Below are 144,179 nucleotides of genomic sequence, written 5' to 3'. Positions count from 1 at the left end.
GACATTACCAAGCGATTAAGGCTAAGGATCAATATTTTGATTGAAGGAAGAAATATCTAGCAAGCCTTCCCCTATGAGCATCTACTGGAGCTCTTCTTTAACTACAACTATATTAGGCATCAACACCACCAATGCACACATATAATGGTATTATAAAAATGATGACCACCAATGAGGAGGGGTTCAATGCAAGGAGGCCTATCTAGCTAGGACCATTAATCACGACAACCTGGGTGCCTATCGAGGAGACCCAACTAAAGAAGATGATCACTAAAATGGGGCTGATTAATCATCCTGATCGAAATATCTAACATGTTCAACTCATCACCAACCAATAAAATAATCTGAAAACTTTTTTCTTTGCACATAAAATATTAACAAATCCTTTAAATCCAAGAAAAGCAATCCTATCTATAAAGGAAGAATCGAAAAAGATTCAACAATATATATGTAAACACAGCATCCACCCTTTAGCAGACAAGCTATTGGTTTTCTAAGCAACCATGAAGGAGAAGAAAGACACTCTAACCCACTCAATTACTCTCCTTACTATGGAGCACGAAGCATGGACTTTCCATTCCTCTTTCCCTTAATCCTCACACCTACAACTCTTCGCCCACCTTGGTGCCACTCCACTTGGTGAGGTATTTGGAGTATTCACCACCCTTGAGGATGGCGTCATTAGAGGAGTTTCAATGGGTCATGATTACATGCGCCTTCCATTTGTTAGCTCCCACATGCATTGAGACAGGTAGCCCTTCGTGCTTTCTCCTAACCTCCTTCTTCTCTATGGCAGCCTCTCCGGCAGCTTATTCTTCAACTCCACCTTCAAACTCAATCAGCTTCACCTTCTTGGACTCTCGACTCTGCTGCTCAACTTCTTGCACTGTCTCATTGTCAAGAAGGCTGGTGGTGGCCTTCTACTCATTGAAGAGGAAAGGGATGAGATGGCCATGGATGTAGTCAGCGAGGATAAGGAGGCAGTTCTGCCTGCAATCCAGGTCAGTCTTGATAAGCTTTTTGGATATGATGAAACATAGTTTGATGCCCTTTTCCTCCACCAACCCCATCACCCAATGAGAAATAATGCATGGGCGATGGATGTTATCAACCTCCTTACTTTTGGACTTCAACATCTTTGATGAAGAAGAGCAACGTAAGAAATGAAGGGAGAGAAGAACTCTTGAAATTTTGTAAGAGATTAAAATTGATTTTAGCTAGTTAAATTTTAGATTTAATTTATTATTAATTCTATTATGATGTATTGATATTATGTGTGGAATGTCTTACATATTTGTGAAGAGAGTTCTCCATGAATATGTGGCAGTTACCGTGACTCCTGACTCACAAATTTTAGATCAGAAGCATGATAATAAATCTTTTATAGCATGGAAGATCGAGTGGATGTCGATCCCATTTTTCTCAATTAAAAGTCTAAATAGATCTTTTTGCCTCTCTCTTCTCCTTCTATCTTTCTCTCTTAATATTGTTCACAAATGAGGCACCACAATCGTTTGCCACCTTCACCATCATGTCATTGAAGATCTAAGCCAACGAGATCTCTTCCTCTTATGTTGTGGCCATTATTGTTGCTTTCTTGGGTTGTAAATCTATTTTCCATATATTTCGATAATTGAATCATAGGTCTAGTGATAGCCCTTAGATTGAGATCTCAGTTTGCTATCTAACTGAAGTGGATGATTCACTTCTGTAGTAGAGCACTGAGTGAAAAACTTACGTTTGGTCTAGAATCATCCATAAATTGGAGCACCATTATAGAGTTGCCTAAGAAGTTCTAGTGAAAGTTTGGTGGCTGAGCACCACCACAACAAAGCATAACCCATATCTTGAAGAAGTTCTAAAAGAAGATGCTATCGACAAAAGCATGATTGACGACGCACCTGATAAAGATAGCAACATCATCAAAATTAGATCCTCTGCAGTACTCAAAAAGTATCGTAGGGTGCTGTGCATGTTAGACGACGTCCATCATAAGATGGACGATTGTACGCACTTTGTCCAAACTGTTCAAATATCCTTGGAATTTATAAATCTCTTTCTTTATAGAATTTTAATGCATGTGCATGAGCACACTGACCATCCATCTCATGATGGATGATGTCCAACCATGCACAGCATCTTGCGGTACTTTTTAGTACCACAGATGATCCATTCCCAATATTGCCAAGCTTGGTGACCTGGAAGGTTGTGAGAGGCCATAAGTAGCCCTGATAGCTAACGACATTGTTGAAGGAGAACAACAATTTAACAGGTGGTGGGACATCAAATAAGGTAGAAAAGAGGAGGGAGGATGAGGGATGAGCAATGGCATGGGAGAAGTTAGCACTAGCATCATTATAGGAGACAATGATATGACTATTAAGGTGGAGTGGCAGCTGATGAGGATGGAGAAGAGGATTGAGAGTGCAGGAGAGAGAATTTGAGGAGAGAAAGAGGAAGTGAATAGACAGGATCCAGGGGAAGAAGAGTTGTTATGAAGGATTGAGGTGATGTCATTAGAAGCTTTAAGTGATTGATTTTATTAGAACCATTAGATCAAAAATAATATATATGGATCCAATCGGTGGTAGGATGTTATCCTATAGTATAAATTCTATACTACAAAAGATTCGCACCCTGATCTTTAGGTTAGATATGGACTAAACATTATTGTGTCAAGTCTGAAAAAGATATAAAGAGCCCAATAAGATATGAAGGAAATAGAAGAAGGTGAGAAAGAAAAGAGTTTAGGGAGATCAAAGAAAAGTTTGGTAAATTAGGGAAGCCAAAGGTAGAGACCGATAGCCAGAGGAAATGCCTACAAGCTACTCATGGGTGTGGATAGTTGAAGGAAGAGGCAGCGGTTTTGTTGAAGTTATTGGATCAAGAGCCTAGCATCAAGTAGATATAACCAAGCTCTTAAAGCAAAGGATCAATATTCTGATGGAAGGAAGAAATATACCCCCCTATAAGTATCTACTGAGCTCTTCTTTAACTATGACTATATTAGGCATCAACATGACCAATGCACACATCTAATGGTATTAGAAGAGATGATGATCACCAATGAAGAGGGGTTCAATGTAAGGAGGCCCATCCAGCTAATGGACCATGGATCATGACAACCTGGGTGCCTATCAAGAAGACCCAACAAAAAAAGATGATGGCTCAATAGAGGTTGATGTTGAAAATGTGTCCAAAGTTAATCGTCAGCCTGTTGACGTTTGCTATTCGATATAATTATATATGAATTAATTAATAAAATATTTATTTGATAATTTTCATCATAAGCTTGTACATCTTCTATATCGAACGTCTTATTATGATGAAAGTCCTTAGGATTATTTTAAATCGATAAATAGGATTTATCATTTAGTCCTTAAATGAGTTTACGACCAAATGATATGCTATTACAGAATGATAGACATATCAAGTGTAGGTCGTTGTGTGCCATATATCATTGGTCATCCTCTTAACCAAAGAGCATGGAGACGCTGATATGGCATATGGGTGAAATATAGAAGTACATTCACTGAACGTGACCAACTCCGAGACTCTGCTATCAAGAGTCACTCCGAAAGGATATGGTATAAGTGTCCCTTCGATCTGAGATCACCATGATGACTTGCAAGCAATTCACTGTATTTTGGTTCAGACTACCTGAATTTTTAATTCAGGATCGAAAGATTTTTGAGCATAGTCAAGTATTTGTAAAGTCGGTGCGTAAGTCAAGATAAAATTGATCACTCCAAGAGATTGAAGAGAATACTTTATGTTTCAATTTAGTAAGATCTTGGCAGGCAATCCTTGTGAGGAGTCACAAGATTTATTAGATTAAATATATAATGGATGTACTATTAAGAGTTGATAGTTTAAACTCTAAGTCATCCTAGCATCAAAGGTCAAAGAGATGAATTATATGGTAAGTATATCCAAATAGGTTCTTGAGTGTTGCTTTGCATACATTCGATCTATTCGAATGTCAGGCACCATTGCTAGATGGTTACTCCGATTGGTACAGAATCAATTTCTGTACTATCGGCTTAAGTTGAACCTATGAGATCACATACATTAGAAGTTTTCTCCGATCATATGGCTATGCTGAAGAGTCCCACTGGATGGAGACTTTGCTGAAGAGTCTCACTGGATGGAGACTCTAGAGAAGAGTCTCACTAGACTTGAATTATATCATTAATGAAAGATTAATTAGTGATTAGATTACTAATTAGCTTAATTGGATTGAGCATTAAAGTTTGGATCAAGTTTGATTGAATTGGATTCAATCAGGTCAAGTCTGATTAGGTTATAAGATGACCTAATCAGTAAGGAAGAAATGATCATGATTTGATCAGATCTATGATTTAATTAATTATTAATTTTATCAAATTTAATTAAAATTATAGAATTTTAATTATATTAGATTCATCATATTTTATTTGGATCTAATTGGATTGAATTTGAAAGAAATTCAATTGGTTAAATCTTAGAGTCCCAAATAAGTGGGACTCTCTCCCTTGCGCCACCCAAATTATCTCACACCTTTTCTCACCACACAAAATTAATTTATATATAAAAAATTAAAAAATTATCCTTCTTTTGTCATTCGTTAAGGATAGAAATTGGTTGGTTTTGATTTGAATTCAAAATGATTTGGATTTCAACTTAAAACCTTATCCATATCCTTCCACATGTTGGCTGTTTTTGAAGGGGCTCATTGTGTGCGAGAAAAGAAAATCTTCCTAATAGTTTTTCATATCTAATTTTCTTTGGTAAGTCTCTCTTTAAGTCAGATAAGGGTGAGAAAAAGTTAGAGTCAAATTGAAATTCAAAATAGTTTGAATTGCAACAAACACCAGACCTTATCTTGTCTTATCTGGTTTGTACGATAACCATAAAAAAGCCATAATTTTATGCACCAAACTAAGAGAGCTTTTCATTGTGAGATATTAGAGAGAAAGAGAGTCAAAAATACTTCTTTGGGGCATGAGGTTTGGATGGGTTTCCTTCTTCCTTGGTGTGAACAAAAGAGGAGACCGATCTCCTCTCAGGTGAGCGACCTAGAACTGTTCTAAAATTTTGGGTGAGAGAAAAACCAAAGAGAAGAAAGTCTTTATCATATTTTTCTCCACCATCCAGCATCCCCTCTGATCCATCTTCGACATCAAAAAGGTCAAAATGATCAAAAAAAGAGAATCAATCAGATCTGTCATCAGAAGCCGACTACACAAGCTAGCACTCTCGCAGAGGGCTGATCAATCGAAGACTTCGTGTGGACCTTTATAGAGGCCGGACGCTTGTGCAGCTGCGAGCGATTAGAGAGGACTTTCAGATCTATATTTTTAATTGTGAAGATCGACTATCCACACTCGGTATTGGGTTTGGAACCCTAGAAGTGGTAGATTAGATCTATCATAATTGCTGTTCTTGTTCAAAAGCTTATAATATTAGATTCAAATTTTTATGCATATAAATTTATGTTATAAATTTATTTATAAAAGTTTTAAGATTAAATTTATATATATATTTATAAATTAAATAGTTTAATCTAATATTCTTTCATTGAAAATTTTGAAATGCATGCATGAAACCCCTGCACCATCCAACAGTGGTATTAGAGCCATGTTGCTTATAACATGAATTTATTCTTGCATATAATCTGATTTTAATTATTTAGATTAGATCTAAATAATTAATTTAGCATCTAAGTAATGTAGTAATCTGATTGGATAGTTCCTCATAGTCATCCAGTCATAGGAGAAATCAGGATATCACAACTCTATTTGTCCATTTGATGGGATCTCTTATGATGTGTAGGAGTACTGCGCGGTCATTTTCATGATGATGAACAATGAAAAAAATTTTAAAATTTTATTTTAAATGTGAAATAATATATATTAGATCTAAAATTAATATTTTGATCATTAGATGATTGATTGTGAAAATATTTTATAAAATTGAAAATTATTTTCAAATACCGAATCCAAACTCATGTCAGCCCAAAACTTAATTGAGAATTAAGCGATCTAGATTTGAGAATCAAAGATCTAAGGCATTAATTTCATAATTCATGGGTTAATGGGTTAGCTTGAGTCAAGTCCATTTAACTGGGTTAGACCTAGGATTAGAAATTATTGATAATGGACCATGTTAGTAATTGATCAAATCTAATTAAAAGTTAATTCTGATTGGATTAATTTTTTCTCTTGATCAATTTCAATAGTTGTAGTTGGTCAAGTCCATATCTTTGATTAGATCAATACGGACTTTAATCGTGGCTCCATGGTTGAACCCAAGTCTATAAGTTGATCAAATTGAAAATGACTAATCAGTTGGTGTCTAAGGTAAGTATGGCAGTTTTGATCGATGGTCATTAATTAGGAGCTATTCGCATAGATTGAATCTATGTCGAGTTAATGGCAATCTCTCCCATCGATCTCACTTACCTGACCAACATGGTGAATTATGTTTTGATTAGATTACTTAATAATTGAGGTTGACCCATACTAACTAGAAAATTAGTATGACTAATTTAAGTATTCCTAATTCAACTTGTCTTGAGTCCTCTTTATGACTTAGTGAAGTCAATGGGAGGATTCATGACTGATTGGCTGGACCAGCTTATGCCTGATCTTCTTTAATCTGACTTGGTAAAGTCAGTGAGAGGATTAAGATTAACTGGTCAAGTTTCTTCTCATCTCTCAATTCAACCAATTAAATCTTCTAAAATTATTAGGTCTCTAAAATGAAATAGTTATGGTGATAACTAGATCATAGCCTCCCATTAAGTTGAATGATAATGAGTCCAACAGTTTAGATGATCATTGGAGGTGCCACACATCTGGTGCTCATCTGACTGTCGAAATTATCATTCATAATATATGGATTTAATTGTATCTTTCTGATGATGGTCAGGTTGGTCAAGCCACACTCAGACCGATTACTCATTTGTCAGATATACTAAATTCTGGTATGTTAATGGTTAGACCTAACCAGAACTTTCAGTGGAGGCGCCACATACTTGTTGAAGAGGTGTCTAGGATAAAATTGAATGCTAGAAATTATTTGATGAAATAATTGGTTAGGAACCTACCCATATGTGCACAAGGGTTGGTCAAGCCACACTAGGGCCCATATGGATTCTAGTACCCACTAAAAAATTAGCGTAATTCTTCGAATTGAAGGTAGAGGCTATCAATTCAAATAAAATAGTGGAAGAACTTTTAGATTAAAAATCATGTCTTTAAGCTTAATCAATTGATATACTAATTAGGTTTTAATTTTTTCTTTTGCAGTTATGGCCACCACCTTGTCGCTCCAATCACTATTAGATAGTGATAAATTGATGGGATCAAATTTTGATTGCTGATATCAAAAGCTCAAAATAGTCCTAGAGCACGAACAGATCGTGTATGTATTGACAGATCTGGCATCCGAAGAGCCAGCTCCAAATGTATGTAACACGGTCAGAGATACTTATCAGAAGTGGCTCAACGATCGAACTACGGTTTGTTGCATTATGCTGGCGGCAATAAATGATGAGTTCAACTGTCATTTCGAGAATGCTTAGCCATATGACATGTTACAAATGTTGAATGAGTCTTTTGACACACCCGACGATGTTGAGAGGTACAAGACTAGTTGTACCATCTTCAATACTCGAATGAAGGAAGAAGCATCAGTCACCGATCATGTACTGTACATGATTGAAACGATTGAGCATTTAAGCAAGCTTGGCTTTTCCCTGCATGAGCAGTTGGAGAAAGATGTCATTCTGAACTCTCTGCCTAAGTCCTACTTCTTTTTTCTTACTCATTTTCGAATGATAAAGTCTGCAATCAATTACCATAGTTTACTGGAATTGCTGCAGAACTTTGAGAAGAATCACCAGCTCCAAAAAGAGTCAGTGAATGTAGTGGGAGGGTCTTCTTCTGGATGTCGACCCTTTAAGAAAAGAAAGAAGAATAAGAAGAACAAGAAAAGGGTGCAAAATACTGGGGCACCCAAATCCTGTCAGACCAAAAACTCCAAATCCAATCAGAGTCAGGCAGAATGCTTCTATTGTAAGAAGAAGGGGCACTAGAAGAGGAATTGTCCTCAGTACATTGCCTCTTTGGATCCAAACAGGCCGAGAAAGAAGTAAGTTATTGCTGTACAAGGTAATTATATAATAACACTTTGTAATTTCTTAATTTATGATTCCACTACCTGGGTATTAGATACTGAAAGATCTTTTAATATTTGCAATTCATTGTAGGATCCGCAGGTCAATAGAAGATTTGAAGAAGACGAAAAATTTTTCAATATTGGAGATGGAAGATCAGTTCCAATTCTAGCGTTAGGAATTATTAAGCTTGTATTCAAGTCGAATATAATTATCCCTAGTGAATGTCACTTTTGTCCTTCCTTTTTATTGAACATTATTTCTATAGGCCTCTTGGCCATGAATGGTTATAAAATTTTAATAAAAAAATAATTTTAATATCATTATGAATGGTGTTAATGTAATTGAACAATGATATTTACATATTGTCACAACCTATTAGTGTAATGTACACGTCCAGCAAATGTCCTAGAATTAGTGATGTCTCCGATATCTATCTTTAGTACTGTAGGTTAGGTCATGTTAATAAGAACAGAATAAATAGGTTGACACAAGAAGAAATCCTCGAAGTCAGTGATTGTGAATTACTTTCAACCTGTGAGTCCTGTCTTCTTGAGAAAATGACCAAGTCACCTTTTACTGAAAAAGGTAAGCGAGCTAGTAAAGTTCTAAATCTCATACATACTGATGTATGTGGACCGATGAACACCAGTACCAAAGGTGGATATTATTATTTCTTACTTTTACAGATGACCTATCGAGGTGTGGGCACATCTACTTAATGACGCATAAGTCAGAATCATTTTAAATGTTCAAACAATTTTGTAATGAAGTAGAAAAATAAACTGAAAAGAATATTAAAACTCTTCAGTCTGATCGAGGAAGAGAATACCTCTTCAATGAGTTTTTGACATACTTAAAAGAGAATGAGATTCTCTCACAATGGACCCCTCCTGAAACACCATAGTATAATGGTGTATCGAAAAAGAGAAATCGAACCCTGTTAGACATGGATCGATCCATGATGGGCTTTGCAAGTTTGTCAATCTCTTTTTGGGGATATGCACTCGAGTCAGCTTGTTATATTTTAAATAAAGTTTCGAGTAAGTCTGTAAGTAAAATACCACATGAGATATGGACAGAGCGTAAGCCAACACTCTCTCACCTTAAGGTTTGGGAATGTCCGGCTTATGTCAAACATCTGAAAACTGACAAGCTTGGACCTAGGTCTGAGAAGTGTCTATTTGTAGGGTATCCAAAAGAGACCAAGGGATATTACTTCTACCTTGCTAACAAACAAAAGATGTTCATCAGCAATAGGACAGTCTTTCTAGAAAAGAAGTTCTTTGGAGAAGGAACTAATGCCTCAAAGATTGAACTTGATGAAGTTTGATCGATAGAAGAACTGACACCAACTAGTAAACCCATTGAGTTGGACTTGATTACATCAAATCTGGAATCTGTTGTAGAAATATTTTTAAGGAGATCTGATAGAAAACTGCGTCAACCGGATAGATACTATGATTTCTTGATTCGGAACAGTGATCCAGTTGAACTCGATGAGAACAATGAGGATTCGATCACCTATATGGATGTGATGCAGAGGTCTGACTCTAATAAGTGGCTAAAAGTCATGAAATTCAAAATAGAGTCCATGAAAGTCAACAATGTATAGACATTGGTTGATCCACCTGAAAGGATAAAATCCATAGGGTGTAAGTGGATCTTCAAAAGAAAGAGAGGTGCAGATGAAAAAGTGAAGACTTATAAAGTCCATCTGGTTGCCAAGGGTTACCATCAACATTATGGTATTCACTATGATGAGACATTTTCTCCTATGGCAATGCTCAAGTTCATTCGGATCATACTTGCAATAGCAGTATATCTGGACTATGAAATCTGGCAAATAAATGTGAAAACAGTCTTCCTAAATGGAGAGCTGGAAGAAAAGGTGTATATGATACAACTTGAAGATTTCATATCCATAGATAAGTCAAAGATGTGCAAGCTTCAAAGTCCATTTATGGACTTAAGCAGGCATCTCGAAGTTGAAACATGTATTTTGATAAAGTGATCAGAACGTATGGTTTCATTAAAAATGAAGAGAAACCCTGCATATACAAGTGGGTTAATAACTCGACAATAGTATTTTTTGTTTTGTATGTGAATGATATTCTCTTAATCAGGAATGACATCCCTGTATTACAAAGAATAAAAGTTTGGTTGTCATCTTAGTTCTCCATGAAGAATGTAGAATTTCATATGCTTAGGCAGTGGGATCTATTATGTATGCCACGATATGTACGCGATCGGACGTGGCATACTCACTAGGGATGGTGAGTAGATACTAGTCCAATCCAGATGAGAACCACTGGAAGGTCGTAAAGATCATTCTTAAGTATTTAAAAAATACTAAGGATCAATGGCTTATCTATGGAGAATCCAACTTAAAACTTATGGGGTTTACAGACTCTAGTTTTCCATCGGATCATGACGACAGCAAGAGCGTGTCGGGATATATTTATATTTTGAACGATAGAGTAATCTGCTGGAAGAGTTCTAAGCAGTATACTGTGGTCGACTCTACTTGCGAGGTGAAATATATCGTGGCATCCGATGTTGCGAAGGAAGCTGTATAGTTATGAAAATTTATCAACGAGCTCGGAGTGGCACCCTTCCTTGATGGCCCCGTCTTGTTGTACTGTGACAGCACTGGCGCTATTGCTCAAGTAAAAGAATCGAAGTCACATCAGTGGACCAAGCACATTCTGCGTCGCTATCACCTGTCTGAAAAATCATGGATCGAGGTGACATCGACCTTCAGAAGATCAATGAAAAAAAGAACCTGGCCGACCCATTAACTAAAGCCCTTACAATAAAGGAGTTCAAAGATCATAAAATGAAGATGGATATATGATACTGTACCAATTAGCTTTAGTACAAGTGAGAGTTATTGAAAAATATGTTCCAAAGTCAATCGTCAGCCTGTTAATGGTTGTGCTATTTGATGTAATTGTATATGAATTAATTAATAAAATATTTATTTGATAATTTTTATTATAAGCTTGTACATCTTCTATATCGAACGTCTGTGTTATGATGAAAGTCCTTAGGACTATTTTAAATTGATAAAAGAGGATTTATTGTTTAGTCCTTAAATGAGTTTGCGACCAAATGATATGCTATTACTAGGACGATAGACATATCAAGTATAGGTCATTGTGTACCATATATCGTAAGTCGTCCTCTTAACCAAAGAGTGTGGAGATGCTGGTATGGCATACAGGTGAAATATAAGAATATATTTCACTGAACGTGACCAACTTCGGAGCACTCTGCTGTCAAGAGTCACTCCGAAGAGATATGGATATAAGTGTTCCTCTGACCTGAGATCACCACGGTGACTTGCAAACAACTCACTGTGCATTGGTGCCGGACTATCTGAATTTTTAATTCAAGATCGAAAGATTTTTGGACATAGTCAAATACTTGTGAAGTCGATGTGTGGGTCAAGATGGATTGACAACTTCAAGAGATTGGAGAGAATACTTTGTGTTTCAATTTAGTAAAACCTTGGTCAGGGCAATCCTTGTGAGGAGTCACAAGATTTATTAGGTTGAGACATATAATGGATGTACTATTAAGAGTTGACAGTTTAACTTCTAAGTCATCCTAGCATCAAGGGTCAAAGGGATGAATTATATAGTAACTATATCCAAATAGATTCTTGAGTGTTGCTTTGCATATATTCGACCTATCAGGATGTCGGGCATCATTGCTAGATGGTTACTCCAATTAGTACAGAAAGTAGTTTCTGTGCCATCGACTTAGGTTCGAACCTATAGGGTCACACATATTACAAGTTCTTCTCCGATCACATGGCTATGCTGAAAAGTCCCACTAGATGGGGACTCTACTGAAGAGTCCCACTGGATGGAGACTCTAGAGAAGAGTCTCACTAGACTTAAACTCTATCATTAATGGAGGATTAGTTAGTAATTAGATCACTAATTAGCTCAATTTGATTGAGCATTAAAGTGTGGATCAAGTTTGATTAAATTGGATTCAATCAGGTCAAGTCTGATTAGGTTATGAGATGACCTAATTGGTAAGGAAGAAATGATCCTGATTTGATCAAATCTATGACTCAATTAATTTATTAATTTGATCAAATTTAATTGAAGTTGTAGGAGCCTAATTAGATTAGGTTCATCATATTTTATTTGGGTCTAATTGGATTGGATTTGAAAGAAATCCAATTGGTTAAACCCTAGAGTCCCAAATGAGTGGGACTATCTCCCTTGCGCCACCCAAATTATCTCACACCTTTTCTCAATGCATAAAATTAGTTTATGCATGAGAAAACTAAAAAGTTATCCTTCTTTTGTCATCCATTAAGTATAGAAATTGGTTAGTTTTGATTTGAATTCAAAATGGTTTAAATTTCAACTTAAAACCTTATCCATATCCTTCCACACGTTGGCTATTTTTGAAGGGGCTCATTGTGTATGAGAAAAGAAAGTCTTCTTGATAGTTTTTCATATTCAATTTTTTCTGATAAGTTTCTCTTTGAGTCAGATAAGGGTGAGAAAAAGTTGGAGTTAAATTGAAATTCAAAATGATTTGAATTGTGATAAACACCAGCCCTTATCATATCTTATCTAGTTTGTATGACAACCATAAAAAGGCCAAATTATATGCCAAACTAAGAGAGCTTTTCACTGTGAGATACCAGAGAGAAAGAGGGTTGAAAATACTTCTTTGGGGCATGAGGTTTGGGTGGATTTCCTTCTTTCTTGGTGTGAACAAAAGAGGAGACCAATCTCCTCTCGGGTGAGCAATTTAGAACTATTCTAGAATTTTGGGTGAGAGAAAAACTAAAGAGAAGAGAGTCTTCATCAGATTTTTCTTCACCATCCAGCATCCCCTCTGATCCATCTTCAACATCAAAAAGGTCTGAGGCGATCGAAGGAAGAGATCAAATCAGATCTGTCATTAGAAGCCGACTGTGCGAGCTAGCACTCCCACGGAGGGCTGATCGATCTGAGGACTTTGTGTGGACTATCCGTAGAGGTCAGACGCTTGTGTGGCTATAATCGATCAGAGAGAACTTTCAAATCTATGTTCTCAATTGTAGAGATCTACTATCCACGCTCAGATATTAGGTTTGGAACCCTAGAAGTGGTAGATTAGATTATCACTAATTGCTGTACTTGTTCAAACACTTGTAATATTAGATTCAGATTTTTATGCATATAAATTCATATTATAAATTCATTTGTAGGAGTTTTAAGATCAGATCTTATATATGTATTTGTAGATTAAATAGTTTAATCTAATATTCTTCTGTTAAAATTTTTGAAATGCATGCATGAAACCCCTGCACGATCCTACAGCTGATTAATCATCCTGATCAAAATATCCAACACCGTTCAACTCATCACCAACCAATGAATGGATACATGTGGATAGATCTCAATGGTACAAGAGGTGGATAGGACACCTAAATGGGATTGAGAATTGTAGGGTCAACAATGTCAGGGGCTACGCCATGCCTATAGAGGTAGTGGAAGCAATATTACAAAAGGATGGCTACCCGAATGATGCAAAAAAAAAGAAGAGGAAGTGGTCTCCTCTAAAGGGCAATACTAATCGGGGAAGGAATAGCGTGGGCCATTCATTGGCACTTAAATCTTTGATCATGAAAGACCTTAATGATCATATTTATTTGGATATGAATTTGAAACCAGCTAAAATCAACATCTAATTATTCATTGTTTGTAGTCAAATGAGCCGGTGGACTATAAAATAGCAAGGAAGTAATTGAATAGGCTAGGGCAAGAGCTAGCCAATTGATTAGCAAACTAGGCCTATCTTTTATCTATTACTGGATTCAAAAGAAGCTTGGTGGTTAGGTAAACATAAGTCGATAGTGGGAGATGGCTCTTGTAGTCTTAAGGAAGAATAAGAAAGCTTTTACACTGATCATAAAATGGCCATGGAGGCAATGAGAGGGTCCATCTCCATAGTGATGGGATCAATATTAGAAGAGTCATATATTTCTTTTTTGAAGAGATTATCAGCTTCAACCTCCTCATTTAACAATGCACTTGTTCCAGAAATACAGATGGATCCATCCTCAAAGGGGGCATGGCCTAATTTCCTTATTTCTTATTTAATAAAAATTATGGGATATATTTGTAGGGGGCATCAAAACCTTTCTTTAATGCTATAAAGAGGATAAAGAGGACTTACTATCTACATTTCTATTATTTTTTGAAAATAAGTTTTTTGAAGAGATGATCGACATGTTCATCAATGATTACTTGTGCCAGAACTTGTACAAAACTTATACAAGCATATGTTTAATCCTACATCAAATATGTACTAGAGAGATCTTGGATACTTAATTAAATAGAGTTATATTATCGGTAAATCTCATAAAAAGAGTTTCGAATTTATTCATATAGTAAGATTGATTTACCTAGGATCTGGTTAGATTGACCTATTGATTTATGAAGCAGCAGAAGAAAAGATCCGAAAGCATGTTGGACACTATTCTAAAGCAAATTCTCAATCCTCATGATGGTGTCATCAAGATTTCTGTCAAAAGATACGACTGAAATAACTTCTCTTGGAGAACTATCATGGAGAGGACTGACAATCTTTATTTTTTATTAATTAAGCAAATGAGAAAGAAAGAGTGATGAAAATACTAGAGGAGAAAGAGAGTTTATCGAAGATGAGACTCTTTGAGAAAGAGAGAAAGTGATACCATTGATTTCAAATGCCCCAGAGGTCAAAACTCATGACTTTTTATAGACCAGGAGAAGAAGCCAATAAACAGTTACTTAGCCAGTTGACCATGAAGGAAAGCAACTGGCCAAACGAAACATATTTGACCAGAAAATTGATCATTTGACTATTTGATCTCGAAAGGAAGCAACCATTTAAAATATGATAAAAATAAAATAAATTGATAAAAAAAATTATCACACCATCATGCACATGCATCGTGCCAAATTCGCATATGCGAGCCGGACCATTCCACATATGTGTGGTGTAAAACTCACTTCCATCCAATATCCAATGAAGGTGGATAAGAAAAGAAGTCATATAAACATAAAAATATATTTGTTCCTTTCCTGTGTAAGACTAAAATCATAATAAAGGCTTTATAGAATTTTGGAGGGAAGAAAAATTCTAAGTTTTTCCTCCAAAAGCTCTAACAAGTTAAGAATCCCAAATAGGTTTTTCAAGCGAGATCCAAAATCATTGAACTTCTATATAACCAACCAAGCCTAAGTAGATTACTATCTAGCTCAGCTCATTTTATTTGTATATCTATATATAAATGGTTTGATCAAATTGATTATTTCAATTTACCTATGACCATACAAACTATTTATAGTTGAAGCAAAACTTTTGATGTATGAAATATCCAGTTCAACTCTAATAGTAAGATTTCTAGGAATAAGTTCGTTATTGCCGATCCAACCTTTTGTTTTCAAATGCTATAGACAAAAACATAATGCAAGTTGGATAGAAAGGAATTTTATAATTAGATACAATATTTAAAATCAAATACTAAGGATTTATTTTATCTAAAATATTATAACTATATCAGGATAAATTATAGAATAGACATTTGGGAATAGATTATTGATGAATAGCAAAGACAAATTTTTTAAACTTAATTGGAATTATTATAAATATATTCACATATAATAATAAAAAAATAAAAAAATATTTTTATCTTAAGGTACCAACTAATCAAGCTGGTAAAATGTCCAGTAGTTGTTACAAATGACCTGGAATTAAATCTTATCTTCATTAGGATCTAGAGGATTAGGGTTATTTGTAAGATAATTTTTTTAGTTTATGCAGCTCATTATTTATAGATGCTTTATATCAAAAAAGTTTTTTTGTCCACTAGACAAATAATTTATATATACATATGCCTAAGAACCAAACATCCACGCATAGTATATCCAAATGTTCTTGTAGAAAAGATAGGTAGGTAATGGTTATGTAATAGATGGTAGCCCTCCGAATATCTTTAACCTCCCAAACTTTGTGTAATTGGGATTTCAACTTAGAACACTGGAACATCGATCGGAAAACTTTGATGGTTTGATAAGATTCAATGTGCATATGTGTGAGGAGGGGGGAGAGAGATGTCTCTATAAGCATGAAGCCAAAAGATGGCAAAATATATAATTAATTATGGACATCATTTCGGACATCCTTCATATTAAGCTCTCTGAAAGCCAGCAAATCTTCAAAGGAAGAGGTTGAAGAGATCAAATCAAATCTCCAACATTATCTTTAATAAATTGTGGAATGTTAGTCATTTGTTCATTATCAAAGATAAATCCTAGGTTTTGCGAACAATTAAGCCATATTTGATGGAAACTGGTAGGTTCAGAAAACTTATCGCCCAATAATTAGATCAGAACCTTCTATAATCTGGAACCTTTTTAGTTTTTCTAGCATGTTGTTAAGTCAATTTTGCTTGTGGAATTTTGATATATGCTGATATCTTTGCCTTATTAAGTTGCCGGATCAGTTAAACAATGTTGGCATGCCTTATGTTGGAAAAGTTAGAACTTAGAAATGAGAAGTGCACTGCAGCAAATTTTATATTCCATAAATTTTAACATCAAACCTACCATGTATTTTGATTAAAATTAAAACAATCATCACATTGTACCAAAAAAAAAAAAAAGACAATCATCAAAAAATAATCATGCTTTGCCGATTGCTACATATCCACAAATTTTTGACATAATGAATAGTGGCTTGTTTTCCCTTGGAAAGGCCTTGTGTCCACATCCAAGCCTTGGGAGATAGGTTAGTCCATGTAAAAATATAACCCACGCCACCTATATCCAAGCCCTAGGACATTGAGTGACTTCAATCCGACCTGCGGACCACAATCTTGCAACACACGCAGCTTCTTACTTAAATCTCTGCAATTTTTTAAGCTTCTCGGGTTTATCAAGGAGCCTCTGATCAGTATCATCCTACTCATATTAGCTCTAGATAAAAATAAATGAGGGATTTCATGGGACATAATTGGGTATTGATTCCTCTCCTTCGATGAACATCTATGGATTTTGATCCAATTATGCTTTAATACAATAGTAACTCATGTTGGATGCATGAGATCCCAATGTCCATTATATAGTATGTATAAATACAGTAAGCTACACTTGAGCCCTTTTAGCTAAGAAGAATGCTTTATCACAACATTCCATTCTCATGTATAAGAAATTATACCCTACAATATGTGTACCACGTGGTGGTGCATCATGTTAATCATCTCATCTTATTTCTATAGATCCTATTCATCATATGTTCATAACTTCCTATGGCTCATAAGAATGAGATGAGATGATTGCCGTGGTGCACCACTATACACTGCAGGTGATATATGATATAATTTCTTCCTATGTACACGGGATGGCGCAAGGTGCCTGTTTGTCCCTCGTGTGATCCCAATGTATTGCATTTATCTCTAACTGTCGTTAACAACTAATGCCCGAAGCAGCACTTTAGCCAAATAATAGTAATGATGATGATAATAATGGGATGATGATGATGACGTTGATAAAATATAAGAAGCAAAAGAATCCAAAAGAATGAGGACTGAGAAATTTGGGCCAGACAACGGTGTCGTGGGCTTTGCCCATACATACATCTTGTTGCCCTTGCCTCAAATGTTTCCACCACGAGCCAGGTACGCATTCATGGAACACTTTAGGTGGGCAGGCCCTGTAGCCAACATTTAAGATTAACATAAAAACAACTCAAAAGCATGTGATTGCTAAAAATGAGTTAATCTTCGTGCTTTATTTTTTTCTCTTTTATTCGTGGAAAAGAGGAGAACATATCGAATCAATGCTTCATAATTAGATCTGTAGAATATGTATGCCAATATGCTAGCAAAGTTTCATATCTTATGCTGCATCCTATGATTGTTAGACATGTTGTTGGATTTAGAACCCTGGTTATCAAGCTTATAATTTCCAGTGATAACTTGGGCCACGCTCTGTCAGCTGAAGGTTTGACTGAAGTTGGTCAAGAACTAATGATTGCTTTATATAGCATTTGTTCACCCTGACAATGCATGAAATCATAATTAACATGCTCCTAAGCTTTGACTGGAACCTTGCAACCACACTTGCCAAACTTTGTCATGTATTTCCTACATATGAACTGATATTTTGGGTTTTAAGCAGCCTCCTTGCAACCAAAATGTCTGCTATGTAACCAAATATGAGATATAGAATGTACTAATCTAATATTAAAGACTCAATAATCCCCAAATGTTTTCTCCTTTTTTTTTGCAAAAATTTTTTTTAAAACATTTGAAAGTAGAATCAAGCGTGACATTCAATCATAACCATTTAATAAGTGACTCTCTAGAAGAACATATTGTCATCTGTATTGACCTATATTACTGGTACGAATTGTGGTATTAGACATTTAATTGCCTTTGCATTGTTACGCAAAGACAGCATTAATTGAAATATAATTGAAATAAGAAGTTTTACATTGAAGTAGATAATTCTTTATGAAAGAAATAATATTAAATATCTTTAAATGGTTATATTAATATTAATAGGAAAAGCACTACTTTTATTATTTCAACATAGGTATATCATGAAAATTGTTTAATACTCTTATATAATAGCTTATCAGTAAGATTCACTAAGGCTTGCTCCGTGAGATGCTCAATCCAAATTATAAGTCTAGCTAGGAGCTAGGTTAGTGTAGTTGGACACACATAATTAGACATACAAGTTAACTCAACTTACGGTGCTCTTAACAAATGAGGATTAGAGTTGAACCATCAATTTTCAATTTTGAGATCTTCCTCTACTGCAACAACTCCAATCTCCACCATCCTCCTTGACCTACTGCATGGTTTCGAAATCTTTGTCTCTACTACAACCCTACCATCTTTTGTCGAGCTTTCATTGGCGGTGGTGATGGCAACACTTCCCTCCTCACATCCATCAGGGATCTCCAAAGGAGTCAACGAGGACTCCACCTTCTCCCTCTATGCCTCTCCTGTCTGATCCTCTCCTCTTTATTCACCTATTATCTAGCACCCTACTGGTGAGATTCATGCAATGCAAGTTATCGACAGCTTAAGCTATAGCTGCATGTCACCTACAAAGCTCCAAACAGCCTGTTAGCATGGAACCAAATATTTTAAAACATGCAGGCAGGTCAAACCACCAAATCCGTAACCTGCTAATTGGGTCTCTTGCAAACCCACGTTTTAAGGAAACCCGTGGTCATGAGGTGGACGGACCCACCCATGGTCTACTCAGTACTCGCCCATATCTCGTGTTTTTGGCCGAAAAGTTTTGGATTTTAAAAATAGCAAGCAAGTTTTGATTTGAACCCCCATAATTGTAGACAACCACGCCACCAGCTAACCACTATGATGACTATGATCAAAATTGCTGTGTTTATATATCCTCTATCTTTTTATCAATTCTTATTACCAGAGAAAATAGTAAAAAAAAAAAAAAAAACCAATTTGTATGAGCATGTATCAGCTTTAATATTTTAGTAGCTAAAATTTCTATTTTTTGATATAAAAATAAATTTATCACCAATTCTGTTACATTCCTTTGAAACTTAGCTTTATAATCAAATATGTTAACATATTTATGCTACACATTGCATAATACAATTTATAGATAATTTTTCATTAAGATTATATGGTAAAGTAAAATAAGTAGATAATAGGAAATAAACCATTAAAATTATGTAGTTATGATATTCATGCTATAATAAGCACGTCAAATAAAAAATATGAAGTAAGCTTTATTTTTTGTTATATATTCACATTAACGTTAATTCTATGATCTGTTTTTACACTTATTAATTTTTATTTTTATTTTATTAGATATCTACATATTTTATTGGTGATATCAAGTGTCACTGGGCTGACTTGTGCAAGTGGAACTACAATTACCATTGACCAGTCATATGGGACTCAGCCACCAAAATGAGTTTGGTTGTAATCAATGGATTTAGAATATTAGCATTAATTCTTGACAGCAAGGACTATCAATCTATAGAATAGTGCTTATCAAGGTTCTACTTTCTGACGGGATGAGAGGCATCTTAGCTGTCACATCTCATTATTGCAGGAAAACGAAAACAAAATGGGGCCAAGCTCCCAAAACTCGTCTATATAAAATAAAATAAAATAAAATAAAATAAAATAAAATAAAAAAATAATAAAAAAAAGGAAGAAAGAAAATAAAAAAAATAAAAAAAAAGAAATGATAAGAAAAATAAAGAAGAAGAAAAAAAAAGAAATTTAAGAAAAAGAGGGAGAAAGTAAAAACAAAAAAAAAAGAAAGGGAAGAAAATGAAAAAAATAAAAGTAAAGATATGAAGAGTATCTATGGGATTTTGGATCGGAACTATCATCCGGATAAAATAGGATAGTGGGATGTCTTATTCTAAAGAAAAATCAAGATATTTTTATCCTACGAGATTTAAAATCTTAGTATAAATTATTTGTTTTGATTGATGTTATAGACCAAAATCGGCATATGTGGCGAGAGACTTTGTTGGGTCTCGCTCAAAAGATCACCATGATCTTTCATGCAAACTTGACCCCCTAATTTTGTTTTTGGATACATGATCAAATGCTACCATGCAACTTATGATCGTTTGCATAAGGGGACTTAGGGCAATTATTACCATCCATTACATTGGAATATGCAATTTAGACAAAGGATGCATCTTTCATGCAAAAGAATAATTCATTTTTCATCGTGCAGGTCCACCATTAAACTATGCAATACACTTTAAGATTTATATAAATAGATGAATGAAAGAGTTTGAAGTGCTTTAAAATCTATTCAAGATGTGATCTAATGACTAACATCATGAAAGAAGGTGAATCATTCTTTTGCGCAAAAGATACAATCCCAACCTTTCTTGAAAAAGTCTTTTTCTCTGGGGGAGAGAAATCTGCTATGAATCCTCTATTATTTCAAAAAAGATTTTTTTCAAAATCAATCAAGAAAGAACAAGGATTGTACCTTTTGGGATTCATCTTCATTTGCCAGAATCTACCATTGGATCATCCACTAGTCATTTTGAAATATGTGAATATGGATGAATAATGAAGTTTGGAGTGTTTTGACATCTGTATATAATGGTATATTCATGGATCACCTACTAGTTACTTTAAAATCTATGCATATGGATGAATGATGGAGTTTGGAGTGCTTTGAGATCTCTATATAATGGTATATTCATGCGAAGGATGGTGAATCATACTTTCACATAAAAGATACAACCCACTAACCATTAAGAAAAGTCCTTACCCTTTCTGTTGATGAATTGGATGACCCTGAGAGATTCCTTTCAATTCTGAAGGATAAAATCTCTTACTTTCCCTTACCTAAATCAACCTACTCATATATTATATTTATCATCATATGTTATCCTACTCGGAGAGTTTGCATTTTAGTTTTTTGGAAACATTTTACTCCCTAAATCAAATTCTGATTGGCACTCTTGTTCCACCACATATTTGTTCAGTTCACCATCATATATCCTGCCAGGATTTGCCATCATCTTCCAAGCTTTACGTTTCCCCAGCAATGATCCTTTTGAGGACACAAAATGATTCTTGGGCATTGATGTCTCGGATCCTCACAAGTCAAACAAAGGATTCAGCTTGTTCGAGGAAAGCTCGTGATGCGTAGAACCATGTCACTACAAGTCAATGAGGTTTTTTTTTTTTTTTTTTTGTCTTTATTTTTGAATCTGCCTTGGGTGGGGAGGGGCAGCACAAGCTTCAAGTCCTGCTGCATTCCTCTCAAACGATCCATCCATGTGACTCTTGGCCTTCCCCTCCCTTAAATTATTAATTCCTCATCCACAGTCCCAGTTGTGGATTGTGAGAGCTTGTCTCTAAGCCATGTTTCACAAATTATGCAAGCCAGAGGGTCCCACTTACCTTGTTTATGTTCTTCTTTCCTTGTCATCTAGAATATTTATTTCACATGAAAACAAACAGTACAAGCCCTTTGCTAGCTGGTTTACACCAAGGATTGATTAAATTATCCTGCTATAATGACTCCCCTCTTTGGAATTAATTGTTGTTCACCCTTACCAACGTGAGGCTGGCATGGGAGATGGCAGCCGATGATTCCCTCTTCCCTGCAAGAGTTTCAGTATGTTGGTAGCAGGTCAGAGTATAATGTTAGATCCGAATCCAAAGCACTTCTAGTGAGATGTGTACGTTAAAGCGTCCAATTTTTTAATGAACAAATAGCACCGAGGTGTATGTGTTGAAGGCATGGGGAAGCTCTACAAAGATGTGGCAATTTGGGAAGCATTTATACATACAAGAAGCTGAACGTTTTAGAATTTTTGAACGATCATAATTTTTTTAAAAAATATTTTTAAATTAATTAATATATTTTTAAAATTTAAATATTAAAATTTTAATTATATTTTATATTCTTTGAAAATCTGTCTTTAAGTTATAGGTCACAAAAAATTATCTGATTTCAAAAAAAAAATTATTTTAATCAAATATTGTATGATCAAATTATAATTTTTAAAAATTTAACTCATTGTGAGTACGATAAATCCCATCCCTGCATTCTATCTAATTTCATCTCTAATAATCAAAATAATTTATATTGAATCTATTCATTCCTCATCAATTTAAATTTTTTATGAGTAATTTGAGATTACTTAATTAAGATTTTATTCCGTCTGTTTGTTGGCATTTGGGGTCTTAAAAAGGTCCACTCATTGAAAGCACAGCCCTAGGAAGATCTCTTGAGAACTTTTTCTGGAGTTCTAAATTGATAGACAGAAGACCGCCATGTGACATATTCCCTGACAGACTATTCAGCTATTGCAGAAGTGCACGGATGTGAGAGATTGCACCAATGACAGATTGATGGACATATATATGTATGGTTTTGTGCATGACAATGTTATGATATTGCTTATAGAGAAGATGAAAAAGAAGAATGCTCTCATGTTTGTCTCACGGCGTTGCGTCCCTGGCATCTTGGAATCCCCGTGAGTAATGGAGATGTAGAAGATGTGGAAAAAAAGCTAGATCTTGGGATTGCAACTGCTACAGTAAAGAGTTTATGACGGAAACAATGGATATGGGGCATCCTAAACATGGACATGATAATGGTACTTACATGGTTTGTCCTTGTACTAACATAGTATAATTGTTGCACTAATTATCATAGCATAAAATGTGAGATATAGGGATGTATTTTATGAATTGACTCAACTCATATTGTAAGCTACTGATATATGATCCAATAATAGATGAATTTTAGTCATGATGCTTCCCATAATGTATTGCACTCATCTTGAATTGAGATGGTTCTAATATGTGACGTGTCCTCTGAATTATATAATAACAACTATTATTTATTTTTTAAATTTCAACAAACACATGTCAATAATCAAAGGAATATATATATATATATATTGTTGGCAGCATTTGCATGGGGATAGCATCATCTAACCCATGCTATTAGGTAGCATGTAATAAGACAAATTATTAATTGCAACTCTAGTTTTCAGAAGCTTTTCTTGGAGAAATACCACCAAGGTTTGAACCATAGACCACTACCAAGTGATGGGAAATCAATTAGTTGAGCTAAGGTTGGTTGGAATTGTGGTTACATAAGTTGCAATCAAAATAAGAATCCAGCTTGATAAATTTTTAAAATTCATCTATATGGTTCACCAAATTGAATAACAAGAAAGAAAAAATGATCACAATAACAATTGAAATCCTCTCTCACTCTCTCATTTTAACAATCATAATTCATTCACTAAATTCTAAGATCATTTACTAAACTCTAAGATTGTATTTAGTTGTAAGTGGAAGGTGCGTTAAATGTATAAATGGTTTCTTTATTCTACTCATTCCAATTTAACTCAACAAGGTATAAGGTTGCTTTTGAATGTAGGTTGAAGTTTTTTTTTTTGGAGGGGGGGTGGGCAGGATGGTGGGGAGAAAATAAAGAATGATGATGAAGGAGAGGAACAGGTGCATGAGGCTGCTAATGTAGCATGATATCAGACCAAGAGGTAGCCAAGGAAGTGGTATACGCAAGGGCAATTGAGAGCAAGATTGGGGAGAAAAATAGAGATATGAAGGAAAAGAATGAAAGCATGATTTTAAATAAATGAAAATAAAAATTTTTCACTTAATTTTTTTGAAAATAATGAAATTTAAAAAAGAAAGAAAATAGTACCAATAGGTTTTGAGTATTTCAAAATTAAAGTTAATACCTTTTTCCTTTTTCACATAACTCATAATTAACTACTCCTCCCTTAAGCATAAATTAACTTATTCCAAAGTAAAAAGAAGTTTCGAAGTAAGTTAATTCATTTATTTAGGATTAACTTATTCTACAACCAAAGGCTACATAATTACTATCATGTAGCTAAAAAAAAAAAAAGTTTCCGAACCATATGTAACATTTGCTGTTAGTTTAAGTCAAAAAAATGTTTGGTAACTACTAAAACTTAAAGTAAATATTATCTTTTTCTTACGATTTCATAAAAATAAATATTATGTTATCATTATGAAATTATTAACAAATATTTTGATTTTTATAAAAAATAAAATATAGCATTACGAAATAATTGATCAAAACAAATTTATTTTTAAGTTGAATTCTCAACATATTTGCCCCTAACATTTGCCTCATTTTAAGGTTTGGGGCAAAATATTTTATAAATATTTTAGATTTTTTTAAGAAAAAAATAATCCATTGTGAATGACTGAAGTCAGTAATGCTGGAGAAGCTGAGTTGGAGATTTGGATGAGTTATCAATTTTATGATATATTGTTGATATAATCAAGTCTATCTTTATATTATATATATATATATATATATATATATAAAAGATATCTATTTTAAATTACTGTCATCTTATCATCATCAAATTTAACTTAAAATATTCAATAAATCAAAAAAAAAATTAAATATTCTCTTAAAAAAATAGATAGATTAATCATTTGACTAGTACCAAAATTCAACCTAATCCTATCCAACAACTGCATAAAAATTGGAATAATTATGATAAGATAATCAATACTGATTAAATTAAGCTATATCTTTATCACATAACATATTATTATTATTATTATTATTATTTTTTTTTAACCAACGGCGATGGGAGCACACACCGCGTAAAGTGAGACGCCACCACGTGCTGTTCCCGGTCCCCGGCTCCCCTCCGGCAAGTGGCCCCACAACCTCTCCCTGCTTTCCCCGGGATTCAAAATTTAATACGACGCCAGCGCACGTGCTACCGCCCGCAGCGGGATCCCCACCACCTTCTTCCCCGGCGAAGCGAAAACATCAAACTAGAGAGCACCGACGATTCCCACACCTCCACTACCTGGAAGAAATCGGATCGATTAAGAAACCACCATACGAGCAATCGGCGCCTCATAACTTTCTTCAGCTAAATAAAAGGTTTGGAGGCTCCACCAGCTCCATCAAGTGCGGCCCTTGTATTCCTTTTCTTTAATCAGACGGTAATCATTATCCACACACCTCTGCTCTTACACCGCAAGAACACCTATTGCATTCTTTGCCTGTAATAGTTTCCTATACTTGACACCTGGCACCTAACCTTAGAATAACGAGGACATCATCCAAATTAGTGGCCCCAATGAATGTAACATCAGCCACCGAAGAATTCATAAGATTACTACTTTTTACTTCTTTTTTTTTTTTTTGTTAGGAGAGCTGCTTTATAGGTCTTAGATTAAATACATCCATCTACGTCGGCCACCAAAATATTTCAAAGATATCTAGAAATAAAAAGTGAGCTTTCCACTGTAGATTAACTCTATGAACAGCTATATGAGTAGTGATACAGTTGGCAGCACTATTAATCTTCATTCAACCATGCTTGGCAAGAAATAAAGTGAAACTCAAGATGAGCCATCAGATATTCATCAATCAGAAGAGTGTCTTTTATTTGTTCCATCCAACTATTGATCCATGATACTACTATTTTGGAATCTTCTTCTAAAATTACATTATCCACACTAAATATGGTTACAACATAAATCAATCTTTGGTACATAGCTTCTTATTTAGCAAATGATACTATAATGTTATAGAGCATAAGACCTTGTGATAGCCAACAAAAATGATCTAGAATCTAAAATAATAAATATTATTTTATCAGACCAACGAAGTTAATTTTGAGAAAGCTGGTGGTGAGCTTTCAAATAAAATACATCATTTGAGGAGGTGCAGAAATTACAAATATAGAATTTCAAGTTCCCCTCTCTATTAAAAGACCCCTCCAAAATCTTGACAAGATTGAAATTGGAGGCATGGGGTAAAGTTTTCTAACAATTATTATTGGAGGACTTTCCTCAGTGTTCTCAAACATTCCATTTTTCCAACCAAATGTGAAAAGCGCGTGGACGCTTTCCACTTTACCGTTAAACCTCTGCCTGCACCCTATCGGAAGCTGGTCATCTCAATACCATTTCCGCTAACTCGCGGTATCCTTAAACGGCATCCTTCGCGACCATATTAGAAATTGCAGGCCCCAAAAGCTTTACCAAACCTACTCCCCTCGCTATCAGAAGTCCATCACCGTTGGTACATTCCTTGGGCCTCGTGGTAGCATGATAGAGAACTAATGATTCTGGGACCCAGTTTCAGACTCATTAATGAACCCCCGTGAGAAATGACGTCACCCATCCTCGCATACTCCCCTCCCCTGGGCCAGCAGCTTCAGGTCTCTGTAACATTTTGCTCATATCGCCCTCAGTCTATGGTACCGAATTAATGATGCCAAAGGAGATAAAACCCCAGTAATAGCTCACCAGTAGCCGGAAAGGGTCTCACCAGTCCCTCTCAAGCGGGTAGGGGTTGTATCTTTCGAGCGAAAGAACGATTCACCTTCCTTCGAGCAAATCCACCGATGAATCTCGCCATCGTCGCCTCGAGAGTCGTGCCGCCTGACGAACCACGAGCTCCGCTTGCTTTGAGAGCTGTGTGGGGCGCGATCCAACGGATGGTGCCGCGAAGGAGATGAATCGTTCTTTCGCGGGAAAGATACAACCAGAACCGCTCTAAAGCTCTCGCTCTCAGTGAAAAAGAAAGCAAAGCAAAGCAAACCAAAGCGAGAAGCTCTCATAAAAGATAGAGAGGGGAGGGGACTGGGGATTTGTATCCTATTTGTGGCATCGCTGCTGCTTCTCCGTACTTTTTCTTCCAGGGGATCGCTTCCTTCTCACGGAAACAGAGAACGGGGTGGGGGGGGGGGGGCAAGAGGAGAGAAAGAGAGGGGGTTGGGGGGGGGGCGGGGGGAGAGATTATAATGGGAGGGGTGACGTCGTCGATGGCGGCGAAGCTGGCGTTCTTCCCGCCGAGTCCGCCGACGTACGAGGTGGTACGGGACGAGGAGACGGGGCTGGTGACGCTGAGCCGGTTCCCGCACAGGGAGAATGTGGAGGTGCTGCGGTTGCCGACGCGGCGGGGGACGGAGATCGTCGCTGTGTACGTGCGCAACCCCATGGCCGCTTCCACTCTGCTCTACTCCCACGGCAACGCCGCCGATCTCGGCCAGATGTATGAGCTCTTCATCGAGCTCAGCATCCACCTCCGCGTCAACCTCTTGGGGTATTCCCCCTTCCCTTTCTGCTAAATTCAGTTGTCATAGGTTTTAAGATGTGTTATTTTGTGTTAATCTTGCCCTGTTTTAGCTGGGAGAAGTGGCTTTTTATATATATTTATATTTTTAATCTCGGAGTAGATTTTTCTTGTTTTGCTTGGTTTGTTGCAAATTGGAGTGGTGGTAGTTTGGTTATCTAAAAGTTTGGATTTTTAGTGGGATTTTAGCAGTATAAGTTTATGTTTGGTAGTTTTGTGCTTCGTGTATTCCACCATCCTTATCTGTAGTCTGTTTTAGTATGAAAAATGCTGGGTTAGTCAGTACGGTAGGAAAAATATGATGAATACCAGAATTATTGTTGTGGATCTATGACTGAAGTGGGATTTCCGAGAATATTCTTTGATGGATCTGGGGAATAACCAGAAATTTATTTGGAAGGTGATGATGTTATATGGGGTAACACAGGCACAGATTATTAATGCGTTTCCCCTCTACAAAATTGCAACTTGGTAAATGATTTTTAGGATCGATTGCTTCTGGATTTCTTTATAAATTATATATCTTGGTTGTGGATTTTGGTGGACTTCTTTGGAATTCTTTGTGAATTTCTGTTAACACACCGTATTTGTTTCTGAAGATTGATTTGTGAGGACGACTTAGGAATTCTATATTTAGTTTTCTTTCTTCATTGACAGTAAGCAGCAACATTGTCTTTAAGCTCGTGAACTTTCTGTTCTTTAGCTTGTGTCAGCAGAAAGAGAGTAGATTATTGGTGGTGGTCAGATTGGGGCTGCAGCAATGGTGGTGGTTGTGGTGGGAGCCAAAGCAAATGGCAAAATAAAGGTGGCAAAATGGTGGTGGAGGCAGTGTTGGAGATGATAAAAGAGGAGAGAAATGGGTAGAGGAAGTAATGGAAAGGAGAGTGGTGGAGGCGGTGATGCAGTGAAGAGGAGCAGCTAGTGTTTGATTTATTAAGAAAGAAAGTATGGAATGCTGCGATCCCATCTGATTGAAGATTTGTCCTTTTGGAGGTGTCCAATAAGATTGGAATGATACAGTGAGGATAGGCACGGCTGACAAGGATAACACGCACAAATTGAGAAATGGTCCAACTCTTTTGATACCAGAAAAAGCTCCTAAATTTGGATAGAGCAGCTCTATAATCTTAAGAACCGAAGGGGCAAATTTAACAAAGATGGGGGTTATTGCAAAATTAATTCCATTAATTTTGACTTCTACTGCTTCTCTATATTTAGATAGCTAATGCCCAAAACCAACCTATGCACTGAGAACCCTAGGCCATCGATCCAGAGACCTTAATGCACACATACACACCTGTCCATACTCTATGCATGAAGTTGTACTTATATAAACTCATGTATGCAGGTACTAAAATTCATAAAAGCATTGGATATAGTTCATTCAGGATTTCCTACAATTTGCTGTAGAGACCACTGCTTCTCAATGGACAGACCGCATATCTGCACTTCTGGCAGATGGAAGTTGTGACTGGCTTAGCTGCATGAAACTATTAAAATTGACTGCTCTCTATAAATAACTAGAAACTAGAAAGTGAGGGTTTCTCGATTGGAACCTTCTTTTCTTTGTCTTATTCTCCACTATCCTTCCCTTTTTGGCCACTTCCTTGTAGCTGCTGCTTTGCCAACTGTTGCTTCTGCTGCTGCTTTGCAAGCTGCTGCGACTATTCCTTTACCTTGCTGTAGGAAGAGGATCTCCTGTTGACCTCCTATCTTTCTCTTCCATGAAAGTGCTTTCTTGCTGAGTGAATGCCTCTAGTTCTTGCCATCACTGCTGCATTTTTGAACTGCCATCCTGTCCACCATTTCCGTTGTTGCCTTGCTGTTCTCTCACATCTCTCGCTCTCATTCACAAACATCATTTTTGCTCTACCTATTAGCACAGGCAATTGCTACCCCCCTCCAACTTTAACATTGCGTATTAGAATTTAGAAGTAAAGCCACTGTACTTTTCTATGCTCCATTACATATAAGGCAGGCTGCATCTTGGATTTAATCAAGGGGGCTTTGGCATAGACCAAATGAATTACACTAGCAGTGCACTTTGACTGCCTGATAGTGGCATTCTTGCTTTCTTCTTAACCTGTGATGATTGTGAAGTAGCAAATTTTGATATGAATGTTGGTTCATAAAGATGCAAACAGCCGATTTTGGGGTTCATGATGTTGCTGCAAATTTAACTGGAATATCAAGTTGTTGTTTGTCATAAGTGCTCAAAATGATCCTTTTTCAGTAGATGAAATGTATAGCAGCAATAGATTGAGCATTTGATAAATGGTCATTGCATGTGGTTCATTTAAAATGTGCTTTCTTTGGTTACTTAGATCTGAAAATGTGATAGTTACCTATATACCTACCCAAAAATCTAAAATTTAGCTATATTTCTCTCCAAATAATTGATAACTTTTATACATGGCTACTTTGTCAGATGACATTCGGAAAAAAAGTAACATCTGTCATATTGTTGGAGATGTAGAAGAAAAAAATCCAGTTTGTTTTATTTTTGCAATAGTGGTTTGCTGCTATTGATTGGTAGATTGATTTTTGCTGAAATGTTCTGTTTTGGATATGACAATTATGCCTTCTGCTGAAATGAATGCACACACTTAGCTTATAGGTGCTGTAATAATCGATGCATAGATATTGGTAGTTAATGCACACATATTACCTTTCCATGCACATGCAAAGACTTTCTTGTAGTAGTCATGAACTCATGATTATAGATAATGCAGTAATTGATGTCCTAACATTGGTAACAAATACACGCATAATGTCTTTCCACACACATGCAAAGACATTCTTTTAGTAAGTCATGAGAGCAGGATATAATAGTGAGTAAAGTCCATAGTGGACTGTTTTTGCAACACAGACAAAAGGAACCTGTTCATGCAAAAACTAAAATAAAAGGTATTTTCCATGTGAAATTTTCCCATATTTGTTACTCTTTTATCTTCTCAACAGTTTCTGCATAGATACTGTTCAAAAATGCATAATTACATATTTTCTTCTCAGAAAACTTAAAGCACATATATGTCATTGACCCATAATTATAGTGCACCTTAAAATTTTTGAAAGTCATGTATGATAAAATTTTCAAAAGTCATTTATGATTAAAGGAACAATTCTTAGCATGTTAAATATTAACTGCCAAACTAATGTTAGAATAAAGAAGTTATAAGGTGAGTATACGAGCACATTTCAAACTTTTGGAAGTGCATATATGCCTTCCTACTTATTGAAGGATAAATACAAGAATAAGGGATTTTTGGGGCATATGTGCAAAGTCCCCTTGCTAAACAACCAACTATGATTTTTCCAGAAAATAAAATTTTGCATGCTGAGGGTTCTTTTATTTGATGTTTCAGATGGATGACTAAAATTTTAGCCATCTTTGACTCTAATTTGTCAAACTTGAAAGCATCAACTGACTGGGCCACAATTGAATCAAGTGGTCTTCTACCCCAATTCACTGTTCTTTAAGCTATTGCCTTAGGCAGAGTTAGCATTAAGAGTGAGCGATTGACTCATCTAAATATCTATGTATTGAGAAGAATCACATAACCTACAAAGGTTACAAACAATATGCAATTGCCAGAGGTATCTATTTAATTTTTTTCAATGCTTAACTTTTTGCGGTAATGCTTTGCAATTTGACAAAGCTGTCCCATTCATGCAGGTACGATTATTCTGGATATGGACGATCATCTGGAAAGGTTTGTCTTGGTTTTCTTATACATGTGCTTCATGAAAATTTGTCTTCCACCATCAGGTGATTAGTATGAAATTGCATGGATAGACTAGAAGCTAATTTCTTTTCATGTATTCTTGGTAGCCAAGCGAACAGAACACTTATGCTGACATAGAAGCTGCTTATAAGTGCCTTATAGAGAACTATGGTGCAAAGGAGGAAGAGATTATCCTTTATGGCCAATCTGTTGGAAGTGGGCCTACTGTTGATTTGGCAACCCGCTTACCACGTTTACGAGCTGTTGTTTTGCATAGCCCTATACTTTCAGGTTTAAGAGTGATGTATCCTGTAAAACGTACATACTGGTTCGACATCTATAAGGTTAATACTTGTTTAGATATCTGGTTAATATGTTAGTTTCGTCTTGCTGTATCATGGTCTGTGTTATTTATGCATCTAAATAACCGTTTGAATTTCATCTGTTTCCAGAATATTGACAAAATCCCATTGGTCAATTGCCCTGTGCTAATAATTCATGTAAGTATATCTCCTTGTTACATTTTTTATTTCTCTTCAAAGGATTTAAATGCATATGCTCACCAAATGAGTTATTTGCATTTTTTATATTCTTTTTATTGCTAAATATATGTTGACACAAAATTAATCTTGCACTGGATCACAATAAAAGGGCTCCTTAGAAATAATAATCAAGGAATATTCTCTGATGTTTATTAATCTTATCTCTATATGTTGGCAGCTCACTCTGTTCTGAAAAGGTTCTCAAAGTGCCAAGTCTATTCCATTTGGCTACCTACTGGTAACATAGGAAGATGCTAGGTTGCTTGATCTGTTTAAAATAGGATAAATAGGGATCGAAATGAAGTCAAGTTCCTCTAAAGCAATTTGTCATCTTGATCATAACCAACAAAAGTTTATGCCATTTATTTAAGCTTCGCATTGGGCCATGTCTTTTTCCTTCATCTTAGCATGCATTTGGCTGTATCGTTCACCACAGACACTCTTTACTTTTTTATCAATATTCCTGTTCAATTCATCCTTTTCACTTTAAACTTGTAAAAACAATACTGAACTTTCAATGCTGTTCATACCTGACCTAGAGTGAACATGCTGCACCAATAAGATTCCAATATTTTACCACAAATATGGTTATATTGATGTCCCTTTTACTCTAGTTGGACCACATATCATTCTTGAACTTTTCAATCTTTGCGAAGGTCATGCTGTGTTTGTGCCTTTGTGGACCCTGGAGGTATTGTTGCTAGCCCTTCTTGGCATGCACAGCTTCAGATTCCTTCTTTAATATTTTTCAAGTTATAGAGCAACTTGAGTTCAACGGGAGGGGTAGATGAATAAGTTTATGTATTACTTTATTATATATATCATGTGTAAATCCTTTATATATCTTCTACCTTTGTTACTGGTATGGGCCAAAAAACCTTGTATCTTGTGCATATACATTATTGTTGGGTGGATTCATATACATGTGATGTGATGCTTCTTCCAAATTTATCATTATCATCACTGAAGCCTTTTCCTTAGTTGAAAGGATTGGTTGTGGGTAGTAATGATCCAATTATACTCAAGTTTGATTTCATTCTAAGTTTCTAACTCCATTCTTTGCTGTCAAAATCATATAATTGCATTTTAAGTATGGTTTTCCATCTAACCAAGGTATGTTTGTTCATTTGTTTTTTAACCTTGAAGGTGTTGTTGCTGAGAAGTGTTGAAAATATTGAATCTGCATGTACAATATTCTTGGTGTCTAATCCCTAATATATAGATGAGTAACATGTTTATGATATGTGAGAAATAGGTCTCATAGGCCTTACAATGAAAAATACATGAGAAAATATACAGCTATACATGGTAGGTAGATGCGGGAATACATGGAAGAAAATATATGGTATCACCCTCTGCCCCCCTCAAACATCAAGAGTTTGGATAAAGTTGATGTCATTAAAGAATATGGTGTTGGGTAAAGAAATCTGCAAACCGTAGTCCTTCTTGATGGAAAAAAAATGGCATGGTGAGTGTTTCATTGGGGTTAAGGTTTTAAAGATTTGGCAAAAAAGCATCTGTATGTGCTGAAACAGATTAGTATCGGCTGAGAGCAATCTGATTGGAATGTTTGGTTTTGATCAGTTTCTGCCAGTATCAGCAAGTTTTGACAGTTCTGATAGAAACCAAACAGGAACTGTCATTTCTTCTTTCCATATGGTTAGGATGCTATTACAAAGCTTCCTTAATCGTTCAATATCTTTCTATTTTGATTATGAGTAGATGTCAAAATAACTAAATTATTGAATACATTAGCATTTGACAACCTCTAATCTATGTCTTTCTGATGTAATACGTTAGTAGATCTGCTAGCTAATGTCTAATGACTAGATAACAGTTGTTGCTGGACTGAATTTTTGGTATCGATTTCTAAAACAACTATATGGTTGATATATTTGATTAAATAGCTGGCATGGCTTTTGTGATCAAGTGCTTGTAATACCTTATTTAAGAATCATCATAATTTTGTATCATAATGGAGATTGTTAGTTAATGAAACTATGACTGCAACTTGTGCTGGTTGGGTCAGGTTAAGGGCTAGACTTAACACAAGCTAACCTCTGTATCTCCCAACTCTAACCCAACACAACCTTGCATCAGGTTAGGTTTCCTCTAGCACAAAACCAAAGCTATCTCAAGCTAAATTCAGGTTGGGTTGGGCCATTGTCAGGTCAAATTGGTTTGGGCCATGTTAATCAGGTTGGGTTGAGTTTAATAGGAATTTTAAGATAGGGAACAAGTTTTGGATGTTTTGGTTGGATTAGTATTTATTGAGTTGAGACAACAACCATTCATAATTTTTGATGGTCGACTAAGTCAATTTTATAGTTTATTATGACTAAGTATACAGTTATATAAGACATAAATAATTTATACGAAACATAACTACAATTTTTTATTTAGTGGGTTAGGTTTTTGAGCCCAAACCCAACCTAAATTTATAGAATCTCAACCCAACCCTATACAGTGAGTGGGTTGGGAGGGTCAGCTTTGGATGGAGCCCAACCCATGTTGCACCCATAGAGGGAACTACTACTTTATATAGAAGTAAAGCAGGAGCTGCATAACTTTGATTTCATGACCTATTAACTATGCTTCAATTGACATTGTTCTGTCAAGACCATGCTTAAAAATTAATGACATTCCAAATTCTTATTGAAGAATCCTCTTGTTATTCTCTTTATTTTCTTGTCTTCCAAATATTTGAAAATAGAGAAAAGTCCTACATATGTTCTATCTTTGCTTCATTTATAAGTTGTTGGTTTCGGCATGTGTATTGAGTGTGAAACCATTTTTGAATAGATAGAAAGTGCATGGAAGGATGGCTCTTGATGATTCAAACTAAACAAACTACAATTTTAGATAACTCAAGGTATAATAAAATTATCCAAATTGCTTATCTTGATATCGGTTATTTTACTCTTAGTTTCTCATTTCTTTTGGATTTTACTTTGATGTTTTGTGACTGAAACTCCAAAACTCCAAGAAATTGCTAAAAATTCCTAAGTCAAAAAGTTTACTCAAGTTGCTGAAGTTGAAACTGAAAACAAGTTAAAAAACCTTCCACCAAGGTAGTGATGTTGCAGAACATGACAGCAGATGGAAAACTAGATGTTATGCTATCTTGATAGCACTCTGGATGTCAGAGGAGTAGATATGACACATCATCTATGTTACTATGAATATGTTGAAGGTAAACAATTTATGATGCAGTAGCAGACATTACTGGATTCTCTACTTCAGAACTAGACTTATGAGTGGTGGCTGTTGGGTCTAAAGGGTCACTAGTTTTGGTGGGACTCATGCGGATGTTAGATTGCTGGTTCTGGCTCAATGTGTTGTGATTGTCATTAATCTCATCAAGAGGAATGAAGACATGTAGTAAAAGTCATTTTTAATGATCATAAATTCATAATGATAGAATCCTCTTCTTGCAGCAATGGCTCACCAGTCACCACCTTGCTGGATAGGAAGTAAAAGACTTATTTGCCTATGCTCCTCCATTGTAGCAACTTGATGCAATGGGCCTGCATGAAGGCATAAAACCCCAGGATGGAGCATTTGCCTTGATGAGCCAAAGATAGCTTTTGGAATTTGATATACTATTGTGAAAGGCATGCTTTGCTGATATAGATTAGTTGTCACATTGACATGGAAATCAATTTCCATCGATGAGGAAATGCTCAAGCAAGTAGAAAGAGACAATCAGTTCGCTTCATCTCATCAATGGTGTCAAATGGTAGATTGTTGCCACCAATATGGGTTGTGTGGAAACAAACCTCTCTTGATAATTAGATCCACTTGACATAGGCTGTGTAAAAGATGCATGGATGAAGTGACCACCACGTATTATCATAGAAGTGTGGCCATAGTGCAGTTATGTGCAGGTTGCAGAAGTGGGTTTGGATTGCCTGCCAGTAGAAGACAAGTTTGGGTCTAACCACATGGTGGACCTGATAAGCCTTTTACATTAGAAGAGTGGATGGGATTCTTTATATATATATATATATATATATATATATATTAAGTGGTACAAAGAAAAAATAAATAAATACATAAAAGAGAGTTTAAAGGGCAGGTGAGGGATGCATACATAGATCACAGAAAAATCTGAGAGATTCCTTAGAAGAAGGCTGCAAACTCCAAGAAGTTTAGAAGTGCTCGTGGAAGATGCTAAACATTGAGGTAGTTGTGAGCATAGGAAAAATTGAGGGACCGAAGGGAGCTTGAGACATGGCAGAGGAAGCATGAGAAGAGGAGAATGCAATCCTTCATTTTGGAAATGCCTTGATCAAATTTTGATGTTAGAATCAAAAGGCCAAACTCCTTGACAAAAGCAGGTTCAAATTGCATTAGTAAGAATCACTTTCTACCTTTGATATCTCAAAAATTAATATATGTATTTTATGTAAGTTTGTCATCAACCATACTACATCGAAGCTTGCCACTTTTTTCTGCAACTAGGTTAGAGAGTGGATCCTTTATGACTCTTCTTTCATTAAGGTTCCATCATCTTCGCTCTTAATCATCATGTTGAAATAGCAAAAGAAAAGATGAAAGTATTATAAGTATACCCTTGTACAAATATTATAATTTCTTTCTAGCTAAAAAATCCTATGATAACCAGCACAAAAAGTACTTAGTTATTAGGTGGAGGTTGACGGATAGATTTTGAGAGAGAAAATGGAATATTGTGGAATTCAGAGTGCATCTTTCCATCTTAATCTTCGATTTTGGTAAAAAGAGTAAGTTTCTAGGGCACAGGGTGGATAAAAGTTTTGTAAACTGGACAGCAGGTGTAAAGTGCACTCGGAAATAATATTAGGAAGGGGACCTAGGTAAGCGGCTTCCATGTGGTCAAGGAATATTGTTTGGAATCTAGAAGTGGAGCCAAGGATTGGAACAGGCAGCTTTGCCGTTTCATGGGTCTACTCAATTGGCAAGCATTTAACTGCTGAATGACTTGTCAGCATACTTGGGTTGGGTTGGGTAGGATGAAAAATATAATTTATTATATTAGGTCAAGTGTGCATTTGACGATCATTATGCACATAGTTTTGCACTCATAATCAAACTCTAGCACCTTAATCCACATTGACACTGGCTCAAGTGCAAGTGTTAAGCAAAGAATATTTTGTCTGAAACACCTGGTCGGGTGGTTAAAGTATGCATCAATTTCACTGAAGATTATTTGCGAGTACTGTAAAAAATAGTAGTTTATAGTGATATCATCATTCTCAATTAATTATTCTCCTTCTTTCTATACCTTCGTCTTTCTATACACAGGCGAAGCACGCACACACGCACATGCACATGCATGCAAACACACTAAAAGAGAAAGGGGAAAACTCATCCATATTCACAATGATGTGCAGGGAACATCAGATGATGTTGTAGACTGCTCTCATGGTAAGCAGCTTTGGGAACTGTGTAAGGAGAAATATGAGCCGCTGTGGCTTGAAGGGGGAAAGCACTGTGATTTAGAAGTTTTTCCTGAGTACATCAGGCACCTCAAGAAGTTTATAGCTACAGTTGAAAAATCACCTTCCCAAAGAAACACTTGGAGAAAAAGCACAGATCGGTTTGAACCTTCGAGGAGGAGCACTGACTGTTTTGAGCCACCGCGGAAGAGCACTGATCGGAGAGATAAGCCAAGGCCTAGTGCAGAAAAGCTGAGAAATAATGATTACAAATATAGCAATATGGACAAGTTGGACAAACTAAAAATCTCCTTTGACCATATGGAGAAGTCCAGGAGGAGTGTAGATTGTCTTGAGAAGTCTAGAAAGAACACTGATCAACTGGACAGAGGACGGAAGAGTGTCGACAGGTTGGACAGAATATGGGCTGGGTAAAACCTTTTAATCTCTTTGTAAAATTTATACAGGGGCTTGTTTGTGTTGGGAAATTTATTTGTGAAGTTATTTATGTTCTCCAATCATGTAGTTTGTTTGTGGGAGTTACAAAACAACAATTGGAAATGGAAAGAGAGAGGAAGGAGGAAAAAAAAAATATTGGTTGATGACAAATTGTAGTTCGTGGGTTATAGTTTAATGGAATCTTTCCTAGAAACCATCATCGACTCTGGTTAGGTTTATGTTCTTATGCATTTATTCATTTCCAATTATATTGTCTGTTTGCTTTCACAACAGTTTATAAAGAATGAAGAAAGTTAATGGCAATATGATTTCCTTACTCTTTGAGGTTGCATTACTTGTTTTGATAGAATGTCTAATTGATTCACCTTATTTTTTCATCTACTAGCCTTTGCCATTGTTATCATCATTTACGCTATTCCTGTTAGAACTTCCATTATATTATGGTAGGCCGTGGGCACTGTGGCTGAAGTTTTGATACTTTATTTTTAACCAGTTGTCTGTTTCGTTGTTATTATTTTTAACTTCTGTTTTATCCTAATATTGTTGGACCCATTTTAGACCTAGCCAGCTTATGGGTTGTACCAGATGGTGTAATTTTATTGCCTAGACCTAACCCATTTTCTCAAGCGGGTCATCTTTGCGACTTACACCGGACTGTTGGGTCCAAAAATTGTGCCGGGTCTAGTTAATTGGGTCAAAACTAAGTTGGATCATGGTTGGTTCGACCTCATTGCAACCCTTGTTAGGAGTTATTATGACTTGCTATTTTTTACATCTTTTATGGGTATGTAGTAGCCCCACATATAATCTTGGTTTTATTGTTTGTTTTCTACACCATATATCCATCTTTTGTTAGGTAAGTAATACAATTGGGAGTAACTGTTCGTTCTTGTCATCAAAGTTATTTATGTTGAAATTGTGTTAATTAACTAGGAGATCTAAAAGCTTAGGCTATTAGGGGATAGGTTGACAGCATATATCAGCTTTTAGCACCCTCTAGCCCTCAGGTGCAGCCTCCACTTGTGCACCATAGCATAACAGGTTAATAATTACTCAGTAACTGGAAATGAGCCAAGACAAGAAAGGACTTATAAAGACGAACAAGTGAATGAAAGAAAAATTGACTTGGATGATTTTGATATATTTGGTGAAAAATTGAAACAACTTTGTGACCCCAGAAGCTGAAGAAGATTTGCTTGGGAAAATTTCAGTTTGAAAGTTGAGTAAAACCTCTATTTGAGATGCATTAGGATGCTGTTTCTTTCGGCAAAAAAAGCCTCCAGATATCCAAGTTTGAGTTTCAACAATGATTTTTTTTAAAAAATTATTACATATATTTTTTTGTCATAATCATTTAAGTTGATGTTTTTTTATTACAATAATCATGTGATTAAGTATTTTATTTTATGATGATGCGGGGGATCTATTTTCTCTTGATTATTTAGAAATTAATGAATCGTAGATAAAAAGAAAGAAGCATAGAATAAAGTCAAACATTCAATAAATATGCTTGCACATTGTAACAAGGTCAAACATTGACTCTTTTGTGTAACGTATATATTGTAACTTTTTTTATGCATCATTGACTCTTTTATTTAGGATGTTATACTTGTGACATGAATATTGAGAAATATGGATGAACATTTATGTTGCTATTATGATTGTAGATATATATGTTAATTTTCATTTATAGGATACATGCATGAGAGCATAGAATACTAAAATAATTAACTACAATAAATAATAAAATTCAGACCTCTTTTTGAGTCCATCACAATATCAACAGAAGCAATATTTTACAGCAGGTAGCTTCTCCTTTATAATCTCTCTTATGATCTAATCTAGAACTCTCTGATAGGAAGAGATTTTCATTCTTTTTCTGGTAGACTAAGAGAGGGATCTAGCACCCTTTATATAGTAATTCATGAGCCTCCCCATTAATAGCTTCATAAATTCTATGGCCTATATCAAGAGTCATACTTTATTCACTGACTATTGGAATTCTGTCTCTTAGAATTCCACCTTTTGGAGTTCCTAGAGTTACAAACCATTTAATCTTAATCAGATTTTATTTAAAATATCCAATTAATGTAAGCCCATATCGAAAAAATGCTAATATTCTCCCACTTGGGCGATATTAATTGATTAAAATTTTAAAATCAAAATATCTGGTTAAGACAACTTTAAATCTTGTGCGTGTGATTTTGAAAACAAATGATCATGTAACATCTCAAAGTCAACATTCCATCCAATAAGGCCCTCAATGTAGGATCATGGTGGTAACTGCATCATTCATGCGATATAAGACCTTCCATCGTCACTCACATCAATAAATCTTATTGACATGAATCAAGTGTGACATTCTAGCAAGCAACAACACTAAATCCAAATGTGTTGTATCTGCTTGTCAATCTACAATTTCTCTCCTTAAACAGCACAAGCATACCTGAGAAATCCTTTATATCTATATGTCTATAAAGCAAACTTTATGTATCTCGAGATAACCTTTATGTGTCATAAGACATATAGAAATCAAGGCTATAATTATTAATGCCCCAAGCCTTTGCTTAAGATTGACACCCATCTTAAGACCTTTTAAATAATAATAAAGATATTTTTATGATTGAAAATATAATTTTTATTATAAAATAATCAAATATAAATACATCAATAAGGATGTGTTTACACTTTATGTAGAGCTCCCACTAATCAAGTACATCAAAAGGCTCTACTAATCCCATATTAGTAACATGGCCCTTAAACACATTAGGGTGAAGTCCCTTGGTTAGAGGATTTGCTAGCATAAACTCAGTCCCAAAATGCTCTATGGTCACTTCACCTTTCTTTACTTGCTCTTTAACAGTCAGGTATTTGACTTCCAAATGCTTAGCCCTAGAGATACTCTTATTATTCTTGCAAAACAATACTGCTGCAAGATTATCACAATACAACTGTATGGGTCTCGCAATAGAATCAGTTACTAACATCTCAGTAATGAGATTACATAGCCAAGCTGCCTGTGTAGAAGCATCAAAATATGCTATATATTCAACATGCATAGTAGAAGAGGTCATAAGTGTCTGCTTAACACTTTTCCATGAGACTACATCATCCGCTAATATGAAAATGTATCCAGATATAGACTTCCTATCATCCTCAAAATCAGGATAGTTAGAATCTGTATAACCAACTAGTTTGAGGTTTTCAACCCTTTTATAGGTCAACATGTAATCTTTAATCCCCTTGAGATATCTCAAAACTTTCTTTGTAACTACCCAATGGTCATGCCCAGGGTTAGATAAAAATCTTCCTGGCAGACCAACTTCAAATGCGATGTCTGGCCTAGTGCAAACCTGAGTATACATAAGGCTCCCTACTACACTAGTATATGGAACATCTCTCATGGATTCTCTCTCAATGTCATTCATTGGACATTGTGCCTTCTTCAACGTTTGACCCTTGGTGATAGGCACATGCCAAGGCTTACAATCTTGCATGTTAAATCTTTTTAATATACACTCAATGTATACTTTCTAAGAGAGACCTAATAAGTTTCGAGATCTATCTATGTGTATTGCAATATTGAGAATAAATGATGCTTCACTAAGGTCTTTTATATCAAATTGTCTAGACAAAAACTGCTTAACCTCATGCAGCATGCCCAAATCATTAGTTACAAGTAAAATGTCATCCACATAAAGAATGAGAAAAATAAATTTACTCCCACTGACCTTGTGATATATGCATCTATCTACTCGATTTTTCATGAAATCAAAAGAGATAATAACCTCATCAAATTTCAGGTACCACTGTTTAGAAGCTTGTTTTAAACCATAAATAGACTTTAAAAGTCTACGTACCATCTGTTCTTACCAGCTACTTTAAAATCTTCAGGCTGCTTCAAATAGACTTCTTCATTCGTGTTCTCATTTAGAAATACGATTTTAACGTCCATCAGGTGTAACTCCAAATCACAATGAGCTTCAAGTGCCATGATAACTCTAAATGTGTCCTTAGAGGACACAGGAGAGAATAAATCAACATAATCAATTCCTTCTCTCTGAGTATATCTCTTGGCATCTAGTCTAGCTCTAAACCTCTCAATCTTTTCATTGGGATTCTTTTTAGTCTTATAAACCCATTTGTTACCAATAGGCTTGCAACCTTCAGATAGCTCAACAAGCTCTCAAACTTTATTATGTTGTATAGATTTCATTTCATCTCTCATTGCATCCATCCATAGGTCTTTTTGAGGACTAGAAACAGCTTCTTGAAAAGTCACTAGATCCACTACATGGCCAATGTTATAGTCGTTCTCTCTCAAATAGATTACATAATCAGAAGAGATGGTAGACTTCTTTTTCCTAGTAGACTTCCTTAGTGAAACTTCTGCTACTGCATTGTGTGCGTGTGGAGCCTCCACAACTTGTGGCTGTAAACGCTCTTCAATCATAGGTGAAGGTTTCATTATCTCTTTCTATATGGGAAAAGAAATATAGATAGTACCAATCCATTCATTCTTTTCTATGATCTTGGAATGACTACTTTCATCAGTCATATCAAATTTTAGAAACTTAGCTGTATAAGATTCTACAATTCTAGATCCACCTTCTCTGCAATAGAACCTATAACCCTTTGAATGTTCAGGATATCCATAAAGTAGCAACGAGTGGAATGAGACTGCAATTTATTCTCAGTGGAATTATACAATCTTACTTCTGTAGGGCATCTCCAAATATGAAAATGGGATAAGCTACGTTTCCTATTGGCCCATAACTCAAAAAGCATTTTGGGCACTGACTTACTGGGTACTCTATTGAGGATATACAATGCTGTTTTAATAGCCTCACCCTAGAAAAAGTCAGGTAGATTTGTTCTACTTTGCATGCTCCTCATCATGTCCTTTACGGTGCAATTTCGTCTCTCAGCCATACCATTCTGTTCAGGACTACCTAGCATAGTGAATTGTGCCACTATTCCACAACTCTCTAAGTATTTGGCAAATGGACCCTTGATCTATCCACTGTCCCCATGTTTGCCATAATACTCTTCACCTCGGTCAGATCTCATAATTTTAATAACTTTTTTCAGCTAGTTCTCGACCTCAGTCTTAAAGATCTTGAACTTGTCAAGAGCCTCAAACTTTTCCTTAATTAAGAACAGATAACCATATCAAGAATAGTCATCAATAAAAGTGATGAAATATCGTGAGTTACAAATTATCGACGAGTATGATCCACTGATATCAATATGAATGATCTATGAGCTATGTATAGCTCCCCTCTTCTTAATCTTGGTTAATTTGCCCCTACAACAGTTAATGCATGTCTCTAGATCACTAAAGTCAAGAGCAGGAAGGATGTTGTTCTTTATCAACCTTTCCACTCTTTCCTTAGAGATGTGGCCAAGCCTTTTATGCCATAACATGGAAGACTGTTTCTTAACAAGGGATCTTTTGGCAACAATCTTTTCGACATTATATGAGGTGGCATAAATATCAATAGGAGCTAAACACATTCTATATAAACCATATGACAAAAAATAGTTTCTAATAAGCTTTGAGTTAAAAGATAAGTTTACGGAACCATTTTTAAACTCAAAAGCATAACCTTCTTTGTCTAGAATAGAAATAAAAATCAAATTTCATTTGAAAGATGGTTCATAGAATGTGTTATTCAAAATAAATTTAAATCCAGAAGCTAAATTTAAACAGATGACTCCTATGAACTCAACATCTACCTCTTCAGTATTGCTAACTATGAGCTTTGACTCTTCTTTATTTGGCTTCCTCTTGGTCATGAATCCCTATAATGTATAAGCAACATGGTTAGTTGCTCCACTATCTAGCCACCAGGATCTAGATGGGGCCATAGCCAAACTGGATTCATGCAAGACAAGAGAGCCAAAGAGTTACCTTTATGCTCGTTTTTCGCCAACCAAATTTTATACTTTGGACGGTCAGATTTTTTATGACTCTTCTTCTTGTAGAAGAAGCACTTGATGATCTTTTTAGTGATACTAGTAGGACTATTTACTCCTTTATTCCGATCAGACTTACGAGATTGAGCAGTCTTAGGAGCTTTAGGATTGAAAATCTTACCTTTCTTCTTGTTGTATTTACTGGATACAAATAAGGCAATTTGGGATCTTTCACTTTTTGGACTTTTCTTCTTTAGCAATGCACCTAGAAATGAGATCATTAACAGTCCAGACCTCGTCCTGAGAGTTACACATTGTCACAGAACCCCAAACTCAGTAAAAAGAGTGTTCAATGCTTGATGCACGATGCAAGCATCAGGTAGAACAATATTCAGTGCCTTGAGTTTAGTCTGGGCATGGACCATCTTGATAATATACTTCCTAACTCTGCCTTCTCTATTATACTGCAAGGAGGAAAGTTCTTTTAGAACGTACCAATTTTAGCATTTGAGGATTCTTTATACGTCTGGGACATAGCAGCTAGGAAATCCTTAACTACAATAGTATCAGGAAGTCCACTTAGTAGATGTTTCAGAATATACCTCTTCATCGTCAGATAGCATATACGGTTTGACCTCTCCCAAGCTGCATAAGCCTTCTTCTCATCATCAGTACTGGTGGCAACCAGATCAGCAGGCTTAGTAGTAATCATGGCCAAGTTCACATCAGCCATTTCTAGAGCAAACTCTATATTTTGCTTCCACTTCTTGAAGTTAGAGCTCGTCAATAACTCAATAGTAACCATATTATTGCCAACGAAAAAGATGACTGAAATAATCAAAATATGTAATTATTAATTGAATGTAAGGTGATAGCGATACCAAAAGCCATAAACGGTATCTTCAATAAGAATTTAAGCACATCATTATGAAACACCTTTGGGCAGAATACATAATATGCAGTTTAAATTCTTACACATAACACGGTCCAGTGAACATATTTTAATTCTCGCTAAATCTACCATCTTTGGGTGTATAGATCGCTTAAATCATTCAATTCACAACCATATATCTTATGTGCCTCATCTCAAAATCTCGTACATAGCCAACACCTTTGGGTAGAATAGCTATGCACTCAATCAAAGACATCCTTAAACATGCGAGAATGAAATATCACAAAATTTGGCAAGCAGGTCACTTGGGTGGCTACAGCTTGACCAAATTCATAAAACTCTCCCATATTGGGACACCTTTATATCACCTTCACAGCATGATACTTTATTTAGGGCTTAACAATCAATCATATGACTTCATCCGTATGAGAATTCAAGAACCAAATAATTCTCACTAAATATTACATGATGCCATATCAATTGCAATTTTGATTAACCAAATTAATTACTTTAAGCATGCATATTCAACTCAAATCTTTATTCCTTATAGACATGTATCACAAAATATGTCTTCTAACATGACTGAATTTAAACTTTATTGCATGCAAAGTTTAATATGGCTTTATTTATTTGGAAAAACTCTAAATATTAGGGGTTGACAAGTTATTTCAAAATATTTTAAAAATTAATTATCCACCAAATGTGAATAAAAGCATGCATGAACACTATAATTATCTTTATGAGATATTTTAACCATATATATCTTGCTAATTATAGTTAAAACATATTTAAATGCATGCTTAAATAACTTTATGAGGGTTAGGGACTAAACTAGTCTGAATTTTTTTTTTAAGACCTATTTAGTCACGTTTTAGGCCTTTTTTGGTCGCTTTTAAACTATATGGACCAAACTGTATGCGTCTAAAAACTTAAGGGATGCTCAGAACCAAATTGCACATGCTTCGAAATTTTAAGGAGTACGGATGCAATATTTTCAGATTCTTTCTGTTCCCTCTCTTCCAGACGCACCGATGGAGCATGTGTATTGCACGCGCCCTCATCCTCCTTAAGAATGTGAACCAGCAACCGGTTTCGATGCTTCTCATGCCAGAATCAGCCCATGTGACTCTGATCGGAGGCCTTTAGGCTAGGCTTTTTTTCCTTATGCCCATGGGATTCATAGGAGTTCAACAGAAAACAAAACCCAAATAAATAATCCAATGCAAATATAAAATTTACCCAATGCAGGTTAAATATCATGATTTAAATAATACGTATAAATCAGTAAAAATCATGCATTTAGAGTCACGAATAGCCAGATATGAATTCAACACAAATGCTCAACAAATGAACAAAATAAATTCCAGCCAAGAGCTAGTCCGTGCAAACCATATACTAGATTCTATGATCATGCATTAAGTTTTGATACCATATGTTAATTTTTATTTACAGGATATATGCACGAGAGCATAGAATACTAAAATAATTAACTACGATAAATAACAGAATTCAGATCTGTTTTTGATGGACCAATATCAGCATAAGCAAGATTTTGCACCAGGTGCTTCTCCCTTATGATCTAATCTAGAACTCTCTTATGGGAAGAGACTTTCATTCCTTCTGGCAGACCAAGGGAGAGACCTAGCACCCCTTTATATAGTAATCCATGAGCCTCCTCATTAATAGCTTCATAAATTCTATGGCCTATACCAAGAGTCACACTTTAATTACTCACTATTAAAATTTTGTCTCTTAGAATTTCACCTTTTGGAGTTTCCAGAGTTACAAACAATTTAATCTTAATTAGATTTTATTTAAAATGCGCAATTAATGTAAGCACACATTGAAAAAATGCTAACAATATGAACAATATTATTGTCATTTTGTATCTAGGTGAATAAAGTCAAAAACTTATGTTGTTACTAAAATCAAGAACTACCAGGTTTGCAATTATGAGATTCTTTGTTACTTGGTAATCACCCAATAAAAAATAATGACATTATTCATTGTATTATATGGATTAAATATAGAAAATAATTTATAAATTAACAATACCTTATTATAATGATTTTTGATAATATAAAACAATAACAATATAATGTTATATGAAGATAATTCAAAATGGTAGATAATTGAAAACACTATGCAACATCCTTTATTGCTACTTTCTGGTACGAAAAGTATTTTCTTAGTTTGGTTATCAAATAGTTGTTGAAGTTCTATAACACTTTAGAAATGTAGTTATTAAACAGCAGACAAGTAAAAATTAAAAGCTGTACTCCAGAAACATTTATTTCCGGAAAACTTTACAAACAAAAGCTCTACTACTTACTGCAATGCTAGATGGAGTCTCAGAACAAGACCAATAGCGAGCTAATATAGCTGGTTATTAATCCTCTTGAAACTATATAAAACCCCCAAAGTAGGATGATAAGTAGGTTCTATCTTTGCAGCTCTTCTAGTGGCCACCCGTAAAACATAATCCTTTATGATATTATGCTCACCTTAATGAGCAGTCTGTGTCTCTGAAAGAAGCTACCACTCAGGTCCCTCCTTGGTTCTCATAGAGGTCTTATAAGTGGTCCAAATGGCAATTAGTTATGAAGTGAGCAATGTGATGAAGAAGAGCTAGCATCACAAATGTTATCTAATAGGAGCAAATCCCTATATCAAACCTATTCCATTCATCACTGGATTGAGTAGATCTTATTGTCAAGGCAAGTCCTTTAATCAAGCTAGTTAGACCAGGGGTTGCTTGTGTGCTTGTAATTGGATGAGTTGCATTTCCAATTTCTACTATTGGAATTGCAAGCAGCTGACTTGGTACTATGATTGCCTGCAATTCAATTGCTACATGCAATTCCAAGTGCAAAAAAGTACTGGAAGTTACGTCTATTCAAATGAAATTAAAATGACTGTATGGTACCAATTACAACTTAGGGACCATTCGTTTGTCTGCAATTGCAGTTCGGATTGTAGATTTAAAAGTTATTTCTGTTTGGTTTCCTATAATTGACAACTGCAAATTTATTCGCAGCTATCTAGTTGTATAATGCTAAAAGAGGTGTGATAACCCTGCAACCTGCAAATGACTGGGTAAGGTTACTCCCTTAAAAGTAGTGAACTACTTATTTTTAATGCAACTCGGTTTAAAATTAAGTATTTAAAGTAGTTAGGGATCATGTATGAAACTCCAACAAAATACTAAAGGGAACCACTCTGAGCATTCCTCAAAATCATAAATCATAGTAACAATATAAAATTCTTAACAAAGATTTGTCTATAAGAAGCATCAAATGGCTGGCTATATATTATCGAATAACGTAGTTATCAAATCTTCAAACACATATCTAACAGCACTATATCACTACCTAGCCAAAATTTAGTCCCCAATCTCATATGGTCGTTGGCTGTATCTCAGCTGAGCTACCTTGCTGTAATTTTATGAGTTCATAGTACAAGCCACCACTTCCTACAGCAAATAGATCAGAATGCGATCCTTGTTCTTTGACTCTTCCATTCTTTATCAGTGCTATGGTGTCTGATTTTTGTATGGTAGATAGCCGATGAGCCACAATAACACATGTCCTACCTGTCATCATCTTGTCTAATGCATTCTGAACTAGACTCTCCGACATGCTGTCAAGTGCACTGGTGGCCTCGTCCAAGAGCAGGATTGCAGGATTTTTCAGTATCGCTCGAGCTAGTGCAATTCTTTGTTTCTGTCCACCAGAGAGTTGAACTCCTCTCTCCCCACAGTAGGTTTCATAGCCATTCTCCATGGAGCTGCCAAATCAAAAGCACATTTAATTTGTAGTTAAAGTAAATGATGTCAGAGAGCTGAATTTTTTTTGCTGTTTGATTGGTACCTTATGAATTCATGAGCATTGGCAAGCTTTGCTGCAGTTTCAATCTCGGTCTCGGTAGAACTCTCTTTTCCATACAAGATATTATCCCGAATGGTACCTGCAAAGATACTAGGCTCCTGGCTGACCAATGCTATGTGGGACCTAAGGTATTTCAAGTTATAGCTTTTGATGTTGTTTCCATCAATTTCTATAGAGCCCTTCGATGGGTCATAGAATCTTTCAATCAACCCTATGATAGTAGATTTGCCGGAGCCACTCTCTCCAACCAATGCTACCGTCTTCCCAGCATCAATCTTCAGACTCAGTCCATTTAGAATCATCCTTCCAGGTCTTGTTGGATAATGAAACGACACATTCTTGAGCTCAATATTGCCTGTAATGGCAGTGTTCTCCTTAATCCCTTCTGGATCATCTGGCTCGATCATACTTTTCCTGTCAAGTGTTTCAAGAACCGACCCGACTGCATCTGCACCCTTTGCCAAATCAGAGGTCATGCTTGCTGCATCTCCTATAAATCTACCTATGCTCATTAGGATGAAGAAAGCTTGGAACAATTGTTTGGGGGTTAGTAGGCCTTTCTTGATTAGCTGCCCCCCATACCAGAAGGCCAATGTCGTCGAGGCTGTGAGAGTGAACTGGCAGAGGAACAGGCACAGGCCTGAGGACCAAGACTGCCTGATGTTCTCCTTCCTTGGCCCTTCTTGAGCAATGTCGAAGAGGGTCAACATCCTCTTCTGAGAAGAGAATGCAGTGATGGTTCTGTGGTTCACTACGGCTTCACTTGCTAGCTGACTTCCTTCAATTTGGGCCTTCTTGGCCTTCTTGGACATGTTTTTGAGCAGAACTCTTCTCAGATAGTAACTGGATATGATCAGAGGCTGGACGGCGATAATCACAATTGATAGCCTCCATGTGATCACAAGTCCCAGTATGAAAGAGAGTGAAATCCCTGAAATGGCCTGGAGTAGCAGGGATAGACGGTCTCCGACGAGGGACCGAACCTGGTTGGCTTCTGTGGCTAGCCTTGCACAAATTGCTGCACTCGAGTTTTTATCTTCGTCGAACCACCCAATCTCAAAGGACAGAACCTTCTCTAAAAATTTTCCCTCACCCTCTTCGTCAAGCACTCTCCCATGAATCCAATGTTGTAGTGTTGCATGATATTTGCAACAAGAGTGATGAGAGCGAAGGATATAAATATGAAGCAATATAATCTGGTCTTTGACCTGATAAGGTCATTGTCTTGGAGGAAGTAGACAGAGAGAACCGAAGCCAAGCAGAAGGAATTTATGGGCAGGATTGCACCAACTGTAATTGCACCAATGCTCCCTAGCACTCCTCTCTTCCACTCAGGCTTATTCATTTTCATTAGACGCCATTGAGAGGGCTTAGAATGCTTATATTGTCCTTGTTTTAGACCTGAAGAATCGCCTTCTTCTTCAAATGAATCTTCTTCACTGCTAGACATGCTTGAACCAAATGAATTCACTGTGCTCATCGTCCTACTTGGACTTCTCTTCTCTGTTTGTGGAACTTCTTCTCTGGCAGCTGCTTTCTGTAGTTGTACCATTCTAGAGTAGATTCCATCTTCCCCATAATTTTGGATGAGCTGATCATGGTTACCGAATTCTACCACTTTCCCTCTCTGAAGAACAGCAATCATATCTGCTCTACTAAGCGTAGTAAGCCGGTGAGCGACTATAATAGTTGTTCTCCCTACTGCAGCCTGATCTAGTGCATCTTGCACAAGTCTCTCAGATTGGGCATCCAAAGCACTGGTAGCTTCATCTAGCAACAGTATCTTTGGGTTTCTGATCAGTGCCCTGGCAATTGCTATCCTTTGCTTTTGCCCTCCAGACATCTGAAAACCAAATTGCCCTACCTGTAGTAGAAAACTGGTCAATCATTGGTTGTGCATTCGGTTACAAATCTACTTCATTTACACAAACTCTATAAATTTATGTACTTAGGCTACTTACATTGGTGTCATATCCATTTGGTAATTTAGTGATGAAATCGTGTGCATTTGCTGCCTTTGCTGCCCTGATGATGAGATCCATTGAGGCTTCCTCATTACCAAATAATATGTTCTCTTTGATAGAAGTTGCGAAGAGAATTGGCTCCTGACTGACCAGGCCCATCTGAGATCTGAGCCACTTCAGCTTCAGTCTTCTGATATTGTGACCATCCAAGAGGATTTTTCCTTTGTCTGGATTGTAGAACCTTTGAAGTAAAGAGATGACTGTGGATTTGCCGGAACCACTAGCACCAACCAAGCCAATGGTCTGACCTGCTGGCACCTTAAGATTGAGGCCACAGAGGACTGTGCTATCAGGTCTTGATGGGTAAGTGAAAAATACATTCTTGACTTTGATTTCTCCCCTTAGCTCTTCTATAGTTTCTCCTCTTGCTTCATTGGAGTTTTGAGGAGGGATGCTCTCAATCATTTCGGACAGTCTTGAAGCAGCAGTTATTGCCTCAGAGAAGTATTTGACATTGGGGAGTGCACTTATAATAGACCTGGAAGCATTAGCATCATAGGATTATATCCAATTCTCAACTGAACATTCTTGTACATGAAAGTCATTTTACAATTGGTTTGTCAGCAGTAGGAATATTCACATAATATATTCAGCATTTTATGTAGGTATGGATGCTTCAATTTAAGATTTCAAATTAGCTTCTAAAAATTTTAAAATTTCATATTGTTATATTAGAGTAGCTCTTCTGTTTTTACATTGAGCAATGAAGCAATTCGACTAAACTTTGGTAGAAAAAAGGATCTTTAGTTTCAAATAAAGCACAAGGTAACTGGCAAACCAGTAACAATTTTGTTGAAATGATAACTAATACCGCAGCCGTGGCAGGTTGTAATAAATGTAAAAAAGAAAGATGACACATGACAGAGTGATTTGATTGATCAAATATGCAGGAGGTCTTGCTATCTTGGAATCTGATAAGTTGTTCATTTGGAGATTCAGACTCATCAGTCATGTATATAAGAAGGGGTTATTGAAGTGAGATGGTTGGTACCAAAGCCAAGTATCAAGATGCTACTATGTTACAGAATTCATGGCTCTCCATACATGCTCATAAGTTCGGAATCTCTCGAATGTTTCAAATGGTGGAAAGTAACATTAGTTCTGATGAGGTTGGCCAAAGGAAAGAGTTCCTCAAAGAGGCTGCAATCAGTGTTTTCATAAACAGCAGCATGTAATTTCTTCAGGTGCCATCTCTAGTCCTATGTCTATGATGTTTGCTATAGTTTGCCTAGTTGATGGACAGGCTCAGTTATTAGTGCTATCATTGTGGTTAATCATCAGAGTCCTAATTGATGAGATTAGGGGAAATGCAAACACTTGAACTAGTACCTGTGGGAATCTAGCATGAATTGAGTTGAGTGGAAGCAGATCGTGCATTTATGCTACTGTGCTTATGTAATAGAAAGAGATGATTTTTCTAATAGCATGTTAGTATATGTAGTAACAAGGTTATATATGAAGAGAGGTCGATGAACATGAACTATGTTAATCTGACTTTCATGTTTAATTCATGGATCTCTCTCTGTGCGCGTGCACGCATGCATATGTGCATGCACACGTGTTTGTTTAACGAGTGGATACTCCAAGTAGAATGAGTAATCTTGCAAATGTTAAGCATACTCACAGTCCCCCCATGATCACACATATTGAAGCAATAAAAACGTGGCCGCCTTTAGCTCCCATTTTTATCACCAAATAACTTGAAAACCATGCATCAAAACTCCAGACAGCATAAACCATCCCCATGCTCCCAGTGACTACTCCCTTTATAAAGCCTTGTTTCTTCCCAAGTGCTGTAGATCTTTCAAGAGCTTGTTTGAACCTCTCCAGAGTCCTTCTCTCTCCAACATATGAGACTACTGTTCTGATTGAAGAGATTGCCTGCTCTGCTATTCCTCCTGCAATTCCATATGCCTCTGTCATATCCACTCCCACCTTCATCAGTAGCTTTCCATAAACAACCCCAGGAACAATGAAAGAAAGAGACAATGGGAGAGAAGCTAATGTCAGCCTCCATGAGAGTATGAAGGCTACTATGATAGAGGAGAAGAATCCTGAAACATTGGAGAGGATGTGGGGTATCTGCACCAAAAAAATACAAAGAGCTATCAACTGTTGAATAGCAAGATCACATGGATGTTTTTTGATGGAAAGATTACATGGATGTTGAATTGCAAGGTGAAAGTGAAGAGGGACCTTCTCACTTAGAACATCTTGAACTGTGTCGGCATCGGATGAGATGCTCGAGACTACTTCATATGTAGCTGTTGTAGAAGTGTTGGTGTCGAAGAAACTGACACTTTGGCTCAAGACAGATTCAAGGTACTTCCTCCTCATGCGTGATGTCTGTCTCTCAGCAGTTCTGGACCAACACGATGCCTCTGTATAGCCATGCACAAACTGTAAGTTTCTTGAAGCAAACAATATATCTCTATTCACATGCAAATAGAATGGAGGAGAAGCAAGAATTAGAAAATTTGCCATGCTTTGAAACTATCAAGTTTATGTGCATATGGCTGGCTTTATGTGTCACATATTATAAATATATAACTTTCCAGTCTATCATTCCTCTCAAACAGATTTTTTTGAAAATAGATCAAAAAACTTTCTGGCTATGAAATAAATTTTCACAGAAAATATTTGTGCCTTTGCTTCCATTCCTCTATCTACAACCAGATATCACTTTGGAGTTTTAGAGCTTTCAAAGATTTATCTGAAGCCACAAAGTTTTTAATCTTTCTACTTAGTGATTCCCATGCTCCTTTTGCATCTCATATGAGCTTCAGATAACCATTAAAATCTAGCATGATCTACACTGTTCGCTTTTTTCTCTGGACTTTGGGGGCAGACAGTGCAGAATAGGTCCTGTCAAATGATGTAACTCATTCGGAAGGTGAAAATTAACACATAATATGTGGTAATTATTCAGATTAATCTGTGTATTGGAATTGTAGGTACCCAGAAAAGCGCTTATTCCAACTCCAGATGCCACAATTAGTAACTTGATGGTGTACTGCAAAACAAACAAATATTTGCTTATTAAACTAGCATTTTAGTGTTAACAAAACCAAATAATCAATTGAAGACATCTAGGTTTCCAAGTATGCAATGTTTTATCATTCCTTGCTTATGTCCCTATACTTCTCACTGTCTTCAATACTCAACCTAACCTTGTCGATGTCGGCACTGGTGATCAAGTGACCTGCAGTCCCATAAGCATTGATCATTCTACTGAGAATCAACATAATTAAAGGATTCATCATGCCATCGCCAATGCATCCCACTATGCCCAAAAACATCAGAAACCGATCAACTATATCAGCATATGTGAAGAGCTGGAAAATGGAGGTCTGTCCTTTCCCCATCTCAAAACTTTTACCGCCTCATGCAACCTACTACAGGACTGCTGGAAAGCAAGGGACTTGTGTCCAGGTGGGAGCTTATGTGGGCACTGCTTATGTTGGTTGATCTTGTAAAATGTTTCATGAGACTGAAATGGAGAAGAGAGAGATATACATGAGAGTGCTGCCAAAGATACTATTTATTTTTCTGATGGAAGCATCACATATGGAAGGAATCATTTACAATTTATATTTTCCGGCATTATTCTCTTTTGTTTTTATGAAGATGTTCACTTCCAAAACTCCAAACTGGATTTGGAAGCATGGGCTTGGATGTTGCAGACAGTCCCAATCTACCACTCCTATAGAAAAGCCATGTCTATTAAGGCAATAAAAGGCTTTAGCTTTGTTGCTTCCTTCCTGTTTTTAGTGCATCAAGAGACTACCATGACAGCCAAGGATAGCAGGCTGGTTTATAGCTTAATATATGCATGAAATGGCCTACAAGTCATCATGTTGGTCCCAATTGCCTGCATTTCTGTCAGCAACTATTGTCTGATGGTGAATTCTCCTATCTTCTTGGACCTTTTTCTGATGGCAAAATTCCAATTTCTTAACCAAAGCAAAGGAACTAATGGGTCCTTGTCTCTCATGAGTATCAGAAATATTTATGTTATGACAGACAAGGAAATACTTGGTCCTTGTCTTTGCAGGGACTGTTCCAATATAATACTTATATTATGTTATTGGATCCCTTGAAGCTTTGAAAGCTTGATTTCACTTGTAGATAATGAAAAGGGATCAAGTGGTCAGATGTATCCAAAATGTTTAGACACTGACAGCACGTAAAAGAATTAGAGACATGGATTCTTTTGCACAGTTTCAGATCAAACGTACATAAAAGAATCTATGACACATAAATTATTAAAAATTTTAATAAAAAAATTTGTACCTGTTGCGGGAGAGATCCGTCAATTGGAACTATCCTTTATTGAGGCTCACCCAAGATGACGTGATGAGGTCACAACAACTATGATTCAGGAACACCAATTCAGCCAGTCGCGTAGATGAAGCCTGTGTCTAACATCCATGACTAATAATCTCAATTCAAAGAAGATGGGAGAGATTTCTCCCTCAATGAAGGGCCAGAACGTAGTCTAATAGCCTGCAGAGCTAGGTCTCATAAATTTACAGATTCTGGTTAGTGGCCTATGGGTTCAACTTCTAAAAGAGACACGAAGGGACCATCCAATAAGCAAGAAAAAGCAAACTCAAACACTCAAGAGATGGGCAAGTCTTAAGGGAGAAGAAGGAGGACTCTTTTCTTTCACTTTCTTTTTTCTCTACTGTTTCTAAAGCTCTGACTAACTTAAGCGCCGGAAGATCTCCCGCCGATACACTCCCGATAAGTATAGACTTCCTTTACGGATATCCTCCAGTGTCATGGATCTCAAGCAGTATCTAGCTCCAGTTACATCGGGATCTCTCCGGTGCTAGATTGCTCTTAGGGAAAGCAGAGGAATTGTTAGTTTGTTATATGTGGCTTGAATCCAAGCAAGTAGAATTGGAGATGCCATAGCTTCTGCTAAATTATGCTAATGTGTTTGGCTAATCTAAGAAGCAAGCTCCATTTTTGGTGGGTCAAAAAGGTGTGACATGTTATTTCATTTTCATCTATCTGTATGTTCTGGTGCTCTAGGAATCCCATCTTATTTGGTTCTTCCCACATAATTTTGGCTGGGATATTGAACACAATTGATTTGGAGGTAGTTACTCTTCTTTGACCAATTAAAGTCATTTGATCCATCCCTCTGGAAGAGGTTAGACCATGTTGGTGCTTGCACATTTTGACATCTGAAAAGTATCCTTGTTTATTGATGCTCTAATGAGTTGGGATTCTCTACAGTAATATTTTGCATTACATAGAGTGGTGCATTCACCGATCCAAATATATAGTAGATTGTACCAGGCAATATACACATCGCAAAAGATTAGAATTCATTTTACTTGGCTGGGTAAAGTTGGATAAATGTCTGGACTTCATTTAGGTTTTTTTCTAGATTTATTTACTAACCATATATTGCCTGCAAGTTGGAAATTCTCAAATCACACTTTCCATTAGTAGTTATTGGCTATTAGTAGTAGTTATTTGAGAGAGATTGTCTTCTATGTATTTCTTAGAGGATGGATGCGTATTAAATCACACATAGTGGTGGGAGCTTCAGGAGGTTTGAGATGCATGGTAGTAGGATTATCTTTTTATTTAAAACTAGCAACGCATATTGTGTTTGCCACATAGCTACTTCATTAACAAAATATTCAAAATATTTGTTTTAATGCTAAACATGCACTTTTCTCTATCAATATGCTGCTTAGTTTGACATGTGATATAGGAAATTGCTAAGAATGATCCACTTCTAGGGTCAAAAAGCAACCTGTCAATATTAAAACACTTGTTGGTTGAATTATTGGTGTTTCAAAAGTAAAACTTTCCTATGACATATTTGCATGCCTTACTTAACTCAAAACTATCATGCAAAGGTGTTGCTTGACTAATGCTTCAGTTCTTTTAATCATTCTCCTTTAATTGACACTAGCATTGGAGTCATGGATGAGGCTACTTTGAGATAAAAGATTGCCTAAGGGGCCAACAGATAAATAGATAGAAAGAATAAGTTCCTTAAAAAAAAGTAAGTTTTGTGCTCTCTCGCTCTCTCTCTCTCCCCCCCTTCTCCTTTCATTTTGCTTTCTAGATATCAAACTTCCATATTAATTGGCACTTGAGAGCTTCTATGAAAATACCATAGTTTTTACAAAACCATTATTTTTGAATTACAAGATGCAAGCTAAATTTTGGGGTAAATTTAATCTAGATTTATGAGATAAATGATAATAGGATTATTATAATGGTGCACATGATAGGGTGCCATGGAGACCATGTTTGCTAGGGTTCTCAATAGAAATTTAATTAATTATGCTCATTATTAATGCCACGCCCCAAATCCGGGATATAACACGGTCATGCTACCGAGGGATGGACCCACGATAACATGAAGCCAAAATTCATCTTCTTAAATATAATAACAAGTGTATCATAAATAAATGTAATAATAAAGTTCAATTCAAATATTTAATTAAACCAAAACTGGTTCAGAGCATCTAAATCCAAAGATGAAATAATCCAAGTCTTAAAATTCATAATGACTACAATTCATAAACATAAACTGAATTCCTAGTGCAAAATTTTCAAGCTTGCTTTGCCGATCCCCAAGTCTGGATTCCCTTTCCATTAGTCCTAGTCTTATTTCTCTGTACATGAAAAAGAAAACAAAAAGAATATGAGCTACACCAGCTCAGTAAGTAGACTTCCGCTTCCTTACCGGATCAAGCATAAGTTTTCTATGATAATGCATCATTTAGCAAATAATAATTATTGTAAAAATAAGTATTTTATAGAATATATAATAAAACAAGTTATAAGCTCATCATGCATGCATAAATCATGTATATTTCATATGAATCGTAAATCATTTTCATATGTATTCATGTCATGTTTCAAAACATTGCTCACAGATATTCGTGCTAAGGTCACTATTATACCCGTGATAGGGCCATGTTTCTTAATCGACAGAGTTTTTAATTCGTGTGCCAACTTTATACCCGCTGGCAGGGTCATGTTTTGTGTGGATGCTAGCTCCGGATGTCGACCTTCTCGAAGAGATTCATTCATAGCCATATGAGAGCCTTTGAAATCATTATATCTTTTTCTTAAAGCATACATATAGATAAAAAAAAAATAATAAAATTCATGCTTCATAATCATGCTATTTTTATAAGACATATTCATGAAGTCAATGCTCATAATAAAACATACTTTTTCATATCACATATGCCGATCTTTATTTTATGAAAAATTATGATTTCATCAATAGCAATTCTTTGCATAAAAATATGATCATTTAAAAATAAATAAGGAACATAAGATCTATTTACTTCGATCGTCCTGGACCTTTTAATCTTCCTTAAAAGAATCGAACAGTCCTATTTAAAATATTAAATCATCAATAAATTTTATTTCATATATTAATAAAATTACATGATATAAGGAGATGACCGATTTGATAATCAGTCCAATAAATCTCTCCCTTCGGTTCTAAACCGATTTAAGGTCATAGATCCCTAGGAGTGGAGAAGATGGCCTAATAGGGGATCCATAGGGCTTCTTAGAGGGAGAAAATTTTTAGAGAGAGAAAGTAGAGAGAGAAAGTCCAATTCTAGAGAGAGAAAGACTTTAGAGAGGAATGAGAGAAATTTTCTCTCATGTGTATTATTTATTTTTATTATTACTATTATTATTATTATTATTTATATTTATATTTTCTTTTCTTTTTCTTTTTCTTTTTCTTTTTTTTCCTTTTCTTTTCTTTTTCCCGTGGCCTTCTTTGGTCGAAACAGGGGACCTAGAGGTCTCCATACCTTAGACTGGCCATTCACGGCCGTACCTTGCCCGACGGTGGCTGGCGGCAAGGGACGACCTTCTCAAGTTCGGAGGGGCCAGAGCCAGCGGTCGGCATAACCGTCGGTGCCTTAAAAACTAGAAAAAGGGAGAGGTCGAACAGGGCTTCCCTTTTCTGACGAAATCCGACGACTCCTGTCGCCGGCAGTCATGCCCACCGATACGAAAAAAGAAGGGAGAGAAGGAAGGAAGAGAAAGAAAGACTTACCATAGCCTCCGATGACCCCCACCGGCATGAAATCGCGGCGAGCACGAGTCAAGGGGCCGCGGCTTCAATCGAAAAAATTGGAGAAGAACTCCGGCGATCGTCGGTGACTGTTGTATCCTCTCTTAGAGGAGAGGAGGGGGTTCTTATAGGGCTCATCCTAGGGTCTTTTAATGGCCCTAGGACTCCAATTTCTGATCGGAATCGGGGAAGGGGAAGACTCCGATCGGGAGTCTTCTTCCCTGTTTTTTTTTTTTCTAAGTGGGCTTAGTGGGCTTTTACCCCACCGGATCGGGTTATCACATTCTACCCTCCTTAAAAAAAATTTCATCCTCAAAATTTAACATACCTTTATTTTTAAATAAGTGTGGATATCTCATCTTCATATCATCTTCAAGCTCCCATGTGGCCTCTCTCTCTTCATGATTACTCCAATGAATCTTTACATACGGAATGATACGCCATCTTAGAACTTGCTCTTTTCGATCAATAATTCGGAAGAAAAATTCTTCATTGGTTAGATCTTCATGAACTTGCAATGGCTCATACTTTATCACACTATTTGGATTAGGTACAAACTTTCTCAGTAGTGAAACATGAAAAATATTGTGCACTTTGGATAAATCTGGTGGTAAGGCTAGTTCGTAAGCAACATCTCCTACTCGATTTAAAATTTCAAAAGGTCCAATATATCGCAGACTCAGCTTGCTATGTCTCTCAAATCTCATGACACCCTTAGTAGGTGATACTTTTAGAAAAATGTGATCACCGATCTGAAATTCTAATTCTCTTCTTTTTCTATCTGCCCAACTCTTCTGTCTATCCTGTGCTGCCTTGAGTCTTCTCTTGATTAGATAAATTTTATCTCTAGCATCTTGAACTAACTCAGGACCTATTAATTTTTTTTCACCTACTTCATCCCAATACAGAGGGGATCTACACTTTCTTCCATATAGGGCTTCATAGGGTGCTATCTGGATACTAGAATAAAAACTGTTGTTATATGCAAATTCAATCAATATCACATGATTATCCCAATGTCCTCCGAAATTAAAAGCACAAGCTCTTAACATATCCTCAAGAGTTTGAATTGTCCTTTCAGATTGGCCATCGGTCTGAGGATGGAATGCAGTACTAAGCCTCAATTCTGTCCCCAAAGCATCTTGAAAATATTTTCAAAATCTAGATACAAATCGTGGATCTCGATCAGACACAATACTTATTGGAACACCGTACATGTATACAATTTCATCAATATACATCTGGGCTAACTTATCAAGTGGAGTGCCAACTCGAAAAGGTAGAAAGTGAGCTGATTTAGTAAGCCGATCAACAATCACCCACACTGCATCATTTTTTCTTGTTGTCCTTGGAAGTCCAGTAACGAAATCCATCGTGATATGCTCCCATTTCCATTCTGGTATCTCTAATGGTCTTAGTAAACCAGCAGGTCTTTGATGTTCGGCTTTCACTTGCTGGCATACCAAGCATTGAGATACAAACCGAGCTATCTCCTGCTTCATTCCATTCTACCAGAAGAGTTGTTTGAAATCTCTATACATCTTTGTACTACCGGGATGAAAGGAGAAACGAAATTTATGGGCTTCTTCCAAAATTTTCTTTTTTAGTTCAGGATCTCCTGGTATACATAATCTATTTCCAAAATAAAGAGTTCCATCTGTATGTAGCCTAAACTCAGTTCGTACCCCTTTCTCCATATCTTTCTTAAACTGACATAAATGAATATCACTTTATTGGGCCGCTTTTATCTGTTAGATTAATGCTGGTTGTACCATTAAATTTGCTAACACATTCTTAACATCAGTACAAGTCACTTCAATTTGTAAATCTTCAAGATCCCTCAGAATTTATTGCTGAAAGGATAGCAGAGTCATCACATTCGCTGAAGACTTCCTACTAAGTACATCTGCCACCACATTGGCTTTTCCAGGATGATATTTAATATTTAGATCATAATCTTTTAATAGTTTAAGTCACCTTCTTTGCCTCATGTTCAGCTCTTTTTGAGTAAATAAGTATTTCAAGCTTTTATGATCAGTAAAGATTTCACATGGTTCTCCATATAAATAGTGTCACCAAATCTTTAAAGCAAAAATAATAGTTGCTAACTCCAAATCATGTGTCAAATAATTCTGCTCATAGGCTTTTAGTTGTTGAGAAGCATAAGCTATGACCTTATCGTTCTGCATCAACACACAACCTAATCCCTTCTTGGAAGCATCACTATAAATGACAAATCCTCCCTTATTAGATGGTAAAGTAAGAACTGGGACAGATATCAATTGTTGCTTCAGATCTTGAAAACTCTGCTCACATTCACTGCTCCATTCAAATTTTATTTGTTTCTGAGTTAAGCGAGTTAGAGGAATTGTAATTTGAGAAAATCCCTCGACGAATCTTCTATAATAACCAGCCAAGCCTAAGAAGCTTCTAACTTCCCTCACATTAGTCGGACGAGGCCAATTCACCACGGCTTCTATCTTCTTTGGATCGACTGAGATTCCTTCCTTAGATATTACATGGCCGAAAAAGACAACACTATCCAACCAGAACTCACACTTGTTAAGCTTGGCGAAGAGCTTCTCTTCTCTCAAGGTCTGAAACACGATCCTCAAATGTCTCTCATGTTTCTCTATATTTTTTGAATAAACTAGGATATCATCAATAAAAACAACAATGAATTGATCCAGATACGGTTTGAAAATCCTGTTCATCATAAACATAAAAGCAGCCGGTGCATTGGTTAGTCCAAAAGGCATTACTAAAAATTCATAATGGCCATACCTGGTTCTAAATGCAGTCTTAGGTACATCTTCATCTCTAATTCTTAGTTGATGATAGCCTGATCATAAATCAATTTTGGAGAAAACTTGTGCACCCTGAAGTTGATCAAATAAGTCATCTATTCGAGGAAGAGGATATTTATTCTTTATGGTTACCTTGTTCAACTCCCGATAGTCAATGCATAAATGCATGCTCCCATCTTTCTTTTTCATAAATAACACAGGAGCTCCCCAGGGTGATGTACTTGGTCGGACAAACTTTTTATTCAAAAGTTCTTGTAATTGATCCTTTAATTCTCGTAATTCTATGGGAGCCATCCGATAAGGAGGTTTTGAAATAGGTCCGGTTCCTGGGGTGATATCAATTTTAAATTCAACCTCACGCTCTGGGGGCAGTCCGGGTAGTTCATCTGGAAAAATATCAGAAAATTCTTTGACAATTGGGATATCATCCAACTTTATTTTTTCCTTCTCGACGTCTACTACATGGGCCAAAAATGCTTTGCATCCTTTTCTCAAAGCTTTTCTTGCATTCATGATTGAGATAATACCCAAAGATTATTTGGGTTCCGTATTATGAACTTCGTCTTGAAAGAAGAATTACGGTTCATCCGAAATTTGAAATACCACTCTTTTTCTAAAACAATCAATATGTGCATGGTACGAAGATAACCAGTTCATTCCAAGAATAACGTCAAAATCATATATGTTTAGTTGAATCAAATCTGCTGCTAATTCTTTTTCTTCTATTTGGATTATGTAATTCTTAAAAATAATGTTAGCAACAACAATATTTTTAAAAGGTGTGCTAACATATAATGGTTCATTTAATTTTTCAGGCACACAATTCAAAGAAGTAGCAAACTTGAGAGATATAAAAGAGTGTGAAGAGCCGGAATCGAATAACACACGAGCATGAATAGAATTGACTGGGATAATATCTATCACCACTTGATCATTTGCATTGGCCTCCTGCTGGTTTAAAGTAAACACTCGTGCATTTCCTTTCTGTTTTTGATCAACTGGTTTGTTAGGTCTAGAGTCATCTCTTTTCTTATTTGGGTAATCACGAGCCATATGTCCTTTCTCACCACATAAGAAGCATGCTCCTATCCTCTTGAGACAAGATCCATTGTGATTTTTTTCCACAATAGGAGCAGGATGTAGATTCTTTCTTCTTATCAGAGTTATTATTTTTAAAATTTTTCTGCTGATCTTTTAGATTTCTTGCTGATCTCGATCTCTTCTTATCTCCTCTTTCTAGATCTGTTCTTTTCAATTCAGACTCCACTTTCAAAGCTCGCTCCAGTACGTCCTTGTAGTTATTGAAAATATGAGAAGACAAACGGGATCGAATTCCATATCTTAGACCTTGTTCGAATCTGTTAGCTTTACTCCTTTCGAACTCCATAAGCTGGGGACAAAAGCGGCCTAGCTCATTAAATTTGTTAGCATATTCTAACACCGTCATATCATCCTTTTGCTTTAAGGCTAGAAACTTATTTTCTTTTACCAATCTCATTGTCCCCGGAAAGTACTGATCATAAAATATCTCTTTAAATTCTTCCCAAATGAGTTGATCATCATTATTTTCATAGGCAGCTTTTATTGCAGTCCACCAAAACTCGGCATTCCCTTTTAACATAAGAATGGCTAATCGGACCTTCACATTCTCAGGGTATTGCAGGGCATCAAACATCTTTTTCATCTCTCGAATCCATGTCTCTACAGCCATAGGATCAGATCCACCCTCAAATAGAGGTGGGTTGAGCCTTCTGAATCTCTCGTAGTATGACTCCATAGATAATGTCGGTCGAGGAGCAGTTTGTGCCTGCTACTGGATAAGCTGAGCCACCACTTGACATACACCAGCAATGTCCACCTGAGTGGCCGGTGCGTCAGGAGCCCGCTCAACTGGTTGATTGGCAGCTCCCCGCGATGTCAATCTTACTTCTCTTGCTCCTCTTGTTCTAGCAGCCATATTTGCCAAGGTCTTGCCCTCCCTATCGCTCATCGCTTCCTATTCAAATGCCAACATTATTACATTATTTTATAACAGAGTTGCAGTACAGTTAATAATTTAAGTCAGAGTCTAACTATGCGTAACCTAACTACCCACTGTTAGGTTTTAAGTTCTACCCTTGATTAAACCTATCGCTCTGATACCATAAAATGTCACGCCCCAAATCCGGGACATAACACGGCCATGCTACCGAGGGATGGACCCACGATAACACGAAGCCAAAATTCATCTTCTTAAATATAATAACAGGTGTATCATAAATAAATGTACTAATAAAATTCAATTCAAATATTGAATTAAACCAAAACTGGTTCAGAGCATCTAAATCCAAAGATGAAATAATCCAAGCCTTAAAATTCATAATGACTACAATCCATAAACATAAACTGAATTTCTAGTACAAAATTTTCAAGCTTGCTTTGCTGATCCTCAAGCTTGGATTCCCTTTCCATTAGTCCTAGCCTTATTTCTCTGTACATGAAAAAGAAAACAAAAAGAATATGAGCTACACCAGCTCAGTAAGTAGACTTCTGCTTCCTTACCGGATCAAGCATAAGTTTTCTATGATAATGCATCATTTAGCAAATAACAATTATTGTAAAAATAAATATTTCATAGAACATATAATAAAACAAGTTATAAGCTCATCATGCATGCATAAATCATGTATATTTCATAATTATAAATCATAAATCATTTTCATCATGTATTCATGTCATGTTTCAAAATATTGCTCATAGATATTCGTGCTAAGGTCACTATTATATCCATGACAGGGCCATGTTTCTTAATCGACAGAGTTCTTAATTCATGTGCCAACTTTATACCCACTAGCAGGATCATGTTTCATATGGATGCTAGCTCCGGATGTCGACCTTCCCGAAGGGATTCATTCATAACCATCTGAGAGCCTTTGAAATCATTATATCTTTTTCTTAAAGCATACATATACATAGATAAAAAAATAATAAAATTCATGCTTCACAATCATGCTATTTTCATAAGACATATTCATGAAGTCAATGCTCATAATAAAACATATTTTTTCATATCACATATGTCGATTCTTATTTTATGAAAAATTATGATTTCATTAATAGCAATTCTTTGCATAAAAATATGATCATTTAAAAATAAATAAGGAGTATAACATCTACTTACCTCGATCGTCCTAGACCTTTTAATCTTCCTTAAAAGAATCGGACAGTCCTATTTAAAATATTAAATCATCAATAAATTTTATTTCATATATTTAATAAAATTACATAATATAAGGAGATGACCGATTTGATGATCAGTCCAATAAATCTCTCCCTTTGGCTTTAAACCGATTTAAGGTCATAGGTCCCTAGGAGTGGAGAAGATGGCCTAATAGGAGATCCATAGGGCTTCTTAGAGGGAGAAAATTTTTAGAGAGAGAAAGTCCAATTCTAGAGAGAGAAAGACTTTAGAGAGGGATGAGAGAAATTTTCTCTCATGTGTATTATTTATTATTATTATTATTATTATTATTATTATTTTTTTTTTTTTTTTTCTTTTTCTTTTTCTTTTTTTTTTCTTTTTCTTTTTTTTTCTTTTTCTTTTCTTTTTCTCGTGGCCTTCTTTGGCCGAAACAGGGGACCTAGAGGTCCCCGTACCTTAGACCGGCCGTTCACGGCCGTACCTTGCCCGACGGTGGCCGACGGCAAGGGACGACCTTTCCGAGTTCGGAGGGGCCAGAGCCGGCAGTCGGCGTGACCGTCGGCACCTTAAAAACCAGGAAAAGGGAGAGGCCGAACAGGGCTTCCCTTTTCTGATGAAATCCGACGACTCCTGTCGCCGGCAGTCATGCCCACCGGTACGGAAAAAAAGGGAGAGAAGGGAGGAAGAGTAGGAAGGACTTACCACAGCCTCCGATGACCCCCACCGGCGTGAAATCGTGGCGAGCATGAGACGAGGGGCCGCGGCTTCAATCGAAAAAATCGGAGAAGAACTCCGGCGATCGTCGGTGACTGTTGTATCCTCTCTTAGAGGAGAGGAGGGGGGTTCTTATAGGGCTCGTCCTAGGATCTTTTAATGGCCCTAGGACTCCGATTTCTTATCGGAACCAGGGAAGGGGAAGACTCCGATCGGAAGTCTTCTTCCCTGTTTTTTTTTTTTTTTTCCTAAGTTGGCTTAGTGGGCTTTTAGCCCACCGGGCCGGGTTATCACAATTAATAGCTACATTCTGCCATACTGGTTAGTAATTAATCAATAACCCATCGAGAGTTGATTCAATAAGCAAAATGCATAGACGGGAGCTTTATTATTATAAAATGATCTAAAATATAAAATGATCAAAATGCCTTTAAGTATAATTTGATGCCCAATGGGTTTTAAGGTAATAGTATGTGTTCAAATACCTTCTGTTTTCAATATAGAGTATCTACAGTATTCAATATGATAATATGGTTATATGGGCTTGGTATTTAAAGCCATTATATTGGTTCTAAGGATGATTAGAATGTACCTTATTCAAGGTATCATGATTGTATTAGCATGTGTGTCCATCTCTTAGGGGTTGGTTAGAGGTTTGGATACAAACCACTTCATATCAGATTATGCATTGGGATAGCACTTAAACTAAGCAAGTATGAAGGTATTTTTAGGCTTCTACTTGAACTTCAAATAATTTCCTAACTAGTTTGTGGTATTCATAGAATGACAACATCTGCTTAACATAAACTTGCTCTAAGTTACATTTGAGACTCAAGCCTAAGCCTTCAGTCATAAAGTTACAAAGAGTCTTCCTAACCATCTGGGATATTGTGTGCTTGTTATAAGATGTGCATATGGGCTTAAAGTAATGTAGGCTCATGCCTGGACCCATATGACTTTAGGTCTAATCAAAAATTTGAGTTGATTAAGGACTAGGTATGATCAATATTCATGGCCATTGGGATGCATATATGGTTGGTGCTTGAACCTTAGGGATATATAACAGACTCAAATTGGATGGAAGTTCATCCTCATACTTGATCCATATTGAGTTCATAGTCTAACTTACAATCCAGTTGATGCCTGATTACTTATTGGATTACTAAAACTCAGTAAATATGAATGAGTTCAGTTAGGTTTAGGGTCATTCTTTGAACCTTGCCCATTGAACCTGTGAGTCTATCATGGTCAGACTTCGGGATCTAATAATGTGACTTTGCCTCATTGTGAACGAAGAAGTTTGTCAGCCAGGAATCCAGCTTATTTGACTTCAATTTAAATCAAATTTGTATCATGCTTATTTCCTATCAATTATAGTGAAGGTTACATTATTATTCATTGGTTTAGATTTAGGGATGGCTGAAATTAAGGTTCTCATATGAACCTACTTGATTCAATTACTAAGCTTAGTTTACATCGTGATGAAGTTTACGTTTGGTCCAAGTATAATCTAAGTGCAATCTGATCACCTTTGATCAAACTTGGATCAGCATGAGTTTAATTTCAAACTTAAGTAATGATGGATGCTTCTTAATGTTTCATCCAAACTTGTTCCACTTTGCATGAACTAGTTGAATTTATTTCATGTTTGAACCGATAGTTGGATTTATTTCATGCACCGGATTGATCAAAAGGAGATGAAAAGCAAGTGTACGGGTGAGACTTGAAAATATGAGGAGAGAATTACCTGCATGACCTATGTTTGCATGGCGAACCATTAAGTGCCTCTAACCAATAGAGAATTATTATGATCTATAAGAATCATATACTACCTCATTCTTGTTAAAAACATGATGATCTTGTTTTGCAGGTCTCTATGTCGCAGAGAGTATAGAAGATCAGATGGACCAATTAAGGACAATCATAGCAAAGTCACTGCAACATAACAGAAAAAAGAAACCCACAATACTTTATGCATATCTTTAACTCCCAATTGGAGATCTTTCTTTCAGGAAGGGGAATCTTTTGCTTCTAGTATGGCTTGTTTAGTCCATTGGAGAAGTGCACGCAAAGCCAGATCTGAGGGAGGGCTTGGGACTACTTGCCGATATGAATCGATTTTTGCCTGCAAAGTGGTGTTGGAGATTCTTGAAGAGAGATTTGAGATATGAAAGTACAATGGCAAAGGGATCAAGTAAACAAATAGCTAGAATATTTTTCTTTATAATCCATAAGATATGAGATTCTGAAATGGCCTTAGTCATGATTAGAATTAATTATAAGACTAAAAAAAATAAATAGAATTAATTTGAAGTACAAAAGCATAAGGAGAGTCCAATTAAGATCAATTAGGGACATAGGCAGAGCCAAAAACTTTTGCTTGGAGTGGGGGACAAAAATCACTAAACATCTATATGATGGATCATTCATTAAATGTTAAATATCTAGGTTCACAGGTGTTATGGAGGGAATCTACCATCCGACCTCGACCTTCCCTTCTTTGGTCACTATCGAACACTCATTTTGGATCTAGCATCGACGACTTGAAAGAAAGCCAAAGGACCTTCTCAGGTATTTCGAATAGAAGATTGGACGACTGAATTATCCGATTAAAATAATTCCTTGATGTCGGCTATAACTTGACCTTAAGCTCATACGCATGTTGACCCTTAGGTTGGGACCATACCGACGACAAAAGATGAAGCCTTAGGTTATCAAGCCATTATAAAAATAAGGATCATTCTAAAGAATTCTCTTAAAATCTCAAATGAATTTTTCTTAATTATGGGTACATGAGCTAATTTCTCGTCATTAACACCTGTAACCTACTACTTGTGATCCTCACGATCGTGGGTATTGATTTTTCGCTTCTATTATCGAATTTGAAGGTAATGTATGACCGCCCCCTCTATATAAAGAGGGGCATAGGAGACTCACATAAATTTTTTCTCTCTAAAAGAATGAGCCCACTCTCTCCCTCTCTCTTATTCTCTTTCTTCCATTATTCTCAAGATTCAGCTAACTTAAGCATTGGAGGATCCCCACTGGAGAATCGTCAGTGAGTGTGGACTTCTTTTTTAAGTTGCCTAAGGAGATTTTATCCTCAGATTGATACTGAACTCTTGGTCAGTAGGAGAACGACCCCGTCCATCCATCTCGGTTCGAAAACTTTAGCAATGATGGGCACTAGAGGAAGGACTGCCCTATTTTTGAGGAGAGAGAAAATGGTGAGGATAATAGTACACAATAACTCTGCCATTGCATGCCGCCAGTCATTTTAGTGAAGCCAAAAAGGTGTCGCCGATCCATCTATTGTAGCAAGACCCACACAGCCCTCAGTAATAATGTACCTATGGCAATTTAACATCTTGATCCAACAGGTTTAGATATTAACCATCGTTGTGCAACAACTACAGCAGATGATAGAGCGGCAATAGCTCTAGGAGCCTATTCATCAGGCGGCTCCTTCCCAGTTTAGTTGCCGCTCTCATCCTAGAAGTCTAAAGCCGGCCTCTTAGTGCACACATCAGTTTACTCTTGCCTCTTAGCGACCTTCTTTCCAACATCAAAGTCCCAGGCGAGAGGATCGGCATCACAATTCTCCCGCATCCTTCGATGGAGACAACTTTGGGCTATTCACCACATCCCAGGAGCTCTCACCATAAAGACAACCTCAAGTAGAAAGTTTAAGAGATAGAGCGTCATCTTGGCGAAGTTCAAAATGGGTGCTAAGGGCAGAATGATAGCCTCAGCTTCAACTCGCATCCTCTCTTTTTCTGGATGATATTGGAGGAACCGATCCCGAGTTGGTTAAAGATATCCCAGATAGAGTCGTATGATGGCTCTTCGGATCCCCTTGACCACTTGGTGGGCTATAAGGCCCTTATGATGCTTTAGGGAACCTTAGACGTCCTCCTCTGTCTTGCTTTTTCGATCATTCGTAAGAAGTTGGCATGGGTGTGATACTTTGGACTCCAACCAGAGTCTATCTAGTCATTTGAGCAGCTTGAAAAGTAGTTCATTACATACTTCAATAACAATCAAGCACAGTTGAAGAATACTGATAACCTCTTCTCAATCCAACAAGAATAGAGAGAATCTCTCTGCGTGATTATGTGGCATGTTTTAATGCGGCCACCCTCGAAGTGTGAAACTTTGGTGAGTCCATTGTTATGTTGGTTCTCAAGCAAGGACTTCAAAATGAGAGTCTTATTTTCTCCCTCAATAAAATATTTTCTAAAGACTATACTGATCTCCTCACACGAGTTTGGAAATATGCACAAGTAGAAGAGGCTCAAGTCACGTGTAGACAGGTTGAGGGAGGAAAAAACCCCAATAAGAAGTGGGCTTAGGAGCCCCATGCAGCTTGGACTGAGGGAGAATCCTCGTAGCCACCAAAGAACTTTAGACTGGGAAGCCCAACATGATAATTCAATAATTATACTCCTCTATCCGCACTCCAAGCCTAGATCCTAATGAAAATTGAGGGCCAAGGATACCTCCTTCAACCATAGCCAATGAAGGCCCCACCAATGAGGAGCTAGAGGAAGTATTACTTCTTCTACCACAACTATAGCCACAATAGTGAGGACTGCCTCTAATTGAAGGATAAAATTGAAGTTTTGATTTGAAGGGGTTACCTCGACAGATATTTTCAGAAGTGGGAGAATCGAGCAACTGAAGAGCCATCTCGGTACTAGCCCAATGAGAAGAACAATGGTAACCAATCAACAATTGGTATTACCAATATAATTTTGGACTTCACTAATGGTAGGGGACAGAGGACCAAGTTGGAGAATTGAAGAGGCAATGCATCGGGGATGTCTTTTCTTTTCCTGATGATGATCTTCGAGGAGTTCAAAATTCTTATGATGATATTGTCGTCGTATCAATGATTATGGCAAACTATGATATAAAAATGATTTCAATTGATAATGAAAGTTCGATCGATATTTTATTTTACGATGCATTTTAAAAAATCAAGTTGCCTATAAACCAACTAAGGAAAGTTAATATTTTTTTGATCTGATTTTTTGGAGACCCCATAGCAGTCGAAGAAGAGATTACTTTACTAGTAACTATCAGATGAGAACCTTGGTAAGCAACTGTTTAGCTTATATTCTCGGTAGTTCGGGTGTGCTCTGCCTAAAATGCAATCATCAGACAACCATGTTGCAAGCAATCATCTCCACATACTATCTTTTTGCAAGATTCTTGACTCAAAATGGGGTTAGAAAAATTTAAAGAGATCATATGCTTGCCCAATAATGCTTCTTGGCAATAATAAGGGAGAAAAGGCCAATGGAGACACTACCAATCAATGACCACAAAGAAGAGTTGAAGGAGGTTTGAGCATTGCCGACTGAGCCACTGGTAACAATCCTATTCTGAGATGATCCTAGCAGGACTATTCAAATCAGAGCATAGCTGATGCCTAATCTCTGAGATCGACTAATAGCATTTCTATGAGCCAATGAGGACATCTTTTTCTGGTTAGCATCTGACATGCCACGTAAATCCTTTAATGTCATTGTTCATTGTTCATGATTAAACATGGACAAAGTACTATCCAATTTGATAGAAAAAAAGGAGCTTCATTCTAAAGCGACAATAAGTAATTAAGAAGGAAGTAGATAAACTTGTAAGGAAAGGATTTATCTAGGATGCCCATTATCCAGAGTGGCTCGCCAGCATTATCATGATCAAAAAGGCCAATAGCAAATGAAAGATTTGCATTGACTACACCGATTTCAACAGACATGCCTAAACGATAGCTTCTTTCTTTTGAAAATTGACCAGCTTGTAGATGCCACCTTGGATCATAAGTTGCTGAGCTTTATGGATATCTTTTCAAGATACAATCAAAGCCAAATATTGCTTAAAGATGAGGAGAAGACTGTATTCATTTCGATAAAGAATTGTATTGTTACAAAATGATGCCTTATGGATTGAAAAATATAAGAGCTATCTATCAGCACCTTATCAATAAAGTGTTCAAACACTAGATCGAATGCAAAATGAAAGTTTATCTTGATGATACGCTCATTAAGAGTACTAAAGTAGATCGGCACATGGCCAACCCTTAGGAAGCATTCAATGAGCTGAGGCTACATCAGATAAAGCTTGACTCTAACAAATATGCTTTTGGTGTGACCTCAAAAAAAATTATAGGATCCATGGTGACTCGACATGGGATCGATGTGAATCTAGAAAAGATCCAAGTACTGTTGTAGATGAAGTATCCGAGCACTAAAACGGATGTGCAATGCTTGGTGGGCAGAGTAGCAGCCCTCAGCTGATTCATTTCAAGATTACCTAAGAAGTATCATCCATTCTTTAAAGTTTTAAGGCAAATGAAAAACTTTGAATGGACAGAAGAATGCTAGCTGCATTTAAAGAACTCAAGCACTATGTGGGATCGCCCCTACTACTCTCCAAACCTACGATAGTGAGGAATTATGTATGTATTTATCATCTCATAGGTGGTTGTTAGTTTAGTTTTGGTCCAAGAGGATGTAAAAGGCCAAAAGTTAATCTACTTTACAAACAAAATCCTAAGAGATGTAGATACAAGATACTCAAGAGCTGTGAAAATTATTATGCACTCATCACCTCTGTGTGGTGGCTTTGACAATACTTTCAAGCCTACTCAATGGTTATTTTGATCGATCAGCTCCTAAAATCCATCCAAAGATCAGACATCTTGGGGCATATGGTGAAGTGGGCAATTGAGCTTGGATAATTCGACATTGGTTATCATCCTCGACCAGTGATGAAAGCCTAAGTGTCGGCTAACTTCTTCATAGAGCATACTATTCTTGATGAAGAAGTGACTTCGACACAATCTGAGAAAGTGGAAGAAGTGCCTTAGTGGATCCTACATATAAATGGAGCCTCGAATTCATAAGGATGCAAAGCCAAGCTTATTCTTACAAGCCTGAAAGAAGTCACGACAAAGTATGCTCTTCGACTTGACTTCGATGCTTCTAACAATGATGTCGAATATAAAGCATTGATAGCCAACTTCGGCATTACCAAGGAGCTTGGGATTAAAGAACTCAAAATTTTTACTAACTCGCAACTCATCGTTGGTCAGATTCGAGGTGAAACAAGATCCAAGATTCGGCGATGGCCCGATATTTACAAAAGTTGAAGGACCTCTCATCAGCTTTCAAGAATTTGGAGGTATAACAAATTCTAAGGTTAAAGAATGCTCGAGCTGATGCACTATCTTATCTCACCATCTCGAGATATGTTGGCCTCCATAAAAGAGTCTTTGTTAACCACTTAAAGAAATCAAGTATCGAGGAGTAACTAGCTATTCTACAGGTTAGACATGAGCTGAGCTAGATAGATTTCCTCATCGATTATCTTGTCAATGGCACTCTACCAGCTAACCCTATAGAACCCTAAAAGATTAAGTGTCAAGCCCTTTGGTATGTCTACTTGGATAGTACATTCTACATAAAGTCATTCTTATTGCCCTTGCTCGATGTTTGTAACCATCTGAAGTAGACTATGCACTGCAGGAAGTTCATGAAGAAATTTTTGATAATCACTTAGGGGATAGATTTTTGGCCTATAAGATAATCTGACAAGATCACTATTGACTGATCCTGCAGCAACATATAGCTGACCTCATCAAAAAATGTGAATAGTGCCACAAATATGCCAACATTCAATGAAGGTTGGCGATGCAGCTTGCACCGATTACACCTCATGACCCTTTGCCATATGGGGAATCAACCTCTTCAGACTATTTTCATTAGCAATCAGATAAAGAAAGTTTTTAATGATCACAATCGACTACTTCACCAAGTAGGTTGAAGCTGAGCTCCAGGCACAAATCACTGAGAAAAGGTCCAAGACATTATCTAGAAATATATTATATGCTAGTTCTGACTGCTATGTGCCATTATTAGATGTAACGGATAGTTGTTCGATAATCCAAAGTTCAAGGAGTTCTACTCAAAGCTTCACATTATCTACAGACTCAGATCGGTTGACCACCTACAATCCATTAGGAAGGCCGAGGTAACTAACTGCACCATCTTGTAGGGTCTGAAGTCAAGGCTCGACCAAGGAAAGGGGCTTTAGATCGAGTAACTCTACAACATACTATGGGCTTATCGGATGACATCCTGAAAAACTCCCTTCAACCTCACCTTTGGTGCCGAAGTAGTCATTCCTATTGAGATTAGCATGCCAAAAATTAGAGTATAGAGCATTACAGCGAGCAATATAATTCAGATCGACTTAGAACAAGCTTGGATTTGCTGAAAGAAATGGGGGAGCGAGTTCAAATTAGGATGGCTTCATATTAGTGGCAAGCAGCTCACTATTATAATGCTCGAGTCAAGTTGAAGATGTTTCGACTCCAGAACCTCATCCTTCGATGAGCCAAGATGTCTAAACCTATGGGATAGGACAGACTTATCCTGAACTAGGAAGGACCATATGGGGTCACAAAAATCATCAGATCTGGGGCATACAAGATTGCAAATCTTAATAGCGCTCCTATTCCTCGGACTTGAAATGCCAAGAATCTAAGAATATATTATCAGTAAGTCATGCATTTATTAATAAAGTTATTTCTCTCAAGTTTCAGATATGGATTTTTCATAAAAAGCAACTAAGTAATAAATCAACTGACATCAACCAAAGACCGACCTCTAATGAAAGCATTGATAGTAACCAAGGATATTCAAAGAGACATCTCAAAATGCCAAATGGACTCGAGAAAATTGAGTCTAACTTTGGTTCTCAAAAAAGAAGGTTAGACAAGAACCAATCTGAGGATATCCGAGCTCAAGCCTGGATCCCTAATGACTAGGTCGGAGATAACCGACCTCATGGAGATATCTTTGCTTCAGCTAAGACCTCCAAATGAGTGCTTAGTAAAAAGCTGACTATATAGAGATATTTTGACTCCAATTAGGACCTCCATAGAACTTCAGGTTGGAAGCATCCTGACCTCACAAGAAGTGCTAGTTGAATATGAACGACACCATGGACTTGGCAAAAATTTTTATTAAAGATTGACTTTGAACCAATAGGCGAACTTCACATCAAAACAACTTGAATATGCATCCGAATCACTAGAGCTACGTTAGATCGACTTCGAGAGCATATCTAAGCACATGAATTCACATTGAAGATCAATCCAAAGTGATCAACTTCGGATATTTATTCGAGCTGATAACCATTACTTCAAGTTCAGCTCAGATGGCTTCGATTGGATCTCACTACAACCTCAAAGACTTAAAAAAATTAATAGTAGAAATAAATGCTATGGCAAGGGAATTGGAATATGATGAAGAAAAATTCATTTCATTAATGGAAAAAGTTCATTACATGAAAAAAGAAGAAAATACAAGAGAACAAAATCAAGAAGCCCCCTTGGCGATGGGCTCAGTAGCAGGTTCAATAGCGGTGGGCTCAGCAGTAGGCTTGGTGGTAGGGGCCTCGATAGTTGGGGCAGGCTCAGCTTTAGCTCCAGAAGATGGTGCAGCTTGATCATCCTTGTTGGCCTCATCTTCCCTAGCTTCGAGCTTGAGCCGGCTCATGTCGACTCTAGGGAATAATTGAGTGACCTGTACCTTGCAGGCCTCAACCCATAGATATATGCAACCTAGGAGCCTTCGATGACTTTAGTCATGAAATCTGAGGAGACTTTGAACTCCTCCACAACCTTAAATTTGGCCTTAGCAACCGCCTTTGACTTCTCTACCTCTGTCCAGACCTCGATCAACTTATCTTTATCCTCAGTAGCTTTGATCGCTATGTCGTTGAGCTCCAATGCCTCCTCGAGCTTCGTGATTTTCCACCAATGTATCTCATAGCCCCATACTCCGTAGCTATGAAGCTCTCGAGGGCTCCAATTTTCTCCCAAGCTGCTAGGAGCTTGGACTTGGCTCAAGACACTTCTTCTTTGGCCACCTTCTTCATCTCCTTAGTGGCTTTCACCTAAGCCTCAGAGGTCCGAAGCTTCTCCTCCAGCAAGAGCTTCATTTAGTTGAAATCAATGAGGCCTTCACTAAGGATGGTAATACATGGGCTAGTTGCAAAAAAAAAAAGAAGTGTCTGAGTCCAAAATATTGGTTAAAGATGAAAAGAAACCTAAATTATGAAAAGAACAAGACTTACCTCAAAAAGACTGGTATAGGTCGAGCCCACTATCGTATCCAGGGTACGAGCCTTCCTCTCCATTCAGTCGAACGAAACAACACCATCTTCATCAGCTATCGGGCAAGTTGATGATCATAAAGAGTAGAGTCACCATTATAGATTCTCTTCATCAAAGTGATGTACCCTTCCTTGATCCAGAACAAAGAGGGGCCCACCTCGGATTTGGCCGTCAGGGTCGGTGCCATTGGAGAGATAAGTGAGGATGTCAGGCGAGGCAAAGATGGGGTCCATTTGGGATGTGATGAGGTCGGAGCATGAGCCAATTCTAGAGTAGTCGAAGGAGCCAACCTTAGTGGCACAATGATGATGACTTTAGACTCATCATTAATTTCTAGTACGTCTATGCTCAAAGTCCCCAACAATGGGTGGAGATCGGAGAAGTTGTCGGCTTAGATTTCTTCTACTTCTTGGATGAGGGCTCCCCCACTTCCCCCCTTCCCCCCAACCCAAGGAGCCTAACCTCTTCTTTAAAGCCAACTTGATTGCTTCCAAAGTCAGCTTCATCACTACAAAACTAAAGAGAGGTGGTTAGTACAAAATCCACTGACAAAACACCAAAAATTTTTTTAATTAAAGGGAAATCGACTATACCCCGAGGCAAATGGACTAATGCAATGTCATACAGCATCTGCTTAGTCACCAGTTCCTTCAACTCCAGCACTTCATATTAAGCAGGGTGCGATGATCTTCGTCATCCTTGGGAAGGATCAACTTGTCCTTATTCGGGGAGAGCTAGGGATTGTTCTAGATCAAATTAAAGCCCCAGGGCAGATTCAAAGAGATAAAAAAGAAATAACTTTTTCATCCATGGACTGAGGATGGAAGTTCATAATAAACTTATGCCCTCCTACAAAAGAAAAATACCACCACCTTTTCTTCTGGGGGTGTTTCTTCATGGTGAACATCACCCTGAAGAGCAAACACCTCAGAGGGATTTCAAGAAGACTATAAAGAGTGATAAATACTACAATCATGTGAGTAGAGTTCGGGGTGATCTGGATAGAAAACAATCCCATAAAAATCTAAGATGTTACTAATAAAAGGGTGGAGAGAAAGATGGAGACGAGCCTGGAGAGACTCCTCGTACAAGGCAACTCACCCCTCTAGAGCATTGGTGACTCGATCTTCTTGGCCTAGAACCTCCAATCGAAAAGATGAAGGGATGAAATACTAAGCCCAAAATTTTCTTAGATCAGACTCAGTAATACTTGATTCCTCATTTCTCAAGCCCTAAAAGTCTTTGAATCTCCACACGAGACTGTCCGAGCCTTGGGGTTTAGAAGACTGATGCCCAAATGAGGAGCTAGCCTCTGTGGTGGTCTGAGGACTACCCTCAGATCTGGCTTGAGGAGGAGGCTACCAAGGACCTCAACTGCATTGTCAATTTTCACCCTTGGCCTCTTCATTGTCAGATGCCATGGGAGAAAAAAAGAATACGAAAAAATGAAAGGCTAAAATGGGAAATGAAATTAAAGCAGAACAAAAAACAAATGGGAAAAAATAAGATTGAAGGATGGAAGACTAACTGGAAAAAGAGTTTTGGAGACCTAAAGAGTTCACAAGTACTAGAGGAGATGGTAGCAGATAGTAGACCCACTTTCGATGGCTGCAGTAGTAGGGAACAATGAAAATTTGACTGAGTAAATAGAAAGAGAGGACAGAGAGACCTAATTGTACTACCCATCAGATTTCATCATGTGGCACACATCAGAGCCATCAGATCATGCAGCTCTTCACCACACCTCTCCTAGATCGAGCCACATAGGTCAATCCATAAAAAATAATGTGGACCACAACATGCCTAAAAGCAACCACCAGATCTCTTTTTAAAATCATTATGCTACAGTGCCTCAAGCTGCTCGCACCTTATAATTGCGGTGGAATTTGTGAAGCGGTGCACTAATAAAGCTTCAAAATTTTTTCAACCAAATAATATAGATTAAATAACCCAATTTGAAGATCGGACCGAAGACCAACGTTGAGCCTTGAAGTCAACTACTTGTTTCGCCCGAAGCAGTAATATCACTTTGGGCTTAGTGGGGGTTAAATGTTATAGAGGAAATCTAGCACCCAATCTCGACCTTCTATTCTTTGGGGTACTACTGAACACTCACTTCAGATCTAGCATCGATGACTTGAAAGAAATCCAAAAGGCCTCCTTGGGCATCAGGAATAGAAGATTGAAAAACTGAACTGTCAAGTCAAAATGGTCCCTTGACGTCGGCTACAATCCGACCTTGAGGTCGCATGCATGCCGACCTTTAGATCAAAACTATACCAATGACAAAATATGAAACCCTTTATCATCAAACCATGATAGAAATGAGGATCGCCTCGAAGAAGCCTCGACGATTTCCTTTAATTATGGACATGTGAGCTAATATCAAGTAATTATTGCTTGTAACCCACTACCCATGATCCTTGTGATCGTGGGCATTGATTCTTCACTTCTATTATCAAGTTTGGAGGTAAAGTATGACTACTTGCCTTTATATAAAGAGAGCACAAGAGACTCTCAAATAATTTTTTTTTCTCCAAGAGAACTTGTCCACTCTCTCTCTCTCATTCTCTTTCCTCCACTATTCTTAAGCTCCCGCTAACTTAAACATTGGAGGATTCTCCATCGAAGAATCTCTGGTGAGTGTGGGCTTCTTTTTCAGATTGCCCAAGGAGATTCTATCTTCGAATTGACGTCGAACTCCTGGTCGGTAGGAGACCAATCTTATCCACCAATAATGCAAGAGAGATACTCTTTAGTCTAAACATAAAATGATGACATAATCATTAAATATACAAATAAACTCTAAGGGTCCATTTGGTTGGGGTATGTCAAATTATAGGGCAATATGATAATTTTTAAAAATTATTTATCTAAAAAAATGATTGCATAGGAAAATAATTTTTACTATATTTGGTTGGTAAAAAAATTACTCTAAAAATGATATTGAAAAAAGATTACTACGTTTAGTTGGAGGTAAATCTACATAGGAATATGGCCAAATTTATAAATATACTCCTGAACATAAAATAATTTTTTAATACTAGGATGGCATTGTCATCTTCAATTAATTTTTATATAATAACAATAATCATATGATCCTTTTACATAATATCATTTTTATCTTAATTTTTTTTACAAAGCTCTTTATTGAATGAATTTAGAAAGACATCTGAACAAATTCAATAATTATATATGCCCCTTTATTAGGAGTATTTTTGTCACTAAAAAAAAATTTATTATTAGTGACAGTCCATCGCCATCACTAATAAAGGGAACGCATCGCTAATACTATTAGCGATGCAGCACTGTCACTAAAATGCCATAAAAAAAAAAGCTTGATACTAAAGCAGTACATTAACGATGGTAGAGTAGCCATCCCTAATAAAGGTATTAGCGATGACATTTAGCGATGACATTTTATCGCTTATAATATTTTTCAAATTTGAAATTAAAAAATTTAAAAAATAATTATAGCGACAACATTCCGTCTCTAATAAGCCATCGCTAATGTCTTTAGCGACAGTGCTTCCATCACTAAAGCCATCGTTAATAATTATATATTTTTTAAAAAAATATTTTTAATAATTATATTTATTATAATTTAATTAACAAGTAATTATATTTACTAAAATCTATTATAATTAAATTAACAAGTATGGATATCATACCAACTAATAATTAATTATCACCATCATAAATAAAAAACTAATATTACATATTACATCAAAATTAAATTATATAAATAATATTATTCAAATTTCAAATACATTATATCAAAATTTAAAAAAAAATCAATAGAGATCATCCTCCTCCTCCTCCTGTACGTCCTCTGCCACAGTAGATAGATAAGAGCTGGATGTCCCAGTATCCTGTAATAAAAAAATAAAATATTATTAATAACTTTAAAACTAAATTAATTAAAATTGTAAAACTATTATAATTGATACGCTTCAAGCCTAAATCTTTACATAGAGATATATTTTAATATACTGCTCTAATTTTTAAAAAGATTATTTTTATATATTTTATTCGATAATACAGAGCTATAAACATCCTCAGTCAGTACTCCATCAGATAGTTAAGTTAAATTTTGACCCTCTAGATACTCTCTCCCTTCCATTTGAAGCCTAAATCGACATAGATGGATATATTTCGATATACTCTAATTTTTGAATAGATTATTTTTATACATTTTATTCGATGATATGAAGATATAGACACCTCCAGTCGATCTATCGGATGGTTAGATTGAATTTTGACCCCTTAGTATCCCTCCCTTCCACCTCAAGTCTAAACCGATATGAAGGGGTATATTTCAATACTCTTTCGATTCTTGAATGAATTATTCCTACACATCTCATTTGATGATATGAATGTATCTACACCTCCATCCCATCTATCAGATAGGTAGATTGATTTTTGACCTTTAGATCCCCTTCCTCTGACTCAAGCATAACTATATGAAGCTTCTAAATATAAATATTTGAAATAAGTAAAGAAATTTATTAATCCTACTTGACTTACTTACTGTGATGGTTGTGACAACGAGCTCAGCTAATCGTGCAAATATAGATTTCGAAGAATCTTAACCACCATGTTGCGGATGGCATCTCGAAAGTTCTGAGGTTGCTGGTAAAAAAATCTCTGCACGACCTCTTCGATATGTGCATCACCCCACGTCTAGGTCGTCGAGACTTGAGAGGAGGATATCAAAGACCAACGAGCTACTGGAGGATCGAAGTTATGCTCGAATCCTGACCGGCTCCTACTAACCTCTCTGGTGGCTTCGAGCCATTCCTCAAGATCAAGAAGGGGCTAAGAGGATGAGTCCTCACCATGCTATGCTATAATATATTCCGCATAATCCGCCTACACAGTTTAAAAATTTATTAGTGCTATTATACATATCAGTATATATAAAAATTTAATAAATAATATTTTATTTTATCATGATCCATCTAGATCTAGAATCTAAGTAATCACCATCCTCCTAGACTGGTTTGTGCCCTCCCACAACTGCAGCTATCATGGTACATGACCCAACTGTCTTGTCTATAATAAATAAAGAAATCAAGTTAATAAAAACTAACATATGATCAACTAAATATGAGATTAATATAAGTTTAAAATTTTTATCAATCTATCTACTATAACATATGTGCCAACAGAGTTGCTAATGTGCTTGATCAGATCCTGCTGGGCAGTTCAATTTTGTTGGGCCCTCTACCGTCTATCAGAGTACTCCTCACTACACTGATCACAGAGGGCCTTCCATACATCCATCCACATCCAATGATTCGAGAAAGACTTTCAGTCTGATGGTGACATAGAATTAGAGAACTTAATGATGGCCTGCCTAAGGTGGTACAATCAATCCTAGAGCCTATGTATGTCAACCTCCTCGAAAATCCGACGATCAACCTCCTTATCCTCAAGAGTCTCAAATTAGTAGTATAACTACAAATAAAGGATGATATGTATTAATGAATAGAATACAAATGTTCTAATGTATCGTGAATTTAAAAATTAAACATCTTTAATGGCCTGTAATCTAATGGTCTTAGCTTCTTATATATAGATTCACCTCCTTGCATAACCTGCATATTACAAAAAGAATAAATTTGAAAAATTTGAAACAAATGATCAAACAATAGTCACTTACCAATTGGTAGAACCAATTTGTAAAGTTCTGTAAGCGCTGAGTAAAAATTTCTTCCTCGCTTATCATTGAATTGTCCCATCTCAGCATCTCATCATATTGCCTGTACATGCATAAGATAAGGATAGAATGATAAGTGATTAAAGAGTTGAGATTTTGATGGATACTTACTCAATATATAGATCAATCTCCATGCAGTTTAGCAAAATATATGCCTCTATCTGTCAAATTTCAGTATCAGTTAATACCCAACAAATCTCATGCCAAAATTTACAAGTGGGATAGACAAATATTGAGATCTCTGTCTCTGATCTCTAATCCCCACCATCATCATTTCGATCCACTTGAGTTAGCTTTGTTTGTACACTAGAGTTAAAGTAGTATCGGCTAAAATTAAAAATTTCTTCAATTATGTAAGCATCCACAATAGAACTTTCGACTCTATTCTTATTTTTTACTTTTTTCTTGAGACTGTGCATGTATCTTTCAAATAGATACATCCATCTATACTGCACTAGTCTCCTGACCTTAGCTTCATATGCCATATGAATCACAAGATGCTCCACGGAGTCAAAGAAATTAGAAAAAAATATCTTCTCCAACTTGCATATAGTCTCTACACTGCTAGCCTCAAGATTGGAGATGTAGTTGGTGGATAGTTTGGTAGCACAAATATCTCTAAAGAAAAGATTAAGCTCGGTCAAAAAACTTTATATAGGATTGAAAAAGAGATCATGCCAAGCCAATGGGAGTAATCGTTGCACGAAGACATGACAGTCATGGCTCTTGAGTCCATATAACCTGCAATCTTTGATATTGACATAACGAGCTAGATTACTTGTATAACCATCTTAGAATTTAAGATTTTTACACCATTCACATACATCCTTCAACTACTCTCTTGTTAAGGTGTAAGTTGCTTTCGACTTCAAAAATTTCTCTGGAGACACCTCAACTAGCTCTAATAGAGGATGCTTGCATATATTCTTCATATCTACTCGGACCTTAAGATTGTCCTTCGTCTTGCCCTTGACATCCATAATAGTGTAAAAAATATTATCGAACATATTCTTCTCAATGTGTATGATATCATGATTATGATGAATTAAATTGGTGGACCAGTACGATAATTTTCAGAAGATACTGTGCTTCACCTAATTATGAGTTCTATCAAACTTTCGAGATTTCTACTTGTCAAATAGTATGCCAAATTGGACTTCATCCACTTGAGATACCCTCTAAAATACCTCAATGCCATGGAGTCATAGGGGTGCCTCATCCTTCTCTATTTGGTTCCTTCTAAAATTATTCCACTACTTTTGAAAAAGATGATGCTCGAAGAGAAATGAACGATGACAATCAAACCAGCAAGGCTTACGACTATGCTCAAGTTGAAATACTTTTATATTCTCCATACAATAGAGATATGCTAGCTTCTTATGAGTGCTCCAACCTAATAGCATCCCATAAGCAAGAAAATCACTAATGGTCCATATTAATGCAGCCTTCATTATGAAATTCTGCTTCTTTGATACATCAAAAGTACTATGCCATAAGACCATAAGAATTTCAGCTCATCAACAAGAGGTCTTAGATATACATCAATGCTTCTACCAGAATATCGTGGTCTAGGAATGACTAATGTAAGGAAGATGTTATGTTCTTTCATGCACATCTGAGATAGCAAATTATATGGAGTAATTAAGACCGACCAACATGAATATGATGCCGCTGCATGATTGAATGGTGTAAATCCATCAGTAGATAGATCCAGTATGATATTGCATAATTCTTAAGCAAATAAAGGATAGCAAGCATCAAATTTTTTTATGCCTCACTGTCTGATGGATGAGTCATCATATCAGAGTGCTTACAAATTCTTTCTTTGTGCCATCTTATCTATTCGGCAATACTCTAGGATCAGTATAGCCCTCGAAGCCTAAGAGTAAGGGGAACGTATCGAAGAACCTTGTGTAGTATGTCCTTTTGATTCTTACTCTCTTACCTCGACTTAAATCGACTTTTACTGCAAACGTCACATGAGCTCTTCAGTTGGTCCTTCCTTATAAAAAAGTATGCAATCATTAGGGCATGTATCTATCTTCTTGTATCTCATGCCTAACTCTTTCACCATTTTTTTGAAGCATAAAGACTCCCAACAAGCTTCTTATCTTTCGATAGTATTTTTTTTTATAATTGCTACCATCCTATCATAATAGTTGACCATCATATTAAACTCGACCTTCAAGTTCAACAACTCTAACACAGTCGATAATATAATATGTATTTCACATTCCGATCATAGTAGTTCATTAGCATCTCTCAACATACAATAGAAATCATCGCTATCAATTTCTGGATCGTTCTCCACACTTTAATTAAATTCAGGACCAACAGCATCCATAACTATGTCTGCCATTCTATCTGCATCTATATTTTATTCATTTCTAACCCTTGCAACTGTCTCCCACGTCTCCCTATGTAGGTACTAATACTTGTAATTGAGCATAAATCCACTTCTATATAAATAGACAGTCATTGTATCTCTATCAAGTATTTCTCTATTACCACATCTCTTACAAGGGCAACGAGTCTATCCTTGATGTAAGAGTGCCACATTCTTAAAAATATAAACACAGAAGTACTCTACACCCTCCTTGTATTCAGTAGAAATTATCCCGTCGACTACTCGACGGTCCATCCAACTACAGTCTATGACATACTACCTAAGGATTCTGTATATACAAATGCAAGGCAATAGTTAAATAATTATTTTATCATTTCAAACAGCTTATATAATAATTACATCCTATCATTAACTAATAAGTATGGAAGGTCCTATCCTGTTCAGAAATTACATTAATTCTATAGGTAAAGTATAGTAATCAAACGATATGCAATAAAGGTCGAAAAAAATTTCGACAGTATCTTCCCTTAGTTCTCTCCTACATAGCATAAGATGTGTGAAAAGAACTAAAGAAAAATGGTATCCAAAATTTCTTTCGAATCCTCACATATCATTTGATTACTGTAATGATTTATAAAATTAATTATATTTTTCAAACATTCATATTAGACAATCAATTGATCAATGTACCTAATTCTTCCATCCATACAAAAATATATAAATATATTATAGAATATATATATTAATCAAAATACGAGTCTATAGTTATATGCAATATAATATTTTTAAAATTTTAAATTAGTGGGTTCCAAAGTACATAGCATCATTATAATAGGGATGGTCAGGATGTGCATCCCATGCATGCGGACTTGGAGTGTGCCAGATGACTAGGCTGCACGAGCACACTAGCATAGTATCTAGATAAATCCCATTTTGAAGGTTACAAAGTACCGAGTAGCATTGCAAATAGGATTGAAAATGAATCGACCTAGGCCAGGCCACATCCCTCCTTGAACCTGATCCAAAAATTATTTTCGAACTTCAGACCGAGCTTAAGACCTAGAATCCAATCGTCGAGCTACTCCAATTGCTGTTCGAGTAGATAAGCGGGCCAGAGCTAGTTTGACGGTGGCCCGATCTTGAATCCCTACCATCGAAGGCAGTAGAGATACTCTCACTGGAGAGCTTTCCAGAGTGGTTCCACCTTTCGAAAATAATATTAATTTAAATAATATTAATAATATTATTAATTTAAATATTATTAATATCTAAATTTAAATATTATTAAATTAAATAAATTAGATAAATCTAATTTTAAATATTTAAAATTTAAAGAGAAGGCAACGGGTTGTGGTGATGGCTCCGTCGCCATCGCTAATGCTCACCGGATAGGAAAGATTGGGATACAGGTCCGACGGTGCGGTGCTCCGATAGTGAGACTAGGGAAGAAGGGAGAGGCGGTCTGAGTCCGACAACGTGTTGCTCCAGTGGCATGGCTGGGGAAGAAGGGGGGAGGTGGGGGAAGAAGGGGGAGGTGGGGCACGACGGATCCGACGATGGGGAGGGCCGATCCGATGGGGCACAATAGCGGGGGAACAAGGGGAAAGGTTGGAAAGAAGGGAAGAGGTCGGGGCGACAGGATGGTGGCTCCGAGAGGCTATCGGGAAGAAGGGGAGAGCTCGAGGATGCAGGCTCAGGACCACATTATCCGACACAGGGACATCGGATCCGAGATGGCTCCGACAGTGCGGAGGCTAGGGGGAGGAGCTTGGGGGCTCCGACGGTGGGGCAGAAGAAAATAGAGACCGAAGGCGGGGCAAGAGAGGGGAGGCGACAGTCGATAGAATCAAGCTGATTGCAGACCTGGGGGGTTTTTATGGCACATTATTAGCAAGGCTAAATTATATTGCTAAAGCCATCTTTAATAATAATTTAATTTTATAGCAATAGCATTCCATCGCTAATAACCAAAAATGCCGTCGCTTATAAGTCTTCACGATTTTAACAATGGGTTGGATTTCCATCGTAATAATCTATCGATACAAAGAAGCTATTGGCGACGACTTTTCTGCCATCGCTAATAGCCATCGCTAGTAAACTTATTTCTTATAGTGTGTCAAGTATAAATTATCGCCACTCAGAAATTTATCAAATACCAATTCTCCTATGGTATTTGTTTTACCTTCTCTCTCCAAAAAATAAGCATGGAGTCCATCAACTTTTTTACCATCTCTTTCTTTTCTTTTCATACCAAACATAGTAATCTGATATAGAAATCATTTTTTCATACCAGATTATCCCCAACCAAACGGCCTCTAAGCGTAAAATGTATTTATATTAGCTATGTATTGAATAAATCTGAGGTAATAATATAAGACTAAAGAAATCAAATAATATTTTTTGACTAGTCTTTTTGGATAAGATTCTAGGTTATAATAAGTGGTATCAAAGTAAATCCGACCTATGGTCCATGTAAACTAGAGGACACTGAAGCATGAGCCCTTTATTAGGGTGGATTATGGGCCAATCATGATGCTTGTGATTATATTTAAATAAATTTAGATCATTAGTCTGATAAGAATGCTAGGACTTAAATGAAAAGAGTATATGAGAATTTATGCAGGATATATGTTTAGTCCCACGTCAACTATTTTCGGTACTTTATACAAAATTAAAGAACCCTAATAATACACAACTAACTTCTTCTCGTTTATTGTTTAGATAAAATCTCTAATTTCTTTTATAATCTTATATTTTTATATAGACTAGCTTATAAACCCATGCCATGCATGGGATGTGATTTTTTCTTAAAAATATATTTTATTTTATTGATTTATTAATATCTATTCTATGCATTTTATAAATAATTAAAATAATAAAAAAATATTTTGTGCATAGTATGGATTATAAGGTATTTGTAAACTTTTTTTTTTTTTAAATTTAGGTTCCCCATGGGCCTCTTGTGGCCTAGCTTCTCCTAAAACCTCAATCTTTTTTTCATATTAGCATTCATTCTTTTCTGCTTTGCTCTTTGCCTCTGAAGCTTGCTCTCTCTTCTTCCTTTTTGTTGTTATGGCAGAGCTCAAGAGGCCCTTGGAGTGCCGGGATCTTACTCGGATCGAGCATATCAAACAGAGGCTCTACCAATATAGAAGCCTTTATTTAATCACCTCTACCATGCCTCCACCAAGAATGCTACCCGCTGGTGATCCTCGTCAGGTAGCCCCCACATCATTGTCATGAGAACAAAGCCCCATAAATTGAAAATTTTGTAGCCAAAGAAGAATCTTTTCGACCAAAATCCCCAACCCTACAAAATGTCATGCTTCTACCAAGATTAAGCTCTCAAAACCTCAAGGAACCAACTCACACCATCACAACTCACGCAAAATCCCATATACTTGAGAAAAAACCCAATCGAAACCTAAGAAAACCACTCTAATCTCTCTCAAGTGCTCTCCTTTCCCACAGTTCTTTGAAAATGATAATGAGATGAAAAGAAAAAGAAGCAAAAAGAGAAAAAATGATCATCTGTGAGGGCACTGGTGACGACGGAGATGGTGAGAGTGGGGGTGGAAGAAAAGACTTCCACATCTCTCCAATAGTTCCTGACCCCACCAATGCAGTCCCAGAGACTGCGGTAGGCAAGAGGTTGGGTGAGGGTGGCGGCGATAACAGAGATAGCAAGAGTGGGGATGGAAGTGGATAGGCTAGAGGGGAGGGGGGAGAAGTGTGGGGGACACTGGGTGCTAAAGGAGAAGTATCAGATGGGGATAAATCCTCAGGAGAAGATTAAGTTGGAGGAGCCAATGACGTTGGTGATGCAGGACGGCATCTGTAAGCTGGCTCTGTTGACCAGGCCATCATCAGGATCCTCACCCACATAATTTTTAACCACCGTATTTGTTGCACAGGTAGCAGATGTGGCAAATGGAAGCACTACAAACACACGACAAGGATGCAATCTTTTTTTGAAAAAAATATTTTGTTTTATTAATTCACTAATATTTATTCTATATGTATTTTAAAAATAATTAAAATAATAAAAAAATTTATTTTGTACATAGTATGGATTATAAGTTATTTATAAGCTATTTTAGGTTTTTTCTAAATTTGGAGTTTCCTACGGGCCTCTTGTGGCCTAACTCCTCCAAATCCCTCACCTTCCTCATATTAGCATTTATTCTTCTATGTTTTGCTCTTCATCTCTGGAGCTTTCTCTCTTTTCTCTCTTTCCACCATTATGGCGGAGCTCAAAAGGCTCTTAAAAAATCGAAACTTCATCCAGATCGAGTGTATCGATGCCCAATCGCACATTCACGGTCTGAGCCTTGACTCTGCTCTGGAGGCCTGCACCATCTCTGAGGATATGGTTGGCTAGGAGTCTGCTTGTAAGGCTGTTGGCCTCATTTTCTAGCTTATCTGTGAGGGCAAGTAAGATACATATGTCAAACGAAGGCTTTGCCAATACAGAAGCCTGTATTTTATCTTTTTTACCATGCCTCCATCGAAAATGCCACCCATCGGTGATCCCTATCCAAAAGCTCCCACATCTTTATCATGAGAGTAGAGGCCCATAAATTGAAAATTTTGTGGCCAAAGAAGAATGCTTTCGATGAAAAATCCCTAACCCTACAAAATATCATGCTTGTACCAAGATTAAGCTCTCAAAACCTCAAGGAACCAACTTACACCGCCACAACTCACACAGAATCCCCTATACTTGAAAATGTTAGGGTTCTGTGTTGGGTATTTTCTTTCTTTTTCCATACTCGAGAGTCTCAATCGAGTGAAAGGCTTAGAGTGGCTAAAATAAAGAATTTTTCTGAGGACACATGGTGGATGGAGGCTCTGCTAATGTAGATGCCCCAATTTTAATATAATAGTGCATCTCAAAATCTAGATACAAAAAATTATAAGATGAACATATCATCCTTTCTCTTAAGAAAAAGTACAAACTTGTTGCATATTGCTTCAAAAGAATATATAATAGGAAGTTGGTTTAAATAAGGATCATAAAATTATGTATGGGCTATATGTTTTGAGACAACGAATTGGTCCATCATTTGAACCCCCTACTCGCTACTACAATAAGGTCTATGGCAGTGGTTATTACAACAGCAGTTTGAACAACCACTGCTATAGAACTAACGATGATGGTTGGTGTAATCGCTGTTGTAGGTTTGACCTACGGCAGCAGTTATTTCCAATCATTGTCGTAGATCCGACCTATAGTAGTAGTTATTTCCAACCACTGCCTTAGGTGGGACCTACAACAGCGGTTGTCATAACTACTGCCGTAGATTCAACCTACGGTAGTGGTTTGAAATAACTGCTAACCACTGCTGTAGGTCGACTTATAATAGCGATTGATAATAACCATTACCGTAGATCACCTACGGCAGCAGATCACAATAACCGTCACCATTGGTAGAATATAAATTTTTTTTCTGAATATGATATAATTTTAAAATTTTAAGTTCATCTTCACCATTCATTATCTAAATAATTATTATTAGAGTATTGTCACAAAAGATCACCTTGATCCGATAGTCCTAGTTATGTTGATCATTAAAATTTGATTTTAACGATCACGAACGATCGCATAATGATCTGATAGATAGAAACCACCAATGGGTGTGAAAATTTTCAACAATGATATTGATAATATTTTTAGTATACTATCCAAATTTTACTTCAATCAGACATCATTAGCATGATCAATTTAGTACGGGATGATGTTAGCCATTAAATAAAAAATGAATGATCAAAAGGATAAACAATATTTGATTGATGTGATTCTTTTTATAAATGATCTTTGTTAGCACTTTAACCATTTATACGGTGGTGATCGTAAAATTTAAAATATGCATATATGAATGCCTCGACTTAAGTACATCTGACAAAAGTATAAGTATAATTACTTAAGGATTTTAAGAAAGAGTATAAAAAGATATATAGTTTTGGATCGTTCGTATAAGCATGGTTTAAGTTTTAGGATCATCACCATACAAATGATTAAAGTACTAACAAAGATTATTTATAAAAAAATTACCTTAATTGGGCGTTGTTTGGCCTTTTGGTCACTTATTTTTTATTTAACGATCAAAATCATTTCGTGCTAAATTGACCATGATAATGATGTCCGATTGAAGTAAAATTTTGATAGTATACTACAAATTTTACTGAGATCATTGTTGTAAATTTTTGGATCCATCGATGATCTCTATCTATCAGATCATCATGCGATCGTTCGTGATCGTCGAAATTGAATTTTATTGATCGACATATCTAGGGCTACCGGGTCGATGCTGTCTTTTGTGATGATACTCTAATGATAATTATTTAAAAAATAAAAGAGGAAGATGAGTTTTAAATTATAAAATTATACCATACTCAGAAAAAAAATTTATATTCTACCAACGACAGTGGTTATTGCGAACCGTTACCGTAGGTTGGACCTATGACAGCAGTCAAGGGCAACCACTGCCGTAGGTCCAACCTATGGTTTGTGATAGTCCCACATCAGTTGTGGAAATAATGAATGAAGGGTATATAAAGGATCGCTAAAAGATTTTGTTTAAGCCTTTCGCCACGGGCCTCACCCCTCCCACCGTCGTGATAGCTCGACCTCGCCCCCACCGTCGGCCGCCGTTTTCACCCAGCCCGACCCCCACCGCCGCCACCGCCCAGCCCCACCGCCACCTCCCCGTCGAGGCACAGCCCCGCCGCTGTCGACCCTCGCCCGTCGTCGCTGCCCGGGCCAACCCTCGTCGGCCATCGCCACCACCCGGCCCCCACCGCCACCGCTGCCATAGGCAGCGGCCTGCAGTAGCGACGGGCATCGCGTCGGCCAACAGGCAGTTTGCTGTCGTCAGCCATTTTGATCAATCAAAGATTATGGCAGCGGTTTGTCAACCGCTGCCATAGATTATCTATGGCAGCGGTTGACATAATCGCTGTCATAGCCAAGGGATCTATGGTAGTGGTTGACATAACCACTGCCGTAGCTAAAAAAAACTGCTGCCGTAGCCTACAACGACAGCAACAACGGCAACGGCTAGACAACCACTGCCGTAGGCTACAACAGCAATCTTTTGAGCTATGGTAGTGGTTTTAAACCACTGCCATAGATCTTTTTTATAGTAGAGACTCCATTAAATCTCTCACGAAGATCTGGATTTCTGCCACCCCATGGAGCTCTTGGAGGAACTAGCAGTAGTGGCCGCAAGGAGTGGAGGAGATAGCGATGCATCAAATCCCAACTTCACCGTGGATGGTGGCATTGGTGATTAGGAACTGCTTGGTGTGGATGGAATGGTGAAGTGGCAACCTAGGGAGCTCCACATTCATCACGGTATAGATCCTACCGCTCGTCCCCAGTCCGATGGCCCTTATCAGGAAATTCAAGATGGGTGGTCGGGCCAGCCTTTGGGCAACAGGGACCAATGTCGCCAATAGCTTCGATGCGGAGGCAATGCATAATTTCATCATCATTGCCGCCATGGCCTTCGCCTCAATCATGAACCCGATCTCTGCCATCATTCTGGCAGTCTTTTCCTCCACCTCTAGATAAGAATACCCCTAGCATCTCCAATCCAAACTCTAGAAATCCTGTGGAGGGTTATGAGTCGCTAAAAGCCATGCCTACGTACACCAAGGTCCTCTACTCGCGCTCCCTCTACCCTCCCTGTTCCTCTCATTTCTGCTGCCTCATCTTCTCCTCCGCCTTCTACACAACTTGTCTTATCTTCGGCACCTCTTAGGATTCACATCTATCTTTCGACTGATGATCAGCCGGTGCAAGTGCATCTTTATCTCTATCTCATGGCATCAGAGCCATTCTACAAAAAGAATGAGAGGTGAAGCAAAAAAAAAATGCTGCCTTTGGACGTATGATGGATGAAGATATGTATATCAAGGACACGTAGCGGATGAAGATATTACCAATACAGATATTTTTATTTTAATATACATACATATATATATATAAATATATATATACATATATATATATATATATACATATATATATATATATATATATATATAATATATATATACATGTATATATATATATATACATATATATATATATATACATGTATATATATATATATACATGTATATATATATATATATACATGTATATATATATATATATATATATGTATATATATATATATATATATATATATATATGAATTTCTCTTGGATCAGTCCGGTCACGTCGGCCAAGGTGGCCTCCGGTCCAACCCGGACCCGGACCCGGACCCGGACCCGGGCCTGCGGGTGCTGAAGCCATTTCTATGGAGATGCAACGGCTTCCCTTCTTCTGATTCACGCGAAAGAATGGTTCACCTTCCATCATGACCTGAACCGTTGGATCGCGCAATGCCCACTTCAAGATCTGTGAGAAGGATGAAAGAAAAATTCGGAGTGCTTTGAGAGCCGTGCGAGATGCGATCCAGTGGTTGACGTAGCGGAAGGAGATCAATCATTCTTTCGCACGAAAGATGCAACCCGAACCCTCTTTTGAGTACTTGTTGGGAGAAGACTACGGCTCCAACGAGACCTCGTTCCTTGCTCTATACTTCCCACCACGCTTCTTCCTCCTCCGATCGGTAGATTAAATCTACTGTAGAAGGAGAGATGTGAGCAGTCTCGATCTCGGAGACCAAACAATTTCGTATCTTTTCGTAGATTTCTCGCTTGATTGCTCTAATCGATTACTTTGGATATGTCCAGGAGCTCGGAGGAAATAGAAAGGGCCGCAATCAAGCGCGCCATCAAAGCTCTTCGGAAGCGGCATTTGGTCGAGGAGGGCGCACACGCGCCGGCCATCGCCGCCCTCGCCAGACCCCTAGTCGTCCAGGTACTCTATTTGGATGTCCTTGGAAGCTAAAGATTTGGTTTTGGGAACACAGGCATCTTAAAAACTAGATTTTTATTGCATTACGCCTCTTGTGATGTAATTGGTGGCATGCTTTAATTTATTCTCTATATTGTGTGGCTATATTGGTAGCTTTTTTTTTTTTTCTTGGTGTTGTATGTGTATTTCTTTGAATTTCTGGATCTTTCTTGATTTTTTTATTTTTTTTCCGTTATTCTCTTCTCCTTTTTCGTTTTTTTCACTGCAAAATCCTGGGATATTTCTTTTATTTGCTTAATGTTTTTTATGCATGTAAGTGGGGGAATGAAAAAATAATAAATGAAGAAGGAACTACTGATAAAATTAAATTTCATTGATTGGGAATGTTGAAAATATTGTCACATGGACCGAGGGAGAATGGCGCCTTTTTTGGGGCGAGGATTTTGGTTAACTGTAAGAATCTGTCTGGTTGATGGAGAGCAGGAGAAGAAAGGAAACAGATTTGTTTTTTTTTTTTTTTTTTTTTCTTTTTTGTTGCAATGAGAAAAATGTGGTCAAATTGCACAGAAAGTCCCATGGATTATAGAAGAGTTATCCTGACCACTTGTATCTTTGTTCTTATTTTTCATAATTTTTTCTCAAGATCACCTGATGGGGAGGATAGTCTTATATCTTATATAGAAGAATTTTTGCACTCTATCTACTTCTCAATTCCTTCTCTGTTTAAATCTTCCATGAACAATTTGCGGTTGGCTTTATATATCCTCATTCATCAAGTGCTCCAATACAGCGCTAGCTTTGATTTTATTTCATGCTTTTCAACATCCTTATAACTTCTTACATCCTCCATATCCAAGTACCCCTCCTCACTGCCACCCCCCTCCTGATTTTTGTTACCATGCCCATACAATTCCAAGCAACCCCCTCCCCATCCACCCACCACACCCCCCCCCCCCGCCCCAACCGGCAAAAAAAAAAAAAATGTCACTTTATGCTTCTATGCTCATCTCCATTTTCAGTTCTACTACATTGTTATATATATTGAAGAAACATGTAGACCATTTGTCATGTATTTATTGAAGAAAAGAAAGTCATCATTAGGTTCCTGTCAATAAATTTTGACAGCTAAAACTTAATGGGGAACTATAAACCATGGCCTGTCAGATGCTTGTTTCTATTATAATGAGCATTTGTAAGCTAATCACTTATTATTCTGGTATTGATTTACTTCCAAAGAACCGCAGAATATCTTCCTGAGTAGGGTGGCATATGAAGATTCACAAATTCATCATAAGATAGGTAAAGAATAACTGATCTGCGATCTTATTTTTTTGGAATCTAGATTAATACACTCTTGATGGCTTTGCAATCAAGAAATGACACATTTCAACATTTACATCACTTGTTTGACTCTTTTAAATAAATATTAAAACCTAGAGCATTTTCTGCATGCATGCTTATCTTGTTATGGTAACCACCATTTCAAGAAATAGAATAGTACACCTACCTAGAGTAATTAAGCTAGTCGATTTATGATGCAGAAAACAAATGGCAAATATGATATTCACATGCAGCCTTAGTTCTGCAAATATTGTAATGTTCTATCTTGAATGGTTGATCTGAATATGTTTTAAAGAAATGGAAGAAAACTGTATGTAGAAGTGATAGACTCTTGAATTTTGATATTCCTGATAATGATGACTTGTTTTCATACCATCTACATTCATGTCACTACTCAATTGTAATAAGATATTATATAATGGTTATATAGCATCATATCCATTGACAAAAGGTCCAGACAAGTTGGTAAACTGAACATGTAAGGGATGGTATGGCAAACCAGTGGGCTAAAAATGCTTTAATCATGATTTAGTTCCTTGTCGTGACCAGTCTTCTTCTGCTTGATGTAGTGGAAGATGCCTTGCTATCCATGTTTTGTGCAGTCTGCTAATGCTTATAAGCCTTCCTGCTTTAAGTTCCCTTATTGGTTTCTTATAGTCATCCAAAATGATATTTGGGCATGTGTCACTAGGCTGGGTTTGTCTTATAGCCTGATAGTCTCAATATGTGCTTGAGTGGGTTTGGGCTGGTATAGTAACCCAGCAGCCAGGCCTTAGCTAAATCTGCAGCTTCTTCAATAAATGAGGCAGGCATATGTTTGCCTGTTGGTGGCACAGTTGGATGTGAGAATATACATTTAAATACTATATATATGCACTATAAATTGGAGTATTCAAATAAATTTACTTATGCTTTCTAGTAAATATCTTAATTCTCCCATCTCTTGTATTGGGAGCAGTGCTTGCTTGCCACGAGAAGGAAGTAAAGGATAGTTTACTTATTGGATGAAGTTGCAAATACAGTCCATTTGCCTTTTGACGGTGTTTCGATTTTTGGCCTCAAATTTTGGTGATTACAGTTTGGATACACAAACTTAGCTTTTTAAGAGTGCTTTTGTGCTGGTATTTGTTGATGTTCAACTGTTTGTTCAATGTCATGTTTTGTGCTTAGGCATCTGACGTCTGATCCTTTATTTGATGGCCATGATCATTTTTATTTGCTATACCTTATTTTCTTTTTCAAATCTTATGCAATAATTGTATAGGACCCCTTCATAGACCCAATAAATTCATATGTAGTGATGGTTGAGGTGAGTTGCACCCAATCCAATATATATATTTACTTACCAAGTGACAGGAATCAACAATTCCTTTATCAGCTCCTGCATCAGCATTTTTATGGAAAACAGCCTATATATGATATTTATTAACAGCATATAGGAAGGTGTTTTTTTTCCATCTCTCTCCACATGACATGATTTGGTTGCTATTTCAAACTAATCAAGGACATTTCCTGATTGGCTTTTGTATAAGAAGAACAATTTACACCAAGACAGATCTATATGCATTTATATTCATGTGGATGTTTCGCTGCAGAGAAAATATACACTCTGAGCATTATTACATGCTTTTGTTGGGTATCCTGGTGACCTTGAAGTTTATAGATGCTATAACTGGTACATCTGATAGATCATTATATCTTGAAAAATTATTATTTATAAGCTTTGAGCTGCTCACCAAACTTTGCCAGGTGATCAACATCATAAATACTACAGCTTTCTTGTTTGAAGCATTTGATTGAATATTAAACTGGGCAAGTCATTAACAATGTTGGGGATTTTGAATGCTTACATTAGAGTGATAAAAAAGAAAAATACCAGCAGGAATTTTTGGTCTTCTGATTTTTTTCAACAAATTACACATTTTTAATTAGTAGAAAGGGAAAGGGAGAATCAGTACTCAGTAGGAACACTGCAAGATGTACCGGTATATTCTGTTGTTCCCATATCTACATGGTAGTAGTTGCTCTAAACATGAGGACAAGGAAGGCATCCTTGTGAGAGATCTATCTCAAAGCTGTCTTGATCACTAAAAAAATTAGTTATAGGAATAGAAGACAAAAGATGTAAAAATGCTTGCTACAGTCTTCCAAGGACGGGGAACCTAGTAGTTTCCAAATGGTTAAAACTTATCCTTAGGAGGTAACACTACCTTGAATGAGGAAGTTGCATCCATGACTCAGGAAATCCAGGCCAAGCATGTATATGACAATTGGAAATTGTTGGATGTCCACTTAATGTAGTTGGCAACAAATGTTTAAAGATATCTATGAAGATAAAGGATCTATCAAAAGATTTATGGCCCACCTAGTTGCAAAATGATGAAAATAGAGACATTGGTTAAATAATGAGGGAACATTTTGTCTTGTAGTTAGGATGAAGATTGCTTTTTCTATTTTGCTTTCATCTATGGGCAAATTGGATGTCAAAAACTTGTTCTTGAAGGGTGAGTTAAAGGAAGTGATATACATGAAACAACCATAATTTTTTGATGACCTGAACAGCCTGAACTCCTCTGCAAGCATAAGTGATGAATGAATGAGCTTAAGCAATCATCTTGGATTTGCTTTTGTAGCATCCATAATGCTTTAAAAGATACGGGCACATGCAAGATGACCTTGATTGTCTTTTCCTTTGCCATAAAAATCTGTAAAAATCATAATATTGAACACTTATTATATTATCTGAAGGAGCCTGCTTCATGTAATTGCTGAATCCAAGAATTTCTTTCAGATAAATTTGAAATGGAAGACTTGGAAATCCATTAGGTGTAGAAGTTGACTGAACACATGACTAAGTTATTCCTTGTATACGGAAATATGCTAATGATCTACTAGAGGAGACATATTGCTATATTGCAAGCTCCGCAAGACAATTCATAATGTCTGAAGTAAAACTTTCCATAATATTCTGATGGTCAAATTGTCTGAATATGCTTTGTCACTCGGTTTTTTACGCTCATCCCTTAGTTTATTATTGTCTATTTGGTTAAATGTTGAACACATAAAGTTGACCTTGATCATGGGGTTTTTCAATGGAAATTTCAATGGCAATTTCCAAATGATCCTGGATTTTGCAAATCCAGATTTTATAATTTTCTTAATACAAAAGGAAAAAGTTGTGGATAAATCAAGTATTATAGCCGAATATAGAGCCTTGGAAAATATTATGTTTGAGATATAATGAAGCTGGAATATCATTCTCTTCATCTTGCTCATTATAGGGAGTACATAGCAGTCATTTTGACAGCGAAAATGTTGCAGTCACTTCTGATTTATAAAACTGAATTTATCAATATTGGCCATCATTTTATTTTTGAAGAAGAGTAAACTAAGTGTTCAGGTGCCATATCAAGATATATTTTCATCTAATTGACATATGCACTGAAGGACCCTTTAGTGATTGGGTATTGTTATCTTGAGAATAAAGTTAAGAATAAAGTTATGTTACCGTATAATTGGATAATCCCTGAGAGGAGTGAAGTGAAATTGATAAGTTCCATATACTTTTGTGTATATATTTGAATGATATTGTGACAAATGAGGTGTTTGCAATTGTGTTCCAAGGTTTTCTTCTTGCCATTGACTTATCTAAGAAATAAGCGACCAACTCTGTCATTGCAGTTGCCATTTCTAATTCCTTTTCTATTCCATTATCTCAGAACTTTGTTCACTCTTTGTTCTCTTCAAAAATTACTTTCAGTTTGAAGAACTCTTCATCCTATTCAGAAATTACAATCATTTTGGAGAATTCCTTGTTCTATTCAAAAATTACAATCATTTTAGAGAACTCTTTGTTCTATTCAAAAATACTGAACTTCAAGAGAAGTTAGATTTTTTCTTTGTTCTTGTTGGGTCATTTTCAACTTTGTACCCTGATAAATTATTTTCTATATGGGGTCTTGCTCTTTTAAGAATTTAAAAAATTGGACTCATGGAGTTAATTGAGATTAGGTTGGCTGGTTTAATGACCGTCTACTATAAGGTTCAAAAAAAATGTCATTGTAGTTAAAATTGTCCTTCTTGGAATAAGTTGGGGTATACTGAAAGAGACTCCTGTAGCACATGCCCTGATTCTTTTTTGATATTATAAGTTAGGCCTAGTGAAGTAGTGAACTGTTGTCTCTTTCCCCTCCCTGCTCTCCAAAACTTTCTTGTTCAACTCTCTTTCTTAATGATTCCAAGACTAAAGGATGGTGCCCTAGGTTTAGAGCTTGTATGACGTTCCTTATGATGGTAAGATCAGAAGAAGCCCTTGAAAATTAGAAAACAATATATAAAGGGAAACTAGACTTGGAGAAGGGTTTATGCTTGTTTATACTAATAATATGATTAGTGTTACCTAGAGAGTTGTTTATACTAATAATATGATTATTGTTCTATGCTGTCTGACGTGTTGATGCGGAGACACTTAAGTGTACTACTTGAATTATATAAATATGCGTTGATAGTAGGCCATATGACAATTGTTTAAAGTAAGGTTTGCAATACCAGTTTCTGTATCCGTATCATGTAACCAACTTGTCCTATGTTAGTATGATTTGGTTCTTGGTGCTGACACTCAGCATAGAGGGTGTACGAAGTATCGATTTGCTATCGATACATGATGGTACATATGGTATGGACCCATATGATCCAGTACTGCAAACAATACTTTAAAGTTGAAACTCTGACAAGTAGATGTTGTAGCCAAATCTAGTTGCTTATATTACATACAAATGTTGTTGCTTTCAGAAAAAAACAAAAGCATATGTTGCATGCTATGTGAAGAAATTTAAGCAACAAACACACTATTATTGTATTCAAGAAAACCAAGTAAAATGCTCAAATGGTAATTAGACCCAAATGTTAACTTGGCCAGCATTAATATCAACCAATTCACTACACAGAATTATGCCTTAAGTTGTTTGATCTTTTTACGTAGTTGCAGAAAATTTTAAGATATGCATGGGAAAATACATTCAGAAGTTAAGATATTGCCTTTGTTTGATGTACATAGCTTGACAGGACATGAATTAAGTAATAGACGATTATGCATGTTCATTGTATCAGCTGACCATGGGAAGGTCTGTTTTGTTAATAGAGGGACTCAAGACAGTAATCATGTGACTTGCAATTAAAATCATGAATTGTGAATCTTTATTCCTCCTGTAACAGGGGGATTAGTAAATTCTTTCGAGATTACATCACCACATACCACTGATGGGCCATTCAAGGAGGCATGTGAAGGTGATAATGTTTTACTTGTTTCAGACACCTTTCATCTATTTGTTTGTTTAGTTTTTTCTTTTGTCAATTTTGGGCTAAAGATTGAAGTAACAAGCTGGCAACAAATCTCAGTTGATCACCCCACCTTATTTGCTCCAGCTTTTTTGTTAGCTCCTCTGCTTAGTACATGTTTCTTTAGCAAACTTTTATTTCATAGATTAAGAGTACTGCAACCATAATCAACTTGTTCTGCTACATGGTTCATATATTTATTTATTTTTTAATTGTGACTGGTAACTTGAATAACATTATAATTCATCATTCTGCATATTCAATTTTTCTTTTTCTTATTTGATCCTCGTGTTACTTCTGTAGGGCTTAGAGTGGAAGGAAAAAGCTGAAAACCTTGAATTAGAACTGCAACAATGTTACAGAGCTCAATCTCGGTTGTCTGAACAACTTGTGGTTGAAGTAGCAGAGTGCAGGAACTCAAAAGCTCTTGTTCAAGAGAAGGAAGAACTAGTATCTAACCTGCAAGATGAAAATACACAATTAAGGTTCAGTTGTTATGGATAATTCTTACACATTTATGTAAAACATATCTGATCTTTGAGAATAGCATGAGTGAGTTCAATCTAATGTGGCCAAATATTTCAGGGATGAAAACTCACAGCTTAAGAAGGATTTAGAAGAAAAGACAAAAGCTTTGGATCTATTAATAAGTGAGAACAAGTCAGTTAAAGCGCAACTTGAAGAGGTGATGCTCAAATTAAAAGATGCAGAGGCTGAAAACAGGAAATTGATCGATCGTTGGATGTTGGAGAAGATGAAGGATGCAGAAAAGCTTAATGAGGTATCTTGTTTTCTGCTAACCATGATTCACATTACATGTGATTTCTTTTTTCATCTATGTTCTGGTAATTACTAACTGGGTTTAGACTATTTTCTGGTCATGTTGCATGCTGCCATTGTAAATGAGCAATATGTTTGGGGCTGAGACTACTAGATTTATTATTAATAAAAGATCATCTAGTTGGGCATAAGGAAATATGATGGACCAACAATGAGAGTTGAAGAAATTGCGTTCAGTTTTTGTCTATCTTCAGCTTCTATGGATAATTTAGTTTCAATATTCAAGAGGAAGAGCAAGTGCAGGAAATAAGGATGATTCAGAAGCAGCTATGGTGAATGTAGTGCAATAAACAATGGCATAGACTAGTATGCAGTGTGACCTATTGCTAGCTTTAGTTAGAACATAGAACTTCCCAAGACATTATCATACAAGTGATTTCCTGTGTGATGGTCAAGAAAATTCCTGAATGTACTAACGTGGCCACAGTAAGAAGGTATAGAAAACACTTGGAATCAGTCATGATCTGTACATCCATGGAAAGAAACAGAGGATATTTTTTATTATTGTAATGCCTCGTTTGCTTAATTTTTCCCTGTACTAGTTAATTGCAGAAATTAGCATGTTTAATCTTTCTTTCTCATCTCTTCTGCTGTGTTTGCTCAACTTTCACCATGTGATCAGTTGTTTACTAAAATCCACTAGCCCTCTTAATAGTGGAACAATATTTTGCCCTTGAAAACGAGAGCCTCTTAGTTTCTTTCCTGATTTTCTTTCATGTTGACAGGCTAATGCCATGTATGAGGACATGATGGAACGTTTTAAGGTGTCCAGCATAGAACAACTTGCAAGACAACAAGTTGATGGAGTAATTCGCCGAAGGGAAGCAGGATATGTGGAATTTGGGGAGTCAGCCGTTCCTTCTGTGTGCAAGCATACCATCCATGCTCATGACGGTGGATGTGGGTCCATATTGTTTGAGAACAACTCAGATAGGCTGATCAGCGGTGGGCAGGACCGAACAGTCAAAATATGGGACACAAAAACTGGGAACCCGAGTTCCACCCTTCATGGTTGCCTCGGGTCGGTACTTGATCTTGCTGTTACCCATGACAACAGGTCTGTAATCGCTGCCAGCAGCTCCAATAACATGTATGTATGGGATGTAAGTTCGGGCCGTATACGCCACACCCTAACGGGCCACACTGATAAAGTATGCACTGTGGATGCGAGCAAAGTCTCCAGCCGCAATGTTGTGAGTGCTGCTTATGATCATACCATTAAAATCTGGGACCTCCAGAAAGGCTACTGCATCAATACCATCATCTCAATGAGCAACTGCAATGCCCTTTCCTACAACATGGATGGATTGACCATTTGTTCAGGTCATGTAGATGGTAATCTTCGACTGTGGGATAGCCGAACAGGGAAGCTAATAAGTGAGGTAGCTGCTCATTCACAGGCAGTCACATCTATCTGTGTTTCTCGAAGTGGTAATCTGGTGCTAACGAGTGGAAGGGACAACTTGCATAATCTGTTCGATGTTAGAACATTGGAAGTGTGCGGGACATTCAGAGCCAATGGGAACAGGGTGGCATCCAACTGGAGTCGATCATGCATTAGTGCTGATGAGAACTGTGTTGCAGCAGGGTCGGCAGATGGGTCCATCTATGTATGGTCGAGATTAAAGGCTGATATGCCAAGCATTCTGGAAGGGCACTCTTCGCCTGTTCTTACATGCTCATGGAGTGGGTTGGGGAAACCTCTAGCCTCGGCTGATAGGAATGGAAACGTGTGTATATGGATATGATGGATAATACGTGTAAAAATGTGGTAGTAGTGCATAAAAATGGAAATATTTATTTGCCATATACTCTGTGTTCTTTTATTACATAATTGAATGTTTCTCTTAGGGTGATTCTTTCAAGATTTTTTTTTTTTTTCTGCTATTCTTCTTTCCCTATTAAATAATAATTGCAGCAAACAAAATCGTCTGTTGTGAGAACTCCCGCGGTAAGAAGCAGGAGCACCAGAATCACATTGTTTGCAGTCTAGTTTATATATGGAATAGTGCAGCATTTAGGTTTATGTCATAGGTGATCTTCAAAACAGTCATCTTGTTGCGAAATTATGATATTGCTGCTAAAGTGATAAGTTCTATATCTTAGAATTCTGATTCAATCAAATTTTTCTCTGATTTCGTATGGAGGAATTCACACCGCACCCCCCCCCCCCCCCCCCACCGCGGCCCCGAAAAAAAAAAAAAAAGAACAAGATCCTTCTTGATATACCCCCATTTCCCCATTGGCAAGCAGGTCATGATGAGATTCCTGATCTGCAATCCAACACTTCTCTATGACAGCTATAGAGTCAGATTTCTGAACAATAGACAAACTGTGAGCTGGAAGTGCACAAGTTGTGTGTCAAGATCCTCTCCATTGCCTCTTGACAGGACTCAGAAATGTTGTTCGACGCACTCATTGCCTCATCCAGGTGCATTATTGTAGGATTCTCTATAGGATTGCTCGACCGAGTGGTTTTTTCTTTGCACTTGCCCTCCTGATAGCTGCATGCTCCTCTCTCCACAATTGCTTCCATAGCTTTCTTCCATTCAGCAGTTTCAGAAGATTTCACAATAAATTAGCTTTGAACTGATACAGTCTTTCAACTGCCTTTGTTGGAAATGAGTTAATGCCTTGAGAATTCATGTGCATTGGCAAGAATAGCAGCTTCAAAACTCTCAGTTTCAGTGGCATCCTCTTTTCCATTGGTTATGTTTTCATGTATGGTGCCAGCAAGGACGGTGGTTTCCTGACTGAGCAATGCAATGTGGGAGATGAGAGCTTAGGTCTGAGGTTATAGTTTTTGATGTTCATTCCATCAATTTACACTGACCCTCTCCATGTATCATAAAGTCTCTCTATCGATCCAACGACGGTGCATTTGCCTGAGCCACTTTGGCCAACTAGTGCATCAGTTTTTCCAGCCTCAGTCTTCAGGCTAAGACCCCTGGAACTATTTGATTGGGTCTAGTTGGATAAGCAAAATGGATCTTTCTGAGCTTTACATCCCCAGTGAATTTTTTTGGCCTGCTTATTGGAATCTATCTTGTTCTTCCCCTTCAGAATCTTGGACGCCTATTTCATAACATCGGTAAAAGGTGATTTGACATGCCAATCCGATCAATATTTCATACATCATAAATAGATTTAGATTTGGCTAACAGATTTAGATCATAAATAGATCGATTTGTTTAACTTATTTATTAAACGGATTAGATTTGGATTCTGACCATTTAATCCATTTATTAAAGGGATCGAGTTAGATATACTACCAATTTAATATCCGTTTAAATTTAAATGACGCCCTAGTCTTTCTCAAGTTTCCGGTTTCCTTTGGGTAGTAGACCACTTGGTTAAGATTTTCACTCTCTTCTCTAGTTAAGGTTTTTGAGCTTTTCTACTCTTGATTTATAATACCCAACCCTAAATTCTCTCTTTGCACAGATCTTAGGGCATGACCAAAAAAAAAGAGAAACAAAAAAAAAAAAAAAGAAAAACGATGAAGAAGACTCCCGCTATCGATCCCATCATAGAGGAAGTTGAATCTGAGAAGGATTCGGCCTCCTCTCCACCCTATAAAACTCCCCCTCCTCCTCCAAAGAATCCCATGACAGACACCGGCCTTCTCTCTTCTTTCTCCCTCTTTCTTCTCTGTTTTACTGATCTTTTTAGACCCGTGCTCACTAGAAATTGGAACTGAAGACACCGTCTGAGCCTGAGGTAAGCCTCGCATCTCCTCTCTCTTTCTTCCCCTCCTTCCCATGCCATCGCGCATGGCCACCAGCCGTCGGGTTCGTCGAAAAACCCACTAAGAATAGATGCTCTATTTTTCTCTGTTTGGTCTTGCCCTATTTCTCCTTTTTTCGACCGTCGGCGCTACCGTTTGCAGTGTCTCAGCCATGGGTCATGACCCCCACCACTCTAGCTTCTCTGGAGGTTTCGCCACCAATGATCGGAAAAATTAAAGAAAAGGGGGCGATATCCTATTTTTCTGAGTTTTTTTTTATTTTCTTTTGTTGGCCGGCCACTTGCCACTGGCCATCCCTTGCTCCACCACTGTCAGCCGTCTATGTCACCGTCGGACTCCCAGCCACAAGACATCAGCCTTTGTTCCCTTGATCGGCCAAGAAGAGAAGAAAAGGAAAGAAAAGAAAAGAAAAGAAAAAGAGAAAAAGAGAGAAAATACTTTTTTTCTCTCTTATCTCTCTCCTCTCCCTCTCTTTCTCTCTCTAACTACATCATGGATCTTAGGACGAACTTGAGATGAAAATAAGATGATCTGAAATCACTTCGAAATCCTTGCAGTAGGTTGGATCCCAGCTCGACTCTTATCCAAAATTTATAGTATCTGATCACAGTTAATCCATATTGAGTCACCTTGATATAACCTCTGATGATCTCGATCATGATTGTCTCTTTTGAAGGATACAAAGATTCTCTCTCCACTTTCTCTCTACTTTCTCTCTTATAACCAACTTTCTCTCTCTAAAAAATCTATGAATCTTGTATCGAGTCATGCCTTCATCTTCTGGAGACTCATATTGACTCCAACAAGATGATCCGAAGCCATCTTGATATCCGTGCTGTATGTCAACCTTATTTGACCATATCAAGTATCTTTCAAGCCCATTATTAATGAACCCTATTGATTGATCTTGTTCTTGATCCGATCTGTGCTTCACAATTCTTAATCAAGTCACTTAAATCGATCCTCAGCTCAGAGATCCTGATTTGCCCTGGTATTTGGATGGTCCAATATGTTCGATCAACAGTCCTCTTTTCTTATGATTTAATCTTATTATATTCATCGAATAAAAATTGATGATGATTTGATATTTTAAATAGAATTAGTTGATTCTTCTAACAAAGTCTGAACATCTAAAATGAACGAGGTAAATGGATCTTACGCTCCTTATATATTTTTAAATAATCATATTTTCTATGCAAAAAATTATTGTTGATGAAATCATATTTTTCATAAAATAAAGATCAGCATATGTGATATGAAAAAAATATATTTTATTATGAGCATTAATTCCATAAATATATTTTATGAAAATAATATGGTTATGAAGTATGAATTTTATGATTTTTTCACCTATGTATATGTATGTTTTAAGAAAAAGATGTAAAAATTTTAAAGGCTCTCAGATAGCTATGAATGAATCCCTATGGAAAGATCGATACTCGAAGCTAGCATCCATACGAAACATGACTTCGTCAATGGGTATAAAGTTGACACACGAAACAAGAACCTTGTCGATTAAGAAATATGATCCTATCATGGATATAATAGTAATCTTATCACGAATATCTGTGACAAGGTATACTGAATTGGTACCGTTGATCATTTCGATCGACCGACGGTATGGTTCGATATGATTTCATACCGTACCGAACCGACGATCTGAATCAGAAGAAAAAAAGAGAGAAATAGAGAGAAATAGAGAGAGAGAAAGAAAAAGAAAAAAAAAGAGAGGGGAAGGAGCCGGCGGGGCCGCCAGACAGCCTCCGACTGGCCGCCATGGCCGTCGGAGGGCGCAGTCCACGCACGCGGCGCCGCAGGTGTGAAACAGGGGCATTGCCCCTGTTTCGCAAATTTTTTTAAAAAATATAGTTTTAAGTGAAGTCAGCAAACGATTTGTCGATTTCATGATTTATATTTTTTAAAAAAAAAATTTAAGTTGACAACCCAGTTGCCGACTTTATAAGTTTAAAACAAAAAAAAAATCGAAACAGACGTCGTCTGTTTCGAAAAAGAAGAAGGGGGTGGAGCCACGGAGGGGCTCTGCTCGCTCGACCGCCCTCAGACTGTCGGCGTCGGCTAGTTGGCCACCGGGAGCCTCGTAACGGAGGCATCGTCTGTCCGGTAGGTTCTCCACCCCTCCTTCGAGCGCTCTCTCTCTTTTTTCCTCTTTTGAAAGTCCTATCGAGCGATACGAGGCTCGAAAGCCCTCCGACGGCTGCAGCCGACCTCCGGCAGCTCCCACCTCCCTCCTTCCCCTCCCTCCTCTCTTTCTTTCTCACTTTCCATTTTTTTTCTTCGGTACTGCCGATGTACCGATTTTACCGACCGAATCATGTCGGTTCTCCGCCGATCTGATACGAGATGGGGTGTACTGACCGGTTCGGTATGGTATGGCAAACCTTGATCTGTGAGCAATATTTTCAAACATGATACGAATACATGATAAGAATAATTTATGATTCATGTTTATGAAATATTCATGATTTATGCAAGCATGATTTGGTTTATAACTTATTTTATTATATGCTCTATGAAATATTTATTTTTATAATATCTATTACTTTTTAAATATTACATTATTATAGAAAAATTTATATTTGATCCGACAAAAAAGCATCGACTCTACTTACTGAGCTAGTGTTGCTCACATCTTTTTATTTTTTTTTATGGAGAAAAAATATTAGGATCAACGAAGGATTTAAGCTTGGAGATCTACGTAGTAAAGCTTGAAAATTTTGTAGTGAAAATTTAGTTTATTTTATGATCATGGACTTGTAATTATTTATTTATGAATTTTGAAACTTGAGTTTGGTAATGCTTTTGGATTTAGATCCTCCGAACCAATATTGATTTAATTATTTATTTAAATTAAATTTTATTATTATTTTTATTTATGATGTATTTATTATTATATTTAAGAAGATGAATGTTGGCTTTATATTATCATGGGTTGTATCTCTTGATAGCATGGCCATATTATATCTTGGGTTGGGACATGACATTTTATGATATCAGAGCCTAGGTTATGATTATTTGAGATTGTGGATTAAGTGGCTAGGGCATAATATAAGTAATATCAGAGCTTAGGTTATAATCACTAAGGACTATAACTTAAGTGGTATTTGAGTATAGGATTACGATCACTAGGGACATGATCAATGTAGCCTAAAAGATTCAAAGATTTGATTTCAGATCAAGGAAATTATGATAGAATTTATTTAGTAGTATATGATGTATGTAATAGAACTGATGAGTTATGTCTTGCATTTCAAAAAATAAGATTTGACTTAAGTATGAGAGATGTTGACTCTGGAATAAAGTAGGATATATTAATATGTTATATTGAGTATGCTTGATCAATTGTTATTTAGATGATTCTGAAATTTTAAACTTGATATGAGTGAAGATCATGACTTTTTTAATTTTAATATTGATTGTCTGATCATTATAATTTTGGAAAGGAAGCTATTTAGGATGTGATCTAAGAAAAAAAATTATATCATATGAGAGAAAATTATTTTTAGACGTTGAACCTACAGAAGGATCATATATGAAACTTACATATAAATAAAAATATATATTTGATTCTTTTGGTGGATGGATTTTATAATGAGAGTATGGCGTATACATTTTGATGAATTTTTTTTTAAAAATAATTTACCATCTTTTGTATTGGAATATTTGATCTACCTTATGTTTGTTGAAGATAGTAGAGTATATTAATTATTTCAAATCAAAGTTTAGGTTTTGGAACACGTCTAAGGTATCCTGCTATTATCAAATTCTTAGAAGACTGCATAATTTTTAATAAGGAACAAGATTTCATGTCAGATTATTTATTGATGCTAAGGGTCATGATGAAGGAAGCTCTATAAGAGATAATTGAATTGATTCTACTTGTAATGATATTGATTTAAGATCTTCTAATTTATTGAAGATTTGAGTTAATTATTTTACAAAGAAAGGTTGATTTAGAATCATCCTATTGATTGTTAGATAAATCTAAAGTTAACTTACTTCAAATTAATTCTCGATGTATTGGATTCTAGATGAATAGTGAAAGCTTATGCAATGGTTCCAAACATAGAAAATGAATCAATATTTAATTTTGATGTGGTATACTTGAGGAATAGTTAAGGACAAAGCAACTTAGAGTTTTACTCTAGTTCTATCAAAAAAATAAATAAATAAAAGGTCAGATTTTATTTTTTTTTAGATTCTAATGTAAATGATATTTTTGTCAAGATTCATCTGGTAGCCTTGGAGGACTTGGTGGATTAGATTAGAGTACGTCATAAAAGTGTGGTGGTTGAATTATATTAAAACTAGTTAAAAATATTAATGATATAAATGGAGCTTGACTTTCACAAAAGAGATTGTCATTGACAAACAAAAGGATAAGGTTGTTAATCCTTAGGCTCATTTAGATGTTGCAATACTATCTTGGGTGATTGGTTCTTTTATTATTAGTAATGGTTAGAAGATTGTTGAGCATCTTAAGTTCAAGGTTGTGGATTGATATTTCTTGGATGAGCTCAGATGTAGAATGTTTGGGTATAGATATTCTTTTCCTATATTTGACATTATTACTTCATTTGTTTGAATGGATTCGAGGATTTTCTACGATAAAAATTTAATCGTTACAACATATAAGAAGTTAAAAGGATAAAAAAGGTTGTAGATTATTAAGAATAGGTAAGATCGATTATGATTTTCATGTAAAATTAATTAAGAGCAAATAATTTCGTGGGCAAGAAATTATGGAATTTTAAGCTAAGATTAAGAAATCAAAGAAATTCATTATTTTGTTGATAGAAATAATCTAGTTTTGAAATATCATATAATTATTTATGTTGAGAACTCATGGAACAAGCATTTTGAGATGTGGATAATTTGGAAGCTTAAGGACAGCATGAGGATTATGTATTTTTGATGTTTGAAATCTCAGGTATGTCAAGTTTCGAGGATGAAACTTTTTTTAAGGGAGAAAGAATGTAATACCAGCCCTAAATTTTTTCTTTGCACGGATCTTAGGGTATGACAAAAACAGGAAAAGAAAAACAAAACAAAGAAAAGGGGAAAACGATGAAGAAGACTCCCATTGGGAGTCTTCTTCCACCAATCCTATCGGAGAGGAAGTCAAATCTGGGAAGGATTCGACCTCTTCTCCACCCTATTAAACTTCCTCTCCCCCTCCAAAGGATCCTACGACAAACACCAACCTCCTCCTCTTTTCTTCCTCCCTTTTTCTTCTCCATTTTATTGATCTTCTTAGACCTGTGCTCACCAGAAATTGGAGCCGAAGACACTGTCAGAGCCTGAGGTAAGCCCTGCATCTCCTTTCTCTCTTCCTTCCTCTCCTTCCCATGCCATCGTGCATGGCCACCGACCATCGGGTTCATCAAAAAACCCACCAAGAATGGTGCTCTGTTTTTCTCTATTTGACTGGGTCCTATTTCTTCCTTTTTCGGCCATCGATGCTGCTGTTTGTAGTGTCTCAGCCTTGGGTCATGACCTCCATCTCCCTAGCTTTTTTCTTTGGAGTTTTGGCCATCGATGATCGGCCGGTGATCGAGAAAATCAAAGAAAAAGGGGCGGTCCCCTATTTTTTCAAGTTTTTTTATTTTCTTTTGTTGGCCAGCCACTTGCCACCGGCCATCCCTTGCTCCTCCACTACCGGCCGCTTATATCATCGTCGGACTCCCAGCCACAAGACATCAACCTTTGTTTCCTTGATCGGCCAAGAAGAGAAGGAAAGGAAAGAAAAGAAAAGAAAAGAAAAAAAAATACTTTTTTCTCTCTTTATCTCTCTCCTCTCTCTCTCTTTCTCTCTCTAACTGCATCACGGATCCTAAGACAAACTTGAGATGAAAATAAGATGATCCGAAATCATTTTGAAATCCATGTAGTAGGTTAGATTTTAGTCCGGTCCTTATCCAAAATTTATAGCATCTGATCATAGTTAATCTATATTGAGTCATCTTAATATGACCTCTGATAATCTCGATCATGATTGCCTCTTCTGAAGGATACGAAGATTCTCTCTCTACTTTCTCTTTCTACTTTCTTTCTTATAACTGACTTTTTCTCTCTAAGAAGATCTATGAATCCTATACTGAGCCATGCCTTCATCTTCTAAAAACTCATATTGACTCCAATAAGATGACCCAAAGCCGCTTTGATATCCATGCTGTATGTCAACCTCATTTGACCATATCAAGTATCTTTCAAGCTCATTATTAATGAACCCTATTGATTGATCTTGATCTTGATCCGATATATGCTTCACGATTTCTTGATCAAGTCACTTAAATCTGACCTTTAGCTCAAAGACTCTGATTTGCCCTGGTGTCTGGATGGTTCAACACATCCAATCTACAGTCCTCTTTTCTTATGATTTAATCTTATTATATTCATCGAATAGAAATTGATGATGATTTGATATTTTAAATAGGATTAGCTGATTCTTCTAACGAAGTCTGAAGATTTAAGATGAACGAGGTAAGTGGATCTTATGCTCTTTATATATTTTTAAATAACTATATTTTCTATGCAAAGAATTGTTATTGATGAAATCATATTTTTTATAAAATAAGGATCAGCATATGTGATATCAAAAAGTATATTTTATTATGAGCATTGATTTCATGAATATGTTTTATGAAAATAGCATGGTTATGAAATATGAATTTTATGATTTTTGTACCTATATATATGTATATTTTAAAAAAAAGATGTAAAGATTTCAAAGGCTCTCAGGTAGCTATGAATGAATCCCTATGGAAAGGTCGACATCTGGAGCTAGCATCCATAAGAAACATGACCCCGTCAATGGATATAAAGTTGACATACAAAATAAAAATCTTGTCGATTAAAAAATATGACACTATCATGGGTATAATAGTGATCTTAGCATGAATATCTGTGAGCAATATTTTTAAACATGATACGAATACATGACAAGAATGATTTATGATTCATGTTTATAAAATATTCATGATTTATGCAAGCATAATTTGGTTTATAACTTGTTTCATTATATGCTCTATGAAATATTTATTTTTATAATATTTATTATTTTTTAAATATTATATTATCATGAAAAAATTTATGCTTGATCCGATAAGGAAGCGTCGGTTCTACTTATTGAGCTAGTGTAGCTCACATCTTTTTATTTTTCTTTTTCTTTTATAGAAAAAAATGGTTAGGACCGATGAAAGATTTAAGCTTGGGGATCTACATAGCAAAGCTTGAAAATTTTGTAGCAAAAATTTAGTTTATTTTATGATCATGAACTTGTGGTTATTTATTTATGAATTCTGAGACTTAGGTTTGGTATTATCTTTTGGATTTAGCCGCTCTGAAATAGTTTTGGTTTAATTAAGCATTTGAATTGAACTTTATTATTACTTTTATTTATGATGCATCTGTTATTATATTTAAGAAGATGAATATTGGCTTCATGTTATCATGAGCTGTATCCCTTGATAGCATGTCCGTGTTATGTTTCGGATTGGAACGTGACATGATTTCCTATCTTTTCAACAAGAATCAAAAGTTTTTAAGCCCTAAGGGAAAGAAGGGAAAGGGAGGCAAGAAGAAGATGCACAGATACGGTAACATCAACTCCTTTCTATTTTTCATCTTTTTATTTTTTTCCTCTTGTTACCTCTTGATATTTTTTTTCTTCGAGGGTTTCTCTTCAGTGTCGTCTGTCTCACTATGAACTGTGATTGAATCCATGGTATGCTTTTTCGTAGTTTCTTCCTTCATGGAACTTTCTCGCTTTTTTCCCCCAATTTCTTGCCAAAGTTTGCAATCATTTTTTGATGCCATTCTTGAACTAATTCTAGCTCATTGTGAGATATTTTAATATGTTATCTTGATCGCCGATTTGTTTCATAAGATCTATTCGTTTGATCATTCATTCGTTGGTTGTGAGATATTTTAATCATTCAACCAGTACTTTAGCTTGCATTATTGTTCAAAATACATGACCTTTAGCATGATAGGCATGGGGTGGACTGTGAAGAAAGTGGGACTATTGATGATAGGTATATCTATCTGCTTATAGTTTAATCTCCCTGAACCATACCTTTTCCTTTATTAATGATTTTCAGATATGGTAATGTTGCTGTCATCCTTGAGCTAGATGAGTATCTGAACAAGTAGCTTCGTGTGTTTGAAGCTACACCACATGTCTGTATCCTGATTCTTTCTCCATCAATAATTTTTACTTAATTGATCATTGGTAAAATGCACATTTTTCATGCAAGAAGCAAGAGGAGTTCCTTCTAAGAAACCAGCCCTAGCTTACTTTCTCTGATACCAAGCTTGTGTCCTCACCATGTTTTTCTAGCTAGTTGCTTTTGTTCAATCTAGGATGGTCTGGAGTTTCCCTGCATTTAATTTCGTATTTGGGTTCTGTGTAACATTGTATGATGGATAGCAGGTTTTTAGTATTAGGCATTTTCAAGCTATTGTATTTTTTTAGCCTTAGCAGTCTTGTACCAAAAAAAAAAAAAGCTATTGTGTTTTATGTTATGTTGATTGTTATTACTATTTAACTCTGAAATTAATTTAAGTTTGTTGTTGTTGTTTCTTACTTGCTTTTGATGTATGATTTTGATATTTATATTTTAGATCTTTTTTCTTGATGTATGTAGCTGTCTATTAAACAAATCAAATTAATAAATTAAATAGGTCCAATAATATTAGGCCAAGAGGCTCAAGATTCTTAGACAAACAGACTAAACTAGTCGGGTTGAACTGGGTAAACATGTTACCTGTTCAATAAATAGATTAAATAGGTTGGGTCAGATAATCTGTTTATTAAACAAAATAAGTTTGGATTTCAAACTGACCTATTTGATAAACATGTCGGATTTAGGTTTGGAACTTTCTGACCTGATCTGCATCGGATCCGATTCATTTATGATCTAATCTAATCCGATTATCAACCCTATAATGATAGATCAGAGGTCATTTATCTTGCTTCTGCAATGACTCTTCTAGTGATCACCAATATGAAGATGTCTACAAAAGGTGCTATAAGTGATCCTTCAATGATACAAGAGAAATCCTCCATATCGGAGGACAAGGCCAGAATTTAGAATAATAAGCCTGCAGACCATGAAGTTATTCTGCATTCTTTCTGAGGATCTTTGGGGTGATACCAAATATTGGTGCCATGATTTTTTTTTTTTTTTGTAAAAAGAGAATGCTGATAGTTTTATGGTTCACAACTGCCTCATGGGCTAATTAGTTGATTTTTTTCAACGCTTTTGACACTTCTGTGGCACATTTTTCATCAAAACCTTTCCAGCATAGAAGGAACAGATGATGATAGGTTGCAAAGCAATGACTAAAACTGCTGGCCTCCAAGCCAATGTCATTCCAAGACAGTTGCCAATATGGCTGCTGAAACCACTTGAGAACAGGGACAGATGGTCACAAAACTAGACATATCAATATGATAGCATTGTAGCTAATCTTGGACAGAAAGCTGCACTAGAGTCAAGGGTGGCGATCGGGTCTGGTCGGACCACATATAGGTTGGGTCGGATACAAAATAAGTCAAAAATCTGTCAACCTGGACTCAATCTACTTATTAAGTGGGTCAAAAATTTAAATTTGAATCTAATCATTTTATTAAACAGATAATCCAACCCAACCTTCAATAGGTTAAATCAAGTTAAATGATTTAAATGGGTTAAGTATTGCTTTCGAGTGATAAAAACTTTGCCAGCGTTGCCTCTCTAATTTTTTTCCATCAAGTGCTCTTCCACGACACAAATTGCAGTGCTGCACCAAGTTGGCTGAAAAAGTGAAGATCGCATTAGCCAAGAGTCTAAGAAGACAAGATTATAGAGTCTGAATGTTAATCTGGTGGTCACTAAGAAAGTAGATAGAACAGTGCCCATGCAGAAAGTAGCAAGCAGTGTTTTTTTTTTTTTTTTTTCAGGTGATTCAGTGAAGTGGATAAATACGCTCTCTTAGCGAGAATTATGGCATACAAATAAATATAAATCTAGGAAAAAATTATCACGTTTCCTTGAGTACAAAATTTTTAGAAAAAAAGTTTGTTGCGGCCAATCGCCTCGTCCTCTGATCGCCGGGGAGCGTGCGCCTGCAAAAAAGGGAAGTCCACGCTGACCGGAGACGGCTCCGACGGGGATCCTCCGACGGTCAAGTCAGAGAGGTGACTGGGCAACAGTGAAATGAAGACAGAGAGCTCAATCGAGAGAGAGAGGGAGAGGAGCGAGCCTGTGGATTCGAAGTCGAGAAGTGGAGAGATCGAGATGGGATCGATCCCTTGCACTGTTGCCCTCCCCGATTTATATAGTGGAACGCGGTATGGCGCCGTCATTAATGGCGCGGACAATTGAGGAATTGTCAACTCGCTGTAGACTGTCAGAGTCGCCGTGAAAATGTCATATCGCCGCGGGGCTGTCAAATCACTAGGATTGACAACGCCCTCGGCGGGACAATGCCCTTAGGTGACCGTGCCGCATGTCGCTGTCAGAACTGACAAGCTCTGGCGGCTGTACAGCGATCGGAAGAGTCGACCGACCCTAGGTCGGTGGCCAGCTGAGTGGCGTCGGGTGGAGATTCGGGTCCCTCTGTTGGTCGGCCGGCGAGTCTTACGTGAATCGGCCATCAGACTTTTAGGTTCAGTCGGTCGGGAAAAGTATGCCCGACCGACACATCCTCGTCGGTTATGGGCCGTTGATCGGCCGGTGATGGCGCCCGTCGGTCGGTCGGTCGCCCCGGCCGTTGGTCGGTCGGTCGGTCCCTTCGGCCGTTGGTCGGTCGGTCGGTCCCTCCGGCCGTTGGTCGGTCGGTCGGTCGGTCCCTCCGATCGTTGGTCGGCCGGTCGGTCAGTGGGTATTCCCCAACAAAGTTCTTTGTGCAATATTGTCTACACAAGGGTTGACAGTTCTTGCCCCGCTTACAAGGAGATAAAATAAGGCCAAATCTTTGGGAAGTTTTTTTCTGAGGAAGCCAAATTTATGTAGTTAATTCAACAAATATTACGGATGTGCTGTTAGAAATTTATAAAACTATGGAAAAGTTTGACCCTTTTTTTTTTTTCCTCTCTAATTCACTCTCCTTAAACTAGCTAATCCAAAACACGAAAGAGAGTGTCAATAGTTGATAAATTTTTTTTTTGGAGTTTCGTACCAATCGTCTTTATTTGATGGCATGGTGGTTGAATGGAAACCGGATAACAACAATTTTATCCAATCCGGATCTGATTAAAAAGGCAGACATGCAGAATAACTTATGTCCGTTAAAAACCAGGTTCGCTTTTTGAATTTTTATGCCAATTAAACCCGAATCGATCAGTTGCAGCCCTATCACCTGGCTGGATCCCTGGCACCCCATCTCATTTCCAAATTTTTTGTATTTGCCCGGTGGAAGAGAGCGGCGAGATCGATTGGAAGCATCGCTTCGCAGAGGAAAGGATGGTGAGGGTAGCCACCTACTTCGCCATGAGCTTTGGGGCCTTCCTCTTCTGGCAATCCATGGACAAGCTCCACGTCTGGATCGCCCTCCACCAAGACGAGAAGGTCTCTCTCTGTCGCATTATATCCATTTTGCACCATAGAGCTATGCAATGGTAATGTCGTCTGTTTATTGAAAGATAAATGGATTGTAGAGGGTAAGGTTATTTCTTTTTTTTTTTTTTCCACTAAGTTCGTACACCCGAGACTTTGGATTTAAGAATGCATTCGATCTATGTGGATGATCTATGGAGGGTGAAGTTATCTGTGATATCTTCCAGATCTGCGCAAACATTGGCACATTTCAATTAGTGTTGGAATCCTCCTATACCTTGTAAAAGTCTCATTTTGGATTTTTGGAAGAACTCTCAACCTAACCATATCCAATTTTGTTTCATGAAGCACTTTGTTATGTTTTCTTGATGTTTTCCTGTAGATTATCCACTTGATGTCCCTTTTCCTTCTGTTCTTAAGCAATCATCGTCAGTCTAGATTCTTTTTGTCCTAGTTTTTTAATTATTGTTGTTATTCAATTTCCCTTGAACCCCCTTCGATTCCGGGATAAAATAGCATTGCCCAGCAATTCTCTTATTTTGCGGAAAATGAAATGTTCTCTGGTGCTTCAGATGGCTATATATCAACCCCATATTGATAAGGATTAACTGAAAAATAAGAAATAAAGGGTGGGAGAAGAACTGAAGTCTATTACAAGATTACTCTAACTGTAGACTGCAACAGTATTCCTGAATTGAGACTTGTAGGAGAATGATAACTCTCCTTAAACTTTCCTATCAAAAAAAGGACCTAGGACTTTCCTCATATGGTAAAATTTGTAACTCTACAGGAGTCTACATAAGCATACATTAAGGTAGTTCCAACTTAAAATCTTTTGGTGTCTGAAATTTTTATCAACCTAGATTCAAAGTAGGATCCTTAACTTATGTTCCTGCTTGAAAACTCTCCACAAAATAGCCCTACTAGGAAGTTAAACATGTCTAAATTTATCATGAAAGATTTGAAGAAAATAGCTATATTAACTGAAAATCAGCAGATAAATACATAAGTTAAGACTTTCTTTCGCCTAGATCACGTATAGTTTGCCATGAATGATTGATCTTCAATCTTGATTGTCTCAAGTCCCCATGACAAAGGAATTGGTTCCAATTGTTGAGCCCCAACATTGAAGATAAATGCCTTGGCCTGGAGCTCTACTTCTCTTTGGTGTGAGTAATGTTGTTGGGGCCTTGGTTTCCTTATGAAAAAGGCTAAGGCTAATGTGCTCCTCCTCTCAAACTCTTTAAATTGTACTTGATACCTCATTATCCTCTTTAGAAACATCATCTTGTTCCTCATCTTTTCAAATGGGATGTGCCAAACACTTAATCACTTATTAATTTTTTTCATTGCAGCTTCTAGAAAATAGTAAACCATTGGATCCAGATAATGAGTTTGACCCACTATAATAGTGTCAAAAGCAAGCTTTTGTTGTTTTTAGATTTTGGACACGAATGTAAGAACTAAATTAACTTTGCAAAATGTTATTCTTGTAATATCCTCAAGCTGATTGAATAGGTTGGATGTGAAACATGCATATTGGAAGACCTCAGTAAATAGTATTTTTAATGTTTCTTCTACACAATATAAATGTTATCTTAATTAAATTTATTTTTCTACATATCTCATACCTTCTTTTTTCTTCATTTCGCCAACTCAGATATGTGGACATGTGTCCAAATCCAATCCTTGTGTAGATGTTCATGCAACACCATGTCTTGTTACACTCCACATTCGCCAGCATTTTGTAGTTTTTGAAGAATCCCTCATTCTTGATTGGATCTGAAAATAAAGAATGAGGAGTTTCTTTCCATGATCACTTTCTAATTCATATCAATTGAAAATATTATCGAATCCTAGTATACTATGAAGATTTTTTTTTTTTTTTGCAATTACTTCCCATATGTTTAAAATTTCTTTAGTCTTTTGGCTACTAATGCATGTGGAGATATTCATATGTAGGTTCAAGGTGGTTCTAATTTCTAAATCTATAAATAGATGTTCTTTACTATTATTAAAGGCATCTTGAGTTCCATTTAATTCTACATATATTTTTTTAAATTTTTTGTAAGTTTTCAAATTTTTCTCTGTTTTTTCCCTCCTATCTTGCTACCCTATTCCTGAGTATATCTTCTTTTGCACTAAATATATACCTTTATTCCTTAATTTTAAAGAAGCTATTTTGTAGGTTTTTATCATTTTTTATTTACCTTATTTTTGTCAGGTTCAAGAATACCTTTTTGTTTTATCTTGTTATCATTTTTTCTAATGACTTTGAAGAATGGTACATCAAACTTAGCACCTTGTCAAAAGTGGTTTAGATTTCTTAATATACAGCCTTTACGTCATCGTATTATCTGAACATGGCGTTCTTATGTTGTGCATCTTCATGTGAATGTTAAGTGTTAACTCTCCACGATAGAATTAGTGCTGTTAAAAAGCTTCATGGTTCATAGTACTGGTTTCGGTACCATACTGCTACCCAACTGGTAGAAGAGAATATTAAGAGATCATGTCAACAATAAATTACTGTAGTTTCATAACGGGATGGTAATCTAAGAATCCTCTTTAGACTTAAATTGGTATTCCCTAAAGGTTCCAAGGATTCATTTATTATGCTGCAGAAAATTGTGCTTTTCTTGAAATGTTGGTAGGTGAACCACTTCAATATGACCAGCAATTTTGATTCAAACTTGTTAACTTGCATCAACCACTTCGATATGACTTATCTAACATGGCTCGGTAGTTCCACCAGTTGAGTAGGGTCAAGCAAGGCCACCTTCCCAGTTTTTGTTTTCCCTTCTTTCTACTCCCCCCTTTCTCCTCCCTTCTCATGCCCCGTGGTCAGGTCTGAGTAGGTCAGACTAATTAGTCTAATAGATCAGGCTCATAGAGTTTGATCCAACTCATACCTGATTTAATCTAACATATTCCCATACCTTGCCTAAGGGGTTGCCTTGGTTGTGTGGCTCTTCAACTGCCTTGCATAAGAGCTAGGTAACCTGTATAAGAACCGTAGACATTGGGCCACCTTAGCGCTCTGCTAGGTAAGATGGGTACTTGAAGAACTCACAAGGCCTAAATGGATTGGTGGACTTTGATGGGTTTTGTTGGCTACCTAGTAATCTGATCTGATTTATTAGTTTAAGTCTATCTTCTCCTTTCCACCACAAGCTCTCTTGGGCTAGTTTTTTGTTCTCTTGGCAGAGAGCAAAACATAGCAAAGAGAATGGAGAAAAAGGACATGGGCTGCAATGGCAATTGGACAATCAATTCGCTGGTTATCAAAGCCATTGGGGTTTGCAACTATTGCTGCTACAGCTGTTGTATTAATTGCGATCTCTTCTCTTGCAACTACTGCGATAAGCCATGATCCATAACCCCAATTGTATGGCCTTGTTCAAAATATTTGGTTGACTATTCGAGAGTATTGAATTTGGATGCATTTTATATTTAAAGTGCTCTTTGATTCTCTGTCAACCTAACATTAACCCCCTTTCTCATCCAAGCTGGGGACTGGCCTTGGTGGTGTTAACTGCTGAAATAGGGGCAGTTTTTTTCAGATATGCTGATGCTGCTTCTATTCTTCTACCTATCCCTTTTTTTATATTGTGTATACATTTTGGAATGGATGCTATGGATAAACAGATGCTTGTTAATGTGTTTTCTGTGAGATTAGTAGAATCTCACAAATTATTTTTTTTGTTTCTTTTTTATTTCATTGTTTAGTTGTTTTAATTGGCAATTTTCTTATTTAGCACATGAAAATGTTCTGTATGATCAGGTTATTGTCACCTATTTTAACTGAAACTTAGAATGCCAAACCCCATCCACAACATCAGGGGTCTACTGAAAGGAAAAATCATATATTGAATTCAAATATGCGATCAATTATGGGAGAATGATATTCTATAGGAAGAGATTTTGGGAAGCCAGCCAAGAAAAAATATGGTGAGGGACTATCTTAACCCGAATGAAGGCAATTACAGTCATGTCCTACTAGCAGCAGATATACTAATGCAACAAAACACGTGCCATCACTTACTGCAATCAGTTGTATCCTTGAGAAAGGAATAACAGTTAGGTAGGACATGCCCTCCCCTTTCAATCAAACAGGGGGAAAAAGAAAAGGACAAAGGAATAACTGTGAGAGAGTCATGGATTCAGTGGAAGGTTTCAGGTAATATTCCAATTAACATCTATGATTGTAGCCAGACCATATTTAAGATATCCATGCATTGAAACAACACATACCTGAATAAAATGTCTAAATGATAAATTTAAGGAGAATTAGTAAGGTTTCTAAAGAAATATTCAAGGTTTTGGGGCGCCAAGCAATCCATAGTAAGTAGAGACCTTAACTACCTAGGCGACTAGTTGTAAGGATACCATTAGATGTTAGTAAATGTTACTAAAAAGACATGCAAGGTTGTCAAATATCACAGACCAAGCATTTCATGCATTTTCTTCAAATCAAACACTTGGTGCACATCTTCCTTCTTGGAAAAAAAGGACTCCAAAAGAAGCTAGATAATTATGGAATTCTCTGGAAGCCTACATATTTGGCAAGAAAGCCAAATTTTTCTGGGCTTTTATGAAAGGAGCTAGAATGATCCTAACCATTAAATTTGTGACCCTTATACATTATTCTAACCATTCTCAATTGCCAAACCACCAAGCAAGAAGTTGTAAGAGTTCTTTAGTGGAATACTGCTCTTTGTTCTCCTACACTCATCTTTTCTCTTTTGTGCTCATCTTTTCTCTTTCTAAGAGTTCTAGCTTGAGGTGCTAGACTTGGAGGTTGACTTAGAGGTGATTAAGGGAAACCAAAGCTTCTTAGTGTTGAACTAGTGTTGTGGAAATAATAAGCCCTTGAAAAGTGGTACCAGAGCCAAGCCCAATGTGCGCCACAATCCTTGTTAGCCATTTCAGCCCCTCACTAGGGGATACTTGGGTTGAGAAGGACCCTTTAGGGTTGAGTATGACCGAGGCCATGGATCCCCCCTTCCCTCCCTCTCTTCATGTGGGAGTCAACCATGAGCATCACGAGGTTGGGTAGAGAAGATTATCATAATACCACATCGACTAATAAAAGGGTTGTCACATAGACTTTATTAGCCTAAGCCAGTCCTCTTCCCAACAGCTTAAGCTTTTGGGTTGTCAGACTGTGACACAAGGCAACCAAGCACTCAGAAAGACAAAAAATACATAAAAGACCAATATTTACATGATCAACCTCATTTTCCTTGTAGATCATACAAACAGAAATTCACCAGTATAGCATAATAGATGTAGAGACTAATCAAAACAATGGCATGTCATTTTGTGACATCTTGATTAGCCAAGTCAAATATAGGAGTTCAGAGTGACAATGGTATCACATCATTGAAATTTAAATCTGAAAAATAAAAATTTGACAAGTCTTTAAAAAAACTTTATAAGTCATAATTGAAATCCTATATTTGCATTAAAAATTGCATCTAGGAGAAAAAAATAGAAAATAGACGAAAATATGAATGGAAACGTGGGAAAAGAGGAAGAAGAGGATATCAAAAGATATTCCATATAAGAAGACAGAAAAAGAGTAACAGGAGAAAAAAAGGGAAAAAGGGAAGGAACAAAGTATGACAAAATAAAATGAAAAACTTATGGGGACCTTCGACTTGTTAGAATTGCTGAGTGCCTCTGGGAGGGTGTTGGGCTTCACGAGAGCCTCTGATTCGAGGTGCATATGTTAATGGGTTGATGATAGCTAGTAGAAAGCTAGTTACTTGCCCTAGCATCAAAGATGAGGGAGGTGTTCAGTTGGAAGAGGGGAGAAGGAATGACAAAACCAAAAAAAATATTAAATTGTGCTGATTGCACTTCTAGTTTAACCAAAATAAGTTTATTTTAGTCGTGAAAATAAAATAAAGTGAGAAAATACAAAATAATAAAATTGGAACCCATGTATCCTTTAGTCTAAGAGTGTCTAGCCAATCACTGCCTAGGCAGTCCAGGCTCTCACACCTAGGCAGACTGCTGACCGCCCAGGCGCCTAGGCAATAGCTGAGATACAGAGAATTATTTATCCAACATGACATGCAAAACAAAAAGGAGAGATGTATAACAATGCTTTTTAGGAAATAGCATACAACACTATAGAACGAAAATACGCACACATGATCTTCAGTTTGCTCATCTTCAATGCTCTCATCATTATCATAGTTGCTTTCAATTGTGTACATCGTGGTCTCCAAAAATGGTTTGTCAAATGAGAGATCTGCAACTAATGCATATGAGATGCTTCCATGACGTGCGTTTTAGGAGATCTTCCTCTTTCTCTGTTCTTCTCTTATCTTTGTACATACAACTTTTCTGGTGGGTGGACAGATGGAAGGGATGGCAAAGGAAAGAGATTTTGGGGGAGAGTAAATTGGTTTTGTACTGAGGTATTTGGTACTCACCTGCCCTACCTGTTAACTCTTCCTGGGCATTTTGGACTGCCTAGTTGCCCTTTTGAGCCTACCCGGCTGTTTATGCATTAGCATGGGTGCTGGGCATTTTGGGCTGTTTAGTTGCCTACTTAGGCCTATTCATCTGCTTATGCATCCAGCACAGGTTCAGTATCCTCAGTTCCTAGGCAAGGCAACAAGTCCCCATGGAGCTGCTTATGCTAACATTTAAAGCAGTGTGGTCTCTTCAATGTCTGTGCAATTTCTACATCATTTACTCCTGCTGTCATCCTAATCCCTGTTCTTGGGTGAAGGAACTCTCAGTTGTACTGCAGGTAGGTACCTTGGTTCTGTGAAACATCTATTCACCGTGTAATCTGCATTATAATACTCATTTGTAATCATTGTACTTTTAGTCTTCTAAACTGTTTTGTTCCTCTTCTACAACTTTGATGCTGAAAGTATCAAATTTTATTGGGGACATTCATGGATTGAAAAGGTGGGGCTAATGTTATAGCTGCTTCTGGGTTATTAGTTCTTAAATGGAATTTTTGAATGTTTATGGCAGTGCAAGTAAAATGTTGTATTTCAAATATGTGAGAAAACACATGAAGAGTTGTAAATGTTTCCACTGTTGCCATGGATGGGTGGATAATTCATTTGGAGGAGGTGCCTCCTGAGGAGTAACAGGGGTGTGCCTAGCTTTGCTGAAGTGTTTTTTCTGCTCTTAAATGTAATGGTGTAAACCTTTTTATCCTTTTCTTCAAAATCTGATGTGTTGAATGACAGGTTTTGCATATAGATATTGACTAAATACCTGATGGTAGTGTAGATGAGTTGACACCACCAAGTTGGGCTTGGTGTTACTTGCAAAGATATGTGTTGGACCAATAATGTCTCAGGTGTTCAGGCTAATGGCAGATTTTAAAAAATTTATAGCTTAGGAAAGAGAAACATGCTAAATCACAAAGCACAATGAGGGAAATGAAAATACAGGTTTTGTTGCATGAAGGTTTTGATATGTTGGACTAATTGAAAACACTTCTCCTTCCTGAATATGCTTAATATAACACAATACACAGCTTGCATGTGTATAGTGATAAAACTTATCCTGGGTACCATTAAATGTTTGCTCCATATAGAAAAACTTGTATATGTGGCACTTCTTTTTCCTAATTGAATGTTCTCTGATGCCATTGTATTCTTCTGGACTTTGGGCTACATTGAAATTGATAGTTGCCAGCTTTTACGAGTTAATTTATTCGTAGCCCTGACCAACTAACCACTGCAGATTGTCAGTCATAGGGTACATACAGCCTGCAATGATGTAATTACAAAAACTAGTAAGGGAGTAATTATGTCTGAAAAGTGTGCCATCATTTGCATCTCTTCTTTTTTCAAAGATTCTCTCACTTCAAGTACTATTCTCTTTTGTGGTTCTGATTGGATTTTCATGTTCTTTCAGAAAGAAAGACTGGAAAGAGAAGTGGAGATAAAGCGGGTTAGAGAGGAACTGTTGGCTCAAGCAAAACAAAAGGATTCTCTTGCATGAATCATGTTATTCTACCCTTGCTAAGACATCTCATTTGGGTTCTTTTCCATTAAAATTTTTGTATGCTTAGGTAAGAGATTTCTCAGAAGCATGATTCCTGATTGCCACTAAATGCGGGTAATAAGCTGGCATGGCATTCTTCTTTTTCCTAACTTCATGCTTTGAAGCTTTTCAATGATATCGGATGGTGTCAAGAACATGACATGATCACTGTCCTTGCTCTGCTGAATTAATGCTGCAAGGAAAAGCAATAAATAACAAAATATTCCTTTATGCGTTGCCACCATCTGTCATTTGATGCTTGTTTTGTATAAGACAAGACATGGGTGTAACTAATATATGTCATGCATGATAAAATGTCTGATCTGGTGAATTACCATGTGGTGAATTTGCTCATGGGAATTCTGTCAGGTCAGGTGGTGAAAAATTTGCATTGGCTACACGCTTAAAGTACATGACTTGCTAAGCTATATCCATTCATCACCTAGTCTATCTATTTCATTTAGATGAGTATAACTATTACCATGAAAGAATTGTAATATAATATACCATTCACTTGCTACATATTTAGAGTTATCTACTGTTGGGATTCATACAAAGAACTGCGATCTGCACAAAATGAAGAGACTACAGATCCATACGGGGTTCAAGGACACAAGCTGGCTTTGAAAGTTGGAAAATAACTACCACACTCAAAAGGTATGTTAAACAACTAATTGATGATTACAATGTATTCATGATAAGTATCATAACTTTGACTCTTTACATGTCTTCACAATTTTAATTTAATTCTTATACATAATGTTGCAGCCAATTCCCTGTTGTATCTGTCACCGACGAAGAGCATCTGCAAAATAAAATCCACATTGATCGAAATTGTGTCCGACAAAAATCTTCCGATGCTTAAGCCAGTAGAGAATGGTGAACAGCAGATAAAAAATTTAAAGTAGCAGAGTATCAGCTCCGAATTATCTTACCAAACGTTGTTTATTTACTTTCTTTTATAGACGAGTAGTTGGTAACCATCTGTAACGGTTAGACATATGGGTCCCACATGTTCTGGCATTATATGTTCATGGGGTGGGTGGTTATACCTGCTACTGATCATGTTCTGACCATTACGTGCTTCTTGCACTGGCAGTTTTAGGTGAGCCGACTGTATATCGGTAGTAGTCGTGGAGATCCGAATGAGCATCAATCGATAATTCTGATATGTCGATGGTCATCGGTTTAAGATTAATCGAGTTGTTGTGGCTAAGTCTGTTGATGGTTGAGGATAGTCGATTGTAGATCGATCAACTGATTGTTAGTTGGTATTTTATGCTTATGAGGTCGATAGTAAGTCAAAATCAAGGAGGTTGGCTGAATTGTCCCAATAGTTGCTCCCTATTTTCAAGTCCAAAGTAGTCTGATATACGTGTTGTCACATGGTCTATCACATTGGACGAAGGGAGTTTATCACGTGTTATCTCGAGCCTCGATTCGGCTGCAGGTATTAATGATTTTTCAAAATACAAAAGGTCTTTAGTCATTTTGTTGTTTCGATATCTGTGAGATCATTATTGGGATGTCTTTTTGGGAAGATAATTCGATGTTCAGAGAATTCAGACGATTTGATTTTGACTAGTAGATTTCAGTCACGTGTCCCGATGTCATTAGCTCTATGCCGTTTACACGAATAATGGTGAGGTAGCGTGATCTGGGAGTAGGTGCGTCGATCCGTCCGATCAATGGTCGATCTTGATGTAGCCACGTGTCGACATCTGAGGAGATTCTGATTTGAGTGATTTCATTCAGACCGTTGAGGGGTCCTATATATATAAAGTCACTTTTATTTGGATTTTTTACTTTTGTATTCATCATTTTTCTCTGCAACAGAAGGTTCTACCTCTCAGTGTTAGGAGCTTCTTAAGTTTTTTGTTCCTTGTGCCATCTTTAGCTTCAGATCGAGTTCCCATTTTCTTCTCTTAGGATTTTCTTTTTCTTTCTTGTTCTTATTTTCAATGGCAAGTAGAAGTAAGAAAGCTTCATCTTTTTGGGATAGTCGATCGGAGAATCCGATCGACGATTCTCCTTCGGGTCTGGAGACGGAAGTTTCTTCCTTATCCGGGCCCAATATTGAATGGCTCTGGGAACAATATTGTGTCTCGGAGCAATATCAACTTTTCGCTTCTGATCCGAACGGTCGGGTGAACTTTCCTCCTCCGGATCACGTTATATTTTATATCAAGGACCTTCAGATCGGTCTTCGATTTTCGATTTCGAAGTTCGTTCGAAATCTTCTTGATTATTATGGTCTTTGTCCTGCTCAGTTGGCTCCGAATTCTATCTGGTTGATTATCAGTTTTACTTCGTTATGTCGTCTTATCCTATCTGATCCTCGCCCTTCTTTATTTCGAGCTTTCTTTATTCTCCGTCTTCACCCCAAGGCCAAAGGTTGGTAGTTTTTCAACCCGAAGAAGGGTCTTTCTTTTATCTTCGATCTTCCATGGTCCATTCATGGGTAGAAGAATCAATTTTTCTTTGCTTCTTTTTCATCTCCTTGGGGCTTTCCTTCGTGCTGGGGTGATCCGAGAACTGACCCCAATGAGAATAGTCGGGTGGATACTATTGATCGAGAAGACTTCCTCCGACTAAAAAATATGGAAGTTCCACCGTAGCGAGAGTTGATGACCGAATAGGCTCTCTATAATATCGGACTTAGTTTGGTAACTTCTTTAGGTATAACATTGTCGGTTACTTCATTTTTTTGTTTGTTTCTGAGTTTTGTACTGATCTTTATCTTTTGATTGCAGCTATGTGGACGAAGGCATGAGTTTCGACTGCTGACATCCGCTCGCATGCTATCAAGAAAAGGGCAGCGACCGATGCTGGATCCTCCCGACCATCGAGAAAAAGTCGGGTTGATTCCCAGTCGGTGCCGGCAAGAGAACTCGATGTTCCATTGGAGATAGTCCCTGAGTCGGTCCTAGCATTGTCGGCTTCGACAATGCTTCCTCCAACTGAAGTACTGTCTGCGGAGTCAGAATGGCGAGAGACGAAGACACTGCTGCAGGACCATCAGCGGCTCCATCAATGGGGGTTCGGGCCAAATCAGAAGTCAGGATCGAACCCAAACAATCTGCTGCTGTGCTAGCTGTTCCTCCAGCGGATCGATCTTGGGCGCAGTCGAGCGCTGACTTTGTGGTGGTCTCAAGTGCGCGACTGCCGATCGGAGATTGGAGAAAGGCGCCAGCTACTTTTGCTGACGATGGATCATCTGCGAGCCTACCTACCCTCTTCGACATCAGAATCTTCGTCGGTGAGTCGACTTTGACCAATCCGTCATTGGCCAGACGACTCATCGAGGCTGCACTTCTTCCGACAGATAGGGCGAATAGAAGAATTCAGATAGCATTCGAAATATTTTTTTCTTTTACCCGACGATGCTTGGGGTAATTTTCCAACATTCCATATTTTTTTTATCTGACTTGTCTTTTCTAATCAGTGGGCACACGATATGTACGCTCTGGAGAGCGGATATCAAAAAATCATCGACCTTCACCAGACATGGATGGACAAGGTGGTGGCCGCCAATGTCGAAAAGACTACTACCGTCGAACAGCTTCAGGCGGCAACTGAACGGGAGAAGATGCTCCAAGAAGAGATCTCCTATATGACGGTCGACCTTCAGTCCTCCAGAGCCGAACTTGAGTCAAGTTGTCAAAGCATCTCATCTCTCGAATCTCAGATCAGGAGCAAGAAGCATTCCATAAGTCGACTCCGGAGAAAGAGAGACAGATGCATCAAAGAGCTTGAAGCAGAGCGCGGTAGGCATCAGACCACCATGGAGAGGCTGACATTGGTCGATGTTGAGTCGGCCTCCGCGAAAGCTAAAGCTGAGTTGGCGAAAAGTGCCCTAAGTCTGGCTATCAAGAATTTAGAAGAGTTCAAAGATAAAATTCTCGAGGGCGAATTCACCTCTTACTGCATCGGATATAAGGATGACTGAGATACGGTCAGAAAATTATATCTGCACTTAGACTTAAGCAGCATCGTTCCTCCTTGTTCGAAAGAAGAGACTGCTGAAGAGGGCGCCACACCGACTGGAGGAGATGCACCGGCTGCACTAGGAGCTGCTCCAACTACTGAAGCTGTGCCGGAGCAAGATGATGAAGAAACCGACTGGTGATCGGTGTAATATTTTTTTTTGTAATTAGACAGTTTAATTTTGTAATCGAATCTTGGGTTCAATTTTATAATTTTCTCTTCAATGAATGAAAAGAAAAATTTTCTAAGTATAGATATTCTTTTTACATTTGTACTTTCAATATCGTGGAATCACAGTCAGACAACCGATTATCTATCGGTGAGTTGGATATCCAGTAATAACTATGGTAAAGTTTATCCATTAGTCGGATGTCGGTTGATATACCTTATATATCTTTTAGGTATTTAGATATTTGATAGACAGTGATAAGCCGAATATCCTTCGACTGACCGTAGTCAAGTTAGTGTATCTAGATATTTGATAGACGGTGGGAAGCCGAATATTCTTCGATTGACCGTAGTCAAGTCAGTGTATTTTTAATTCGATCAAAATCGAATCAGCATAATATTTCGCCTAGTTAAAACTAAGTCGGCATAAGTAGTCATTCAACTGGAGTTGATTTTTACAGTGAAAAATCGAGAGATAGTCGGTATGTCGATTTTTATAGTGAAAAATCAAGATGTAGTCAGTAAAAATTGATCGATTATTTATCAGTCTAATGTTATTTTGTAAATGTAGTCGATTGAAGCTTTCATGATTCTGAATTTCAATGCTTCATTCTGAATGTTATACATGTGAACAACTTTATTGATAATATATCTTCAAATTATCAACATTCCAAATTCAAGGAATAGTTGTTCCATCAAGAGTTTCTAGCCGATATGCATCTGATCGAAGTGTCTCGATTATTCTGTAAGATCCTTCCCAATTTGGAGATAATTTTACTGATCCAGAGGCTTTGAAATTTTTGCCTTTCTTAAGGTCGGGTCTCTTGAATGAAAGACCTTCGGCTTGACTTTTGAATTATAATACCAGGCCACTCTCTACCGATATACTGCTATTCCAATTTGAGCTTGCTATCGAACTTTTGGAAGTAAGTCTAAATCGGCTCTTTGACATTCTGAATTGCTCGGCTTATTATACTATTCTACTCTTGCTGACGGTAATCCGATCTCAAGTGGAATCATCACTTCTATCCTATAAGCCAGGTTGAATGACGATTCTCCCATCGATATTCGAGGAGTTGTTCGATATGTCCACAAGATTGGATATAACTCTTCCACTTAGAGGTCTTAAGCTTCGTTTAGTCTAGTCTTGAGATCATGTAGGATTGTTCGATTTGTTACCTCCACCTCACCGTTGGATTGTGGATGGCCAACTGACGTGAGTTTGTATGTAATATGAAATTTCGCACAAAATTTTTTAACATTCTGATTGTTGAATTGTCGATCATTGTTGGTGATGATGGTGTGTGGTAGACCGAATCTGCATATGATTAACTTCTGAATGAAGTATTCCATCTTACTTTCAGTGATCTGTGCTAAAGGTTTAGCTTCTACCCATTTGGTAAAGTAATCAATGGCAACTACAATGAACTTTCTCTGACCGGATGTCGGAGGGAAAAGATCGAGTATGTCGATTTCCTATTGTGCGAAGAGCCATGGTGCAACAATTGATGTCAGCTAACTGATCGATTGATATTGTATATTAACGTACTTCTGGCATGGTTCACATCTTCGGACAAGTTCAGCTGCATCTTTTTTCACGGTGGGTCAATAATATTTTTGTCGTAAAACTTTATAAGCTAAATATTTGTCCCCCAAGTGATTTTCACAAATCTCCTTATGAACTTCTTGGAGTGTATAGTCGGCATCTATTGGTCTCAAACATTTCAGTAAGGGAAGAGAGAATGATCTTTTATAGAGTTGTCCATTCATTAAAATATATTGTAAGGCCATCCATCTTAGTCGTTTGACTTCTGAAGGATCTGCAGGTAGAATTCAATCAGTAAGGTACTGGACGATCGAATCCATCCAGCTTGGCTCGTCATTGACTTGTAGCACTTCTTCGACTTTGTCAATGCTCGACTGTTCGAGACATTCGATGAATGTCCGACCTAGTGAGTTAAACAAAGTAGTTGCAAGTCGGAAAAGTGCATCGGCTCGAGCATTCTCCGTTCTTGGAATGTGAGAGATCTCAAAATATTTTAAAATTGATGTAAGATCTTTCACCTTCTGAAGGTACTTCATCATAACGAGATTTCAGGCTTCAAACTCATCCTTGACTTATTCGATAATCAACTGTAAGTTGGTGAAGACCTTTAGGTTGTCTATGTCAAATTCTTTGGCAATTTTCAAGCCGGCTAGGAGAGCTTCATACTCGACTTGATTATTTGAAGCTTTGAAGTTAAATCGAAGGACATATTCAATTACAATCTCTTCAGAATTTGTGAGAATAAGACCGGCTCCATTACCTTGTGCGTTGGATGTTCCATCAATATGTAGCATCCACACCGATGTTAAGTCAAGCTCAGGAGTTTCAATTTGTTTTAATTTGTCATTGGATTCATCCTCAGAGTTGTTATTAGATATAGTACACTCGACGATGAAATCAGCCAAAACTTGAGCCTTCATCGACGATCATGGGCGATATTGAATATCAAACATGCTGAATTTTATTGTCTACTTCGCTATTCGATCTGAAGTATCAAGTCGGTATAAAATTGCTTTCAATGGTTGGTCTGTCAAGACAACAATGGGATGTGCTTGGAAGTATAAATAAAGTTGTTGTGATGATATGATGAGAGCGTAGACTATTTTTTTCATCATTTAATATCTTATTTTGACATTATAAAGTATCTTACTGGTGTAGTAAGTTGACCGTTGAATTCGATCTTCATCCTCCTGAACGAGTATCGAACTAACTGCTTCCGTCGAAGTTGCCAAATAGAGATACAAAGTTTCTCCCACTTTTGATTTTGTAAGCAATGGTGAAGACGTCAAATATATTTTTAGATCTTTGAAGGACTGTCGGCACTCGTCTGACCATGAGAAATTTTTTACTTATCTTAAGGTTTTGAAAAAGAGCAAGCATCTTTCTGCCGATCTTGAGATGAATCGACTGAGTGCGACGATCCTTCCATTAAGTTGTTGTATATCTTTCTTGGAGCTTGGATGCTTTATATTGATGATAGCCTTTATTTTCTCAAGATTTGTTTCAATTCCTCGTTGTGACATAAGAAATCCTAGAAATTTTTTAGAAGTTACTCTAAAATGCACATTTAGTTGGATTCAATTTCATCTGATGTTGTCGAAGTGTGCTGAAGGCTTCTTCCAAATTTTGAATATGATCAATAGTTTGAGGGCTTTTCACTAGCATATCATCAACATAGACTTTTATATTTCACCCAATTTGTACTTTGAATATTTTGTTGACTAGCCGTTGATAAGTAGCTCTGATATTTTTTAAAGCGAATGGCATTACTTTGTAACACTAGATGTCTTTATCGGTTATGAAGGCAGTATGCTCCTCATCTTTGGATATCATCCGAATCTGATTATAACCTGCAAAGACATCCATGAAGCTTAAGAGTCGGTGTCCCGAAGTCCCATCAACTAGTTGGTCAATTTTTAGCAAAGAAAAACTGTCTTTCGGATAAGCTTCATTTAGATTTATATAGTCGATACAAATTTTTTATTTTTCATTGACTTTTCTCACCATCACTACATTGACGAGCCAAGCAGGATAATTAGCTTATCTGATGAAGCCAGTTGCAAGGAGCTTGTTGACTTTTCGTTGATGACCTTCTGTCTTTCAGAAGCAAAAGATATTTTCTTTTGTCTCACTGATCTAACTTTATAATTAATGTTCAGTCGGTGGGTTATTACTTCTGGAGAAATTTCTAGCATATTCATTGTCGACTAAGCAAAAAATATTGGCATTTGCTCTTAATAGATTCACCAGTTGTTGCTGCTCTGAATCAGACAACTGTGATCCAATTTGGATTGTCTTCTCAAGATCTTCTTTTTTTAATGGGATGAAAACTAGTTGCTCGGCTGGTTCACCCTTTTCTTCATTTTCTCTTTAGTTCAGTTTATCAACAGACAAAGAGTCTTTAGATTGATTATTCTTTATGGAGATCAAAAAATAATGTCGAGCAAGTTGTTGATCTCCATGCATTTATTCAACTTTATTTTTTGTTGGAAATCAGATTAGTAAATGGTATGTTGAAACTACTGCTATCAGGGTATTAAGTCTAGATCGTCCAAGTATGGCATTGTAAGCCGATGGAACTCGAACGACTGTGAATGTTAGGAGAACAGTACTTTATTATGGATCTGTTCCCGTGATTAGTGGGAGAGTAATTTTTTCTTTCACGGTAACTGCATCTCCAGTGAAACCGACTGATGGCGTCGAGACTCTTTTGAGTCGGTCAGTCGGTAGTCACATTCAGAAAAAAGTTGAATAAAAAAGAACATCAGTTGAGCTTTCATTATCAATTAAAATTTTTTTTACATCATAATTTGCTATCGTCGTCGAAACAACGACATTATCATTATGTGGAGTTTGTATTCTCCTAACATCATCTTTGGAAAAAAGGATTACATTGTCTAGTCATCATTTTTTTGCCGACTCTTCTTCGAAAGTTGCCCCCCAATCTTTCAGTCGTCCAGAGATCATATTGATTACTCCCGCTGTTGGTCGATTGCTGATCGTCTCTTCAGTTTATGGCTGAGGCTATTGGTCGGTGGGAGATTGAGTCGGACAATCTCGTTGAAATTTTTTGAAGTAGCCACGTCGAATCAGGACCTCTATTTCATCCCTGAGTTAAATGCACTGTTCGATATCATGATCATGATCATGATGAAATCGACAGTACTTCTTCCTATCTTGACTCTTTGGTGGTGCTTTCATCAGTGGGAGATGTTGTAAGTATCTTCTTCTTCAATCTCTATTAAGATCTGCGCATGGAGAGCAGAAAGAGGAGTATAGGAGTCATACCTATTATAATTATTTGACCTTGGACTCCATCATCGAGGTAAAGCTCGCTTATTGATAGTTGACCAACTTGGTTTGGTCGGGGCTTCACTTTTCTTCTGCTTCTTTTTCTGACCTTTTTCTTCTATCTGGCGTCGATCAGAAGCACCCTCATCCACACGAATATACTTGTATGCGTACTCCAAGAGTTCAGCATAGATTCGGGGGAGAGTATTATCTAGAGAATAAATAAATTTGGATCTCCTAAGACCCCTTTTCATGGTTGATATGGTCATATCTTCATTGAGGTCTCTGATTTTAAGTGTGGCTGCATTGAAGTCTTCATTGAGGTCTCTGATCTTAAGTGTGGCCGCGTTGAAGTCTTCATTGAGGTCATATCTTCATTGAGGTCTTTGATCTTAAGTGTGGCGTTGAAGTGAGCCACAAAATCTCTCAACGTCTCTGTCTTGCCTTGCTTGATAGAGAAGAGACTGTTTGACATCTGTGGTATCTTTCGGCTAGTGCTAAAATAGACCACGAAAGAATGTTCGAGCTGTTCGAAGGAGTTTATGCTCTCCGACTGTAGCCCATAATACCAGGCTCGAGTAGCCTTCCGAATAGTCACCGGAAAGTCGATGCATAAGAGGGCGTCAGTTGCCCCCTGGATCATCATGAGAGCCTTGTAGCTCTCCAGATGATCAATTGGGTCAGTGGAGCCGTCATATGGCTCTATTTGTGGCATCTTAAACCAAGACGGAATCGGCTCGTTTAGGATGCACTGATGACTTAGTCACTGGATGACTTCCGACCTTCCATCTGAAGTTGGGCGAGTTGGCTGTCGATCTTTTTGAATTTACGTTCGTAGTCATCGAGCCGCTATTGTTGAGATAATCTGGAGGTAGAGTCCTCCGAAGAATTTAAGGATCAAGAAGGAGAAGGTGTATGCGGCCTTTTTCCCTTCTTGATACTATGTACATGGGAAGGAGAAGGAGATCGTGGATAAGCAGTGTGGTGAAAATGCCGAGAATGTGATTGCTCGATTTGATAAGAGTATCGAGATGGCCGTCGTTCTGGGGATGAAGAAGATGAGCGCCGTGGAGGACGACGGTTGTGCCTAGACGGCACTGAATAAGCTACCGGCTCCTCCGACGGTGGTCGCTGTTGCTGTTGTGTTTGTTGTTGTTGGAGGCTATGAACTGCCTCCAATAACATCTTTATTTGCTGCATCAAGATAGCAATTTATACGTCCGTAGTAACTACAGGATGCGAAGAGCTGGGCTCTGCCAATGGGAGAGGAGGAGGAGGAATATCTTCTCGACGGAAAGATTATCTTGCAGATCCTGTTGAATGCTGAGCTCTGATCTTAGCCATGGTTGCTCGTATTTCTCTCCTACCTGGCGCATCAATTTGTTGCGGCCAATCCCCTGTTGCATCTGTTATTGGCGAAGAGCACCTACAAAATGAAGTCTACACTGATCGGAATTGTGTCTGGCGGAGACCCTTCGATGTTTAAGTCAGTGGAGAGTGGTGAACAGCAAATAAAAAATTTAAAGTGGCAGAGTATCAGCTCCGAATTGCCTTACCAAATACTGTTTATTTACCTCATTTTATAGACAAGTAGTTGGTAACCGTATATAACGGTTAGACACGTAGGTCCTGTACGTTCTGGCATTATGTGATCGTGGGGTGGATAGTTATACCTGCCACTGATCATGTTCTGATCATTATGCGCATCCTGCGCTGGCAGTTTCAGGTAAGCCAACTATATATCGGTAGTAGTCGTGGAGATCCGAATAAGCATCAGTCAGTAACTCTGATATGCTGATGGTTATCGATCTAAGATTAGCCAAATTGTCATGGCTAAGTCTATCGATGGCTGTGAATAGCCGATTGTAGGTCGGTCAACTGATTGTTAGTCAGTATTTTGTGTTTATGAGATCAATAGTGAGTCAGAATAGGGGGGTCGGCTAAATCACCCCAACACATAATATTTATTGTGTCTACAAAATACTTTGTGTCCATTATAAATAATTTTCTAATTTTCTTCATGATCTGGCTTGCGATCCTAATTCAAGAGATGTTGGAGGCATTTATAGATTGGCTATGTGGAGCTGGATTAGTTGGCTTTTTAAGCAAGCTTAAGTGATATCGTTTAGCTATTTGTCTTGCTAGAGAGTTCACAAAAATTAAATGCCTCCTTCCCTCCCTCCTTCCTGGTGCTCTCTCTCTCTCTCTCTCTCTCTCTAATTTGTAAGCTATAAGGTTGTAGTCTTATTTTTCTTTTTTTGCTTATGACTTATATGCTATGAATTTGTGATATAATTTAGTGATTATGGAAAGAAAAAGTATTTCAAATTGATTTTTGAAAAAAAATCTGTTATTGTAACTCAAACCTGGAGCTCTCCAATGAAGGAAAAAGCTTTCCGACATATTTCAGGTAGAACTGTTATCAAAGAATACTTCAAATTAGAGCTTGCTCCTAATAAACTTTTTTTCAGCTTTGGAGGAGTAACAAAGATGTTTCAAAATTTTTATCAAGTATCGTAAAATCATCCAAAAAATCTTTTAGCCTTCTAAAAAGCTTTTTTTTTGGATCCTTCAAAAGTAAGTGGGGCCTAATAATCATAAAAGCGAGAAAAGAAAATAGTTTAAAATGATTGAAAGGGGGGCCTAAAAGTGAAAAAAAAAAAGAAAAGAAAATAGTTCGAAAAAAGATTGATAGGTAAAATAAGAAAAAAATAACATAGAGGTATCAAGCTACTGTCGTTAGAAGGCACTGATAGCCTATATTTTCTGTTGTCATATCGAAAGGAATGTTGCCTATTCCAGGAATAGAGTGGTGATGCTGCACTGTTGTAACATAAGCGATTGCTGTATTGTTAACTCAGCCAAAAGGTTAGCCGTGGACACCAAATGGTTAAGTGAGCAAAAAGAGTCCCATCCCTCTACAAGATTCGGTGGACTGGTTGCCGACTTCCAGCTCGTCCAAATAAGTCACCGATTTTTTGGCATTGTAACTAGGACTATAGAGTAAACACAATTGACCTTGCCGCATTAGAGTTGAGAAGTGGCAGGAGATGATCTAAATAATTAGCAGTTAGTGTTTTTCCTTGAGTTACTAGCTCCATGAGAAGATCTAAAGTTTTTGTTGGTGTTGGAGATTCCTAGAAACTAATTGCCTAATCTAGTTTCTGGCATGCAGAATGGAATATGCTATAATATGATTGTGATGAAAACTCAAGATATTCAAAGCTATATAATCTTGTCAGCATCATCTTGTAAGTGTATTTTGAAAAGAAGAGAGCACATGTTGCTATTCATCCATTAGTTTGTAGTTCAATCTTCCAAGAAGTGAGCAAACACTTAAATGTTGGTTAGGTGATAGTGAAAATAGACATGGATATATAGGAGCGCTAGGCAAAGTAGGTTCCTAACCAAGAACGAATACTTCATCCATATTCATGCAAGAAAATAGAGCTTTATAGGGAGATCTTATGACAATGGAGGACAGATTTCTAGAAAGATGAAGAATAGGCTTGAAATTATTTGAGAAGAGTTGGTCTTCTTTTGTGATATTTCTGGATCAGTGTTGCATTTGCAATGGTGTAGGTCTGCAATCAACTAGCATCTACTTTTACTTCCAAGAAAAGCTAAGGTCATTTAGTTGAGCTCTTTTATACCTAGTCCTCCTTCATATTCAATTTTTTCCAAAGATTAAGGAGGACTATACAAAAAAGCAGAAAATCTAGCTTAGAAGATTTATATTTAGGATTAAAAGTTAACGGGTGAGAAAGGTTTTCAAAATTTCAGAATTAGAAGAATCCACTTTTCTCTCCCTCACTCGACTCTCCATCACTTTCACTCTTTATCCACTTCTCACTTCCTATCCATTATTTCACCTTTCTGTTTCTTTCCACCACTCGACAATTCCTTCATACTATCTTTCCATGATTCCTCTACTACTCAACTATCTTACCATCTGTCATCTTTTCCTCACTTTTCTCACTTTCTACCATAGCACTTCTACTCATCTAAGCCTCTTTATGATAATTCTTCTCATTCTTCCATCTATAAAATACCTACACCTTTCCATCCATCTAACATCTTTCAATCTCTATTTTGCCATTGTTCATCTTCTACTCTGTAAATTTTAGACCTCTTACTAAAAGCACCTCGGATCTGATGTAATGTGAAGCCCATATTTAATAGAACTATGCCTATAAAAAAACTCATCTTCTATATATTTTGAAAAGTTAGAAAAAGATATTAAAAATTAAAAATATCAAAAAGTACATAAAACAAGCAGGCCCCTTAAAAGGATACAAAACAAATAGACTCAAGTCAAAAATTCTAAAAGAAAAATTCTAGAATTTTAGAAAGACTTTGTGCTTTGTGTGCTTACTTATGATGTAAACTATGATGCTTAGTTTATAGTTGTTTAATTTTATCTTTATATACTTGCTTATATAAACTATAGTTACTTTATAATCCACATATGCTTGCCTGGTTCTATTAATAGTTAAATTATCTTTTTATAGTTCATCTTAAACTTCTAAGTTTAAGCAATTTCACACACTCCCTCTTCCACTTCTCTACTTCCTCATCCATCATTCCCCCTCTCCATTTTTTTCCATCACTTTATGATTCCTTCATGCTACCTTTCTATAATTCCTCCACCACTCAACCATCTCATTACTTGTCATCTTTCCCTCACCTTTCTCACCTTTTATCATAACGCTTCCATCTATCTAAGCCTCATTTTCTATGACAATTCTTTTCATTCTTCGATCTATAAAATACTAACATCTTTCCATCCATCTAGCATCTTCTAACCTCTATTTCGCCACTATTCATCTTCTATTCTGTAAATTTACTATTCATATTCCATTTACCTTATAATTACTAAATAAGTGAGAGTAATTAGTGCTTGAAAGTACTTTTATTAGCTGCAAAGATATGCTAGAGTGTGATCAACTAGTGTATTTAAGTGTAAGCTTCTTTACCTTTTATAATGATAAGTATTTTCATTTATATTTTATCTTTAATCTTATATTAATTACCCTTTTCTTATATTAAAAAGAAATACAAGTGTTAAAAGAAAGAGTGAGATTGTTAGAAATAAAAGAATTAGAAGAGGAGGAAGAAGATCTAGAAAAATCTTAGAGACGAAAGAAAGGTTAGAATCATAGATCTTAGAGTCAAAAGGAAAATCCTTGTTGATTGAAGAAGAACCTTTGGAATTCAAAGTTCATTTGAAAGATTTGTCAAACAAAAATGGTACTGTGAAATCCAATATAAAATTAAAGAATGATATAAGTTCAAACACAGAACTCTAATAGATTTTGGAGCTGATGTAGATTGCTACATACTCATGTTGACTTTTTAATGGATTCATAGCTTTGATAGGATTTATTTGAAAGTAAAAATCTATAGTGGAATTATTAAACAAAAAACAACTACAAATTAAGCAAGCAAGTCAAGAAAAATAACCTCTGACATGTTATGATTGGATTATATGTTGTAACCGCAATAAATCCTTTTTTTTTGTTTAAGCTTATGCTTAGTCTATGAGTTTGTAATTAGTTAACTTTATCTTTATGTGCTTGCTTATATAAATATGTAGTTACTTTATAGTCCACAAATGGAGAAGAGTTGCTGTGGAGGAGGCTTGGATGGGTGGAAGTATTATGGTGGAAGGTGAGAAGGTAAGGAAAAGATAATGGATAATGAGATGGTTGAGTAATGGAAGAATTATCAAAATGTAGTGCAAAGAATTATGGAGTGGTGGAAAGAAAATGGAGAGGTTAAATGCTGGAAAGGAAAGTGGAGAAGTGGAGAGAGAGCAAAAGTGATGGAGAGTGGATTTCGCCATTGCCACAACTTATTCAATACCAGAAATGAAGAAATTAAAAAAAAAAAGAAGAGGAGAGAGAAAGGAACAAAAATAGGTAGCTTAATTAGAAAGATATGATATAGTAAACAAAGACATATAAAGAGAGAAACATTCTCTCTTTTGACTGATACAAGAATGAGTATATAGAAGGGCTTGTGAGTATTCAACCAAGCTACAAGTAATAATGATCAAATATTTTTTCAACGCATGGAAGACTGCTAAGATAGTAGAAGTAGAGTCCATACATCCATCCTTCGAAACTATACAAGTTAAAGGAGGAAAGTATTACGAAAGGACCAATATATATATATATATAAAAAAAAAAAAAAAAAAAAAAAAAAAAATATATATATATATATTGGACTAGTGTTTCCAATAATATTTTGCTATTATAATTGAAATATACACTACCCTTGATAACTTATAAAAATGAGTTAACTTGATAATGACATAAAATAATATATATATTTATATACATTCATACTTTGAGCTAAATCAAGGCAAACTTAGGTGAGCTAAGCCTAGCTTTAGCTTGCTTTCTAACCAAGCAAATCAAACTTGAGCCAAATTTCAATCTAGATATGCACCGGCTCACAAAATATGAACAGTAGAATGGTACATAAAAATAATAGTAGTAATAGTAGTAGAACGTAGTAGTAGTAGTTGCAACAGTAATAGTACATAGATATTGAAATCAAAGACTAAGCAATAACCAATCTCAGTTTTGCTAAATTAGCCCCAACATATCAAGTGTTGTTTCTCATATAAGTCTAGATTTTGACATAACTCTATTCTTACCAAACTTGTCCACCTTTTATCTTGGTTAAGATATATTAAGATCCTATTTCATCTGAATCAAAGATGTAATGAATACTATGAAGCATGCAATCTAATGAACCAGAGTGACTGGTGCAAGATACTGAAGAAACTGTTTTAAATGATTTTCATTATAATTAATGCTACGCAGCTACCTTTATGCATGCATAATCCCTCCCTTTCATGCACCAAGAGGAGATTGGTTTTAGCTTGGAGATTTGTTGCCAAACACGGCGGGTTAGTTAATCATGAAGCTACCAAGTCAGCTATTTGGCCCAATGAATATTTAGTGTGAGCATAATTGGTGCCCTGAAGTGCATTTTCCTTGTCTGAGTTATGGTAGCATTGCTTCATCTGAATACCACTTACTAAAATGGCTAATATCGCAGTATATTATAGTATAGATAATATTTTGCATCCCTGAAACTCATATATAGATGCCACATATTCTACATTGATCATTAACAAATGGCTACTCATAGGGCATATAAACATACACACGTAAGTCTCCTGCAAATGACCTTGATTTTTGGAAGCAACCATATGCATTAATAAATTCCACATGACAAGATCTATTTTGACATAATCCGGATCCAAAAGCAAGCAGTTCAGAAGGTGGAAGGTCACTGAAACTTCTGAGAGCACTCAAAATAACTTGCAACTCTGATCAGTTAACCATACCGTTGTAACAACCGGGACAACTAACATCGGATTCTACGGAGCCTTTATACGGTTTAGAAAGAGGACGAGAGCCGTTATATAAAGAGTAGGCTTTTCTTATAGTTTCACTTTTAGTTTGCCCCATTCTGTTGGCTTTCTTAGCGCCGCAACCTATAAAGACATGCACACCATTTTCACCTTCACCTCTCTCTCTCTCTCTCTTTCTCAATGAACACAAACCATTTCACATGACGTGGGTTAGCAACACCAATTGCAAAACTTTTGCCTCCCTCTTCTCACCTTTAGAGGGCCTTTTTAACAATTCTAATGAGAATGCTGGCATCACTCCACTTGCTTGCACCAGCTGCAATTGAGCTATTTGATAGCATTCCCTCTTCACCTGCCTCAACTCTTTCTTCATATCTCTCATTTTAGTTCTACTGTTTGTTCCCCACAAGAAACATTGGCTCTCCACTACATCTTGGGTTCACACTATTGGGGGTCATTTTGTACGCTATATAACACTCACGCATCTTCTCTCATCCCCCATACTCACATCATATCCTTGTAAAATGGGGAGGGTTTTCTTGCTAGCCATAGTCTTTGCACTAGCTTTCGCACCGACCGAGAGCATCCCTTCACCGAGAAGGACCTCGCATCGGAGGAGAGCCTCCGGGACTTGTATGAGAGGTGGCGGAGCATCCACACGGTGTCGCGAGACCTCGACCTCGGTGAGAAGCACAAGCGCTTCAATGTGTTCAAGGAGAATGTCAAGTTCATCCATGAATTCAACAAGAAGGACAAGCCCTACAAGTTGAAGCTGAACAAGTTTGGTGACATGACCAAGGAAGAGTTCAGGAATACGTTTGCCGGGTCTAAAGTGATGCACCACAGGATTCGCCGGGGAAGCCTGCGTGGCTCCGCCAAGAGGTTCATGTATGAGAAGATGACTGACTTGCCTCCCTCTGTGGATTGGAGGCAAAATGGTGCAGTTACAGGGGTCAAAGATCAAGGCCAATGCGGTAAGACCTATAAACTGGATCCTCCTATGACCAAACTAGTAGAAATTTTCAGAAATATGAGCATATATATGGAAGGCTTTAATACAAACTATATATATATATATATATATATTATACTAGTGCTCTAATTATTAATAAAATCTTCATTATTGTCCAAATTATCTTTGAAATATCAGAAATAAGTTCAAAGTATTATACATGACTAATTTCACAAAATAGTTTGCAGATTAACCATCGACTACTTATTTAACTCATGATCACATAAATGTCGTTGCATTAACTAGTCTGCTTCCTCATATTTACTTTTGCATGATCAAAAACACAGCATCATGTCTAAGGATTATTTTAGTTGTAACTTTTTTCTGCTCCCCAACTTTTGATGAACTACAATTGGCTACTGCATCATGATGGTATATGCTTTAAGTCAAAATTCTTACATTTCATTGCTGATATTGTAGGTAGCTGTTGGGCTTTCTCAGCAGTTGCTGCAGTGGAGGGCATAAACCAGATCAGAACCAAAAACCTCGTTTCCCTCTCGGAGCAAGAGCTGATCGACTGCGATAACAAGGACAACAATGGATGTGATGGAGGTCTAATGGATTATGCATTTGACTTCATTAAAAGAAACGGTGGACTAACAACTGAGGCAAACTACCCCTATGTAGGGAAAGATCAAAAATGCAACTTATCCAAGGTAGCTCAACTTCTATTATAGTAGTAGTGTTTATATAAATTGCATAATTAATCGATGATTCCAATATAAAAATTCAAACATATACACTAAAAACCAATATCTGAAAAATGACTAGATGTTGCAGTTCTCATGAAGAATATGTTGATTATTTTAGATTATACAAAGATCAAGGTGGGCCTTAAAAATAGGCCTTGATACTAAAATGGTTTGTCTGGCTCATGTACATGCTAATTAAAGGGCCAGAAGCATCCATGCATCTAATATACATTAATTTCGACCAAAAAGGAGTAATTGTTGCTGGTTTTGCAGGAGAATGTTCATGTGGTTGGGATTGATGGGCGTGAGGATGTTCCCGAAAACGACGAGGATGCTTTGATGCAAGCAGTGGCCAATCAGCCTGTATCTGTCGCGATTGAAGCAAGTGGTTCGGCTTTTCAATTTTACTCGGAGGTTTGTGTACATAATTTTATATTTGCCTCATGTTATGATCTGAAATAGGCCTAAATCACCAAGGAAGGCCATCTTATGATATGGGTGATGTCTGCATTTAAACAAATATTCTTTTAGGTATAACATGATTCTCTTGACTGTAATGGAGCTTTATCACTTTTGTTCCAGGGTGTTTTCAATGGAGAATGTGGCACGGAGCTGGATCATGGAGTTGCTGTCGTAGGATATGGAACAACAAGGGATGGCACAAAGTATTGGATAGTAAAGAATTCATGGGGTTCTGGTTGGGGTGAGAATGGCTACATAAGGATGGAGCGTGGGATCTCAACAAAAGGCGGGCTATGTGGCATAGCTATGGAGGCCTCCTATCCTACCAAAGCAGCTCCTGAGAAAGAAGCACCTCTTAAGGATGAGCTTTAGGAAGCTAATTCCTTTCACATTCTCCCTAAAAATAACTTATCCCTTTTTCAGTATTTTTACCTTCTCTTGTAAGACAATTCTACTTAATATTAGTGAATAAATGAGTGTTTAACTCAATTATGTTTTTCTTTGTAAAAGATTCAGTTAGAAAGGCCAATTTGTTTTTAGACAAAGGGAGAGAGAACCACCTGCATTATAATTATTATGATAAAGTATAGATTCTTTTAGAGATGCACAACCAAAGAATTGGACCCAGAATCTCTAGTTGCAAAGCATAGGGTTGTGACCACTGGACCAAGTCCCAGTTCCCTTAGAGGCGTTTAGGAACAAAATGATGGAATTGGAATTCTCATCACGAAGCTCAAACGTTTGTTAGAAATAAGGTAAAAATATTGCGATATCTAAATTAAGGACCAATATCTTCAATTTGAGAATAATTTTAAAATAACCATGTTTTAAATGTCTATTTTCAAATTGGCATTATAATATCCCTGCAGCATTTTCCGAATAATTATGATTTATATGGTACGTACCATGACATGCTAATTCATGTGAAAGCCCAACAAAATATGCCATATCAATAAAATCTAACATAATATTGAAATGCTCCATTTTTTATTTAGATATGTCCTTACCCTAGAGGGCTCACAAGCATATGATGATACTTTGGTAAGAAGAAACACAAAGTTGAATGAAGCATATCATGTCATCCATAGCATCTAATGGGGTCATTGCATCCTTTCCTAGCAGATTGTTTTTCTCCTGTTCCACCTCCTTTCTCCAGATACTGCTGATGGTACTCTTCTGCTCTGTAGAACTTCTTAGCTGGAAGGATCTCTGTCACAATTTTCTTGTCCTTAATCTCCTTCTTCTTTTCCTCTAGGGATTCCCTAGCATATTTAGCTTGTGCCTCGTTGTAGTAATATATGCCTGACCGATATTGGGTGCCCACATCATTTCCCTTGGGAATAGAAAAACCAAAAGTCATTGTGAAATGCTAAATTTAACAAATTATTACAATGGTACCAATAGAAAATAGAGGTATAATAAAGATATTTTCCCAATTATTATATTCACTCAATAAAAAATAGTTTCCATGTTGTACCAGCTTTCTTGGAGGAAATCTGAAACAAAAACTTGAATTTTGAGAAATATATCGTATTATCAAAAGAAAGAATGATAAACAGTGGCAACTATATATAAACAGCCATCTAACAATATCACAATAAAATATTGATTGCTAATTATATATATCCAATTATTGATTTGTATAACGTAAGGAATTTTCCAAAATTGTTGCAATGGTCACTGTAATATTATAGGTATTGTTATTTTAAAGCATGAGCAGAATGCATATATCAACAAATTATATGTAAAATAAGTTGTTATAATGAATATTATGGTGTAGTATAAGACTTCAGTAAGTGGAAGCCAAAGTACTGTCTTAGGTGGTGTTGGTGAAGGAGACATGGGTCGGATCAAGTCAGAATATGTATCCCACCAAGGTTGGAATTTTGGATAGTTGATTGATAACCCGTAGTTCAAGTTGGATCAAAACTATGATATGCTATGATTCATTACTAGGCTAGACTCAAGTTAGGCTCAACAGTTCTTGATCTTATTTCTCATATAATAAATTATCATTACAATAAATCAGAGTTTTGCTAGCACTTAAAAATTCACTTGTCGATGCTTATAAGCGTCATAAGAATGAAACATCAAAAAAATGTTAGGAGTACAAAAGTAGAAAATTTTTTCCCAATGCTTCTTAAAAACATTGTAGGATTTTG

At 36.9% G+C, this 144,179-nt stretch overlaps 7 protein-coding genes and 1 non-coding gene across 10 annotated transcripts in view; 5 read left to right on the top strand and 3 right to left on the bottom strand.

Annotated features, from left to right (window-relative positions):
• Positions 1-27,423: 27,423 nt before the first annotated feature.
• On the top strand, positions 27,424-38,296 carry LOC105051291 (uncharacterized). The gene is made up of 5 exons (XM_010931646.3): positions 27,424-27,804; positions 31,511-31,547; positions 31,667-31,903; positions 32,012-32,059; positions 37,477-38,296. The coding sequence occupies exons 1-5, from the start codon at positions 27,503-27,505 to the stop codon at positions 37,954-37,956; spliced, it is 1,104 nt and encodes a 367-aa protein (XP_010929948.1). The 5' UTR covers positions 27,424-27,502; the 3' UTR covers positions 37,957-38,296.
• Positions 28,817-28,914, top strand: LOC114914526 (U6 spliceosomal RNA). The gene has a single exon (XR_003801871.1). It is a non-coding gene; the product is annotated as a U6 spliceosomal RNA (small nuclear RNA).
• Positions 38,297-48,115: 9,819 nt separating the features above from the next.
• Positions 48,116-54,170, bottom strand: LOC105051336 (putative multidrug resistance protein). The gene is given in 8 exon segments (XM_010931710.3): positions 48,116-48,577; positions 48,661-49,762; positions 49,765-50,542; positions 50,640-51,180; positions 52,327-52,784; positions 52,899-53,083; positions 53,661-53,715; positions 53,873-54,170. Coding segments are annotated over 8 exon segments (3,705 nt in total). The 5' UTR covers positions 54,068-54,170; the 3' UTR covers positions 48,116-48,186.
• Positions 54,171-62,655: 8,485 nt separating this feature from the next.
• LOC140851475 (uncharacterized) lies at positions 62,656-63,513 on the bottom strand. The gene has a single exon (XM_073243009.1). The coding sequence runs from the start codon at positions 63,367-63,369 to the stop codon at positions 62,656-62,658; it is 714 nt and encodes a 237-aa protein (XP_073099110.1). The 5' UTR covers positions 63,370-63,513.
• A 28,751-nt stretch (positions 63,514-92,264) lies between these two features.
• LOC105051292 (autophagy-related protein 16) lies at positions 92,265-101,997 on the top strand. 3 transcript variants are annotated; one of them, XM_073243685.1, is made up of 6 exons: positions 92,377-92,396; positions 92,491-92,617; positions 99,170-99,241; positions 99,596-99,777; positions 99,878-100,073; positions 100,858-101,997. In XM_073243685.1, exons 3-6 carry the CDS (start codon positions 99,215-99,217, stop codon positions 101,878-101,880), a joined length of 1,428 nt encoding a protein of 475 aa, XP_073099786.1. In that variant the 5' UTR covers positions 92,377-92,396; positions 92,491-92,617; positions 99,170-99,214; the 3' UTR covers positions 101,881-101,997. The 3 variants fall into 3 exon arrangements, with proteins under 3 accessions (XP_010929950.2, XP_073099786.1, XP_010929949.2); XM_010931648.3 differs by lacking the exon at positions 99,170-99,241 and having other exon boundaries at positions 92,265-92,396; XM_010931647.4 differs by lacking the exons at positions 92,377-92,396; positions 99,170-99,241 and having other exon boundaries at positions 92,403-92,617.
• Positions 101,998-115,026: 13,029 nt separating this feature from the next.
• Positions 115,027-123,700, top strand: LOC105051293 (uncharacterized). Its single transcript, XM_019852713.3, has 3 exons — positions 115,027-115,184; positions 115,305-115,453; positions 123,341-123,700. The coding sequence occupies exons 2-3, from the start codon at positions 115,349-115,351 to the stop codon at positions 123,425-123,427; spliced, it is 192 nt and encodes a 63-aa protein (XP_019708272.1). The 5' UTR covers positions 115,027-115,184; positions 115,305-115,348; the 3' UTR covers positions 123,428-123,700.
• Positions 123,701-139,651: 15,951 nt separating this feature from the next.
• On the top strand, positions 139,652-142,476 carry LOC105051294 (vignain). Its single transcript, XM_010931651.4, is given in 5 exon segments — positions 139,652-140,436; positions 140,439-140,825; positions 141,284-141,519; positions 141,829-141,969; positions 142,138-142,476. Coding segments are annotated over 5 exon segments (1,077 nt in total). The 5' UTR covers positions 139,652-140,375; the 3' UTR covers positions 142,390-142,476.
• Positions 142,477-142,982: 506 nt separating this feature from the next.
• The window catches only part of LOC105051296 (peptide methionine sulfoxide reductase), a 6,625-nt gene continuing 5,428 nt past the window's right edge, over positions 142,983-144,179 (bottom strand). Inside the window, exon 2 of the mRNA XM_010931652.4 lies at positions 142,983-143,350. Within this exon, the coding sequence (XP_010929954.1) occupies positions 143,096-143,350 (255 nt within the window). The 3' untranslated portion in view covers positions 142,983-143,095. The remainder of the gene's footprint in view (positions 143,351-144,179) is intronic.

Source organism: Elaeis guineensis, chromosome 9 (assembly GCF_000442705.2).
Source record: "Elaeis guineensis isolate ETL-2024a chromosome 9, EG11, whole genome shotgun sequence".
NCBI lineage: Eukaryota > Viridiplantae > Streptophyta > Magnoliopsida > Arecales > Arecaceae > Elaeis > Elaeis guineensis.
This window is presented reverse-complemented; position numbering and strand designations above follow the sequence as displayed.

What these genes read in the sequence shown, in the direction of transcription:
- LOC105051293 (XM_019852713.3), top strand. Translation starts at nt 115,349, where the DNA reads ATGGTGAGGGTAGCCACCTACTTCGCCATGAGCTTTGGGGCCTTCCTC. An exon ending in CCCTCCACCAAGACGAGAAG is followed by an intron (nt 115,454 to 123,340) that starts GTCTCTCTCTGT and finishes ATGTTCTTTCAG; the next exon opens with AAAGAAAGACTGGAAAGAGA.
- LOC105051292 (XM_010931647.4), top strand. Translation starts at nt 92,483, where the DNA reads ATGTCCAGGAGCTCGGAGGAAATAGAAAGGGCCGCAATCAAGCGCGCC. An exon ending in CCAGACCCCTAGTCGTCCAG is followed by an intron (nt 92,618 to 99,595) that starts GTACTCTATTTG and finishes TTACTTCTGTAG; the next exon opens with GGCTTAGAGTGGAAGGAAAA. An exon ending in ATGCAGAAAAGCTTAATGAG is followed by an intron (nt 100,074 to 100,857) that starts GTATCTTGTTTT and finishes TCATGTTGACAG; the next exon opens with GCTAATGCCATGTATGAGGA.
- LOC140851475 (XM_073243009.1), bottom strand. Translation starts at nt 63,369, where the DNA reads ATGGAGTCATACTACGAGAGATTCAGAAGGCTCAACCCACCTCTATTT.
- LOC105051291 (XM_010931646.3), top strand. Translation starts at nt 27,503, where the DNA reads ATGGGAGGGGTGACGTCGTCGATGGCGGCGAAGCTGGCGTTCTTCCCG. An exon ending in CTCCGCGTCAACCTCTTGGG is followed by an intron (nt 27,805 to 31,510) that starts GTATTCCCCCTT and finishes CCATTCATGCAG; the next exon opens with GTACGATTATTCTGGATATG. An exon ending in ATGGACGATCATCTGGAAAG is followed by an intron (nt 31,548 to 31,666) that starts GTTTGTCTTGGT and finishes TATTCTTGGTAG; the next exon opens with CCAAGCGAACAGAACACTTA.